General features: G+C 44.3%; 1 protein-coding gene across 1 annotated transcript; it reads left to right on the forward strand.

The window, feature by feature from the left end:
• Positions 1-14,658: 14,658 nt before the first annotated feature.
• LOC145341186 (cadherin-related family member 4-like) lies at positions 14,659-118,576 on the forward strand. The gene is made up of 20 exons (XM_080186109.1): positions 14,659-14,766; positions 15,201-15,330; positions 35,912-35,938; positions 44,851-45,047; positions 48,099-48,264; positions 48,573-48,658; positions 64,004-64,114; positions 65,708-65,811; positions 68,534-68,664; positions 77,431-77,611; positions 81,262-81,412; positions 83,431-83,533; positions 96,309-96,518; positions 99,069-99,214; positions 101,638-101,779; positions 104,800-105,026; positions 109,499-109,638; positions 111,111-111,173; positions 117,023-117,104; positions 118,526-118,576. The coding sequence occupies exons 1-20, from the start codon at positions 14,659-14,661 to the stop codon at positions 118,574-118,576; spliced, it is 2,556 nt and encodes an 851-aa protein (XP_080042235.1).
• The last annotated feature ends 8,030 nt before the right edge of the window (positions 118,577-126,606 follow it).

The raw sequence follows: 126,606 nt of genomic DNA on the forward strand, positions 1-126,606 counted from the left end.
TGGGGATGTGATTTAATTGCATTGTCCTTGTTCCTGATTATGAACACACCTACAAGATATGGTCGAATATTGACCTTGACCTTTCTTAGAAATAGCACACATTTCCATTGTTCCTATATTTTTGACTCAGTTGTGGTCTTCTGCAAAACTTGCAGTCGTTCACAGTTTGGCATCTACACCTTCTGGAACATGCTCCCTAGGAGCCTGAAGACTGACCTGGCCCTTCCTTGACTGCTTGGTGATGCGACTTGGGCTCCAATGCTATATGGATTCTATGGTATCTTATTGACACCATTGCCGGAATTCTACCACCTCACCTGCCTGAGGCTCATAAAATCCTGCCCGAGGCCAATGTTCTGCGAGCCTCGTCCGCCCTGATTCCAGGGCATGTGTGCAGGTAAAGTTCTGGCACATTTCTCTTAGTTGAGGGATGGATGTTGCCTGAGGCCTCTTCACTCCAATTGGAGGACTCTGCTATCTGTCATCTCCTGTAGTTCACTGAGCCTCTTTCTCTGCATTCTCCAATGATAGAGATACCTCAATGGCCTTTTTTTAGATCCACAATTGGGTTCTGCCAATATTTGTTTTTGGATTAATATTTCCACAGATCAGCCTATCTCATCACATGTCACACAGAGATAGCTTGAATTCACAGTGCTCTGCTAGTTTTTGTAGCCTAGTCAGAAATCCAGTGACAGATTCCCCAGGGGTTCATCTTGCCTTGTTAAAGTGATATTGCTGGCATATTATGGAAGGTTTCAGGTCATAATAATCTTTAACCAAGTCTACAAATTCATTAGAGAGAGAATAGAGCCAACATTTTGAGTCAATGTAAGAGTTACTGACAAAGGGTTATCCTGACTCAAAACATTGGCCCTTTTCTCTCTCCACAGATGCTGTCAAATTTTCCAACATTTCCTGTTTCTGTTTCAGTTTGCAGCATCTACAATATTTTGCCTTCATCCATCAATTCATTAAAAGTTTTGGAGTCAAGGGCATCTGAGCAGGTCAGGCTTTTTGTTACACTAAAGACCAGGACTCCACATGCCATTAACAGGATCACTTTCTGCTTCTCATCCCCCTCAATATTATTGGCCTAAAATAAACTCATGCACTCTGCCTGCTGGCCCCAGTTTTCTATGCTTGCATCATTGGCCTCAGGCTTACCAAAGAGAGCTTTTTTTTAATTGGTCGATTACTTGTCTCGCCAATAAAGGTTGTCCAGAGGGAAGAAAAGCTTGTTTTACTCATCATCACCAATGTCATACTCTTGCCAAGGTCAGTTTTCCGTCACCATCACCCTTTATTTATAATGTGCATAAAGTGCAGTCTGGTGGCTACAATGTACAGGTCAAACCACAGAGTTCTTCGACTGCTGGCCTGAGTGGAGCCAGCTGATTTTAAACCCCCTGCTGCTCCTTCGCTATTGGCTGAGCTGCTAGTCGCCTAATCGGGGAGCTCGAACTCTATGGGACCCACAGGGAGGTCTATTCATGAACCCCCGTGGCCATCATAACAATCCTTCTCCCCTGTTTTGAACAAGTGTGTAACATTTACAATTCTCCCCCACCCCTAAATCAAAGGGGAAGAATATAGCCTGTCCCTTAATTTCCACCTTTGCTTCATTCAGCACCTAGGAAGCATGCCATCCAGACTGAGTGACATATCATCTGTAAGTACCTAGTTCCTATGGTTTTTCAATTTTTATCTCACCCAGTACCCCAGCAGCCACCTTGTTTACCATTGCTTTGACAAAGTCCTCTTCAATGGTAAACACCGATGCATGGTCCTCATGTTGTACCACAGCTGTGCCTTCTACCTTCAACAACAGAACTCCATTTCAGTTCTGAATCGATTTCACTATCCCAACAGTTGATATGCCTCTGAGAGGCCTTTAGAGGCCCTTTTATGTTAGCTGTCAATCTATTTTCAGAATATCACTTCATCTTCTCATTTCCTTTTTCACTTTTCTGTAATATTACATTCAGCCTGATTTTCCCATGTGTTGTTAAGCTGACATCTGATATGTCCCCTTTTTCTGCTTCACAGTACTCTCTCACTCCTTCATTATCAAAGGAAGCTCTGCCCTCTCTTTCTTCTTTGTGAGCATTTACCTAGACTGTACCTGAACCATCCCCTTGCTATATACCATCCCTTGCTCCATTACATGTCTTTCGGTCAGATTTTGAGTTGGATTTGTCTGGGCCAGATCCAGTCACGATTTGCTGAAACGCTCCTCCAGTGAAATATAAGCAAAATGCTGCGGATGCTGGAACCTGAAACCAAAAGAGAAAATATTGGAAAATCTCAGCAGGTCTGGCAGCATCTGTAAGGAGAGAAAGTAGCTGACGTTTCAAGTCCAGATGACCCTTTGTTAAAACTTCTGAAACCAAAAAAGATGACAAAGGATCACCTGGACTCAAAATGTCACTTCCTTCCTTTCCTTACAGATGGTGCCAGACCTGCTGAGATTTTCCAGCATTTTCTCTTTTGGTTCCAGTGAAATATGTTTTTTTCCAGCTTAAAGAACAAAATATATTAGTAAGAGATGAATCAATCTGTAGTTAAAATCGACAGAAATGAAATGAATAAAATAGAAAATGGAAGATAGAGATTAAGTTTTCTGATTTTGATTTAAATTGTAATTTAACTGATGAGTGTAACAGGGTTTGTATTATCTTGCATGGCGTCTGGTGTTTTGAATGTATTTATTACTGTAATGTCAGTGTTTATTTAGCGATCAGTGCATGAGGTGAATGCAAACAAAATGGCTTAGTGCAGCAAGATGCTTTACTATCAGTAATCTAAAGAGTCAACGTTAAACCTGATTTGGGGAGTAGAAACCATGGACAGCAATATTGAGTTCATATAAAATTCCACAAGAGAAAACTTGAATATATCATCTGGAATTATATTACAAGAATTCTCCTGTGATAGCAATATATTCCTTCACAAGTGCAATGCTCCATTCTCTAAACAATTACATTGAAAACAGTAATGTTGCCTTAGAGATTGGGCTGAGAAAAGAGCAGAATATTGTCAGATGCAGATGACAAAGAGGGTGATGGGATGTTTGAATCACAGAGCTGTGTATTCAGGGAGAACATTTTTAGCTGCTTCTTTGTCATTTTTTGTTCCTTCTTGTGACATGAGCATTGCTGATAAGGCTGGCAACTAATGGCTGCATGTTGGCAGCAATGGTTACCATAAAGGTGCATTGCATCGACTCATCAAGTCTCAAAGCCATGACCTCTATCCCTTAAATTGGGACAAGAGCTGAAGATGCATGGGAACACCACAAGCTGTAAGTTCCCCTCTGTAATAAATTGAGGATGGCTTGATGTGGCTCAAAGCAACAAAGGCTTTATTTACAATGATAAATAAGTATTTGCAATAAAACGGTCACAGAATAAATTGTGCAACTGTAAAATATCCTCCCTGGCTCCAACTAAGGATCCTCCCGGATCCAGGATACACTTCCTTGCACTCAATTGGCTCAGCTTCCCACCTCGTCACTCCAAAGGGTCTGGCCTGATCATGTGGCCGTCAGGGAATGCCCCCTTAAATGGGCCATGCTACCACACCCCTTCCCTACAACTGATGAATTCACCTATGGAGGAAGCAAAAAAATCATTAACATAGGCAACAAATTGCAAAAACAAAATCAGGAAAATCCCAGAGAAACTTGTCATAAATTTAGTTGATCCAGCAATGTCTGAATGCTGAGACAACGTCTCAAGTCTGGCCTAGATTCTTCTGCAAATGAAAAATCACATTGGGCAGATGCGAAAAGCAAACTCATCAATCTTGGGAGTGAGATCTTCCGCAATAGCTGCTGTATCCTCAGTTACAGAAATCACTGGTTGCTCCAGTTTCACATTTACAGCTGGAATTTCTGTAACCAACTCTGGTGAACCTAAATTTATTGCTGGACTCGCCTGTAGATCCCTTGTATCAGGCACTGCTTTCCTCTTCATTTGGTCTACATGTTTCTTGACACAACAACCTTGTATCTCTACAATATAGAAGATCGGTCCTGCTTGTTTCCACAATCTTACACGCCACCAATGCTGTCCTGCTGCAAAGATTCTGACCATGACTAGATGCTCAACTTAGAAAACTCTTGTCATATTTCCTTGAGTCAAGATTTTCTTTCTGAGAGACTTACCTAGCCTCCACACCAAATTTGGGAATATCATTTCCAAATGTATCCATAAATGGCATCCCATTAGTAGCTCAGCTGGCATCACCCCTGTGGTCACATTTGGCATGGTGTTCGAAGACAACAGAATCTGGCTATATGTAACGGTAGAGGCCTATTAACTCGTTTCATCATTGATGACTTGAATGTTTGTACAGCATGTTCCGCTAACCCATTGAGACTAAGTAGTAAGGTGCTGCACTGACATGGTGAATACTGTTTGATTTGACAAATTTTTGCAATTCCTGTGCCGTGATTGATGTGCGATTGTCTGACACTAAGACCTCTGGGATGCCATGAATAGCAAAAACTTTTCTCAATTTGTCATTGGAGACCTGGGCCATCACAGATTCATCTACAGGACATACAACCACTTAGAGTATGCGTTCACTAATATAAGAAACATATGACACATAATGATCCTGCAAGGTCAATATGTATTCTTGTCCCTTGCATAATAGCCAGCGACGGCAAGGCCTGTTTAGCTTCACAACTGCGGCATTGACTAACTATCCTTCTGATATTGTTATTAACGCCCAGCCACCAAACATAACTTCTGGCTAGCGCTTTCATTCTACTTTGTCCCGGACGTGAGTTGTACAATCCCTGTAACAAAAGTCATCTCCCTTGGGGATAGGACTATAACCCTAGCCTCACCACAACAACAGTCCACCTTCACAGGTTATCTCCATCCTCCTTTCTTGGTAGGGCTTAAGCAGCTCTGATGTATCATATTGCCACTCATCACCATCTTCTCAACTTTCAATAACACTGGGTCTCTTTTTGTCCACTACCTTACGTGTTTAGCTGAGACTGGCAAAGTCTCTATCAGTTTCAATGCCAGTACTATCTCTTGTGGGACTGAAGGTGATGCTAATGTCTGTGGCAAAGACGACCTGCTGACTGCATCTGCATTTAATATTTATGTCCATGTGAAATGCTGAAATGTATAAACTGTATGCTGCTAACAAGAGAGTCACCCCTTATTGAAGCGATTGGCAGCACTGGCTTAACTTCACTGAATAAGCCCAGCAATAGCTTGTGGTCCAAAACTATTGTAAAATGCCACCCATAAATGTACTGATAAAACTTTTTGACTGCATATATGATCACCAAGCTTTCTTTATTTGGGAATATTTTTGTTCCACATCTGACAATGTCTCAACACAAAAGCAATTGGCCTTTCTACATCACCAGGCATTCAGTAGGACAAAACTGCTCCCACTCCATAAGGTGATGTATGGCAGGTTACCACCAATGGTTTGATTGGATTGAAGTGCACCAACAATACCCACCTCAAACACTGATGTTTCTTTAACAATTGATGGAGTGGGTAGACACATTTTATAAAAATCTACCATAATAATTCACTATTCCAAGGAATAATTTTAAATCTGATACATTTTTTATCTGTGGATCATCTTTAATGGCGTGAACTTTATCTTCCAAAGGGTGTAAACCTTTTTTGTTTATCCTAAACCCTAAATATGTAACTTCTTCTGCCTGGAAGGTACATTTCTCCTGCTAACACCTGCTTCTTTAAATCATCTCAAAATTTCCTCCAAGTTTGATCTGTGAGGTTCCTAGAAATAGATTGTCACTGAGATAAACCACTACATTTGGGATGCCTTGTAATAAACTTCCCATTATATGTTGGAAAATGGTACAGATTGATGAGACCCCAAAGGTAAATGTGTATACTGGTATTAGCCCTTGTTAGTGTTGATAGTAACTAATCTCTGTGAATCTTCATCCAACTTCAGCAGCTGGTAGTGACTTCAGTGACTGAGGTCTAACTTGGTGTATTTTAAACGTCCAACTAGTCTGGCATAGAGGTCTGTAATTATAGGAATAAAGTATCTGTCTATCTGATCTCCTGTATTGACTGTTAATTTATAATCCCCACAAATTCTTACAGTTTGCTTCAGTGTTAGCACAGGGTCTATAGATGCTGAGCATTCTGAGAACTGAACAGGCTTTATGATAGCTGAATCTTCCAGTCTTTTAATTTTATGATGAAGTGTACATAGGGCACTGGACGTGTCCTGAAAATTTAGATGTTGCATCTGGATTCAGATAAATTTTGGCTTTAGCTCCCCTTATACATCCTAGTTCGTTTTGAGAGACCTTGGAATATTTACATCGCAGCTCCTGAAAACCTCCAGCATGCAAGTCAAATACTTTCAACCAATTTAGTTTTATTTACTTGAGCCAATCATCGGCCATTAAACAAGGTTGATGTCCCTTAATCACCAAGACTGGTAATTGTGCTGTCTGATCCTTGTAGTACACACTAACTGTTGCTGCCCCTAAAATCTGCAATGCTTTTCCTGTATATGTAGACAATATGGCTCCTGACTTATTCAGACTCAATGGTTGGTGACCTTTTTGAAGGTAATGAAATGCTTGCTCAGCTATGACTCTAGCCACAGCCCTGTGTTGACTTTCATTTTAGGTGACCTGCCAGTTACCATCAAGGCTACCTCTATAGAGGGCATTTTATTCCACATTCGAGTTCTCTCCATAACAGCCGTTTCCCACCTTGTTTGTAACATCTTGCAGCTCACTTACACCTTGTTCTGCACATTCAGTCACTTGGGCCAGCTCCATGGCTTTTTCTAGAGAGATTTTGGTCTCAACCAATAATTCCTTTTGTATAATTAGACTGTTAATGCCACAGACTTGATATCTTAACATTTCGTCCTAAGATTGGACTAAATTTACAGTGCTCTGCCAATCCTCTCAACCTGATCACAAAGCTTGAGACTGTCTCCCCTAGCTCCCGGATTGCTGAGTAAAATTTGTACTTCAATATAATGATTGAGGTTCGGGGGTTTGAATGATTTTAAGCTAGCTCAGCTATCTGGTCAAAAGACTTGGGGGGTGACCTTTCCAAAAAAATGCCCCAGAATGAGCATGGAAACAAGAGAAATTTGAGCTGTTTATTTTTGGGCAACAAAAATTGAATCTTACCTGACTTAGTCAAAAAAAGAGGCAAAACTAAAATCTGCCAGTAAGGGGACTGGGCAGAGCCAAAATTGCTTAAAAGCTGGCTAATAGTAGCAGAGTGCACATTTGCACAGGTTTTCATAGTCGGCCTCTGTGGCTGAAACACATACCCTCTCCCCTGCCCCCACACCTGGCGATTACCACCCCCTCAAAAGCACCCCCCCCCTTCGCCCAGACTGATTGCCACCCCATGCCTGCCTGGAACAAACTCTCCATCCCCCACCATTGTTGTTGCAGAGTGGCGGCAGTCCCCCCTCCAGTGATTGCTGTTGCAATGTGTGCATTGTGTGTATTGTCTGGCCCTGCCCCACTCAGTTGGTCCTGCCCTCCCTCAGGCCCCATCCCAGCACTGCCTGATGCCTGGCAGGCACTGCCAGGGTGCCAGGCTAGCAGTGCCAGGGTGCCTGATGGGCAATGCCAGGTTGGCACTGCCGAAGGGACACCCCCTTCTGCCCAATGGGGCTTCAATGGCATCTGCTTCTATGGGTGAGGTACCAGGTCTGATCCCCATTGATGGGAACCACATGTGATCCCCACTGGAGAGAACCTCCCCCAGAGAGGCCACAGAGGCAAGTGAGCCTAGATTATAGCATCCAAGGCTCACTAATAATATTTAAGTCACACTTAAATATCAAAATCAACCTGATTTTTTTGGCTCTCTCGCAATCTTATGGGCTTGCCTGCCCATCAGAAGGCAGGGTACAATGGTAAGATCACCCTCTTGGTATTCTGGAGTATCAGGCGATATTAGAGTTCTGATTAAGAACATAAGAACATAAGAAATAGGAGCAGGAGTAGGCCATCTAGCCCTTCGAGCCTGCCCCGCCATTCAATAAGACCATGGCTGATCTGAAGTGGCTCAGTTCCACTTTCCCGCTTTCTCCCCATAACCCTTAATTCCCTTGCCTACCAAAAACCTATCTACCCATGTCTTAAATATATATAGCGAGGTAGCCTCCACCACTTCAACGGGCAGAGAATTCCAGAGATTCACCACACTGTGAGTGAAGAAGTTCCTCCTCAACTCCGTTCTAAACTGCCCCCCTCTTATCTTGAGGCTCTGCCCTCTAGTCCTGCTGATTAAGCTGGAAGTCTGTGGACCACAAACTATGAGCAGAATAACCTTCCACTTTTCTTCAGTTTCTACAAAGAAGTAGTATAACATTTCAATACGCTGCTGTCTGATTTCAACTTTGGAGTCGAATTGTTCTAGTTTCCCCAATCAAAGGCACTCTAACATACGCCTGTACCTTGCTTCTTCATGCTTTCAACATTCTAATCTATTTCCCCTCTAAGTGTGCACAGCGACCCTTCAGGGCTTGGATTGGTAGTGTAATAAATCGAGGGCAACTCAATGTGGCCAAAGAACAAAAGGCTTTATTGCCAATGAACAAATGATGATATTTATAACAGGATCAGACATAATAACTATGCATCTGCAAACTACTCCTACCTGGCTCCAACTGCGGGATCGTCCTCTGACCCAGGGTACACGCCCTCCCATTTGATTTGCTCAGCTCCCTGCCTCAACATTCCACAGCAGCCGGTCCTTAAGGAATGTCTCCTTAAAGGCACCACGCTACCACAGTTACAAGCTGACTTCTTAATTCAGAGGTCAGAGAGTCACCAACTTGTCAAGAAGAACTCAACAAAGGTAAAGCTAAACAAGGTAATGCACTGCAATAATTTCATAGAATCTCCACAGTGCAGGAGAGGCCATTCGGCCCATTGAGTCTGCACTAACTTTCTGACAGATTATCTTACCTGGGCCCTCTCCTCCACCCAATCCCTGTAACTCCAAACATTTCCCATGGTTATCCATCTAACCTACACATCTTGGGACACTAAGGGGAAAGTTAGCCCGGTTAATCCACCTAACCTGCACATCCTTGGACTGTGGGAGGAAACCCATGCATTCACAGGGAGACGTGCAAACTCCACACAAGGCCAGAATTGAATCTGAGTCCCTGGAGCTGTGGTGCAGCAGTGCTAACCACTGTGCCAATAAACCCAATCAGAACATTCTTTGCTCAAGAGTGCCAATGCTTGAAAGAATCTGTTAGCTGGGGCAAAAAGTATTGAGATGTTTTAAGTGTAAGTGAATGTTATAATGTGAGAGAGTGAAGATAATTGACACATGGGGCTTGATTTTATGCTCTTTGGGAAGGTGGGTGAGGTGGAACAGAAAATAAGTGGTCTGCTCATCCCACACCTCCCCACCATCTCAGTAAGTGAATCAAGTGTTGAATTTCCATTTTCCAGTCACCTAGTAGAACACAGCCAATTAGCAGTGGGGTGTTTCATGTCAAATCGAGTGTCTAGGCTGTGATGTCAGATGGGAAAGATGTCATGCCCTGCACAGGAAGTCAGTTATGGCCACCAAGATAAAGGCCCCCTGCCCTCTTAATCTCTCTCTATTTCTTAGGGCAGGCTCAACACAGTGAATAAATTAAGCCAAAAAACGTACAGACGCTGCCACCTCCATCAGCACACTTTGCTGCCACATGCAGCTACAGTCCCATTGGCAGCCCTTTTTTTTCACTCTGTCATACTTGGCATAAAATACTTCCAAACCTTTTCTCGTTTGACAGCTGAAAAATGCAATGGGCAATGGAAAATTGCAAAACCATAGCAAGTTCAACAGCTTGGTTATTTCAAAATGGTGGATGTGCTGTCAATTTTGTTACACTCGTCTTGTGTAATATCAGACCCTGATGTGATCTGAATGACCTAATGTATTCAGGAAGCAAGGGCAGGGTGGCTAGTCACCTGATTTGCAGCTGTAAATTTCAGCCCATCAGGATTGAAATCAGTCTTGGACAGTAACGTTAAGTATATGGTATTTAGTGTGCTGCCTGTTAGACACTCAATGGTATTCAGTAATATTGAAGTCAGTGGAATTGGGAGATGCATGGTCAGGTGTCTCACACGTGTCGGTACAGACTTGATGGACCGAAGGGCCTCTTCTAAACTGTAAGGCCCAATATGGTTCAGTTTCAACACTGAGCATTCTGTGATCAGGCTAATGAGAAGTCCATTAGATACCACTCATTGTAAGTTGACTCCCAGTATAGATTCCTACCCTGTGATGTTGTGAAGATGTTCCTTAAAAGAAAGGGGGTTTAATCAGTTTTAGAACCACCTGAGCTCTTCTGGATTCTCCTCCTTCCTGTGCAAATGAAAGAAAATATAAAACATATTCCCTCCATGGTTGATTAGAGGTGTATAGGAGTGAACTAAATTAGCTGCTCTGAACCACCACTGTGGTGGGGTGGTATAACTGATTTTCTTTGCCCATAAGCTAAGGGAGGAAACAAATCAACCAAAGCTGATCAATATGAGAGTCGTACAGTGGCACAGTGGTTGGCACTACTGCCTCACAGCACCAGGGATCTGGGTTTGGTTCCAGCCTTGGATGATTGTGTGGATTGCATGTTCTCCTTGTGTCTGCATGGGTTTCCTCTGAGTGCTTCAGTTTTCTCCTAATGTCCAAAGATGTTCAGGTTAGGTGGATTGGCAATACTAAATGGCCAATTTAGCATTGGCCAGAGGTCTGGATAGATTGAAGATGTTGGAACTTTTCTCTTTGGAGAGAAGAAAGCTAAGAGGAGATTTGGTAGAAATGTTCAAAATCTTCTTATAAGAAAGGTTTTTGAAGGGCCTGGATGAAGTAGATAGGGAAAAACTGTTCCTGCTTGTAAAAGGGTCAAAAACAAGAGGGCACAGATTTAAAGCAATTTGCAACAAAAAACAAATATGAAGTAAGAAAAAAAATTCACATGATGAGTGGTTTTGGCCTAGTGGCAGAGGCACACTCAACTGAGGCATTCAAGAGGGCATTTGATCATTATTTGAATAGAAACAATGTAAGAGGTAAAAGGCAGGAGAATGGCACGAAATCACGACACTTATTTGGATAGTCAGTGCAAACCCGATGGGCCAAATGGTCTCTTTCCGCACCATAACAACTTAGAAAGCTCAGGCCCTCAGCAGCCAAAGACACAGCCACCAATGTTGGATCAATTAAAACCAGGAATGCGCCATAGGTCATAATTCGAGAAGCACAGAGATCTCAGGAGGTTGTAGGGCTGCAAGAGGTTACAGAGTTCAGGACGTTTTAAAATCTCAAGAGGTCTGGTTACAATTAAGGGAGAGCTTTAAAGGCTGGCACTGGTGAAACAGAAGGCAAACTAATCAAGAGGAAGTCAGTAATAAATGCTCTCCTGCATTTGGGTCATTAAATATTTATGCTCAAACAGGCATTGGCAGGTCCCACAATAGGTTTGTACTTTGTGGTGTAATGTGCAATCAATCATTACTGCAAAAATAAAGTATCTCACAGAGATTGAAAATATTAAAGGCCATTAAGAGGGTGCCCAGGGGCATAAAGATGCTACTGATTCAGATCTGTTAGAGATCGTGAACAAGACATGGGCAGTTAAATTCAGGTGGAGCCTTAATGTTATATCAAAAGTATATTATTAGATTGATTAACCCTGAAGGATTATCGCACACCACAGTGACTCCAAGATTAAAGGTGAATTTACAGGAAGCTGCTGTGAGCAAACCAAGCGAAAAATATCTGAAGCAATAAAAGTTCATTTTTTTCAACACTTCTGTATCTATTATAAGGATGTTGGATACAGAAAAATGGCTTGTTTGATTGATAGTCAATCAATCAATTTGCCGTCTAATTTGCCTGGGAAGATGTTGCTCTAAGAAAATATTGGATGACCAAGTGAAGAGGTTAGAGGCTGGGGCAAATTTTGAAATTCTTTTTTGAACGTATTGGAACACCTCAGAATGCAACCTGATCTATGTAGAAAATCTGAATATCATTGCACTTTATGTGAAGGCCATTCTGAAATGTTTGTAATGTTCTATCAGATTATTTTCCAAATAAAGTACATTTTTGCAAAACAAGTTGAAGAAAGGAGATCATGGGCTAACTTTCACACCCTTCCCTCCAGTTCTGCTGGCAGGTGTACCCATAAAATTCCCTGGCTAGCCTTTAACACCCATCTCACCCCATTCCCCTAACCTGTCCACAATTGAGCCTCCTTTCCACATCAAGTGCTCCTGCAGTTGTTCCTCCCCACCCCCACCCCTATCCCTGGCCTCTCTAGTAAGACTCCCATCCCCTTGCAGGGCCTCGCCTCCACCCCCCCCCCCCCCCCCCCCCCCCCCCGCGCCTTGTGACTAGAAGTACTATCTTATTCTGAAATCTGAGACTTTGAATCTGCCTGTAGTCTCAGCAGTAGCCGCGACTGTTTCTGGTCAATGACTATATTCTTCTTGAGTGAGGGGCAGCCAGTATTGGCAGGGTTGTGCTCTTCACTGCCTCTTCAGGTGGACAATACTGCCACCCAAAATATCCCCAAGTATTCTAGCCTCTAGGATTAGATCAAGCCAAAATTGGCAACACAACACATGTTAAATAGAAGTTGGATAAATTATTAATCTCCTTCTCTGCCCAGGAACAGAAAGCACTTCTATTTTTGCATCATGTTGATAATGTTTCAAGCTTAGCTCACGGCTTTAACTTACGCTGCTCCGTTTCTCTCCAGCCAATGTGGCTGTCTATCCTCGTAATTAAAGTTCCTCCTAAAGGGAGGCTTGCAATTATAAAATACCTTTCACCAGCCAATGAAATACTTTTAAACTTAGTCACTATTGTATTTGTTTCTATTCAAGCTATGATCGAATGCCCTCTTGAATGCCTCAATTGAGCATGCCTCTGCCACACTTACAGGCAGTGCATTCTAGACCAAAACGGCACGTCACGTGATTTTCTTTTCTCATTCCATATTTGCATTTTTTTCAAACCACTTTAAACCTGTACCTTCTTGTTCTTCATCCTTTTACAAGCAGGAACACTTTTTCTCTATCTACTCCATCCAGACCCTTCATGATTTTGAACATCTCTATAATCTCCCGTTAGCTTTCTTCTTTCCAAGGAGATAAATTCCAACCTCTCCAATCTATCCTCATAGCTGAACTTCCTCATCCCTAGAACTGTTCTTTAGGCCATTTGTGCACTTGCTCCAATGTATTCACATCCTTCTCATAGTGTGGCACCCAGAACTGTATACAGTATTCCAGCTGAGATCTAATTAGCATCCTGTATAAATTCAGACGGACCTCATTGTTATTGGATAATAATTAATAATAATACTATATACTTTATTAACTGTTCCCTCCACCTGTCCTGCCATCTTCAATGGTCTGTGGACATATAGGGTCTGATTTTATCATCGAGTTGCGCCTGTTTTCAGGTGCGCAAACTTGTTAAAGTCGGGCGTGAGGCGAGTAGTGCGATCCTCAGCGGTTCCCCTTTGACCAAGATCTGAAAATGGCCACCATTGGGACCATGCCTGAAACATTTGTGATGGTCATTTAAATGCATTTGCATGCATTTCAATTGACTTAATGGGCTGCATGTCCAGCTTTACCGGCACTTCCCCCTTTAATACCGCCAATCCGGAATCGGTACAAAACAGACATGCTATATCAGGCGTGCCATCAGTGAAGTGAGGAGGTAAGTGCCTAGCATTCAAAGGCTCTCTGCTACTTCCAGGGGTCCTTCGTTGCGGCCATTTTCTTTCTTGGGTCGAAGGAGGTTCTGCGAGTGCGTAGGGGTGGGTAGGGGCGGGTGAGTGGAGGGACTGGTACTCAACAGGGTGTCTGATGTCTGATTTGCAGCATGAACCTGGGTCTCAGCATTGACCTCGGATCTTGTGGATGCTGTGGGTTCTAGTGTATTCTGCACTCTGCCAGCTCAAGAATGTGCACAGAGCCCTTGCAAATTGCACTGTTACAGCCTTTGAACTTTTCATGGAGCTTTGATTGTGGGGGGCATGTGGGTGAGGAATGGACAGTATGGACAGTAACTGTTGCTGTGTTAGGGGCAAGCAGCATTCTTTAACTTGTACATGTGTTCCTCTCCATCTCTAACCTCCCTTTCCTCCCCTCAGAGTGATGAGATGGCTTTTGCAATGCAACAGATTGATCTTCCTGTTCTTTTGGTTGCTGTAGAAGCTGACGAGGAGGAGCTGGAGGAAGAATTGCAGGCATAGGAGTCCCAGATCTTACCACTTGCAGGAGTAGAGTGAAGCGACCACCAGAGACAGGAAGTGGCCATCATTCATCCAGAGGGGGTCGTAGGAGAAGGAGGGAGTGGAGACTCCGGCAGCTCCGTGCACCAGTGTCATTTGAACAGACGTCAGACACAGTGTGCCACTGATGGCTCTGCCTCTGAAAGGAGACAGTGCAATACTTGTACCACCTGTTGCAGGACTTGGCACCTTGGGGTGGGAGGGCACCCACTCTCGGTGGCTGTCAAATTGACAGCCGTGCTGAACTTTTATGCCACTGACTCCTTCGAGACCCCTAGCGCAGATGTATGTGGTATTTCCCAGTCAGCTGTTCACATCTGTGTCAAGCAGGTCATGGAAGCCCTGTATGCTCGGGCTGTGCAATATATCAAATTTAACCTGGACCAGGCCCATCAGGAAGCCCGGGCTGCAAGGTTTGCAGCCATTGCGGGGATGCCTATCGTTCAGGGGGCCATTGACTCAAGGCTCCCCTACAGAATCTGCAAAGATTCATCAACAGAAAGGGGTTCCACTCCCTGAATGTTGTGAGTGTGACCATAATGTGAACATTATGCATGTCTGTGCAAGACACCCAGGCAGCATGAATGTCAGCTTCATTGTCAGGAGGCATTTGAGGAGGAGCCCAAGGCTACGAGGGTGGCTTGTGGGTAATATGGGTCACCTGCATCAGGCATGGCTGATGATGCCTACACGGAAGCCTATAACTAAGGCAGAGACCCGCAATAATGAGGCCCATGTAGCCACCTGAATGATAATGGAGAGGTGCATTGGGCTCCTCAAAATGTAACCCCAGTGCCTGGACCTCTCTGGCAGGGCCCTCCAATACAGCCCTAGCATCTCTTCCTGCTTTTTGGTTGTATGTTGTGGCTCTGCAGAGAAGTGACCTTTTGCAGAAGGAGAAGGAGGATGTGGAGGCTGACCAGTTGGGCTTCACTGGGGAGGGTGACCATCAGGACGAGGAGGAAAAAGAGGAAGAGCATGTCAATGAACACTACGCAGGTGCTGGTGGGCTGGCAGTTCAAATGAGGCATTCATGGGTGGCTAGGGAGGCCCTGATCACCAGGCGGATCAGTCACTAGGGGCTTGTGTTTCCACATCCCCATAACCAAAATTCCTTCTATCTCCTGCAACACTCTCACACCAGACTGGTGAGCATGGGTACGTTGTGTTAGCAAGTTTTTTGGTAGACAGGGGGGTGATGATGACTCGCTAAGCACCATTATGATGATGCCCTGGAGCAAACTAATCTGTCTCCTACTTGAGCACAGCATGCATGCTGGCACCTGAATCCACATCTGTGTAGTGGGTAAGGAGTCTGAAAGCCCCATACAGAATTCTGAGGTGGGTGGGGTGGGGGACAGGAGGGAATCAATTGTGGGTTCTGGAGAACCAGTGGATTCCTGTTCTCAGTGACACATCATTAAGGAGTCTCCCCAACTCCCCAACATTAACATGAAGCAATCCTCTGGTGATCATCAACGGAAGAGGATTCCTATTCAAAACAAATCTGAGACAAATTTATCACAGGTGGGTGGTGAAAAAATATTTAATTACAATAAAGGTGTTTAAATAAGACATTCTAACATAAAAACCTGTGAACAGAAAACATTAAGGTGCTTAAATACCTTTCTAACCAGTGCAGCCCTTCACCATGCCACCTCAGTGCAAATACGACTTTCTAACCTTATATGGCCGACCACCAGGTCTCAGTGATACCCAAGAATGTACATCAGAGGTAGGGGGGGCCAACTGCCTACCTCGCTCCATTGATTGTGAGGCGGGTGGCTTATGTTTCTGGAGGCCCTGGACCTTGAGGGACTTGGTCAGCTTCTAGGTGTCTGAGATATTTCCATGACACCCTCTTCGTCCAGCTGCCCCTGAGATGCCTTGTTGTCAGGAAGTGGGGAGTCAGAAGGTATAGCCACAGCCACAGTCTCTTTCTGGAAGGCTCTGGCATGGACTCAATCCATTCCTCCTCCCTTGGTGTTCCCGTGGACCCCTGGGTCACTCCATGGGACGGCGATGTTTCTGCAGAGAGTTCCAGAAGTTCTGGCGTCACTTGGCGCTGCCAGTCCTGGAGTACCATCTGCATCCTACTCATGGTGGTCGAGCCCTCTGCAATGGCCACTTGAGACCCACCTGTCAATGACTGCATGAAGTGCCCTCTGAGACTGGGCCACGCTCTGCAACCCCTCAGCCTTGACCCTCTGCGATTGGGCCACGTTCTCAAGGGCTGCTGCCATGGCCCACTATGTCTCAGCGCTGTCCCACTGTGTCTCCCTCAAGCTCTTGAGCATTTCAACCATGGGCTGCAGAACCTCGAGAATCCTGTTCAGTCCCTCAGCTGTGGCTTGCTGTGACTCAGCCATCGCTTGGAGCCTGCCACTCATCCCCTGCCCTCGACTTTCCATTGCAGATGCCACCCTTGCTGGGTTGGCCTGGGAAAGATGCAAGACAGACAAAAGCTGCTTCACCTGAAAGCTTTGAGACTGCTCCCTGCAGCTTTGCAGTCAGTCCAGTGTGACCGTCAGCCCCTCCTGCATTCCCTGGCTCTGTTGCTGCATCTCCAGCAGCTGATGGAGAAGTGATCTCAGAGACCCCAGCACATAGCCTGGGGCCAGCTGAGTCCTTGCTTCTGGCAGGCCCCACATGCCAGAGGCCTCTGATGTTCCATCTTCCACCCCATGTATATTAAATGTGTTGTGCTCACCAGAGAGTGACCCAGAAGCCTCAACAATAACTGGCCCACCGACATGTCAGTATCTGGGATGGTGAGTTGTGAGGTGGAAGCTGACACCAAAATGTTGCCACCCTCAGAGATCCCTTCCCCCATATCCTCCGAAGACTCATCCGAGCTGTCCTGACCAGGATGGGTGGGAGCTGCAGTAGAGGCCTCGAGTCCAAAAGACCCCACTGCATCCAGATGTGTCCCTGCAACACAGGAAACAAGGTTAAGTGCAAGGGAGGGAGAGAAATCCGGGATGCCAAACATGTGATTCACATGTCTCCATTGAACATAGAACAAAGGACCAAGAAAATTACACCACAGGAACAGGCCCTTTGGCCGTCCAAGCCTGCAGTGACCAGGCTGCCCATCTGATTTGTAACCCCCCACCCTTCTGGGGACCATGTGCCTCTAATCCCCTCCCATTCTCATAACTGTAAAGACGCCCCTTACAGTCACTATTGTATCTGTTTCTGCAACCTCCCCAGCAGCAAGTTCCAAACACCCACTACCCTCTCTGTGCAAATAAACATGCTTCGTACATTTCCTTGCACCCAAAACTCGTGCCCTGAGAAGTTGCCTCAAAGTGAGTGGAGGAATGACAGGCACTCATGTCTTGACGGCAGCCCGACCATGATGACAGCCCACATCTCCCTTCTCTCAAGAACTTCAGTGCCCACTCTTCAAAGGGGTGAAGACCTGGAGGCCTGGCAGACCATCCCCTGAATTCGCCCTCTCACAGATGTTTTGGTCAGTCTTCTGTGGAAACAGAAGGAGCCACGAAAGAAATGATGCTGTGATTCCTGACGAGAATTGGGTGATGGCCCTTAGAGGGCAAGCGCAGTGGGGCTCTTGGGGGGAATAGGAAGGAGCTGTTTGGGGGTCAGGAACTGAAGCATGCTAGGTGCTGGGGATGGGAGGATCTGGTGGAGGTTTGGGGGGAGATGCAAGATGGTGTTCAGCACTCACCCTTGCTGCTTGGATGAGGCCATTGACATTTTTCTGGCACTGCTTTGTGGTTCGGCACTGACTGAGGCGACGACTGCTTCCCAGGCTGCATTTCCATCAGTCCTCCGGGTCTGCATCCTCCTGGGGGGAAAGAGTGTCCCGCCTCGTGTCTGCAGCATCCAGTAGCCTGTCCAGATCGCTCTCAGAAGAAAGGGGGGGGGGGGTGATAGTTGTGCACACATTTTTCTGTAGTGCCTGCCTGTCCATTCTTGTGTTTTTAATGGAACTGCCCCTCATTAGAGCAGAACAGCTGCAGGTAGTTTAGCGGAGCATTCAGCAAGTTACATGCAGTTTGCCTGTTAGCATTGAGGGGAAGGCAAGTAAGCACTTGCAGATATGCTAATGGGCAGGGGGTGAGGTGGAATGGGGTGGTGAATCAGTGCTTCAGTGATTGGGGACAGGGAGGTGTCACACAGCCATTGGAGTCCTGAGGAGATGGAGGCCTTGTGTGAGAGGGTCTGGGGTGGAGGTGAGGGGGTCACTCTGCCTGATATCTGTAAGGTAGAGGAGGGAGGGTGGATCTCTCTGCCTGAGATCAGTGGGGAGAAAGAGGGGACTGCTGTCACTCTGCCTGAGATCAGTGGGGAGAAGAGGGCACAGAACAATTGGTCTGGATGGTGGGCTGGTGGGGGGATAAGGGGGTCAGTCATGTTGTGGGGGTGGAGCAATGTCTGTGAGGGCCAGGGGGTGGCATTATCTGACCCAGGAGCAATGTGCAGTGGAGCTTTATTCTATCTTTTTTTCTGTGCATGCAGAGTTGGAGGCACCGATCAGAGCTGCAGGGTTTCTGCCACGTTACGCCCGCCCCATGCAGTGTGATTCAGGCTTGCTGACATTTTTGCAGGCAGAGCGCATATGGGGGTGCCTGAGAATGGATCTAAAAGTCAGACCTGAAACATTCCCAGTTTCAAGTCCACCCATCACTTAGAATCAAAATGGTAAAATAGGGTGCTATGTTACAGATTTTGTAATTTCTTTTTATTCTCCGGATGGAGCTGCAATAAAGTGTTATATGTTTAAATGTGATTGGTCTTGGAGTCATTTCAATGAAATGAACTTTTCAATGAGCTCCATGTTATTACTATCATATTTGGGGGCGCTTACAGTTTAAATTATCGTCAGGGACCTTTGACTTTCATGCCGGCTTGCAACGTTATTTTGAGATTGTGTTTCCAGCTAACATTACCTCGGTAATACTTCTCACTCTCCAATTGCTTAGTGCAGAGCAATGGACCAAATTAGCACTTGGTGACTCTTGAAATGTCTGCTCAAAAAAAAGTTTCTAAGATGTTTATTTTGTTAGTGTCACAAACAGGCTTACATTAACACAGCAATGAAGTTACTGTGAAAATCCCCTACGGCCACGACTATGCGATGTTGTAGTTGTGAGTCTCGCCTCATCATGGCAACCTATTGTAAATCAACATGCTGGTTTGTATGAAGTTCTGACTAGCATGGCTTGACATAATCTCTATGCTAGCTCTCATAAGGGCAATTAACATGGTCATCTGATCATGACAATGCCATCAGTATCCTAGGCTTCCTCATCTGTACCTCAATCTCCTAGAATGTACATATGGGGGACTGCTATGTGATGAGAGTAAAGTTCCAGCACATCTGTTTTGTGGTCTTCTGCCTAGTTTGTTTATTCCATTCTTTCTTGCTGTTGGAAGCTGTTTTTGCTTTACAGGTCGACTCTTCCTCATTCCTTTCCCACAGCCATCTTATTCATGACTCCAAATTCACTTGCAGCGAACCAATTGCTGAGTATGACAGCTTCTAACACACTCCTGGATTTGGACAAGTAAGTTTCCCTCCAAGCCATTCATCATCCTTATTTAGAAATATATCTCCATTCCTTCATTGTTGCTGGGCCAAAATGTTGGCACCTTCTCCTTAACAGCACTGTGGGGCAGGAGTAGGCCTTTCAGCCCTTCATACTTGCTCCATCATTCAATGCAATAATGGCTGATATGATCTTAGCTCATCTCCACCTTCCAGCCCACTCCCCATAACCCTTCATCACTTATCGAATGAGAAATCTAGCTGTCTCTTCCATAAACTTGTTTACTGTTCAAGTATCCACTGCACCCTGGGGTAGAGTTCCATAGATTTATGACCCTTTGAGTGAAGTAATTCCTCCTCTTTTCTGTTTTAAATCTGCTCCCATTAGCCTAAAGTTATGGACTCCTGTTCTATAATGTCCAACAAAGGGGAAACATTCACTGTACATCTACCCTGTCAATTTCCTTTACACCTTTTATATCTCAATTAGATCTCCTCTCATTCTTCCAAACTCCAGTGTGTAACAATTTAAACTGCTCAATCTCTCCTCTTAAGACAAGTCCTTCATCCCTGGAATCAATCTAAATGAACTGTCTCTGAACAGTCTCTAATGTATTTATGTCCTTCCTCAAGTAAGGGGACCAAAACTGTGCGCAGGGCTCCAGATTCAGCCCTACCAGTGCCATATACATGGACTGCAGCAGTTCAAGAAAACAGTCATGTTCTCAAGGGTAATTGGGGATGGACAGTAAATGTTGGCCTAGCCGGCAATGCTCACATCCTAAGAAAGATTTTTAAAATTTTCTAGAAAGGGAAGCTTCTGGAAATTGTATCTGAGTTTTCTGAGGTATTTGACCTCATTTTAAGGAGCTGTGAGTTCAGACGTAAGTGCATCTATCAGGATGTGCCATTTGAAAATTGACTTGTACCAACTCCTCAAAGCCTGACCTCAGACAACTTCTATCACAGAGACAGTGACTGCGAAGGTGTGGATAGCTCACAAGTACATTACCAAGCCAGAAGATTTTTCCAAAACCCCCGTCAGGGACAGCTGCCAGATCAATTGGTCTCCTGTTCACCAGTGTGTGAAAAAGGAACAGAAGGCTGGTTAGCCAGAGGAAACACAACATTTTCACCCAAGGGTAGTAGCAGCAGCTTGAGCAGTTATAGCATACCCAAAAAAACGACAGACTTTTCAAATGTGCAGGATATCACTGGCACACAAGCCATCCAAATCCCTAAAAACAACTCATGGCATCTCGAACAGGAAAGCCATCCGTTCCATTAACATTTACCAAATTACAAAAGCCAAATCATGCTGGAATATCCAATATTCTGACAGTAAAGGTTGGAAATGGAGCTGCTGTGACTAAAGACCTCTTTTCAGAAATCCTTGACCAGATGTGCATAGCAAATGCAATGAAGCCCCTACCTGAACTAAAATCCTTTGTGCCCTCAAGCATAGTCCAAAAGACATGCTGGTTAGGTGCATTCGCCATGCTAAATTCTCCCTCAGTGTACCCGAATAGGCATTGGAATGTGGTGACAAGGGGATTTTCACAGTAACTTTATTGCAGTGTTAATATAAGCTTATTTGTGACACTAATAAATAAACTTTAGCTTAAACTCACTTTGCAGCTGAACTTGTTCAGAAGTGAAAGGAAATGGCATATCAATCAGCAAAATACATTTTCAGCAAACAGGTTTTAATATATTTCAGAGTAACTACGATGAAACATGGTGAGCTATGAAAAGTGTTATGAGTGTGAGGTATTTGTAATTTGGTTATGTTTTCAACTCTCTTTCAATTTGAGATAAAATGGAATATGTGACCTCCAATTAGTTCTGGTTGACAGTAAGCCTGAACTCCAGGTCAAGTCCTACTGAAGCCTGGAAACAAATGTAAAGCACTGATTCAGAGACCTTAGATAAAGCAAGAGTGTTGTGGAGAATGAGACAGAAAAACAGCCGCTGCGAGCAATGGAAAAAGGTAGAATATTAGCAGGAGCTCGATTCTCAGAAGACTGAGGGAAACAACTTCTGATGAATAGTTAATACTCATTGAAATGGTTAGAGGTGAGCTTGTCAGAAGTTGGGAGTATCTTTGTCCTGGGTCCTATAGAGACTTCAATTCCACAGAGAATTCAGTGTCATATGTAAATGCAGTGCGTGATTTTTGGTCATGATACAAAACAAAGGGTGATTTTTTTTCTGTAGCTTAGTGTATTAGTTGTCCACGAAACAATGTTTAGTTCATGTTGTTTTTATTCTGTTTGTTACAGTAAAAACCTGAAAATGTGAAACCTTTCATGTTAAACTTTGAGTTGGTAACTGGAAATTCAAATCTATTTTATAAAGTTATTGGTCTATATGGGGATGGTAACACAGATATTTACTGGAGTTGACATTAATTAGAAGCAGTAAATTAAAGAATGGGATGGAGTGGTTGGCACATTGAAAGCTGCTATGTTGAGATAGAAACTACAAATCTGGGTCACTGAGATGGAACCCTGATTTATGTTTGGTGAAAATAACATCTTTGATGTCATTTTGTTCCTTACAGTTTTTCCACTTCCAGGGCACCATACATGCTTTCTTTACCAGTAGGACCAACAACTGAAGCAGTTAACAATAACCAAGAAATGTCCTACTCCCGGAGCAGTGAAAACACAAGAAACTCTTTCAGAAACATGAATCAACTTGTAAAGAAGACAGAACAGTCCTATGGGTGGGGAGAGGGTTGCGATAATAAAGAAACTAATCTAGAAACTTCACTCTCATGGCTTGTTAAGCCACAGCTGCTTCTGTTTAGGTGGGGACTGCTGACTGCCTCCCACCTGCCAGTCTATTATTCCACAGCAAATTAATCTTTCACTAACAATACTGTGGGTTATTGTTTAGTTGTTATGTAGCAGCATGTTCATTGTTTGTTGATATTGCTATAAAATATGAGTATGTGTACTCTGTTGCTTAGTAACAATGCTGTGTGTTCTCACATCTTTAGTTCTCTTTCATCTCAATAATTGAAGGAAAGAATAATGGGTGGCTGATCAATACATCTGGCAGCACAAGAGGTGATTAGATTTATTTTTATAGATATCCCCAACTATTTCCAGGGATTGCCATTGTCCAGAAATTCAAATGGAGCAGCCATATGTGACTACAAGAACAGTTCAGAGGCTGGGAATTTTGAGGCGAGTAATTCCCAAAGCCTGTCCACAAGGCACAGTTGGGAAAGTGATGGAATACTCTCTACTTTTCTGGATGAATGCAGATCCAACGACATTCAAGAAGTTCAACACCATCCAAAGCAGCCTTTTTGATTGACATTCCATCCACTACCTTAAATATTAACTCTCTCCCCAAATGACATAATGTAGCAGCAGTGTGTAGCATCCACAAACAGCTCACCAAGGCTGCTTCAACAGTAACTTTCAAACCCACAATCTCTACAAGGAGAAGGACAGCAGGTGCATGGGAACATGACCATATGCAAGATCCCCTTCAAGTTATCCTGACTTGGAACAATATCACCGTTCCTTCGTTATCACTGTATAAAAATCCAGAATCTCCCATCCTAACAGCGCTGTGGGTATACCCACACCGCATTGCAGCAGCAGTTCAAGAAGGCAACTCACCATCACTTTCTCAAGGGCAATTAGGAATGGATAATGCTTCTTGCCAGAAGCACCCAAATCCAAAGAGTGAATTTTTAACAAGGGAGTGAAATAGTGAGGGAAAGCAAGTAATCTATTGAATCCACTGAAGGGTGACAATCTTGATTGAGTTTATTCAACTTTGTCTTTTCTAAATAATTCTTATTTTGGTTCTGGTTATCCAAATTGAGAGGCTTCTGATTTCATTGCAATTGCCATCACTCATTGATCATTCCTAATTTGAGTTAAAATTGGGACAATACTGGATATCTTAATCTCCACTCCTTGCTTGAGGCCTCATTCTTGATTTTGTGTAGCAGCAAAACCAACAATTTATACAGTTCTCCATGGCATTGCCACTACCAATCAGAGTTCACTTGCCATCCAATCAGCATTCTCTTTTCATCTGGTGTAAATTGTCATTCTCCTGTTACTCTTGATAATCATGTGATCTGGTCTGTTGTGTGCAATCCAAAAATCTTCAATGGTGTGTCTCTTTTATCAGAAATACTACAAGAGAAATAGTTGAGGACATGAACAAGTTGAAGCAAAGCTGAAAAGATGATTGATACATGAACACAGAGTGTTGGATAATCATAGGAGAAATTAAGAGATCATGCCGCTGAGTTATTTCAGCAGCATGACCCTCAAGGAACTCACTTGCAACAATTGGCTGAAGTTGGGTCAGCCATTCTTGTGCTTTGTGCCTTTATTTGAAAAACTAGACTCGTTCAACCCTGACATCGAGAATTGAGCCCAATATGTGGAACAACATTATGGCAGACTAAAAACAAAGGGTAATTCTGACTGCCTGTGGCACTTCAGCATTTGTGGACATTCAGGATTTAACATTCCTTGAGGCATCTGATACTAAAACCTTTCAAGAACTGACTGAACTAGTTAGAGAATACTGCGATCCTCAAGCCACCTCTAATTCTGAGACATTATTGTTTTTACTCAGCAATCGAGTGTCAGGAGAATCTGTTATGAGTTTCCTAGCTGGGTTAAGATGACTGGTGGAAGTATGTGAATTTGGTTTAACCCTTAACAAGATGCTTAGGGACCATCTGGTATGTGGGAATGGTAACATAACTATTCAAAAACACCTATTAGCTGAAGCTCAACTGGACTTCAAACAGGCACAACAGCTGGCCTTATGATTGGAAAATTCTGTAAATGGAGCATATGAATTGCAAGGTATCCCAATGGAAGTAGACATTCACGCCAGTTTGACTGAGTTCAGGGACCTCCACTTGAGCGCAGGTGATTGCATAGCCTCACTCAGGAAGTATCTAGATATACATAACGCCACTTCAGCTTACAGCACAATCTCAAAGCAAAACCAAACTGCAACAAAATACTTGCAAGTCCCTTTAGAATTTCGCCTGGGAGTGCATTGTAATTCTTGCCAGTACGCAGAATTGAAACAGTAAAGAAGTTCTACAAGACTTAGATTGAGCAAAACAGCTCATAGGTTGGTATCTAGGAGAGTTCAAACCCTGGAAGGTCCATCTACATCTGATTTAGAAAAATTAAATTGCATATCAATGTCCAAATTGGATGCAATCAAGATAAACATATGGTTAAATGGACTTATGGTACTAATAGAGGTGGTCGGAGAACCTGAGTTCCTTAAAATCCACTCTGGACTCCAACCCTTAACTTTAATCAAGACCTCAGCAAAACTGAGAACCTATATTGGAAAACCTTTGTGAATTGTGGGTACAACTTCTGTCCCTATATCCTATGAAAGGCAATTGGTTTGGTTATGAATGATTGTAGCAGAAGGCTCAGCACCAAGCCTAATGGGGCAAAAATGTTTGCAAGAAATTCACCTAGATTGCCTCAACATCTTTCAGCTGGAGAATGGCCGCCTTTATGATATCCTGCTTAAATACTCTAAAGTTTTCCAGGCTGGTCTAGGGACTATCAAAGGAACCAAGATGACCTTACTTGTTGACCAGGAAGCAATTTCATGACTTTGCAAGGCCTGATCAATACCATTTGCCAAAAGTTGAAGCAGAAATCTGAAGACTGGAACGTGAAGTGATCATCAAACCAGCCCACTTTTGGGAATTGGCAGCTCCAGCCGTACCAATTTTGAAGTCAAATGGATCAGTCTGCCTTTGTGGGGATTTTAAACAAAAGGTAAACTGTTTCTCATAGCTCGATAAATACTCAATCCCTTGGATCAATGATTTGTATGCAAAATTGGCAAGAGGATTCTCATTTTCAAAACTTGATATGAGTCATGCATACTTATAATTACAGCAAGATGAGGATTCCCAGAGATATTCAACAATTGATACAAATAAAGGCCTTCACCAATACACTAGACTGCCATTTAGAGTATCATCAGCTGCTCAATCTTCCAGCTAATGATGGAGAACGTTTTGCAAGGTCTATCTCAGTTAGAGAATCTTGAGGACGTTTTAAGTTGACTTTCCAAGGCATATGCCCAAGAAGGAAAAAATATGTATTCAAGACCAAGTGACATATCTGGTTTACACCCATTGGAGGACAAGGTACAAGCGATTCAAGCTGCTCTGGCTCCCAACCCCACCCAGGTGTTAAGATCATTTCTCGGGTTGGTAATCTACTATGGGAAATTTACACTCAATTTTGCCTCCATCCTGGCTCCATTACACCAACTACTAAAAAAGGATCAGCCTTGGAACTTGTCTTCCAGTTAATCTTTGGCTTTCAATAAACTAAAGAAACAGCTTCTTTCATCGAATGTTCTGGCTTTGTTAAATCCTACAGTGCAGGAGGCCATTCAGCCAACCAAGTTTGCGTCGGCCACAATCCCACCCAGGCCCTCCTCCCATAACCCCATGTATTAACCCTAGGTAGTCCCCCAGACATTAAGGGGTAATTTAGTCTTGCCAATCCACCAAACCTATACATCTTTGGACTGTGGGAGGAAACAGGAGCACCCAGATGCGGAAGAATGTGCAGATTCTGCATAGACAGTGACCTAAGCCAGGAATCGAATCTGGGTCCCTGGCACTGTGAGGCAGCAGTGCTAATCACTGTGCCACCATGCTGCCCAGGAAAGGACTCTTACTGTCCTGCGGCACATTCCCAAATGGCTTCAGGGTAATATTGGCACATAGGTGGCCAAATGGAGAGGAAAGCCCAATTATGTAAACTTCCAGGACCTTGGCTATCACGGAACGCAAATATGCCCACATCGAAAAAGATGGATTGGTGATGATATTTAGTTTGAAAAAATTCCACCAGTATCTTTACAGGCAGAAATTTGTCATTATCATTGGCCATCTCCAGGCATTGCAATCTCTGAGCCCAAAATGGACACAGTGGACATAGCTGAGTCTATTTCATTCTCCCTGAAGAAGGGAGTGAACCCAAGCCTCGGCATGTTACACAAAAGAGCTTGAGAAACTGGATCCAGTCCTTAAATGCCTCTAGAGGCTCTCAAGATGAACAAACTGCCAAGGTTCCTTGGACTTGAAGGGGGAGGGATGTAATGACTTTAACAAAGCCCACAATGTGGACTTCTTAGAATACGAGTGCTCAGGTTAAGGTAATATTGGCTTGTCCAATCAGGGATTCCAGCATGTGTATATAATGTGGAATATCAAGGTTATTGCCACACAGGTTTATGCTCTGTAGGAGGAAGTATTTGAGTATTGCTGTCTATGTAAATAAATCTAAATTTGGTGAAAGGACACCCGCATTGGAGGAGTTATTCCAAAGTCAACAAAGGAGACTTTTATACTGGTGCTTATTTAAAGAAATAAATTTCAAGGGGTCTTTTAAAGGAGAAGGGAGGTAGGGAGGTTTGTGAGGTTTAAGGAGAGAATTCAAGGACTTAAGGCCCAGGCAACTGAAGGCACAATTGCCAATGGTGATGCAAAAGAAGTGAGAAATACCTGAGGGGCCAGAGTTAAAGGAGAGTCAAAATCCTGGAAATAGGATTCCTGGCTGAGACAAGCTCTGGATGATATCAACCATCTTTATATTCCTTTCCAGTATTTTAATATCTATTAATCAGTTCAAGTGTTATTAAGATTCTTACCTTTACATACATTTTCTGTCTTCAATGTGTTGTTTATCTTTGTCACAATTCTGTATTGCATTTTAACATTGTAGACTCATGTTTGCAATCCTACCAATGTATAATTAAAGTCCTAGCCACTGAGTGGCACCATTTCTCCACAAATTTCAGACATGCATTTTAAAAATTCTGTCTAAAGTAAGGATTTAAACAAAATAAAGAATTTAGAACATTATAAAACTCGTAATAACTAATAGACATTTATTCTTATGTGTAGTAATTCCACTGTGGCTGACGAGGGAGTCAACGACAGCATAAAAGCAAAGCAAAAAGCACACAAAGGAGTAGTGGGAAGCCAGAGGATTGGGAAGGCTTTAAAAGTGGGCAGAGGACACAAAAAGCAATAAGGGGGAGAAGATGAAACATGATGTTAGCTAGCTAGTAATATAAAAAAAGGAAAAATATTTTTCAATATATAACAGGTAAGGGAGAGGCAAAAATAGCCGTTAGACCACTGGAAAATGAGGCTGGAGAAGTAATAATAGGAAACAAAGCAATAGTAGAAGAACTGAATAGCTACTTTGCATCAGTCTTCACGGTGGAAGATATCAGTGGGATGCCAGAGCTCCAGGAGAGTCAGGGGACACAGGTGAGTGTAGTGGCCATCACTAAGGAGAAGCTTCTGGGAAAACTGAAAGATCTGAAGGTGGGTAAATCACCTGGACCAGATGGACTACATCCCAGGATTCTAAAAGAGATAGCTGAGGAAATTTTGGAGGTATTAGTGGTGATCTTTCAGGAATCACTAGAGGGTACCAGAGATTGGAAAATAGCAAATGTAACACCACTGTTTAAGGGAGCGAGGCAGCAGATGGGAAATTATAGGCTGGTTAGCCTGACTTCAGTCATTGGTAAGATTTTAGAGTCCATTATTAAAGATGAGATTGCAGAGTACTTGGAAGTGCATGATAAAGTAGGATTGAGTCAATACGGCTTTGTCAAGGGCAGGTGATGTCTGACAGATCTGTTAGAGTTCTTTGAGGAGGTAACAAAGAAGTTAGCTAAAGGAGAGCCAGTGGACATTATTTATTTAAATTTCCAGAAGGCCTTTGACAAGATGCTGCATAGGGGACTATTAAATAAGTTAAGTGTCCATGGTGTTAAGGGTAAGCTCCTGGCATAGATAGAGGATTGGCTGAGTGGCAGAAGGCAGAGATGGGATAAAGGGGTCTTTCTCAGGATGGCAGCTGGTGACTAGTGATGTGCCTCAGGGGTCAACGCTGGGATCACAACTTTTCACAGTATACATCAATGATTTGGAGGAAGGAACTGAAAACACTGTTGCTAGGTTTGTAGATGATACAAAGATATGTAGAGGAACAGATAGTATTGAGGAAGTGGGGGGCTGCAGAAGGACTTGGATAGGTTAGGAAAATGGGCAAAGAGGCGGTAGATGGAATACAATGTGGAAAAGGGTGAGGTTATGCACTTACGAAGGAGGAATGGAGGCATAGACAATATTCTAAATGGGAAAATGCTTGGGAAATCAGAAACACAAAGGAACTTGGGAATCATTGTTCAAGATTCTCGTAAGGTTAACGTGCAGGTTTAGTCGGCAGTTAGGAAGACAAGTGCAATGTTAGCATTCATGTTGAGAGGGCTTGAATACAAGAGCAGGGATGTATTTCTGAGGCTGTGTAAGGCTCTAGTCAGATCCCATTTGGAGTATTGTGAGCAGTTTTGGACCCCATATCTAAGGAAAGGCGTGCTGGCCTTGGAAAGGGTCCACAGGAGGTTCACAAGAATGATCCCTGGAATGAAGAGCTTGTCGTATGAGGAATGGTTGAGGACTCTGGGTCTATACTCGTTGGAGTTTAGAAAGTTGTGAGGAGATCTTATTGAAACTTACAGGATACTGTGAGGCCTGGATAGAGTGAACTTGGAGTAGACGTTTCCACTAGTAGGAAAAACTAGAACCAGAGGGCACAATCTCAGGCTGAAGGGACGATCCTTTAAAACAAAGATGAGGAGGAATTTCTTCAGCCAGAGAGTGATAAATCTGTGGAAATCTTTGCCACAGAAGGTTGTGGAGGCCAGATCATTGAGTGTCTTTAATACAGAGATAGATAGGTTATCGATTAATAAGGGGATCGGGCGTTATGAAGAAAATAGGGATGAGAAAAAAAAATCAGCCATGATAGAATGGCAGATCAGACAATGGCCGAATGGCCTAATTCTATTCCTATGTCTTATTGTCTTATGGGTCAAATGCCAGTTTCCTGTCACCAAACACCCTTCATTGTGCACCAAAAAGCCAGTGGCTTACTGGTAGACAGTCTACACTTCGGGACATTCAATGTCAATCCGGGTTGAACAGCAGGCTTTAAAACCCTGCTGACCTCTTTGGGTGAGCCCCACACTCTCAATAAGGAAGCTCATATTCCATAAAGCCCACAGGGAGATCTATCAATGATCCCCTCTGACATTTGTGGTCATCATCACAATTTTTTTCTGTTTTAATGCTTTTACTAAAGAGGCCAAAGCCTCTCCCAAAGTCCAGATGTGGACTCTATAATTACCAATGTTCTCAATATTCCAAGATTCTGGCTGAACTGTTGAAAAATTTCTTTTACCTTTAGGCAGTTTGTGCAAAAAATTGCTTCTCAAAACCACTGAAGAAAAGCCAAAGGAAATATTTGAAAGTTATATTTGGATAAAGTTTATTAAGAGTGTTTTTTCTTCGGACAGTGGGATTATTTATGTGTTTTATTTTAAATAACAGGGTGTGTGTGAGAAAACATGAATGAATCTATGAAATACACAAGTATAGAAACAATAATGTGGCTGGATATAAGAGCCACAATGACAAGTATACAATGGTTTGAAAGCATTAATATATTTGGGTAAAGAATAATGACAACTTACATGTCTAAAGCTGTTCTCTTGAGCAACAAATTCTGATAAAAAAGCAAAATATTGTGAAAATCTGAAATAAATCAGAAAATGTTATAAATACTCAGCAGGTCAAACGGATTCTGTGGAGAGAGAAATCCAGTTAACAGCTGTGATTTTTCAATCCCACCCATAATGATTCCACAGCAGAGGATTTGGCAGAATAACAAAAGAGCGACTGAATTTGGCAGGGCTTTCTGGTGCCAGAAAATCCGGGATCAGAAAATCCTATCCAACATTTCAGGCTAGTGATCTTTCATAGGACCAGAACTTATCTTCATACCTATCCTTGTTCATTACCAAGGAAAAAGATACTGCCCAGGTCATGGCGAGGGCTGCGGTAATTCAGACACCTGAAAGGTTTTAAATTGATAAAGGGGAGGGAGGTACTGGATAGGATTTCTGTATTTAAAGTTGACAAGGCGCCTGGACTGGATGAAATGTGTCCAAGGATACTGAGGGAAGTGGAAATGAGAACTGCAGAGACCATCATTTTTCAGTCTTCCTTAGACTCAGGAGTGGTATCAGTGGACTGAAGAATTTCAAATGTTACACCCTTTGTCAAAAGTATTAAAGCAACTATAGGCCAGTCAGTTTAACCTTGGTTGTGGGGAAGCTTTTAGAAATGGTAGTTTGAAACAAAATTAATAGTTGCTTGGGCAAATGAAATTTAATTAAGGAAAGCCAGACCAGATTTGTTATAGGCAAATTGTGTTTAACTAACTAGCTGAAATTTTGTGATGAGATAACAGAGAGGGTTGATGAGGGTAATGCTGTTGATGTGGTGTACGTGGACTTCCAAAAGGTTTTTGATAAAGTGCTGCATAACAGATTGTATGAATGGAATGAAAGTCACAGCAACACCATGGATACAGAATTGGCTGAGTGACAAGAAAGTTTGTAATGGAGTTCACTGGGGTCGATGTTAGAATATTTACTTTTACATGCAAACATACATTTAGAAGCAGGAGTAGGCCACTCGGCCACTTGAGCCTGCTCTGCCATTCAATATGATCACGGCTGCTCTGATTGTAACTGTGGTAATATAAACAGGGCCTAGTTTTAAGGCTGATAAAATTGGATATCCTAAATTAAAGAATTGGGCATATTAAAATCAAACACAGTCAAACCTCGGGCAGGCCAGTTGTACAAATACACAAACATGTTTGGGCCTGATTCATCAATCACCCATCAAAGGTCATTGCAACCTACTGATATTTAGCAGGAGATCATTACATCCCATTGAAATGCACCAGCCTATAGTTAGAAGCCCAGATCAGGCCAGACTTTCTGTCACTGAGAGTTCCTGCTGTTAGCTTATCTGATAACAGGTTACGTATAAGCAACAGCATGGAGATGGACACCAGAGGCCGGACCCTGGTGTCCTGTCAGGCAGACATCAAGAAACCCACTGGGTATTGGAACCTCCTCCTGGGACCTCATTAGCCAGAAGCCAGAGAAGTTTCTGGAAAGGCAAGCAGGCAGGGGGATAAAGGGTCACATTTCAGACATACCAGCAGCGAAGACTCGATGAAGGAGGCGAACTTGACCATCCGGAAGACTGACCAGAAAAGGAAGGAAGGAAGAAGCTGCCATCGAGACTCACCTTTGTGATGACAGACCAGAGAGACTCAGAGAATCGAGCCTGCAGTTTAACCAAACCATCTTTGTGGGTAGTATACTTGAATCTGGGGTATCCTCTTGTTTTACGTGCCTAATTTAAGGGTTAAAGAACAAAGAACAAAGAACAAAATCAGCCCGGGAAACAGGCCCTTCGGCCCAACGAGCCCGCGCTGCCATCTCAACACCACCAGTCCACCTCTCTACCCATGACCCCTGTCTAATGTTTTATGGCCATCCAGATTGAGGGAAACTGATTTAGGGACAATTTATTCCTGCCAATCAGCCTAACAGCACATCTTTGAGGTGTGGGAGGAAACCGGAGCACCCGGAGAAAACCCACGCAAGCACGGGGAGAATGCGCAAACTCCCACAGACACTGGCCCAAATCCATGTGTCTGCACAGCAAACAGTGATAGTCATTGAGCTGTCATCTTGCCCAGTATCTTGTCCAGTTTAAGCACACATTAACAACATGAAGCACTAGGCCAATCTCGAACAATCAAGAGCAACCCCAGTACGACCCATCGCGTGTATGCCCCTTGTTGGACATGAGGTGGTTAATAGTGTTATTATTAATAAACTTGTTAAACCTTTACTTGTGTTTGTCCTTTGTCCAACTTGCAAATAAAGGCATTGGGGTAAAACCTTAGAGTGAGCAAACAGGTCGAAAGTATCTGAGAATTAATAGGTACAACATAACTTCAATCCCATATTCCCACCTACCTCTGATAACCTTTCAGCTCTGTCTCCCACCCCATTTATCCACCTCTGCCTTAAACAATATTCAAAGATCCTCCTTCCTTTGAGGAAGAGAGTTCCAGAGACTCACAACCTCTTGAAAGAAAAGAATTCTCCTCATCTCTCTCTTAAATGGGTGACCCCTTATTTTTAAACAGTGACCTTTAGTTCTACATTCTCCCACAAGAGATAACATCCTTTCCATATCCACCTTGTCATGATCCCTCAGGATCTTACATGTTGGGAAAAAAAGTTGGTAATACTGCAAATACTGAAGCTCAACTGGCAAGGGATTATTGCAAGTGAGTGGCGACATCCTCACTAATGATATGGAAAGTACATCATAAATATTTAAATTGGCTTTGTGCCCAGAAGGGACACAAAGCTGATTTCACTGGCAGAACAGGGCCAGTAAGATCAGGGGATACGAGAAACTGGGCATGAATCAGATTTGTTGCCTCTCATCCAACCTTACCACCTTGCCCCACTGAAAGACTGCCGGGGTGAGCTCATAAGAATACGCCCAGAGTTAATGGGGGCAATCTTTCCATTGTGCCCTATTGGCCGATGGTTGGGGCAAGGCAATAAGATCACTAGAGAGCCAAGAAATCAAGTTTGTTCCCAATTTCTTGCCTCTCACAATCTTATTGGATATCCAGCGAAGTCAGCTTTGCGCTCGAATAATTTATTTAAATGTGAAAATGTTTATCATTGATTTAATGAGACTGGGACACTATTGTTCGGGTTCACTTGCCTATGTGGCCTCGCCGGGAGAAATTGCCTCCGGTGAGGATCATGTATGACCTGTTGTGGTTGCCTTGCCGGTAGAACCAGAGGCCATTAAGGCCCCTTAGGGAAGTCAGAGGCAAGGAGGGGCAGTGCCCACTGGTTTGGAGTAAGGGGTGGTGCAGGTTTAAAAGTGAAGATGTGGTGTGCAGACTGCAGCATAGTATAGGTGAGGGTGGGTTGGACACACTCTGTTTCTGTGTTGCTAGATCCTTGACTCCTAGTAACCTCCAGTGTTTGAGAAACCAGTGTGTAGTGAGTTGACACAAAGGGAGAGCTAAAGCGCCGAGTCCAGCTACAGAATAATCTCACTCTGAGTGAGGATTCCAGCTGAGTTCTAGCAAGATGGGTCTTCCCACAGCCTTCAGTTTGCTACCCCTAGTTCTTGTTTTTTGGAGTAAGTATTTGTGCTTTGAACTTGCTTCACTATTTCATTTGTTACTGATGACAGAATCAGTCCTCACAGTGACACCCTGTGCCCCTGTGCATTTACAAGGAAAATGTTATGAAGAATGCAGTATTCTGTCAACGTTTATTATTTGTTATTATAGATACATAAAATCAGAGTCTTTATTGAGAAATCTGTGTAAGTGAATGAGTGACTTTGTCTGTAATTATGTGTTTACATTTATATATGCATGCATGCATGCATTAGTGTACGAATGCATTAAGGTGCGTGAGTATATTATTCCATGTGAATGTATTACTGCATTCAAGTATGAGGATGTGTGGCTGAGTGTGTTAGAGTGTGAATGTGAATGTGCATGAGTGCATTAGTGCGTGTGAGTGCATTAGTGTGTGTGAATTCATTAGTGCAGTAGTGTGTGAGAATATGTCTTAGTGTGTGTGTGTTAGTGTGCATGGGTGCATTAGTGTTTGTGAGAGTATTTGTGCATTAGTATGTGCAAGGGTGTGTGAATATATGGCTGTGTGTGTGTGTGTGTGTGTGTGTGTGTGTGTGTGTGTGTGTGTGTGTGTGTGTGTGTGTGTGTGTGTGTCTGAGTGCATTAGTGTGTGAATGTATGATAGTGTGTGTGTCTGAGTGCATTAGTGAGTGTGTTAGTGTGTTAGTATATGTGTGTGCATGTGTGTTTGCATGTGTGATATTGAGGGTTTTAAACATTGAGGTTATGAACAGTGAAGGTGTGGATATTGAGAGTATGGATATTGAAAGTGTGGGCAATGAGGGTATGGATATTGAGGGTATAGGCAGTAAGGGTGTGGATATTAAAGATGTGGAATTTGAAAGTATGGGTAGTGAGGGTGTGGATGTTGAGGGTGTGGATAATGAGGGTGCGGAATTTGAGGGTATGAACATTGAGAGTGCGGATATTGAGGGTGTGGGTGTGGATATTGAGAATGTGGATATTTGAGGGTATGGGCAGTAAGGGTGCAGATATCGAGGGTGGGCATATTGAGGGTGTGGATATTGAGAGTGTGGGCAGTGAGGGTGTGGATATTGAGGGTGTGGATATTGAGAGTGTGAGCAGTGAGGGTGTGGATATTGAGGGTGTGGATATTGAGAGTGTGAGCAGTGAGGGTGTGGATATTGAGGGTGTGGATATTGAGAGTGTGAGCAGTGAGGGTGTGGATATTGAGGGTATAGGCAGTGAGGGTGTGGAATTTGAGGGTATGGATATTGAGGGTGTGGATAGTGAGGGTATGGATATTGACGGTGTGGGTATTGAAGGTGTGGATATTTGAGGGTACAGGCAGTGAGGGTGCGGATATTGAGGGTGTGCATATTTGAGGGTATGGGGAGTGAGGGTGTGAATATTGAGGGTATGGATAGTAAGTGTAAGGAATTGGGGGAGATGCTTTGAAATTAAGGGTGTGGACAGGTTCCCTGAATTAGCAAGTCTGCAAGAAACCTACTTTGTTTTGTATTCAGGTGTGAAAGCTGGCACTTGTGTTTCAATAGGATTTGATCTGTGACCTCAGTCCCCATGGTAACCAGGTCACATAGCCCTACTGCCAAGCAAAACAAGGAAGGGGTCACCTATTCCATTTTACCCTGAACTAAAACAGATAGTTGAAAACTTAACTACGTAATTGTAGTAGTTGTAACAGTTTTCTGTCCCAAGTATTGTATTGTTCTGCTTCATTTTGTTGTAATGGAAGCAATGAACTACACAGGAAAAATTATTCAGAATATTGGCAGTTTCAGAGAGGATGAAAAGATTCAAATTCTTTCACTCATTTCCTGCCATTGTCCATTATTAGATTCTGTGCTTATAACATTTTGCATCATCAGATGACTCAATATACCTTTTCTTTTATCTTCTGTTGCAGATAATTTTGGTGATGGAGGAAAGATTGGTAAGTATTTAATAAGTTACTTACTTTGAGATTGTTGCATGAACTTGCAGTTGGAGTGAGGGTGTGAAATGGTACAGGGGAGGGTGGGGAGCAGGTTGCATCCTGGTGCAAAGTGATGGAGGAGGATTATTTAGCACCAAATATGGGCTGTGCATTGAATAAGCAAAGGGTGAAAAGGGAAGAGAAACCTAGCATTTCTGTTGTATCTTACACAATCCCATGACATTATAAAGCACCTTACAGCTATTTAAAAACTTTTCAACTGTAGTCAGTGCTGTGATGTGGAAAATGTTGCAGCCAATTTGCACACAGCAAAATCATAAAAACTGCTCTGTGATAATGACTGGATAATCTATTTCAATTATGTTGAATTGAGGGCTAAATATTGGTCACAACACTCAGAGGAATTCACCTGCTCTTTTTAAAGAAGTGTCATTAATCTTTTGTGCCGATTAAAGAGAGTAGACAGTTTATTGTCTCATTAGAAAGGCAGTACATCTTAGGGTGCAGCATTCCCTCAGCACTGTGCCATGGCTTGAACCCACAACTATTAGCTGCAGAGGTGACAGAGATGCTACTGAAGTGGGCTGACACTGAGGATGGGATCAACAAGGACAGATCTGAGATATCTGTTGCTAGAGAGCAAAAATGAATCAACTTTATCTTAGAGCTTGAATATTTTAGATGTTTTTGCATGTTTAATGATAACCTAATCCTACATATGTTTCAATAATTAAGACAAGCTGCTACTCACCCATGAAACATTTACAGTGAAAGTATTATTATCCTTATTACAACAGTACTTCTTTAAATAAAAAATTCTGGTTATGTTTTCACCAAAGACTTGAACAGAATCAACACTTTTCACTCCAGAAAAAGCTAAATAACACTGTCCTTGTGTAAACATGGGTGAGGAATATAAATACTAATTTTGTCAAAATTCAGGCCTTATTTATAGTCTACTTGTGACACCATTTATTCATATCACAAGTAAGCTTACATTAACACTGCAATGACGTTACTGTGAAAATCCCTGAGTCGCCACACTTTGGCATCTGTTCAGGTGCATTGAAGGAGAATTTAGCATGGCCAATGTACCTAACCAGCATATCTTTTGGGTATCTTTTTGGGTGAAAGTGGAGGGAATGTTTCCTCTTGGGGAAGAGTCTAGAACTAAGGGCCACTGTTAAAAACAGATGAGGAGAATATTTCCTCTCAGAGGGTCATGAGTCTCTGGAACGCTCTTCCTCAAAACCCAGTGGAAGCAGTTTTTGAATATTTTTAGTGCTGAAATAGACGGATTGTCAATAATAACGGGTGTAAAGGATTATCGGGGCTAGGTGGCTTCGTGGGATTAAGGGTACAATCAGATCAGCCATGATCTTACTGAATGCTGGAGCAAGCTCGAGGGGCCAAATTGTCCTTTTCCTAATTCATATGTTATCATTTTCTTTGTCTATAGATTCAGTGTTGGTGTACCTTTTCAATTTACCTGACAGCTTTTCTCAAAGTTCTTCATTCAAATCTAGTGAATCTTTATCTCCAGCGTAAAGAATCGCTTTTGAATAAGAAGTTGAACAAATGATTGTCATCATTATTTTACTGAATTTAATTAAATTCATTATCTCTCCACGTCTCCAACGCTACCTCCTCCAAGCCATCCCGTCTCCCATATCAACTGCATTCCCATGCCATTTCATTCTTTCAATGCCAGCTCTCTCATGCCATTGCCATCTCTTCCATCAATCCCACCCCAACAGGGAAACAATGGGGGTGATTCTCCCAAAAGTGCCAAATTGGCAGGAAAAGTGTTCTAGTTCTGACAGTTCAGCTTCTCACCTGAATCTCCGCATTCTGTGCACTGAATAGATCCCAGTCATGAATCTCATTAAAAACCTAGGGGGGCAGTGCCTATTTGCGTCAGAGTTTGACAGTTCTGGAGCCCTGTGCATGGACAGTGGCCCCAAACTATCAAACCACCATTTGCTGGCCAGCCCAATAACTGGCCAGCCCAGGGCCCCCACAGTGCTGCCCATCAATCTCTCTCATGGCCCAATCGCAGCCCCCACAACAATTCCCGGGCCAGCCCTGACCCTCCCCTGTCTGGTGCACCCGATGCCTAGGCCTCAGTCTCCAGTAGTGGCGATTCCTTCCCACTCCTTCACCCCAGCAGAACCTCTCTTGCTGACCCCCCTCTTGGGGTCAGACCCTCCTGAAGCCAGCCCCCCTTGGCAGGCCAACCCCCCAGCCCATCCCAATTGCTGCTCTCCCAGACCGATCCCAATGCAGAGTGGCAGCGAACCCCCCACGCCCACCAATTGCACCTAGACCCTGCCTACAATAGGTCCCTTCCCCTTGGCCCTGCCTGATGCAGTGCCAAGGTACCCCTTGGGCAGTGCCGGGGGCACAGGCTGACAATGTCAGTGTGCCCACGCCCACGGTGCACTACACCCCTGCTGTCTGACCCTCTTGGGGCCCCAGTTGCCCCCCCTTCATTCCAGCAGGTCTCCCACTAGTTCCCCGAATGTGGGGAGCTAGTCTGAACCCTGCCAGGATGAAGTACTCCTGGCGGGGTGGGAAAGACCCTGATAATTAGCAAATCTACATATTTAAGATAGATTTTGAAAGATTTAAATTACTTACCCACCTTCCCGCCGGATTCCAGTGAAGTCGCCGACTCTGGGAGATGTGCTTGCGTTCCCCGCACATGCGCAAATCCCTATTCAAGGCCACAGACATGTATCTCCGGGCTGGATCCACCAGAAAAGTGGCAGGCACGGATGGGAGAATCACGACCAATCTCTCCAGTCAGGAATATCACAAAACAAAACTCATGGGGGCTATAAAATTTCAGATAAACATCTGTCACTGGAATTTCAAACACAAACCTGGATTTTCATTCCAGAGTCTGGACACTTCCCAGCTCCATGAACTCCTCCCAGGAATGCCTTATGAGGATAGGTTGAGGGAGCTAGGTCTCTTCTCCCTGGAGAGAAGAAGATTGAGAGGCAACCTGGTAGAGGTTTATAAAATGTTGAGAGGTATAGATAGGGTGGATTCTCGGAGGCTATTTCCGAGGGCTGAAATGGTCACTACGAGAGGACATAGGTTTAAGGTGCTGGGGAGCAGGTACAGAGGAGATGTCAGGGGTAAGTTTTTCATGATGTGGGTATGCCGGCGTTGGACTGGCGTAAACACAGTAAAAAGTCTGACAACACCAGGTTTTTGTCCAACCTATTTATTTGATAATAGACTCTCAAGCTTTCGAGGGACACCCTCTTCGTCAGGTGAATGGAGAGTTGACGAAGAGGGTGTCCCTCGAAAGCTTGTGAGTCTATTATCAAATAAATAGGTTGGACAAAAACCTGGTGTTGTCAGACTTTTTAGTAAGTTTTTCACACAGAGGGTGATGAGTGAGTGGAATCGGCTACCATCAGTGGTGGTAGAGACGAACTCGCTGGGGTCTTTTAAAAGGCTTCTGGATGAATACATGGGATTAAATGGGATTGGGAGTTACAGGTAGTTCTATGGACTGGTAGGTATGGATATGATCGGCGCAACATTTGGGCCAAAGGGCCTGTTTGTGCTGTAGTGTTCTATGTTCTATGAAAACTAGGCTTGGAAAGTCAAATTCTCATTCTGGGGGTGGGATGGTAACAGGCTAAATAGATCAGTTCAGAAAATAGCAAATGTAACTCTTTTATTCAAGAAAGGAGGGGACAGAGAACCAGAAACTACAAGTCTCTTAGCTTAACATCTACCTGAGGGAAAATGCTAGAATCTCTTATTAATTATTAAGGAGGTTTTAGTGGGGCATTTGTAAAATCTTAATGCAATCAAATTAAGAAAACATGGTTTAATGAAAGGGAAATCACATTTCGTTAATTTATTGGAACTAATTAAGGAACGTGGATAAAGGGAACCTGTGGATGTAGCGTACTTGGATTTCCAGAAGGCATTTAACAAGGTCCCACATCAAAGTTTACTGCACAAAATAAGAACTCATGGTGAAGGGGATAACATATTAGCATGGATAAAGGGTTGGTTAGCTAACAGGAAACTGTTGGGTTAAATAGGTAATTTTCAGGTTGGCAAGATGTGACAGGGATCAGTGCTAGGACCTCAACTCCTTGCAATTTATAACAATGACTTGGATGTACGGTAGTTACATTTGCTGATGGCACAAAGTTAGGTAGGAAAGTAACTGTATAAATGGCATAAGGAGTCTGTAAAGGGCCCAAAGATAAAGTAAATGGGGAGAAATTTGACACATGGAGTAAATTGTAGGAAACTTTGGCAGGAAGAATAGAAAAGCCACATATTATTTAAGTGGAGAGCAATTGCAGAACTCTGAGATACGGAGAAATCTGGATGACCCAGTACATGAATCACAAGAGGTTAGTATGAAGGTACAACGCATGATTAGGAAGGCAAATGGAATGTTGGGGTCTGGAATATAAAAGTAGAAATATTTTATTATAACTTTAAAGGTATAGGTGAGACCACAGCTGAAGTACTGTGCAGTTTTCATCTCTTTATCTAAGAAAGGGTATAAATGCATCAGAAGCAATTCAGAGAAGGCTCACTGGATTTACACCTGGGAAGGGGGAATGGAATATCTTATGAAGAAAAGTTAGACAGGCTGGGTATGAATCCACTGGACTTTAGAAGAACGAAAGGTGATCTTATTAAAATAAACAAGATCATGAGGGTACTTCACAAGTTGGATGTTGAAAGGATGTTTCCCCTTTTGGGAGAGACTAAACTAGGAGACAGAGGGGACAATTTTCCCATTCTGACCCACTAATTCTTTGGTGGGTTGGAATGAGAGACCTGCACATACACCAATTCACAGGATTCGCATGCGTGAATCACAGCACACGCGCCTCTCACTGCTGGGAAGCAGGCACAGTTACGATCATACTGGAAACTGGCAGGAAGACCAGGTAAGCGATTTGTTGTAAAAATCAGTCTGTTTTAACCCTTATACGGTGGACAAATAACTTTGAGTAGACGTCTTATTAGTACAAACAATATTTATTTAAACCCACACAATCAATAATCACCCACCCGACCAACAATAAGTTATCTTACAGAACATGCTAGGATTCAAGTACAATACAAGACCTTGACTTAACTTTGTGCGACTGACAAATACCCAAACAGATATTGGCCTTTATCTGTGTGCTGGTCTTGGTAGTTGTCTGTGTAGTTTGGTCCTTTGCTCTGGTCTGGCATTCTGGCTGTAGTCTCTCTTTCTTCTTTCTTGGGTGTGGTGGCTCTCCTCTTGCTGGCAATGTTCACCATTGTTGTAGCTTGTTCATGGGGTCAGAGAGAGGGAGATTCCTGGTTGTGCAGCACCCTTTATACCCCATTTGGTTTCACACCCTTTTTTTTGGCCATTGCCAATCAATCGATCAGGACTTGATCACCCTGATCGATAAGAGTCCAATCAGGTGCTACCACACTGATCTCTGGGTGTGTCCCCGGTGGCCATGCCTGTATGTGTTGTAGGCACATAGGTCACATACCTTCCTCCTAAATAAGGATTCACGGTGCCCCTATGTCTGGTACACAACCCAGTGTGACCAGAAAGTCTCTTTCATCCTGGAGATGGCCCATATCCTGTGTATTCACTCATCAGGGTTGCAGCCTGTTTGTCTGTCTTTAAACTGCAGCCTGTCAGTTTAGTTTCTTGCCCAGTTGTCCCAGAGTGCTTTACAAAATGCCATTTTAGATGGCCTGTTTGGCTACAGATTTTAATCTGTTTTATTGTTATTTAAATGTGATTATCGGGCCCAGGATTGAATTTTCCAGGCCTGATAGCATCTTCCACCTTACCAGGAGTATTTTACTCTGGCAGGGTTTAGAGTAGCTATCCATTTTTGGGGAACTATCGGGAAACCGCGCTAGAGTGAAGTGGGGGATAATTTGGGCCCCGAGGGGGTTGGGCTGTAGGGAGATGGTGCCCCTGTGCCAGCCTGTGCCCGCAGCACTGCCCAAGGAACAAAGTGCCCATGCCCATGGGGCACGTAAGCATTTCCCACTGGTGGGGGAGGACACATCGTCACTGCCGGGAGGGGTTGCTGGAGATTGGGGTGCTACTGGATGTTGGGGGGCGCAGGGGGACTTGGAGCTGGCCCGGGAATACTTGTGGGGGCCACGATTGGTCCACAATCGGGCTTTGGGCTGAGGTGGTGGGGAGGGGCAGTACTGCGGGGGTCCTGAGCTGGCCAGAAATTGAGTTGGCCAGCAAACAGGAGGCTGATGGACAGGGGCCAATGCACAGCTGTCAGCCTCTATCTGGTGTGAATAGGCCCTGCCCCTTGAGCTTTCAGTTATAGTCACGATTATGACCTCTGCATTGCACAAAGTGTCGGAGATTCGAATCTGAACTCCCACTAAAAAAACAATCGTGAATTACACCATTTTTCCCGACAATTCAGCACATCAAACTTTCTTGGCAGAATTGCCCTCACAGTTTATGAAAGTGTTCTCTCGTTTAAGATGGAGATTTCTTTTTGTTCTCTCAAAGGATCATGAGTCTTTGGAACCCTCTTTCCCAGAGAGTGGTGGAAGTCATTGAATATTTTAAGGCAGAGGTAGATAGATTCTTGACTAAGAAGAGAATCAAATGTTATCAAAGGTAAATAGAGTTGGGGCCACAATAGATTTGTCATTATCTTATTTAATGGCAGAGCAGATTCTAGGGGCTAAATGGCTTACTCCTGTTCCTAATTCATAAGTGCCTGTTGATGACGTCACTAATACTCTTACTTAAAGAAAAACATTCAAAACATTAAAATTCCTTTAATCCCTCATGAAAACTACTTGGAGTTATCAACCAAACTGCTCACTTAACAGTCAAAGAACAAAGAACAAAAACAGCCCGGGAAACAGGCCCCTCGGCCCAACGAGCCCGTGCCGCCATTTTAACATTACCAGTCCCCCCTCCACCCATGACCCTTATTTATGCATATGGCATTCCACATTGAGGGAAACTAATTTAGGGACAATTTATTACCTCCAATCAGCCTAATAGCACATCTTTGGAGTGCGGGAGTCACCCACTGTGATAATGTTATCAATGGGGACCAGGTGTGATCACCTACTGGTGGGGACAGAAACTATTGATGCCCCTGCAGGAGGTGGTGCAGGGGGTGAGCCCCTTGAGCAGTGTCAGCATGGTACTGCCAGCCTGGTGACCTGTTACTGCCTACTGGGCATCCAGGCACTGGCCATTGGGCACCCTGACATTGCCTACCATGGCATTGCCCACCGGGTACCAGGCATTGTCAATGGGATGGGGCCATAAAGGGCAGGGCCTACTGGGGACAGGGCCAATTGGTGGTGGTGGGGGAGCCACTGCCCATTCTGCCTTAGGGATCAGTGGGAGTTGGAAGGGAGGGATGATTGGAGCTGGATTTGGGGAGGGGACAATTTGAGCTGGACATGGGGAGGGTGGGATGGGTTGGCTATCAGGTTGGACATGGTGTGGGAGTGTCACAGAGCTGGCAATTGCTGTGGGGGTCATGGAGGCCGGCGGTTGGCAGGGGGTCTGGGGATGCAGTTGGAAGACCGGTGATCAGGACGACAGTGGTTGGGGGGTGGGGGGGTAGTGTCAGTACTGATCTCCCCACTGACAGATCACTGCATGCACAGTAGCCTGCTCAGCATACTGATTCTGGTCTCTCCAGTGGGTTGTGAATCACATTAGGGGGCTCGATTTTACCATCAAGTTGCACCTGTTTTCAAGCACAAAAACTTGGTAAAGTCGGGTGTGAGATGAGTAGCATGATTGGCACCCGCCTCCGCACTGGTTCCGTCTTTACCAAGGCCTGAAAATGGCCATGATCGGGACCATGCCTGAAACAGTGCAAAGGCTATTTAAATATATTTGCAAGCATTTGAATTGACTTAATGGGCTGCACACCCAACCTTACCAGCACTTCCCTCTTTACCACCGTATTCATCCATCCAGAATTGTGGCAAAACAGACATACTCCACAGAAGTTTAATTCGGGCACGCCAGTTAGTGAGGAGGTAAGTGCCAAACTTCTGATGGCTCTCTACTTGAGGTCACTGGGGGCATGGGGGGGGGTCCACTGCCACTCTGCCTACGATCAGTGAGGAGGAAGGGGGAGCCCACTGTCACTCTGTCTGAGGCCAGTGGAGGGGAAAAGGGTGAGGGACCGGTATTCAGTCTGCATGCGGAGGGTGTGGGTGGAGAAGGGGGTCAATATTGTGGGGATGGGGCAATATCTGTGGGGGAAAAGGGAAGGCATTACCCGGCCCAGGAGTGATGCGGCAGGTGAGCCGTATTCTATCATTTTCTTTTCTGCGCATGCAGTTGGAGGCGCCTATCAGAGCTGCCAGATTTTGGCTGCGTTAAGCCTCATCCACAGGCATCTGCAATGCAATTTGAAATTGCTGATTTTTTTCAGGCAGAGTGCGTATGGGCACGCCTGAGAACGGATTGAAAAGTCGGATCTGAAACACTCCCAGTTTCAAGTTCACCCAGTACTTAGAGTCAAAATGGTAAAATAGGGCCTCGGGACTCTGTGATGTACACAGTCCTGGAAAAACGTACAGGAGAAACTTCCATATTCTTGCCCGTCGGGCACTTATTTTTGGGAGAATCACCTCTAACACCTCTGACAGTGCTGCACTCCCTCAGTATTGAGTTGGATTGTCAGCCTATAGTTTTTGCATTCAGGTTTCTGATTTTAGTTTCATTTGTAATTAGCTCTAGTAGTTAACAAAGACTTACAATTAACCTACTGAAGACTACAAGACTTTTTAAGACACACTGACCTGTAGCCAAAACTTATGCGAGACTTGAAGCCAGAAACATGGCAATTCCTCAATGTTCCCCATAAGATTAACAATATTTCTCTTCCTGTTCTGTCTAGTATTGGAACCTTTTGAAAGAACTGCCACTGTACCAGAGAACAGTCCTGCAGGAACCAAGATTCATGAGTTCGAGGCAACTGTGTTCGAGGATACAATTGCGATAACAGCAGTCACTTCCAAGCCAGAAACTGAGTTCTTTATATCCACTTTTAAAAGGACACTTCAGACAAAGACTACTAATAAATATACAGTGGAGGTGCGTTCATTGGTATCACCCCCTCACACGCTGATGCCTTGGACGAATCTGAATTTTTCAGTTTGGGTGCTGACAAAATGGAGCCTTTGGGTTACCAATTGAGTGGGGTTGTCCTAGAATCTCCTAGAATTAAATATTAATCTCCATGATTCTGCTATGACTAGCTGAGGAGCAGACACATTAAAATAAGACCATTAGACATTGGAGCAGAACTTGGCCACTCGGCCATTCAATCATGGTTGATTTTTTTCTCATCCCCATTCTCCTGCCTTTTCCCCATAACCCCTGATCCCCTTATCAATCAAGAACCTATCTATCTCTGTCTTAAAGACACTCAATGACCTGGCCTCCATAGCCTTCTGCAGCAAAGAATTCCAATAAATTTTGTGTTTTATTGCATCGTCTTTGAACAATTTTAATTACTAGCTATTGATATATTGGAGTTGGGAAGAGGTTATTAGATTGACAATTAAGAATCATCCAATCCATTAACAATAAATTAATTCAAATTCCAATTGGCTATGGGAATTGCAAGGCTCCGTGAGATTGGACCTGTTGAGTGACCAATAGCAGGAATCTGGAGTGGGGTGGTTGCAGGTTGAAGTCATGTGGTGAAACCTCCATGGATTTGTCCATCTAGAGTTGACTTCAATTGACATATGTTGCCCCAATCCTGCCCAAAGCAAATTTAAATGCTAATCACCAAAGACAACTGCTCAAAGGTGGTGAAGTTCTTCTTTAAACATGTAGACCGGGCCCTCATGAGTTCATCAGAACCTAATTAGCAGTCTTGACTCCACCAGAAACATCAGCAGCCAAACAATTTCTTCTGTTCAAAGTCCTCCTTTTCTCATTTGTGGGACATGGACGTCACTGGCTGGCCAGCATTAATTGCCCATCCCTCGTTGCTAGAGGCAATAGAGAGTCAAACACATTGCTTTGACTCTGGAGTCACATGTAGGCCAGACCAGATAAGGATAGCAGATTTTCTCCCCTAAAGGATATTAGTGAACCAAATGGGTTTTTCTGACAATCAACAATGGTTTTATGGTCATCAGTAAGTTCTTAATTCCAGATATCTTTTATTGAATTCAAATTCCACTATCTATTGTGGTGGGATTCGAATCTAGGTCCCCAGAACATCAACTGAGTTTCTGGATAAATAGTCTAGCGATCATACCACTAGGCCCTCTTATGTGACTGTTTAAGGCTGATAGTCATGATGTGGGTATGCCGGCATTGGACTGGCGTAAACACAGTAAAAAGTCTGACAACACCAGGTTTTAGTCCAACCGATTTATTTGATAATAGACTCACAAGCTTTCGAGGTTTCCCTCTTCGTCAGGTGAATGGAGAGTTCTGGCCTCAGACAGAGCATATAAAGCACAGACAGTTTAGAGATTACTGATTAGGAATCTCTAAATCAGTAATCTCTAAACTGTCTGTGCTTTATATGCTCTGTCTGAGGCCAGAACTCTCCATTCACCTGACGAAGAGGGAAACCTCGAAAGTTTGTGAGTCTATTATCAAATAAATCGGTTGGACTAAAACCTGGTGTTGTCAGACTTTTTACAAGGCTGATAGTACCAGAGAGCCAGGTCTAAGGCTAGGGTTTTTACAGTGGAATATGCAGTGAGCAAAATTGAATTTCACTGGCAGAGTCTCACACTGAGTCTGCTGATATGTAAGTCCTCCCCCTTGTACGAAAGTTGAAAGTGTGATTTGGGAATATGCAAATTATTGTAAGATCAAAGACATCCAATAGTGACTTGAGGAGCATCAATTGACATATGCCGTCGTGTCTTTAAAATGAGGTTTGTTGCACAGGACTAGAGGCACGAAGATTCAAATGATACTGTAAAAACCTTTTCTCACATCTGCAGCCTCTAGAGTGACAAAGGTAGGAGATGCACTGGGAACACCAACATTTTCATTTTTCCTCAGAATCACTCACCATCCTGCCTTGGAACAATATCATCACTCCTTCATTGTCATCGTATCAAAATCCTGGATCTCCCTTCCAAACAGCATTGTGGGTGTACCTACAGCATATGGACTGCAATGGTTCAAGAAAGTGCCTCTTCATTACCTTCTCAAATATAATTAGGGATGAGCAATAAAAGAAGGCTTTGCCAGCAAGAACCCCCTCCCACAAGGATGAGGGGGGATCTTATAGAGACGTATAAGATAATGAAAGGGATGGATAGGGTAGAGGTAGAGAGATTCTTCCCGCTCAGAAAGGACAGCAGGACTAGAGGGCACAGCCTCAAGATAAGGGGGGAGGGGGGGGGTGCAGTTTAGAACGGAGTTGAGGAGGAACTTCTTCACTCAAAGGGTAGTGAATCTCTGGAATTCTCTGCCTGTTGAAGTGGTGGAGGCTACCTTGCTAAATATATTTAAGTCACGGGTAGATAGGCTTTTGACAGACAAGGGAATTAAGGGTTATGGGGAGAAAGCGGAAAAGTGGAACTGAGCCACGACAGATCAGCCATGATCTTATTGAATGGCGGGGCAGGCTCGAAGGGCTCGATGGCCTACTCCTGCTCCTATTTCTTATGTTCTTATGTTCACAAATGTCTTGAAATGAGGTTTAAAAAAACTCCTTGTGCTCTTGTTAAATTCCACTCTCTTATAAAGTGATGACATTAGCTTATTGAGTTTCAGTTATAAATAATAGAAAGAGAAATTTGATGTAAACCAGTTCAGTGCTCATAAAAGGTCATTTTCAATAGTCCTTTATACTCTCTAGTGGACTGGAAAACTCACACTATTTGGTTTAGTTGTGTTCAGGAGTCAGAATTGGATCGTACTGTCTCTTGAATTGACGTACATTAGACATGATTTCATATCATGGAGTAAGTACGAGTATAAAGGGAGTTTTAACAATTGTGATGTTTTGACTTCAGTTATTAAAATTGATTCTTGGGAAGAACTCATTAAAAGCAAGACAGTGTTTATTGTCCATCCCAAGTTGCCCTTAAGAGAATGATGCTGGGTCTCCTTTTTAGCCATATGTTCCTAACAACTGACACTAAAATACTTCTCTTTTAGATATTTCTGAATAACGGAGTATCCTTGGATTATGAATGGACACCCATGTACCTGCTTACTATAATAATCAGTGGAGTTCATACCCCCCCTCTCTCTGACCATATCCTGCTCTTTGTACAAGATGTCCCAGATGAGCAGTGTGGCGTACAGTTCCAGACTCCAGGAGGTAGGTGATTCCTTCCTCATATTTGTCTTCCTGTGAGTTTAATGCTCAACAGGCCCAGGGATATTAATGCTGTGGGATCGACTGTATTTCTAGCCTCCCTGCACTTCCAGTTCAGCTACTGCACAGTTGGATTCACTGGCCCACAGATTTATTTCAATCATAGCTTTGGGTCCATGCAAACTAGGGACTGGTTTTGGACTAGGGAGCGGAGAAAAACATGAGAATATTAAGGCTCTGAAGTTTTCAAATGTATTGCTACAGTCCAATTTGTACGCCACGTGACATCATCTTCTTGAATTTTTTAACAGGGGTTACAGTTCATGTTAAAGAAACAGCAGCACCTCTTTCCCAAATTTACACCATTGTCTCAGCAAGAAGTGCAGAGAATTTTACAGTAAGTACACTTTTTATAGCTGCTAAATCAAGCATGGATCGGATGACTGCTCCTTAAATCCACACAGGAGTTTCAAGTTGGTTGGTCCCTGATGGTGTGGGATGTCTCTGTTGATAGAGATTGGGTCCCAGTTGTTGTGGTTGAGACATTACACTGATTCTAACTCTAGCAGACTACAAAGTTCAAAGGGCTTATTTGAGTGAACCATAGTATGGTAGTACTGTCATTGGACCAGTAAATCAAAGCTCAGATTTATGCTCTGGAGCTGTGAGTTTGAATCCCACATGGAAGCGGTGGCCATTTAAATTCAATTAATTAATAAATCAGGAATAAAAAGCTAGTTCAGTAATGGTTACTGTGAAACTATCAGATTGTTGTGAGAATTCATCTGATTCACTAATCTCTATTAGGAAAGGAAATCGGCCATTCTTATTCGGTTTGATTGGCATATGACTGCAGATCCATAACAATATAGTTGACTCTTCCTGTCTGTTTGAATGGCCAAGCAATCACTCAGTTGTACAGAAAAGCCAAATAAGCAGAAGACTGGGTGGATCAACTGGTTTCGACCTAGGCATCAGAAATGACAAAGAGCACATCCTTCCCAATCTATTCTATAAACTCCTCCTCACGAACATCAACTTATGTCAAAATTGAGAGAACAGTCTCAGAAACTTGTCAAACAACAGCTTGACATAGTCATCATACTCATGGAATCATACCCTACAGAAAATGTTCTAGGCTCCCCCATCACCATCTGGGTATATCTTGTCCTATGGACAGGACAGACTCAGTAAGAAGTCTCACACACCAGTTTAAAACCCAAGGGGTTTATCTGGTAGCAAAATCCACTCACTTTCGGATTGCTGCCCCTTTGTCAGGTGAGTGGGAGTTCTATTCACAAACAGGGCATAAAAGAATGTGAATAGAATTCCCACTCACCTGACGAAGAGTCAGCACTCCGAAAGCTAGTGGATTTTGCTACTAAATAAGCCTGTTGGACTTTAACCTGGTGTTGTGAGACTTCTTACTGTTTACCTCAGTCCAACGCCGGCATCGCCACTTCAGGACAGACTCAGCAGAGATGGTAGTATAATGATTGTCTTCAAAATTGGTTCCAAATCTCATTAGGTCTCATGGCATCAGGTCAAACATGGGCAAAGGAACATCCCTCCCTCAGCTGATGAATAAAAATTCCTCTATGTTAAATACCATGGAGAGGAAGCACTGAAATGGTAAGGGCACAGAATGTATTCTGGGTAAGGCATCTTAATGGTGGTTCAGTAGTACCATTACTGTCCAGCTGGTTGAGTTCTAAAGGGCATAGCACTCAGAATGAGTCTGTGCCATCTGATGAGGAAACCAACAAGAGGGAAAAACCTACTTTACGTCATCAGCATCATTCTATATGTTATAAATGCAGATGTCCATGACACTACTGTTAAGAGTGGAGATAAAGTCCTTTCTTCACACTGACGATACCCCTTGGGTTTGGTGGCACTACCACTGTGCTAAGATGAAAGCGATTCAGAACAGATTGAGCAACTCAAGACTAGAGAACAATGAGACACTGTGGGTCATCAGCAGCAGCAGCAGCAGAATTGTACACAACCACAATCTGTAACCTTATAGCCTGGCATATTCCCCATTCTATCATTATCATCAAGCTGGGGGATCAACCCTGGTTCAATGAAGACAGCAAGAGGCCATACCAAGAGCAGTCAAAGAACAAAGAACAAAGAACAAAGAACAACACAGCACGGAAAACAGGCCCTTCGGCCCAACGAGCCCGCGCCGCCGTCCCACTGTCTCAGTGACCTATTCATGATTTTAGTCTACGCCTAATGTGCGAGGATCAGGGAGGTCCAATTTAGGGACAATTTAGTACCCAATCAATCAGCCTAAAAGCACATCTTTGGGGATGTGGGAGGAAACCAGAGCACCCGGAGGAAACCCACGCAACCACGGGGAGAACGTGCAAACTCCCACAGACACAGGCCCAAATCCATGTGTCCGCACAGTAACAGAGATAGTCTCTGAGCTGTCATGTTGCCCTCGAGATGGTCCAGTTTAAGCACACTAACGACATGAAGCAATAGGCAACTCCTGAAGCAACGTCCAAGAGCAGCCCACTACAACCTGCCGCATGCATGCCCCTTAAATGCCTGTGGAGACAAAAAATTCATTATTAAACAGGCAAAGACTAACATCCCTGAGGCAAAACATATTCCCAAGCCTACAGTGTTTAGTAAGGCCTACTATATCCCCCTATATGTAGCCCGCTCATGTGGCTGTCTAAGTGACTCTTAAACAACCCTAGCGTGCCTGCTTCCACCACCTTACTCGGCAGTGCATTCCACACCCCCACTACCCTTTGCGTGAAAAACTGCCCTCTAATATTTGTCCTATACCTAGCTCCCCTCACCCTAAGCCCGTGACCCCTTGTTCTATCCATTTCTAATAGCGGAAAAAGCTTACCACCATTTACTCTATCTATCCCCTTCATAATCTTATAAACCTCTATTAGATCCCCCCTCAGCCGACGTCTCTCAAGGGAAAACAGCCCAAGTTCATTCAATCTTTCCTCGTAAGACAGCCCTTCCATACCAGGCATGTGTGCCAGTCAGGCACACATAAAAATGCTGCATGACAACAGGGTGAAGTTACAACACACGATGACAAACACGTTAAAGAGGGAAACAGCATGCAACAGATACAGCTAAGCTAAGGAATCCCACAACCAACAGATCAGATCTAAGCTGTACAGTCCTGCCACATCCAGCCATGAATGGTGGTAGACGATTAAACACTGGAGGCTCCATGAATATCCCCATTCTCAATAGTGGGAGAGCCTAACTAACAGAAAGCAAAGAGTGAGGGTGAATGGGTGTTTTTCTGGTTGGCGATTAGTGACTAGTGGTGAGCCTCAGGGATCAGTGTTGGGACAGCAATTGTATATGATTTACATAGATGATTTGGAGTTGGGCACCAAATGTAGTGTGTCAAAATTCGCGATGACACTAAGATGAGTGGCAGAGCAAAGTGTGCAGAGGATGCTGAAAGTCTGCAAAGGAATATAGATTGTCTAAGTAAATGGGCGAGGGTCTGGCAGATGGTCACTCAAAGGGTGGTGAATCTCTGGAATTCTCTGCCCGTTGAAGTGGTGGAGGCTGCCTCGCTAAATATTTTTAAGAAGCGGGTTGATGGGTTTTTGATAAGAGAGGGGATTAAGGGTTATGGGGAGAGGGCGGGAAAGTGGAACTGAGCCACGACAGATCAGCCATGATCTTATTGAATGGCAGGGCAGGCTCGAAGGGCCAGATGGCCTACTCCTGCTCCTATTTCTTATGTTCTTATGTTCTTATGTAAATGTGAGGTCATCCATTTTGGTAGGAATAACAGCAAAATGGACTATTATTTAAATGGTAAAAATTTGCAGCATGCTGCTGTGCAGAGGGACCTGAGTTTCCTTGTGCAGGTTTGCAGATGCAGTAGGTAATTAAGAAGGCAAATGGAATTTTGTCCTTTATTGCTAGAGGGATGGAGTTTAAAAACAGCGAGGTTATGTTGCAGCTGTATAAGGTGCTGGTGAGGCCACACCTGCAGTACTGTGTACAGTTTTGGTCTCCTTACTTGAGAAAGGATATATGGAGGGGTTGCAGAGGAGATTCACTAGGTTGATTCTGGAGTTGAGAGGCTTGGCTTATGAGGAGAGACTGAGTAGACTGGGGCTATATTCATTGGAATTCAGAAGAATGAAGGGAGATCTTATAGAAATATGTAAAATTATGAAGGGAATAGATAAGATAGAAGCAGGAAGTTGTTTCCACTGGCGGGTGAAACTGGAACTAGGGGGCATAGCCTCAAAATAATGGGAGGCAGATTTAGGACTGAGTTGAGGAGGAACTTCTTCGCACCAAGGGTTGTGAATCTGTGGAATTCCCTGCCCAGTGAAGCAGTTGAGGCTACCTCATTGAATATTTTTAAAGCAAGGATAGGTAACTTATTGTACAGTAAAGGAATAAGGGTTATGGTGAGTGGGCAGGTAAGTGGAGTCCACAAAACGATCAGCCATGATCTTACTGAATGGCGGAGCAGGCTTGAGGGGCCAGATAGCCTACTCCTGCTCCTAGTTCTTATGTTCTTATCAGTGCAAAATATAAGAAACATTTGCAAAAATACTCAGGCAGAAGTGCCAAGTGGGTGATTCAACTCTGCCTGTCCCTCATTTTCCCCAGCATCACATATGCAGTCTTCAGCAAATTTGATTCTCTCCGTGTGATATGAAGAAATAGCAGAAGACACTGAAAGTCTATGTCTTTGACAATACACCGGCAGTCAGAATAATGATTTGTGCTTTGCATCCCTGGCCAAGTTGTTCCAATAAATCTGCAGTTCTGGCAATTGCTTGACAATGTGAAAAATTGCCCAGGAGTGTCCTGTCCACAAAAAGCATGACAAATTGAATTCTACCAATTACTGCCCCATCAATTTAGTTCCAATCATCAGCAAAAATATATAAGGTTCAGATTAGGGTTATTAAGGCTATTAACAGGCTGAGGGGCTCCAACATATAACCTGATAAGGATTCTGACTTCTCCAAATGCCCCTGACTTCAAAACTTTCAAGGAGCTTGTGGAATAAGTCAAGGGACATTATCACATGATGCCCTTGATAATCATGTGGCAACACAAATTTAGTTTGACAGCAAGAGCCCTGTTAGTATCAAAGAGGCATTTGTGACACATCTAAGACAAACGGCTGAACAGTGTGAGTTTGGGTCTGCACTAGTGAAATGTTGATACACAGGTTAGCCTGTGGTGTTAGTAACATGACTATACAAAATAAATTATTAGCAGAGGCAGATATTACTTTAAAGAAGGCTTTAGGGGTCAGCCAGGCTAAAAAGGGGGGCAATGGAGCTGCAGAGCATGCAAGCAGGTGAAGTCCACCAAGTTTGGCAGAAAATCACTGGTAGTTGAGATGCCAGGGAGGAGGGTACAGAAAGTAATGAGGACAGAGGTTTGGAGCAAAAGAGAATGCAGAGGTATAGGGAATTTGATCCACTGACTCGAAGCTATGAAGAATGCTACTGGTGTGATATCCCCAGGAGAGATGTAAATTCAGCAAAGCTACGTATTGTGCCTGAAATAGGAGGGGAACACACTAGGAACAAATAATCACTGCCTACTGGGGGCCAGCAAAAAAAAATTCTGACTCCAGTACACAATGTTGAGAATAACCGTGAAAATGATTCTAAATTATACAGGTTAAGCAACATTAATGTGGACAGGATGCCCCAATCATGGCTACATTGATGGTAAACTCAGAATGAAGATGGCACAACAGTTGTAGGAGAACAAATGTATCATAGGGTCATAGAGGTTTACAGCACGGAAACAGGTCTTTTGGCCCAACTTGTCCATGCTGCCCTTTTTTTTAAAAATCCCTAAACTAATCCCAATTTGGCTCATGTCCCTCTATACCTATCATACCTATATAACTATCCAAATGCTTTTTTAAAGATAAAATTGTACCCTCCTCTCCTACTACCTCTGGCACTAGCATTTTTATTTACAAAGAGGGGTTCAGCCCCCAAAGTTAAGAAGCATATGGCCAGGCTTGCAACACATACGGTATCCTAGGAACAACAACACCACCCGCAAGTTACCCGCATCAGTCAGTTCAACTGCCTCTAACAGTACTGATGGGGCCAAGAGCCGAGTTTAATGGGCTGAGATTGGGTTTGCCAAATTATATTAAATTGGCTAGAAATCTTCAAATTCAACAATGGAAACTGCCATGATGTCTTAAAAACATACCAGGAGATGTCCCAAGATGAGTTAGGTAAGATATAGCACCCAAAGGCAAAATTTATGTGGATCCTGAGGCCATAGCAAAGTTTACAGAGATCGACCTATGCCTTTTACCTTACATGTTGAGTCTGGGCTGGAAGAGTTAGGCATCATTAAACCTGGGCAGATTTTGGAGTGGGTGGTTCCCATCATGCCAGTGGTTAAGCCAAATAGAACCATTAAAATATGTGGGGCAATAATTATCCGTCAATCAAGCAGCAAAATTAGATTGATACCCAATACCTAGAAAAGAAGATTTGGATGCAAAATTAGCAGGAAGCTTAACTTATACTAAACTTGATATGAGCGATGTGTACCAACAATTAGAGTTGTACAAGGTATCTAGTGAATTTGTTACGGTAAATACCCACAAAGGCTTATACCTGTATACTCAGCTACCCTTCAGATTCTCATCAGCATGTACAATTTTCCAGCGCACAATGTAAAGCTTACTACGGAATCTATCTAAGGAGGTTGTCGAAGTAGAACATAATATTATTACAGGAGCATCCAAAAAGGAGAATCTGGAAAATCTCGAAGAAGTTTTAAAGAAATTTAAGAAGACTGGAATGAGGCTAAAAAGGGAAGAATGTATGTCCTAAGCTCACAAAGTAACGTACTTAGGGTTCAAAGTGGATGCAAAAAGGATGCATCCTGTGAAGGAAAATTTTAAAGCAATAAACAAGGCACTAACTCCCAGAAATGTATCATAATTGAAATATTTTTAGGAATGGTGAACTATTATCGAAGATTTATCCTAATCTTTCTTCTGTATTGGCACCCCTACACAGAACACACAAGAAGCACCAGAGATGGTATTGGAAAGAAAACCAGAAAGAAACCTTTGACCAAGTTAAAGTGGCATTGCAATCATCCAGTCTCTGATTTTATTTTGTCATCTTCGGAGTGAAGAAGTTCCATCAGTACGTTTATGGATGGCATTTCATTGTAGCCACTGACCACAAACCTTGAATCTATTTAAGGAGATGAGGCCATTCCTCCCATAGCTTCAGTGAGGGTTGCTAGCAGCCTATGAGTATCTTTCAACATAGGCCAGGCACACACATTCCAAACGTGGACACTTTAAGCTGCCTTCCCCTAACCGAAAGCATACCGCCTCTACTGGTACTACAGGAAATTGTTCTCGATACATTGCCCATGTTGGCACAACAGATTTTGGACCTAGAAAGACTCCATATTATCTCAAGTTAAACATGTGGTCCTCCATGGCTGGCATTATGATAGTAAAAAGTCTGACAACACCAGGTTTGAGTCCAACCAATTTATTTGACTTAAACCTGGTGTTGTCAGACTTTTTACTGTCTTTACCCCAGTCCAACGCCAGCATATCCATATCATAGCATTGTGATAACAGGTCTGAGCAATTAAGGCTCTTTTAGTTAAGAAATGTTGAGTTAAATTGTGAGGACAACATATTGTTATGGGGAGCAAAGATGGTTATTTCCACTTCTGCTAGAAAGTTATTGTTACAAGTCACATTGTGTCACATTGCTGGTGCAGGCTCGATGGTCTGAATGTCCTTCTTCTGCACCTATTTTCTTTGTGCCCATCCTGGGATGACAAAGATGAAGATGTTCATGTGTAGTGGCCCAGGATAGATACTGACATTGAGAACCTGAATAAACAATGTGACCAATGTCAAATGCAGCAAAACGTGCCATCTGTGGCCTTAATGCACCCTTGGGAGTGGCCAGGTCAACCATGGGTGCAACTACATGTTGATTTTGCAGCCCAATTCATGTTCCTCCTCATAATAAATGCACACTCCAAACAGTTGGGCATACACAAAATGAAGTCCACGACCTCATCAGCAACAGTCAAGAAATTGAGATAGACATTCACCACCCATGGATTGCCCAAGGTGCTAGTGTCTGATAATGGGATGGCTTTCACTGGTGAAGAGCTTCAGCATTTCATGACAACCAAAAATGTTCAACATATTTGAACTGCACCTTACCACCCTGATTCAATGGGCTGGCTGAGAAAGCCATCCAAACATTCAAAGCCACCATAAAGAAACAATCAACAGCCTCTCTATAAACCAAGCTAGCTCATTTCCTGATGGCCTGTAGAAAAACACCTCATGTCATCACAGATGTTATCCGTCGAATTAATAGACAGATGTATTTTACAACATTGGGTCTCGTCATTCCTAATTTGGTAGGGAGGGAAGAGGCAAAACAGGATGCAGAGAAGACGTAAGACTCAACAAAATTGGAGAGGGCATTTCAGGTGGATGATGTGAAGAATTATGGTGCTGGTTCAATTGGATCTTTGGAATGGAAAGTGATAAGTCTCACAATAAGTAATAAGCAGAGAGGTTTGGAGCAAAAGTGCGGAGGTATAGGGAATTTGATCCACTGACTAGAAGCTATGAAGAATGCTACTGGTATGATATCCCCGGGAGAGATGCAAATTCAGAGAAGCTACATATTATGCCTGAAATAGGAGGGTGCACATTAGGAATGGCCAATGCTCTGTGCATCCAAACAGAGCCTAATTATCTGCAGGCAATGCAGAGTGAAATTCGACACTTATTAGTGAATCTGGAAGAGTGGGAAAATACTGGGTGGTTTGAACCGAAGAAACAGTTAAATTGAAGTACAAAGATAGGTGACTCATTAGCGAGTGAGAAGCAGGGGCTGCTGAGGTTTTACCATTTTTGAGAAAGGCAGACAGGTTTGTGACTTGACCAAGGGCAGGCCAGCAACAGCGAGTGAAGGGAGAGGTGTGTTGCCCCAAATCATACTTTAGTCATCAGGATATGATGAGTGAGACAGGACTCTGCCTTGAAGACTCGAGGAGTGTAAGCTGAGTGAGATGGTGAGAATGGGAGACTGTGAGGGGCAGGGGGAGGCTGTGGAGGATTGGGTGGAAAAAAGTGTGATGGTATGGGGGAGGAGAGTAGATAAATGGGTAGGCCAGGGTTACAGACTTGCAGGGGCGTAGAGTATGTGAGGGTCAGATTACATTTTGGAAAGAGGGAAAGTTGTGAGGGGGTTGAGGGTCCATGAGTTTGTGAGAGGGGAATGGGCTGGAGAAGAGTAGAGTAGTGCTGTTTGAAATCCAGAATTCCAACTTCATAGTTAAAAGAGGAATCAAATTTTTGCAGAGCTTGAATTGAAGCTAATAAAAACATGGGAGTGACTGTGCAAATACCTACTTGATCAGACCCACCTTTAAATTCAAGATCAGTTTCTTTAGCGATATGAAGTGACACAATCAATTTGGCAGTCAAGTATGCAGAAAAATTAAGGCGAAGCAAGAGGTCAAAGCCAGGCAAAAAGACAATTTGTCATTTTATTTTAGAAAGTTGTATGTATGGAACAGTGCACATTCAACCTCACTTTGGGGCTTCCATCTTTGCATTCTATGGGACAAGGGAAGGTGTGTAGGGGTGTGATGTTATGGGGTGGGGGGGCAGAAATGAAGGTGAGTCCAAGTCCGCAATAACTGTAAATCCTCCTCTGTGCGTAGTTACAATTAGGGAAATCACATCCAAAAGTGAATTCTTGTCTTTATCATTTCTCTTCTCAGAGGCTCAGCTATCTCACTTTGTGGGGAGTACAGTGATCTGTATCCTCACTACCTCTCATTATTACAGCTGGGATTTAATAACTTCATGACACATTTTAAAAGTGGTTCTAGCAAGTGCATCTGTAATCTGTTCCACACTTGTTAGGGAATATATTCCTCAAAGCAAAAAACCCTAACCTAAACAGTGCAATCTTCACTTTCTATTATATTCATCATCCCTCTTCTAAATGTCCAAACTTTGGTTTCTGGTAGCAACAGAAGTTTATTTTTCATCTCTAACTTTTGAAATGCACATCTTATTAATTGTTTTGTTACGATGCAATGGCAATTGCTTTATTAAACGGGAATTACATTGTAAAGGTTTAATAGCAATTACACTGCCAAAGCAATTACATTTTTAACAGGTGATGGATTTAGGACACCTATGATATGGGGGCATTTCATGTCCAGTGGGTACTGCAGGGACTTGGGTATTTTCTAGACTCTTTTAATCATATTTTGATTCAATGTTTTAAGTTCCCTTTGTGATTTGATTTTGTTTGAGGCATCATCCCTTTATGGGATTGTTCTTTTCATTTGTCCCTTAGTTTGCCTTATTTATTTTAATTGGTTCAACACAAAATAGTATAAATGGGTACAGCTTGAGGGGAGGAGAAATTGAGAGAGTCTGTGACTCTGCTTTGCTGTAGGGAATAAACCTATTTTAAGGTACAGGCTTGCTTCAGGCTCTCTTTTTTTCCTCAGCATACAATGATTAGAATTAACCATGCATAAATAACTAATCATTGAGATCACCATTACAAAATTGATTGATGGTGGGGACATTCAATCATATATATCTTGGGATTCACTGCAGGTAGCAACATTTATGTTTTAATATTTTAATCCCTTTTCCACCATCAAAATTGTAGATCAAATTTTTGCTGGGTTTATGAACATGATATTCTGTGGTTCTTTTTTCAATTATCTTAAACCTGTCTCCTTTGGTAATCAGTCCTTCTGCCATCAGAAATAGCTTCCCCTTATTTACTTAATCAGTACCATTCATGGTTGGAATGCATCTATTAAATCTACCCTTAACTTTCTCTTTTCTAATGAAAACAACAGCAGCTTTACTCATGTCCCCATGTAACTGAAGTTCCATCTGCCTGGCACCTTTATAAATGTGGCAAAAGGAACTTAGAATGTAAAAAGTTGACAGGACCTGCACACAGACAAGATTTTAAATTGGTTATAGATACATAACCATTCTTGTTGGTAAAGATATTCTTCAGTGTATTACAATGCCAATATAGATATGGTGGTCCAGATTCAGATCTTGAACTATCAGCACCATAGCACCAGATTGCAGCAAGGAATGAGAAAACTGAGGAAACTCAACTATATCAGAGTTGACTTTTCATGAAGTGTCTTAAAACTTAAATGAAAATTAAGTTGAAGATTTGAAGTCACTCTATATATACCTGCAAAACCAAAATGCAAATCAAAACTGCAATAATCTAATAAGTAATCTTGAATGCACATTTACCTTGTGCTGCTCTCACTACTTCTCCATTCAGCAGGTAGAATTAGGGACCTTGTGGTGAAGGATCCTGTTGGGAAGAGTGATCATTGGTGGAGTTTCTGATGCAGATGGAGGAGGAGAAAGTAGGATCCCAGACCTGTGTCCTTTGTTTGAACAGAGGGGAGTACGATAAGATGAGAGAGGAATTGGCGAATGTAGATTGGGGGAGCAGATTGGGAGGTAGGTCTGCTGAGGAACAGCGGAGGATCTTTAAGGAGATCTTTCTTGGTGCTCAGCAGGAATTTATTCTGATGGTAAAAAAGGATCGTAGGAGAAGAGATAATCAGCCGTGGATAACGAAGGAGATAAAGGAGAGTATTAAATTAAAAGCTGATGCGTTTAGAGTGGCTAAGAGTAGTGGGCGAGAAGAGGATTGGGAGAGGTTTAAATATCAACAAAGAATGACGAAGAAGTTGATAAAGAAAGGAAGGATAAACTATGAATCTAGGCTAGTGCTAAATATAAAAAAGGATAGTAAGAGTTTTATAAATATATAAAAAGGAGAAGGCTGGCTAGGGTGAATGTTGGACCCTTAGAGGATGAGAGGGGAGATTTAGTGGTGGGGGATGAGGAAATGGCTGAGGCCTTGAATAACTTTTTTGCTTCGGTCTTCACGGAGGAGGACGCGAATAGTTTGCCGGGTGTTAACGATGGAAAGATGGTAGGAGTGGAGGGCCTGAATGAGATCATTGTTACTAGAGAGGCAGTGCTCGACAGACTGGAGGGACTGATGGTGGACAAGTCCCCAGGACCAGATGGAATGCATCCAGGGTTCTGAAGAAAATGGCAGAGGTGATAGTGGATGCCTTGGTGATTATTTTCCAAACCTTGCTGGATTCAGGGGAAGTGCCGGAAGATTGGAAAACGGCTAATGTTACGCCGCTGTTTAAAAAGGGTAGCAGGCAAAAGGCAGGGAATTATAGGCCGGTTAGTTTAACGTCTGTTGTAGGAAAAATGCTTGAATCCGTAATCAAGGAAAAAATAGCGAGGCATCTTGAAAAGAATTGTTTGATGGAGCAGACGCAGCACGGTTTCGTTAAGGGGAAGTCGTGTCTGACGAATTTATTGGAATTCTATGAGGATGTGTCTAGTGCGGTGGATAGAGAGGAACCGGTGGATGTGGTGTTTCTCGATTTTCAGAAGGCGTTTGATAAGGTGCCGCACAAAAGGTTGTTACAGAAGGTCAGGGGGCATGGAATTGGGGGTAGGGTGTTAGTGTGGATAGGGGATTGGCTGTCAAATAGGAGGCAGAGAGTGGGGGTCAATGGGTGCTATTCGGATTGGTGGTTGGTGACTAGTGGAGTGCCCCAGGGGTTGGTGCTGGGGCCTCAGCTATTTACCATTTATATAGATGATCTGGAAGAGGGAACCGAGTGTAAGGCGTCGAAATTTGCTGATGACACAAAGATAAGTGGAACGGCAAATTGTGTGGAGGGTGTGGAAAGTTTGAAGAGGGATCTAGATAGGCTGAGCGAGTGGGCGAGGACCTGGCAGCTGGAATACAACGTTGGCAAGTGTGAGGTTATCCACTTTGGTAGGAATAATGGTAGGAAGGACTACTACTTACAGGGCGAAAAGCTGCAGCATGCTATGGTGCAGAGGGACCTCGGGGTCCTTGTGCATGAGTCGCAAAAACCCAGCCTGCAGGTGCAGCAGGTGGTCAGGAAGGCGAATGGGATGCCGGCCTTCATAGCGAGAGGGATTGAATATAAAAGTAGGGAGGTCTTGCTGCAACTGTACAGGGCACTGGTGAGGCCGCAGCTGGAGTACTGTGTGCAGTTTTGGTCGCCGCACCTGCGCAAGGATATTTTGGCCTTGGAGGGAGTGCAGAGGAGGTTCACTAGGCTGATACTGGAGTTGAGGGGGTTGAGCTATGAGGAGAGGCTGAATAGACTGGGCTTGTACTCGTTAGAGTTTAGAAGGATGAGGGGAGATCTCATTGAGACGTATAAGATGATGAATGGGATGGATAGGGTAGAGGTGGAGAGGTTCTTCCCGCTCAGAAAGGACAGCAGGACTAGATGGCACAGCCTCAAGATAATGGGGGGCAGTTTAGAACAGAGTTGAGGAGGAACTTCTTCACTCAAAGGGTGGTGAATCTCTGGAATTCTCTGCCCGTTGAAGTGGTTGAGGCTACCTTGCTAAATATATTTAAGACGCGGGTAGTTAGGTTTTTGGTAGGCAAGGGGATTAAGGGTTATGGGGAGAAAGCGGGAATGTGGAACTGAGCCACTTCAGATCAGCCATGATCTTGTTGAGTGGCGGGGCAGGCTCGAAGGGCTAGATGGCCTACTCCTGCTCCTATTTCTTATGTTTCTTATGTTCTTATTTAACATGGCAACTGCTGGTACTCTCAATGTAAAATCTGTCTCTGCCTCCAATCAACTCCAATGGAAGTACTTCCATTGAAGTTCTCCAGGATCGGCATTTTACTTTTATGACTCCAGATGTCAATCAGATAGGCGCCATGAAAATAAAAGCAAAATACTGTGACTGCTGGAATCTGAAATAAAAATGGAAAAAAGCTGAAAAAGCTCAGCAGGTCTGGTAGCATCTACGGAGAGAGAAACAGAGTTAACATTTAAAGTGTGTATGACTCTCATTCAGAGGTAAAAAGAGGGAGGAATGTGATGAATTAAATACTGTATAAGAGGGACTGGAGTGACTGGAACAGGGTAGAGGGTCAGTGATTGGTGGGACAAGGAGAATTGCAAGAAGGATTTGTCTGGGTGGCACAGTGGTTAGAACTGCTGCCTACAGTGCCAGGGACCCAGATTCAATTCTGGCCTTGGGCCACTATCTGTATGGAGCTTGCACATTATCCCTCTGTCTGCATGGGTTTCCTCTAGGTGCTCCAGTATCCTCCCACAGTCCAAAGGTATGTTGGTTAGGTGGATGGGCCATGAAAAATTGCCCCAAAGTGTCAGGGGGACTAGAAGGGTAAATATGCAGGGTTACGGGCCTGGGTAGGATTGTTGTCAATGCAGGCGGGATGGGCTGAATGGCCTCCTTCTAAACAGCAGGGATTCTATGCCTATCAGTAACAAGAAAGAGAAAGTGTTAATGACAGGAAAAGATGCTGGTAGTTGTATAAAGGTAAGATAGCAGAATGTGTTAATGGGAGAATGAAGGTCAGTGAAAGCGAAACTTAAGAATGAGGTGATAGATGTCCCAATGGGGAATGGGGGTTTTTGCATTGGGACACAAATATTTTGGATAGCAAAGAAGGACGAATGTGATAGGAACAATTAGACATGTTCACTAAGCTTGCACCATGTCTGCCAGTGCATCTTGTAGTGCTTTTCCACGGCATCAGCAGGCTGGATTAGAAGCTCCCAGTGGAAGCCATATGTGGCTCATGGGCCATAGTTTGCTCTTATGTACCGTAGCAATTTGCCAAGCCTCCTTCACCAGCACTTTCCAAACCCACTACTATCACTTTGAAGGACAAGGACAGCAGCACTTGGGGACACCACCCTCCAAGCCATACAACTTCCTGACTTGAAACAATATCAATGTTCTTTCACTGTCGCTGGGTCAAAATCCTGGATCACCATTCCCACTAGCCACATGGATGGTGGTGGTGGTTCAAGAAAGTAGCTTACCACCAGCTTCTCAAGGGCAATTATGGTTGGATGATAAATGCTAACCTAATCAGCAATGTCCAAATTCCATGAAAATAAATAATGAATGAGTTAATTTAAAAATTCCAAATTAAAATAGTACTGCCATGAAAATAACAATTCAAATAAAGGAAATGAAAAAAAAGCTCTTTTGTCAGACAGAAATGGTAAAAATGAAGCGCAAATTTTGCTGGTCTATCTGTAATGTCACATCTAAATTGTACCAAATTGACCCTACACTATTCTCCCCTGAATCTGGCTACAGTAGGGGTACCATTTTCATACACACGGGGCACGGTAGGTGTAGGAAAATGCTTTAAAATGGCAGCGTGGGCTCGTTGGGCCGAAGGGCCTGTTTCCCGTGCCAGGTTGTTCTTTGTTCTTTGTAAGATGTCAGCCATGATAATAGTCTCACCTCTGAGAAAACCTGTGGAGGACCCCTGCTCTTCTTCAAATTGCATCATGAGATCTTTTATGTTCACCTGAGAGGGTGGACAGAGCCTCAGTTTAATGCCTTGTCAAAAATATCTCTGAACGTGCAGCAGTCCCTCAGTGCTGGACAGGTACCTCTGCAATGCAGCTGAATGAGCTTCTGACTCAGGTACGGGAGTGCAACACATTGAGGCGGGCTGATACAGATAAAGCAGTTTGTGTTTTGTTCAATCTATGTCGCCTGCATGAGACTGTTAAAGTTGTGGCTGTATCATTTGGATAATTTACTAACTTTACACGTCCTTGCTTACAGTATACAATCACTGACATTGTTCCTGCTTCTGCGAAAGATGAATTCAGTGTGGATCAATCAGGCAGCATTAACATCCCAATGAATGGTTTCAGACATCACAATGAAGAGAGGGTAAAATCCACTTTGTCTAGGATTTTATTACTTCTTTATTAGAAGGGGAACTGAAGCGATTGATTGGTGGAATGGTTTTAACATTGATTTGACAAAAGCACTATGGGTTGCTGAGGCATTTGAAGCCTAGTTTCTGGGTATCCTTTGTCTCAGTGAAGAAACGCTGACAACTCTTCTTGAGTGGGTGCCGACCCAAGCGGAATTCCTGCTCTCTGTGTATCTGGGATCCAGGAATTCTTTGGCAGACTTCTGATGCTGAATGAGACAGAATTCCATGTCCTCATAGTCTTCAGAAAAAGAAAACAAACGTTTTTTTTATGCTTACATATTAATGTCACGAGTAGGCTTATATTAACACTACAATGACGTTATTGTGAAAATCCCCTAGTTGGTACACTCCGGCATCTGTTTGGGTACACTGAGGGAGAATTTAGCATGGTCAATTCACCTAACCAGCATGTCTTTCTGACTGTAGGAGGAAACCCGAGCACCCGGAGGAAACCCAGGCAGACACGGGGGGAATGTGCAGACTCCGCACAGGCAATGATCCATGCTAAGAATCAAACCTGGGTCCCTTGGACTATGAGGCAGCAGTGCTAAACATTGTGCCACCAATGTGATCATGAGGGAGGATTATCCTGGATCCTTATGGACAAAGTGAGAGATTCCCTCTGATCGCAGCTCCTATAGTGAGCGATTCCCCTTGATCTCAGCTGCCGAAGTGAGAGATTCCCTTTGATCTCAGTTCCAGTAGTGAAGATTCTCTCTGATTCCAGCTCCCGTAGTGAGAGATTCCTCCTGATCCCAGCTCCAATAGAGTGAGAGATTTTCTCTGATCCCAGCTCCAGTAGAGATTTCCTCTTATCCTAGCTCCCACATGAGAGACTTTCTCTGATCACAGCTCCAGCAGAATGAGAGAGTCTCTCTGATCCCAGCTCCTGTAATGAAAGATTACTTACTATTTATTAGTGCCACAAGTAGGCTTACATTAACACTGCAATGAAGTTACTGTGAAAATTCCCTAGTCACAACATTGCAGCGCCTGTTCAGTTGCACTGAGGGAAAATTTAGCAAGGCTAATGCACCCTAGCCAGCACGTCTTTCAGACTGTGGGAGGAAATTGGAGCACCTGGAGGAAGCCCATGTAGATACAGGGAGAACGTGCAGACTCTGCACAGTGACCCAAGACCAGAATCTAACCCAGGTCCCTAGCGCTGTGAGCTGGCAGTGCTATCCACTCTCTGATTCCAGCTCCCCTAGTGAGAGATTTTCTCTGTTCCCAGCTCCAGTAGAATGAAAGATTCCCTCTGATCCCAGTTCCCATAGCGAGAGATGCCTCCTGAACCTCTCTCCAGCAGTGAGAGATTCCCTTTCATCCCAGCTCCAGCAGTGAGATGTTCCTGCCAATCCCAGTTTGTGTTCACTTGGAGGGTGGTTGCTATTAATTAGTTAAATCATGCTGCTCTGTATTACTCAGGTCTCCAGCATGGGAACCAGCAAGAAAATAGTGAGCAATAGACATTGTGTTTAGTGGATGCAATGAGTGTTAATCGAGTTGATGGTCAAGGCTGTACTTATTCTTTGTTCAATCAGATTTTTGAACTCCACGTCACAGTTACACAGAACACAGAAACCATTTGTACTGGGACTTTAAGAATTGTTGTGATTCCAGTCAATCACCATCCTCCAATCTTCACGTAAGTATACACGAGGTTGTGCATGTATAAATCTTCGATTAAAATGCACTAATTCATTCCAAAACTCCCTGGTGACATTACTATAAGTCAGAGTACTGGGTAGTGAAACTGAACAGTGTACTGGGGCAGTATACTGTATGTTCCATCTGTTTCTGTATGAATTCCTCTCTCTCTCTCTCTGTTCCTCTCTCTGTGTTCTTGTGTGTGTCTGTGTGTGTGTGTGTGTGTGTGTACTTCTGTGTGTGTGTGTGTGTGTGTGCTCCTCAGTGTGTGTGTGTGTGTTCTTTCACTGTGAGCTCCTCTGTGTGTGTTACTCTGACTGTGTGTTTCTCTGCCAGTGTATGCGTCCTCTCTGTATCTGTGTTCCCTCTGTATATGGGTGCCAACCTGGCAGTGCCAATGGGCAGTGCCAGGGGACATTGCCTGGCCACTGCCTGGACAGGTCCCTCTCCCCCAGGGCCTATACTTACCTTCACGACCATGGGGAAACCCCCACAACAGATTCACGTGTACGTGAATCTATCTTAAGTGGTGCTGGCGTGATGTCACTGTACCTGCTGAATATCTGGGGCGGGGGGGATATCCGAGAGAGAGTGCTTACTAATGACATGCTAACGCATTAAAATGAGCTTTCTATGGTCCTATGGTGTGTTTCAGGCCACACCATTGGTGAGGTGCCAGTAAGATCGAAACTTGGAAACTCGCCACTGCAAATTATGCTCTCCAGATTTTGAGTGTATTTTGCTATTCCCACAGATAGAGAGTGCATACTCAAAATCATCCCAGAGATGTGAAGAAATTTCTTCTCTCAGAGGGTAGTGAATCTGTGGAACTCTTTACAACAGAGACCTGAGGAGGCTGGGTTGTTAAGTATGTTTATGGCTGAGATAAACAGATTTTTGATCAGTAAGGGAATCAAAGATTATAGGATAAATCAGGAAAGTGAAGTTGAGGGTTATCATATCAGATCAGCTGTGTGATCTCACTGAATGGTGGCGGAACAGATTCAATGGGCCGAATGGCCTACTTCTGCTCCTATGTCTTATGGTTTAAACACAAAATCTGATGCAGGATCCTGTCAGTTTGACCAGCGGAAAAGGCACCACTTGAGCTGCCCACCACTGCACTCAGTCTGAAAATGGGAGCGTTCCATCCTAAGTGTTGACCCTTGAGAGTGTTACTTCTAACGGCTTTTGGGCATTTTATCTCTGTCTTTCCCCTTCAGTGATTCTAGAGAGATCAATAATTTCCTGGTGTCTTGTCCAAGTGGCTCTTCCCTGTATTTAAGTGTAGACCGAGAGAGCTAATTGCTATGGTCAGGCAGTATAACCAAGCCTGGTTCGGTCCCATCTGGAATTCTCTTCCATCTATATGACGTTTGGTAACTGGCTCTCCACCAACCCCGTCACCCCCACCCCATTAGATATGAGGTACTGAGCACAATCCCTAGCCCCCCTGCTGGCACCCTGGCAGAGATTTGTTTCAAAATTCCTGGTGTTTGTGCTTCGGGAGCACACTGGGATTGACATCCACTCAGTGTCACAGAGCTGTGTAACTGGTGTCACAGAGAGTAAGGACGAGTGGCTGCCAGGGCAAAACAATCTGTGACCATGGGATTATCAGCCTCCTGGTTTCTGTTATCAGGGCCCCAAATAAGCTGAAAAAGAGCCAGACACCCCCAGGTCAGCAATTATTCAACGTTATCACTGATGTTCTTACAATGGTGAATACACACATGAAAAGGAGTGTGGGTGTCAGGCACCATAGCAACAGGATTCCAACAACTCTGTTTTGTTGCAGCTTTAGCAGGTTCTGTTGGCAGTTTGCAGTTAGTGTGTAGCTGACAGAGCAACAGTCCTCTGTGGTGTGGGGTGATCTTGGGAGGAAGAGGGATGGTGAGTCAGACCGAGTCGGGTGGGTGGAACAAGAGCAGAAAGGTTACACTGAGATAAATAAAATGATGTATGCCAGCTATGGCTAAAGAGATCAAAGGATATAGGAGGCAGGGGAGTCCAGGATATGGAATTTGATGATCAGCCATGATCAAGATGAATGGCAGAGCAGGCTCGAAGGGTCAAATGGCCTATTCCTGCTTCTACTTTCTATGCCTCTTCTCATCCTACTACCGTCCCAAACCCCTCCTTTCCTGGACAACTGGGTCAGACCTGGTACAATCTCACACGATGTGGAGATGCTGGCATTGGACTGGGGTAAGAAGTCTCGCAACACCAGGTTAAAGTCCAACAGGTTTATTTGGTAGTAAATGCCACTAGCTTTCAGTGTTTGCCCCTTCATCAGGGGAGTGAACTTAGGTGAGTGAACTCAGGTGAGTGGCGTTTACTACCAAATAAACCTGTTGGACTTTAACCTGGTGTTGTGAGACTTCTTACTGTCCCACACTCCCAGGCACCAGCTTTCTGAGAGTGCTGTGTTTCAGTTTCCACCTGAGCTCCAGTTTGGCTCACAAGTTCTGATATTATTGTGTCTGGATGTATGGGCAGGTTGGAAAAGGCAACACTGGTCATGTGGCTCCAATCCCAATACGATATTTTATTTGTCAAACATCTGAGTGAACATCACAGCTAAGGTCCTGTCTCCCACAGGAGACAGTTGCTCATTGTTGGGTCATCTCTGAAACAACTGCTGTCCACATTCGTGGACAGGACCGTGATCTTGCTGAACTCTGAACTTGTTGTCCTGCTAATTGAACTCTCCCCTGCAGATCTGCTCCAATAACTGTCAGCATCCCAGAGAATCAAGGGCCTGAGTATTACGTGGCAAAAGTAACTGCTACAGGTGACAAGGTACACTACCACCTGAAAACCTTCAACCCATCCTTCCAGATTGGTGAGGGTAAGTTACTCCATCAGCAAACTGTGTGAAGGGTGAATCTGTAACACTAACACACAGACTTTATTGCAGCAAGTTCCCTCATGCAGGATACAGGGGGCCATTCCAATGTGTGTTAACTTTGATGGGACCGGAACATTCTTTTCACCATGAAATTTTCCTCACCCTGTGTGATGGAGATTGATTAATGACAACTCCATCATCATCGTATCCCATGACTATCAAGATTGTAGCTAAACTGTTTGGACCTTCGGTTTTTGAGCAAGTTCCATGTTGGTGTTGGCTGATTTTGTTCATTAATTCTCTTTGTATTTTGCTGAGGTGAATGCTTGTGACTTGCCTCTATACACTATTTTGCACAGATACAGTCTCTCCGTTCAACTGGATTTAGATTGGGGTTTGGATACCAGGTGTCAGGGAGCTAGTGGTGTTTTGGTAATATCACTGGATTCATAATCCAGTGTCCCTGAATAAACTCTGATGTTCAAATCTCACCATGGCAGCTGATAGAATTTAAATTGAATTAAATAAATCTGGAATATAAATAAGTTACTCTCAATAATGGTAGCTACCCTCAATTGCCATAAAAACCTACCTGGCTCACTGGAAGTCTGCCATCCTTCCCTGGTCTGGCCTACACGTGACTCCAGATATCTTATCTGCCCCTGAAATGGCTTAGCAAGCCACTCAGTTGAAGGGCAATTAGGAATGGACAACAAATGCTGGCCTTGCCAGTGTTACCCACATCTCATGAAGAATTAAAATAAATAAATACCGTTGAATGTCACTTCCTCACATCTGAGACAGAGATCACCACTCATATCTCTACAATTCAATCAGACTCCTTGGGCAATGAGGTAACAGTGATGACCCTCCACCTGAATCCATGGGCTTCAATCCAGCCCAAGCCCATGGTATGGACATCTCATTGGCTGGAGTAATCCAATGAGGGATGAGCAAGGACTGCTTTAGTCCAGTTCCTGCTGGGTATAGAACATAGAACATTACAGCGCAGTACAGGCCCTTCGGCCCTCAATGTTGTGCTGACCTGTGAAACCAATCTAAAGCCCATCTAACCTACACTATTCCAATATCATCCGTATGTTTAGCCAATGACCATTTAAATGTCTTAATGTTGGCAAGTCCACTACTGTTGCAGACAGCGCATTCCGCGCTCTTACTACTCTCTGTGTAAAGAACCTCTCTCTGATATCTGTCCTATATCTATCACCCCTTAATTTCATGCTATGTCCTCTCGTGCTAGCCATTTCCATCCGAGAGAAAAGGTTCACACTATCCACCCTATCTAATCCTCTGATCATCTTGTATGCCTCTATTAAGCCACCTCTTAACCTTCTTCTCTCTAACGAAAACAGCCTCAAGTCCCTCAGCCTTTCCTCATAAGACCTTCCCACCATACCAGGCAACATCCTGGTAAATCTCCTCAGCACCCTTTCTAATGCTTCTTATAATGCGGCGACCAGACTGTACGCAATACTCCAAATGAGGCCATACCAGAGTTTTATACGGCTGCAACATGACTTCATGGATCTGAAACTCAATCCCTCTGACAATAAAAGCTAACACACTGTACGCCTTCTTAACAACCTTATCACCCTGGGTGCCAACTTTCAGGGATCTATGCACATGGACACTGAGGTCTCTTTGCTGGTCCACACTACCAATTAACTTACCATTAGTCCAATACTCTGTATTCCTGTTACTCCTTCCAGAGTGAATCACTTCACACTTTTCTGCATTAAACTCCATTTGCCACTTCGCAGCCCAGCTCTGCAGATTACCTCTGTCCCCCTGTAACCTGCAACGTCCTTCTGCACTGTCCACAACTCCACTGACTTTAGTGTCATCCGCTAATTTACTAACCTATCGTTCTATACCCTCATCCAGGTCGTTTATAAAAGTGACAAACAGCAGTGGCCCCAAAACAGATCCTTGCGGTATACCACTAGTAACTGAACTCCAGGATGAATATTCCCCATCAACCACCACCCTCTGTCTTCTTGCAGCTAGCCAATTTCTGATCTAAACCGCTAAATCATCCTCAATGCCATGCCTCCGTATCTTCTGCAATAGCTTACCATGGGGAACCTTATCAAACACTTTACTGAAATCCATGTACACACATCAAGGCTTTATCCTCATCCACCTCTTTGGTCACCTTCTCAAAGAACGCAATAAGATTAGTGAGGCACAACCTACCCTTCACAAAACCATGCTGACTATCTCTAATCAAATTATTCCTTTCTAGATGATAATAAATCCTATCTCTTATAATCCTTTCCAAAACTTTGCCCACAACAGAAGTAAGGCTCACTGGTGTATAATTACCAGGGTTGTCTCTACTCCCCTCCTTGAACAAGGGGACAACATTTGCTATCCTCCAGTCTTTGGCACTATTCCTGTAGAAAATGATGACCTAAAGATCAAAGCCAAAGGCTCTGAAATCTCCTCCCAACCTCTCAGATAATCCGAGGATAAATCCCATCTGGCCCAGGGGACTTATCTATTTCATACTTTCCAGAATTGCTACCTCCTCCTTATGAACCTTAATCCCATCTAGTCTAATAGCCTATATTTCAGTATTCTCCTTGACAACATTGTCCTTTTCCTGTTTGAATACTGACGAAGAATATTCATTTAGAACCTCTCCTATGTCTTTGGACTCCATGCACAACTGCCCACTACTGTCCTTGACTGACCCTAATCTTCCCCTATCAACAAGAGCAGAAAACTGGTCCTCAATAAAAAAACCCACAATAATTCCAAATTATCAATGATCACATTCAGAGAGACTCAAATGTCTGATGGGTTAGATGGAGACATTACAATCATAGAAGGTTGGAACTTGAGGAACAATGTTGAAGTAGTGAAAAGAAGATTAATTCTTTATGTAAACCCGTGTTGTACCTGTCCTGGGAGTGTTTGATTGGGACAGTGTTTTTTGGGAATGTACAGTGTTTCTTCCCAGGGATTGATATATATTAATGACCTGGATTTGGGCATAAAAAGCATCATTTCAAATAAGAGTAATAGTAATGGGCTTCAGGAGGACACAGACAGACTGGTGAAATGGACGGACACAAGACAGATGAAGTTAGCAAGAAAAGGTGAAGTGATATACATTGACAGGAAGAGTGAGCAACAACAAATATAAAATCAAGGGTATAATTTTAAATTGTGGGATATAATTTTAAACAGAGTATAAGAACGGAGAAACCTGGCTGTATGTATACACAAGCCTTTGGCAGAGCTAGTTGATAAAGCTGGCAAAAAAGATCCTGGCCATCACAGGGTATTAATAGAGGCATAGAACATTGAAGAGGAAGTTCAGCTGAACCTTAATGAAATATTGCTTGGGCATCAGCTGGAATGTTCTGCACCACACTTTAGGAACGATGTCAAAGCCTTTAGCAAGGGTACAGAGGAGATTTACTAGAATTGGACCAGGAGTGAGGAACTTCAGTTCTATGATTAGAGAAGTTGGAGCTTCTCTCCTGGAGCAGAGAAAGGAGATTTAAAGGAAATTGGATTGAGGTGTTTGAAGTTATGAGGAGTCTGGACAGGAAAATAGAGAGAAACTGTTCCCATTGGTAAAAGAGTCAAAATCTAGAGTACACTGATTTAAGGAATTGCCATAATAAACAAAAGTTGATGTTTTACTACACAGTGGAATCTGGAATGCACTGTTGAGAGAGTGGGGAAACCTTTGGGCTAACTCTTACCAAAAAATGGCAGTGTTGTTTCCAGTGAACAAACTGGTGTGCTTCTCCCCAGAAAAATTGGTCCATTTTCTCCCTAGATCTCATAACACTCTGCCAAAAAAAAATCAAGTGCGCATGTTTCATGCTATCATACAGGCGGGGCTGGGCTAAACAAGCCACTAAAATTTGGCATGATTGGAGTGCTATCTTTGAAAGACACCTCGATGATAACCTGAGTAAACCTCTTCTCCAGTCTACCGAGGAGGTCTCAGGGGCTTCCCTCATCACCCCAATTGGAGCCAACATTCTAATTAATTTCTTGAAAATTTGTCACTATAACTAATCTCAAGGGCAACCTTACAAAAAAAATTTTAAGTGAGGAACGGGTGTAAAAGCATGAGAGAATAATGCCCATTTTTTGCGCGAGTTCCCAGATGCTATCTTACCGCTGTTAGAAAACAAATTAGGCAAAGTGTGATACTTGCCAGCAGGGGGAGTGAGTGGAGCCTATTCTCATCAGGAAGCTGGCTCTGGGGTGCTATTTACATCTGTCTTGATCTCCCAGTGCACCGTGTACAATTTTACACTGTGCAGTGGGAGATCTATCATTGTTTCCCCACGCCACCAACCACCCCCCCCAACCACCACACTGATTGCCCCCGGACACGGTCCCAACCATCCCCGATTGCCCACACCCCCACCTTCACCCCCCTGGATATCACCCAAACTCCAGTCGATTGCTGCTCATGACTCCACCCGGTCAATCACCACTCCAGCCAATTCCCACCCCCATCCCCACACAGAATACGTCCTGTCATAGCCACGCCCATTGTCATGGGCCTGCTCCCTACAGACACTGCCCCTTTCCCTTCGACCTCCCCCTTGGCACTGCCCAGTGGGCCTGGCAGGGTGCCAGGCTGTCACTGACCACACCTGCCCCCCCACAACCCGGAGGAGCCTAAGTGGCCTCCTGTCCCAACCATGAGGCCATCACGTCTAGTCCCCGTTGGTGGGAGTAATAAGGGATTCTCACCAGTGAGGTTCTCACCAGCGAAGATATTAAGACAAGCGAACCTTGCATCTGTGACTCACTAATAATATTAAAATTACCTCAAAAAATTAAATCAACCTCGATTACAATTGCACGAGAGGCAAGAAAACATATGCAAACCCACTTTTTCACCTTTCTTGTGATCTTATCAGCCAGCCACATCAATCGATCAGCATGACGAACGGTAAGACTGGCCCCTCTGTGTGGTTGCATGCAGGTAACTGATAGTTTGATTGTTCTCTACAATCTATTTCCAAATTACAAACATCCAGTACTTAGAATAAACAAATCTTTGAAATTTAGGAAACAATTAGCTGGACTCTTGCTGTTCTGACTATCTTCCAGCAGATGGTGGCAATTGACAGTGTAAGAATTAATTTCCTGATACTGCACAGCAGCACCTCTGGAGGCCAGAGACAGAATTCCATCCAGTAGTGACACCACCCCAAAAATTTGGATCAAGAGGAGATGAGGTTTTGCATCTGATCAGTAAGGAGCTTTATTTGTACTGGTCGGACCAGCCACTGTAAGCCAACTATTAGGTCTTTGTTTTCAATAGTTTCAATTGTTGAGATCAAGGATGCAGCGTGTTAGTTATTTCGTGTTTGGTGAATGAGTGGATACTGTACATTCAGCCTATGGTGACTATGCTGTCTCTTTGGAAGAGTTATCCAATTAGTCTCACTCCCATCCTCTTCTGCCATTGACCTCAAATAATTTGCATTTAAGAACATAAGAACATAAGAAATAGGAGCAGGAGTAGGCCATCTAGCCCTTCGAGCCTGCCCCGCCATTCAATAAGTTCATGGCTGATCTGAAGTGGATCAGTGTCCAGTTTCCCACTTTCTCCCCATAACCCTTAATTCCCCTGTCTATCAGAAACCTATCTACCCGTTTCTTAAATATATTTAGCGAGGTAGCCTCCACCACTTCAACGGGCAGAGAATTCCAGATTCACCACCCTGAAGAAGTTCCTCCTCAACTCCGTTCTAAACCGCCCCCCCACCTTATCTTGAGGCTGTGTCCTGTCATTTCCTGTCAAATGTTACGAATAAATCTCCTTCCAGCACTACTTCAGGTAGTGCATTCCTGATCATAACAACTGCTGTGCAAAAAAATAAATTCTCTCACCTCTCTCCAGGCTTCTTTTCAGTTATTCCTGACCTTCCTTCCAGTTGAAACAACTTATTTTTGTTTATTCGATCAAAATTCATGATCATTTTGTGCTCTATTAAATCTTCCCTTAATCTTCTCTACTCTGAGGAGAAGCATCCTTGATTCCAGTCAGAAAACAAAGATTTTTGGATCATAATTTGCTGCAGTGGCCCATCTAATGGTGTCTTTTATGAGCTGGAGCTGGCCTGTACATTCAGGCTTTAAATCTTTAACCTGGAAAGTTGCAGAAACTGGTAACAGTGCAGGAAAGGGAGCAGGATGTCTGGAATAGCGTAAGCAACTGTCCAAGCAGACTGAAAGACTGAGCAGAGAGTATAAACTGGAGTGGATGAATCTAATATCAAATCAGGTTTGCAAAATAAATAAGAGGGAAAAAAAATTCAGAGAAAAAAGAGACAAAGAGAAAGCTTTTAAATTTTACATTTTTAAAATGATAAACAATTAAAACCTGAAGGAATGAGATACTATACATATTAAAGTTAGTTTTCAGTGCCAGAGAGTTCAATTAATAGTAATTATCAATTATATGCAGTTGCAAGGGCACTAAGACTGAAAGGGACATGAGTTAACTTTCTGAGATATGGATATTTTATATTTTTGATTTGATTTATTATTGTCACATGTATCAGTATACAGTGAAAAGTATCGTTTCTTGCATGCCATACAGACAAAAATACTCTTCATAGTGAAGGAAACAAGACAGTGCAGAATGTAGTGTCACAGTCATAGTAGGGTGTAAAGAAAGATCAATTTAATGCAAGGTACCTCCATTCAAAATTCTGATGGCAGCAGGGAAGAAGCTGTTCTTGAGTCGGTTGGTATGTGACTTCAGAATTCTGTATCTTTTTCTCGAAGGAAGAAGGGGCAAGGGAGAATGTCGAGTGTGCATGGAGTCTTTAATTATACTGGCTGTTTTGCCAAGGCGGTGGGAAGGTAGACAGAGTCAATGAACGAGAGGCTGCTTTGCATGATGGATTGGGCTGCATTCAGGACTTTTTGTAGTTTCTTGCAGTCTTGGACAGAGCAGGAACCATACCAAGCTATGATACAACAGAAAGAATGCTTTCTATGGTGCATCTGTAAAAACTGGTGAGAGTTGAAGCTGACAAGTCAAATTTCCTTTGACTACTGAGAAAGTAGAGGCAATGGTGGGCTTTCTTAACTATAGTGTCGACTTGGAGGACCAGGACAGGTTGTAGGTGATCAGGACACCTAAAAACTTGAAACTCTTAGTCCTTTCTACTTCATTCCTGTTGATGTAGACAGGGGCATGTTCTCCTTTACCCTTCCTGAAGTCGATGACAATCTCCTTCGTTTTGTTGACATTGAGGGAGAGATTATTGTTGCTGCACCAGTTTCGTGATTCTCTATCTCATTCCTGTACTCTGTCTCATTATTGTTTGAGACCCGACCCACTACGGTGGTGTCGTCAGCAAACTTGAAAATCAAATTGGAGGGGAATTTGGCCGCACAGTCATAGATGTATAAGAAGTATAATAGGGGGCTGAGAACACAGCCTTGTGGGGCACCGGTGTTGAAGGTGATTGTGGAGGAGGTGTTGTTGCCTATCCTTACTGAATGTGGTCTGTGAGTTAAAAAGTTCAGGATCCAGTCGCAGAAGGAGGAGCCAAGGCCCAGGCCATGGAATTTACAGATAAGTTTCATAGGAATATTTATTACACAGATATGATAACGATTGAATATTTTAGTTTAACTGCACATCTATCCCTTGTCTGACTTTGGTGTGCGAATTACACACAAAATACTAGTGTTATTAGCCTCACATTATTTTAGCAGCAAATTCTGGTTCATTCTTTCTTACAATGTTTGAAACCATTAATGAAAAATTTGTTCTGTACGAGGCAAAATTATTTCTGTGTCTCAGATGGGGATTAATGTTTGTGAAGGGAAAAAGCAGAATTTTTTGGAGGCATATTGATATGGAAGCTCCAACATGAAGATAGATAGCAGGCAGCCTCTCAATCAGCTGAGTCTGGGCTCTGGTCTATTGTTCAGATGAAGCTACCTACAGATTGAACATTGGGTTAATCTTCCTGGGGCAGGGCTACATGGATAGAGCTTGGGTAAGAACTGAAAACCTACTATAGGAAGGGAGAACAGAAAGCAAACAACTTTTAGAACCACAAACAACCAATCCAAAGGAGAGAAAAATGGCCAAATAAATTTTTCACCTCAAGGAAATACTACAAATCCACCTGAAGAAAAAGATATTCATGAGGGTAAAAAACTAAGAACAAAAAATTTTAGGAGAGGATAATAAAATTAAATTGAATCTTAAGCCAGGGTTGCAAAGAAGTTAAATAGTATTGCTGTTCTTTGCTCTGCTAAATATTAGCTCAATATTTGCTCAATATTATGGCATTTTACCAGCTGTAGGTCTGCAGATGAAATGATCAGAAAGCCTGCTATAATGCAATGATGGCTGGATCTTGTCACCATTAAGCTGCATCAGTATGTGAAAAATGATACTGTAGAATACAAGGATAATATTGCTGTGAAAGGGAGTTATTAAATCTTCATTCTAATGAGACTAATGTACCCTCATACACATAACGTCTGTGAATATTTTTTAACACATGTTACAGAATATAACATTCCTGTACACTGTGAGTCTACCATCTGAAAATTTTATGCACTAGAAACAAATTCAAAGCAGAGAGATTCCCCACTTTTCCCATGCTTGGCAACAGGATGTTACGAGTTGAGAACTGGGAATGAAGAACATTGCATCCCTTATTCTGTTTCCTGTTGGTGTCCAATTCAATGTTTAACCTAATCACTCACTTGTCATTATTATAGAAACTGGAATGATCAAAACTTCTTACAACCTCGACCTGGATCAGAAACCGGGCCTTGCTGTCAACCTGTTGGAGATTGTAGCATTTGATGACAGTTATCTTTACAGTGCATTGGCCAATGTCACAGTCTATGTGACAGATGTGAATGACAATGACCCACAGTGCACTCCACCAATCCTAGTGTAAGTTCAGTAACCACATTATTCCTTCTGGGATCTTTATCTCGTGAGTATTTCATTTGTTAATCACTCACAGGGCAGAAGACTGTGGATTTCCAATCACTGACTCTCAATCAATCACTGACTCCCAATCGATCTCTGACCCCCTAGCCCCTGATTCCCTGGAATGCTTTTGTGGACTGTCTTGACAATGGCAACATGTCACTGGATATTCACTTTCTGGAATCAATAGTACTTCAGCGGGTGGAGTGGGACTGTCATTGTTAAAAACTTAAAGAATACAATGACACAAAACTGCCTTCAACTTCAGTAGAGCTCTCTTTGCTCAGTGCAATTTGACAAGATTGAAGTTAGACTTATCATGAGTTAGAAGCTATAGGTTCAAGTCCTGTTCTAGAGGCCTGAGCACATAACCCAGGCAAATATTTAACTGCATTACTGGAGGATGTAAAAAGTTCCATTGCATTAGTTCAAAGAAGAACATGGGGGACTCTCCTGTTGTCCTGGCCAATATTTATTCCACAAAAACATCACTAAATTGGATGATTTGTCTGTTGTCTCGGTGTTGTTTGTGGGATTTTGCCGTGTGCAATCTGAGAGCCTCATTCATATATTACAATAATGCTGCATCTCAAAGGTGTTTCACTGGTTGTAAAGAAATGGGGGATGTTCCAATGTTGTATTAGGGCATTGTCAATCTGTACCTCCTTTCTCAATTACCACCCCCAGGGAGGAATTCACTGCATTGGCTAATCCTCCAATTTATTTAAATTAAGCATCAAGTTTTTGATTGAGACAGAATTTAGCAATAAACTAACAACGTAAAAATATTTTTTTCCACTTCTGAGGTAACTAGGACATAGAGCCAGAGTTGAGCTAGAGTCATGGAATTTAAAGATTCCTTCATCAGGGATTGAAGGTGGGAAGTCTTGTAAAATAAATGCTCTCTTGGAAGGAGTGGGGTGGGCTGATTTAACACATTTTCTCATTCAATACTTACTGACTCTGATGTTATGCATTTGACTATTGAAAATAGTTTTAAATACAACCTACTAAATCTGAGCAGCTTTCACATTGAGAAACCAAGTTGAATGTTTAATGCTCAGTGATTAAGGAACGAAGGGTATGAAAGAAAACAAAATTGTAATTAATCATCAGTTGGTAGTACAGAACTTGAATATTGCTGCAAAGTAACATTTTTCCAAAGCTTTTCCTCTTGCACTCATCAGAGTGGTCATAAGAACATAAGAACATAAGAAATAGGAACAGGAGTAGGCCAACTAGCCCTTCGAGCCTGCCCTGCCATTCAATAAGATCATGGCTGATCTGTCTTGGCTCAGTTCCACATTCCCGCCCTCTCCCCATAACCCTTAATCCCCTCTCTCATCAAAAACCCATCAACCCGCGTCTTAAAAATATTTAGCGAGGTAGCCTCCACCACTTCAACGGGCAGAGAATTCCAGAGATTCACCACCCTTTGAGTGAAGAAGTTCCTCCTCAACTCCGTTCTAAACCGACCCCCCTTTATCTTGAGGCTGTGCCCCCTAGTCCTACTATCCTTTCTGAGCGGGAAGAGTCTCTCCACCTCTATCCTATCCATCCCATTCATCATCTTATACGTCTCAATGAGATCTCCCCTCATTCTTCTAAACTCTAACGAGTACAAGCCTAATTTATTCAGCCTCTCCTCATAGCTCAACCCCCTCAACTCCGGCATCAGCCTAGTAAACCTCCTCTGCACTCCCTCCAAGGCCAAAATATCCTTGCGTAAGTACGGCGCCCAAAACTGCACACAGTACTCCAGCTGTGGCCTCACCAATGCCCTATACAGCCGCAGCAAGACCTCCCTACTTTTATATTCAATCCCCCTCACTATGAAGGCCAGCATCCCATTCGCCTTCCTGACCACCTGCTGCACCTGCAGGCTGGGTTTTTGCGACTCATGCACAAGGACCCCGAGGTCCCTCTGCACCGTCACCTGCTGCAGTTTTTCTCCACGTAAGTAATAATCCTTCCTACCATTATTCCTACCAAAGTGGACAACCTCGCACTTGCCAACATTAAATTCCATCTGCCAGTTCCTGGCCCATTCGCCCAGCCTATCTAGATCCTTCTGTAGACTCTCACCACCCTCCGCACAATTTGCCTTTCCACCAATTTTGGTGTCATCAGCAAATTTCGACACCCTACACTCGGTTCCCTCCTCCAGATCATCTATATAAATGGTAAATAGCTGAGGCCCCAGCACCGACCCCTGGGGCACTCCACTAGTCACCATCCGCCAATCCGAATAGCACCCATTGACCCCAACTCTCTGCCTCCTATTTGACAACCAGTCCTCTATCCACGCTAACACCCTACCCCCAACTCCATGCCCCCTGACCTTCTGCAATAACCTCTTGTGAGGTACCTTGTCAAACGCCTTCTGAAAATCAAGAAAGACCACATCCACCGGCTCTCCTCTATCCACCGCCCTAGACACATCCTCATAGAACTCCAGTAAATTTGTCAGACACGACTTCCCTTTAACGAAACCGTGCTGTGTCTGCTCTATCAAGCAGTTCCCCTCAAGATGCCTCGCTATTTCCTCCTTGATGACGGATTCTAACATTTTACCTACAACAGACGTTAAACTAACCGGCCTATAATTCCCCGCCTTTTGCCTGGCACCCTTCTTAAACAACGGCGTAACGTTAGCCGTTTTCCAATCTTCCGGCACTTCCCCGGAATCCAGCGACGTCTGGAAAATAACCACCAAGGCATCCACTATCACCTCCGCCATTTCTTTCAGGACCCTCGGATGCATTCCATCCGGTCCTGGGGACTTGTCCACAATCAGCCCCTCCAGTCTGCCGAGCACCACCTCTCTAGTAACAGTAATGTCATCGAGACCCTCCAGTCCTACCACCTTTCCATCTCTAACATCCGGCAAATTATTCACGTCCTCCTCTGTGAAGACCGAAACAAAAAAGTTATTCAAGACCTCAGCCATTTCCCCATCCCCTACCACTAAGTCCCCCCTCTCATCCTCTAAGGGACCAACGTTCACCCTAGCCAGCCTCTTCCTTTTTATATATTTATAAAAACATAATAATAACAATAATAACATAATAATAATAATTGTCATAATAATAACAATGTCAATTTCAGTTTAACAAAACAAGTGGCAGCTATTTGCTGGTTCATTCCACATGGCAACGCATTGACCAATCAAAGTTAAACTACCTTGTTTAAATTTTAAACAATGCTTGGCCGTTAACTGCCAGTCACCATCAACTGGTACGTTCTTCAGTGCAATAATTCCACTAATCAAAGTCTACTTGCCATTTAATCAGCATTCTCTTTTCATGCAGTATGAATTGTTGTTTCTCTTGACATTCGTATTCTTGTGATTGTCCTGATGAATGCAAGATGAAAAGCTCCAACAACCTGTCTTATTTCAGCAATATTCAAGATTGTAAATAATCTGATCTGCCCAATTATTCTGAAAAGGCAGGAGAGAAAACAGGATAGAGAAAAAGCAAACAGGTGACTGGAAGACTCCGGTTTAAAACTTAAAATATTTGTCCCAACCTTCGCATTGGAGTCAGAGGTATTCTGTTTCACTTTAATGGAGATAAATCTAGTAGATGCTCTATTCACTGTCTCTCCAGAGCCAACATCCCAGAAACAACTCCAGTGGAAACAACCCTCTTCGAGCTTACCTGCAGTGACCCTGATTATTCTAACACTAACCTCTCCTATACAATTGTAGCCAATGACAACTCTTATTTTAAATTCAAGTATGATGCCAATAGTGTAAAGGTAAGAAACTTTGATTCTGATTTATTATTGTAACGTGGATTAATTTACAGTGAAAAGTATTGTTTGTTGCACACTATACAGATAAAACATACCGTTCATAGAGAAGGAAATGAGAAGGAAATGCAGAATGTAGTGTTACAGTCATAGCTAAGACGTAGAGAAAGATCAACTTAATGCAAGGTAAATCCATTCAGAAGTCTGACAGCAGCACAGCAGAAGCTGTTCTTAAGTTGGTTGGTATGTGATCTCAGACTTTCATATGTTTTCCTGACGGAGGAAGGTGGAAGTGAGAATGTCCGGGGTGTGTGGGATATTATTATACTATAATGTGTGGGATAGTTATATGGGATCCTTAATCATACTGGCTGTTTTGCCAAGGCAGCATGGGGGGACCATTTTTAGGAAAATGGGCACTGGATGGGGGAACAAGAGGTATAGATCTGGGGTCATAGAAACTTGGAGGAGAGCTGGGATTATAGACATTGGGATTATAGAGGCTGGGTGAGGTGCTGGTGTTGTAGATACTGGTGTTATGGACATTGGGATAACCAACTCTGGGATTATAGACACTGCAATTCACACTGTGATTTTAGACACATGGTGCTAGGATTATTGGTGCTGGGATTAGAGACACCAAGAATATGGATGCCGGGATTACGGATGCCAGGATTATGGTTACTAGGATTATACATACTGGGATTATATACACGGAGGGTTATGGATACGGGGGCTATGGGCACTGGAAATATAGTCATGGGGATAGTAGATCCTGGTCAACTAGTTTTACTGTCTGCAGTTGCAAATCAATTGTACCTTGGGGATGTTTGTTGCCTTTTTTATTATTCAGAATTCTAGACTGGCACAGACATTGTGTGTCCAATCAGTGACACCTTACACAATGGCAAAGGCTTTGTCTTGCTTCTCTCTGTCCATATGACCAGAGATGGAACTGTTTCTCCTGATGCATAGTTAAATGACCTGTTCTAGATGAACAGGAATATGCAGCAAAAACCATTCTGGGGCAAGATGGCTTGTGAAGACAAGTACCATAGTGACCTTGAAAGCTGTAGGTAATGCTGTCCATACCCTGGTTTGAGGCTGGAGTGTGGCTGCAGCAGGTGACAGGGCTCAGTGATTTTCTCCTGGTGAAGAGCTGGTGCCTCAAACACTGTTCCTGGGTAACACTGAGGTTGATGACGTTCATCCTGAAGACAGGGACTCCTGCTCTGTGATATCCTTTTTGCTTCCATACATCACTAACTGCAAGGATAGACCTACCAGACTGGACAGTGAAAGAGTTGTAAAACCCCTGTGTCAGCATATAGAAATCAAGCATTCAACAGGACCAGAAGACAGCAAAAAACAGTAATCAAACAGTGGCAGAAATGTTAACCTGTATTAAATGCATGATTCCTTTAAATAATGTTGGTGAGGGAGGAATGAGGTCTTGCAAGCTAGATAGCATTGTATTAACATAACTCACAAAGCATCTTGTACATAACTCGCTGAACTCATTCAGCACCAAGTAGAAAGTTGACCCTGCAGAAAGCACAGGACACTGTGCAGCTGATATTAAATCCTAGCTAGAATGGTTCTCTGCTGCCTCGTGGTCATATAGGGCACAGCTTCATATTGGTGATAGAGCAGGCTGCTCGCTGCTTGAAAAACAGCAGCTTTTCAGCCCAATTACTAGCCTTGCTGGGAGGGTGGGGTGAGGGCTTGGGTAATCTATTCACTGGAGAGGTGTCTGTTTCCCTGCTCTCATCCGTTCCCGGGCACAGCCACAAGTCCTCATAAGCCAATGATCCCTTAGTCACTGCGATGGAGAACTTGCTGAGCATGGTATAACATAGGGTGGAAAACAATGTTTTGTTGTTTTGAGCTGTGAACTCCTGAGCTGTTTGACAATGAGCCCTGCAACCTAGAGGTCTGGTGCAGCTGAGTAATGAGACAGGGAGTCTGGGCTTACTGCCTGACCAATGCTGATCATTAACAGTCTCTGCTTATTGCTTTTGTAGGTGAACGAGAGTCTTGATTATGATTCCGCTAAAATGGCAAGTCTGGATTTCCAGTACACAGCTACAGTCATTGTGACAGACACTGGAAGACCTCCACGGACAAGTAAGAGTCACCGCTCTGAGTGCTACATACTTACTGACCTATTAAATCTCACTTGGATTATCATGGATGCTATTCTTGTCCTAGCCAACTTTTTCCTCTCATTTTCCCATCCCTTCAACAGAAGATGATGTTTATCTTCTGCTACCTCACTCTCGAGGAGACCATCTCATCCAGAGCAGTTCTCTTTTCATCCAGTGTTTACACCTGCTTATTTGTACGTTTTATTTTCCACTTATACTGTACCTAATTAGTTCGAAGGTATTACGCTATTAATTACCAGACCTCACATTCAGAGTTTAAGTCCAAATCCTAAAAAATGTTGTTGAAGAGAAGCAAATTCTTGAGATTCACAACTCATCCTATATTTCTTAGTCATCTAATTTGCTAGCCCCAATTTACATATTAATGATGGTTTGAATTGTTGATATGTTGTTATTTTTCCAATAAGATCAATCTGAGGTGAACAGGGAGGTATACAGAGCTTCCCAGGACAATGCATGGAACTAAGAGTCATCATAAGAACATAAGAAATAGGAGCAAGAGTTGACCATATGTCCCACTGAGCCATTCAGTACAATAATGGCTGATCTGATCCTCGTCACAACTCTATTCCCCATAACGCTTGACAACATTATCATTTAGGATTCTCACTGTAATAACTCCACGGAGGCGATAGTCCCATCACCAAGTTACTTTATTTACACCATACATCTGTACACCGCCAGCTCTCCACTTGTTCCCTGCTGAATGTAGCTGGGGGTCTGACACACCTGCTTTAAATAGGGAGTATGAGGTTCCCTGATTTAACCATCAATTAGGGCTCATAAACTAGTTCATACTCTAGCAAGCCAAGCTCATTAGCCTAGTTGAAATCATCGCACTCCTCCCCTCCAAAGTCTGAGGAATCTCCTCAGTTTGCTTCCCTCAGGAGTCTTCTGCTCCGCTTGAGTGCCGGGTCAGGATCCTCCAACTCAGCCTCTGAGATCGGTGGTGTGTAATGGTGGGATGTCTGCCTCTTCTGCCGTGAATGCCGGAGGTCTGGTTCCTTGTCTGCTTTAGGCGTAGGGGAAATCGCTGCAGCTTCGTCCCCTGTGTCCATTTCGGACGCTGAGGTCCCCATCAAGGATGCAGGGGAAGAAGTACTGGCTTGTCAAGGGGGACTCTGCTCATTCCCTACAGCAGCAGGGCGGACTCAGCTCTGGAAAGGATGGAGAGCTTGAGGCCCAGACCTGGCCTGGGTGTTTGCTTACCACTGCCTCGCCTACGCATACTCAGTAGGATACTGGTCTGGTCCTGGACTCGACTCTGGGTATTTGTTCAGGGCCTCATTCAGACGATCATTTTCCAGCTTGAAGATATTTGTCCAATTTAGCTGGATCTCTTTTAGCCCTAATAGGCTTGGTCCTGAACGTTTCACTATCATTAATGGGAGCCTAACTAATTGTTTCCTGTAAGCAATTGGCACATGGGTTGTACCCATCATTCTCAGTAGTTCTCCCATTTAGGTCCTCAGCCTTGCCAAAGTTTTGGCCAAATTGGAGTCCAGTGCGTATCTTGTTAAACACTGTCTCCCCAGTGACCGATACGTCCATTCAGTCTCACTGACAATTTGATGGGTTTTGATTTTGTCATCACTATGCACAGTAACTGTACCTCGTCAGAGGTAGGGTGAGCTTCCAGGTTGTGCATTCTCCTGTCCCTCGGCCTATGTGTTCTTTTCAGCTATGTTTGTTTAGGAGACTTGCTTTTCCTCTGTGCATCCTAACACTGGCAACCATAGCAATTTTGTGTTGGGCGGGACTTGATAGGAACTGCTGTCACTCTGGGCTTAACCTGACCTCACCTAGGTGCAGTTCTATAGGCAGACTTGGGCTCTCTCATATCCGAATCCTTCCAGAAGGCCGCTATGTAGTTCCTTAACCCAGTCTCCCTGGTGTTGGCTTCTGTCTCCATCAGGATAGCTTGGAGCTCATGTGCTCCACTTGCCGCTTTTTCTAACAACAAAGCAGCTGTAATGCTGGTTTACAGTTCAGCTCAGCCTCCACCAACAGGTGTTTCTGTATAGTCAGATCGCTAATTCCTCACACAAACTGGACTCGGAGCATCTCATTAAGTGTCTCCAAATTCGTAAGCCTCCACCATACGTCTTATCCTTATTAGGAAACTGACAGTTAGACTGCCCTTTTTCCAGTGAGTAGAAGAAGAGAGAACCACAGTCCAGGTCCACTTGGAACTGGAGCTGCAACCTCACGTATGCGCCGCGGGACATGATGAGTTGCAGTCCCTCAGTGCTCCCTTCTTCTCCCTGTACTCCAGCTGCAGGGCCAGGTCCGCGTCAGACTGACTGAAGCTTGCCTCCAGGTCGAACACTTCCTTCTCCAACTCCTCCAGCCTGAATTTCCACCTCTTTGTCGACCCCCTTGCGTACTCCTGACAGAAGGTCCAGATGTGAGCCTTGTCCACATCCCACCATAGCCTCAAGGAGGGGAAGCTTCCCTAGCCGGTCCAGTATCGATGAAACAAGTCCTCCAGCAGCATGTTGTTAAAGTGCCAGTAACGAGGATCCCCAAACGTGAGATGGAACAAATTCTGCCCACACCAGGTGGTGATCCAAACCTGGCACCTGCTGCACAGAAGCCACCGGGACACTTGACGTGTATGCCCTTGAAATGTGAAGGTGGTCGAGTAGAACTCATCATGTATCTGTTTTCATACCAACCAAATAAACAAACCCAAATTAACTTAGGGACAAATTAAAAGGGGCACATCCCCAAAAGGAGGGGGAACAGCCTGAACCAAAACCAAATCACAAAGGAAACTTAAAACATGAAATCAAAATGTGATTCTTGGAGTTGATTATACACTCCAGCCCCTGCCATGCCCAGTGGGCGCGGAAGGGTGTCTAGGCTTGGGGCCAATGTGAAATTTTGTCCGAGCAGGGGAACACTTGGACGGGACCCCACCGCTCGCCTGCGCCTCCTTGAGACTGCATGTGCGCTCGGGGCCGAGCACGACTGTCCTAAAGTCTTGGATGGCTTTGGCCATGCACCAGACAGCCACCCCCGTGCTCAGCCAGCCCGCTCCTCCGTCATCCAGCATGTCCCCAATCCTAGTCACCCTGGCGTCCACGGCCCTCCATTCCGCCAGCCACCTGAAGTTACGCGGCTGAGGAGGAGCGGATTCCAGAGCACGAGACCTGCCAGTCCTGACAGGGGAGAGCTGCGTCGTGAGCTGACCGTGTTCCAGGCCCTGAGGTGGTCTGATAAAAGACGGGCAATGCCTGCAAGGAGGTCAGAATATGCCCCAGATTGATATGCCGAAGCTGCACGTTGTAATTCAGGCTTTGTAACTGGCTGAAGAAATACCATTGGGCACACATCGTGGAGGAGGCTTGATGTAAAAGTATCTCTGCAGGGTCTGGAGGTGGAAGGTGTGCCAAGACACACAAGACCTTGGCTGTCCTTCTCAAGCAGGAGGTGCAGAACCTGGGCAGAGACCCAGTGCAGTCAGTTGTCCCAGAGGAACCGCAGGAGAGTTTTCTGCATGTTTGTGACAAAGCCGGGGGAGGGGTCAAAGGGAGCAGCCGGTGTCACAGCATGGAGGCCACCGGCTGGTTTATGATGAGAACGGGTGCCCTGTAGGACAGCACTCAGAGCAGTCCTGTCCAGCGGCTCAGGCAGGCGGAGACTTTGGCTTCCAGTTCCTGCCAGTTCTCGGGCCAGGATTCCTCGGCAGGGCAAAGATGGACCCCCAGCTAGAGGAGTTGGTCCCGCTCCAGGCGAAAGGCCTGAACTCCTCCAGACGAGGGTCCATCTCCCATGGACTGACCAGGGGCCCGGAGCACTTGGCCCAGTTGATCCTGGCTGAGGACGTAGCAGAGTACACCACCTGGCACTCTCGTATCCTCTGCAGGTCAGCTGGGTCCGTGAGCATGAGGAGCACACCATCGGCAACAGGACCACCTCTACGTCTGGGCCATGCACAGCCGAACCCGACAACCTCCTCCACAAGAGGTACAGGAATGGCTCCACGCATATAGAATACAGTTGGCTGGACGAGGGGCAGCCCTGCCTTATCCTTGCCCAAAGCAAAGGGGACCCGTTAACCTTAATTAGACACTCTGTGGCAGAGTACAGTAATCGGATCCGGGCGACAAAATGCATTCCGAACCCGAATGCCCGCAGAGTCCCGAGTAAATACTCATGCTCCACCCTGTCGAACACCTTCTCCTGATCTAATGACAAGAAGATGCTCGACAGACCAGCCCTCGGGGAATGGTGGAGAAGATCCGGAACTAGATGTAAAGTGTAGTACTGGTCAGGGTGGATCGTGTGGTCCAGCACGGAAAAGCCATCGCTCTGGTGAAGATTTTATCATCCTTGCTGAGGAGGGAGATCGGGTGCCAGATCTTAAGTTGGTGGAGATCCCCCTTCTTCAGCAGCAGGGCGATTATTGTCCTGCGCCACAAAAGGGGCATCTCTCTCGTGGCAATGCTCTCCCCCAGGACACCCGCGTAGTTGTTCCCCAGGACATCCCAGAGTACCCTGCAGAACTCCACAGTCAGCCCGTCCAGCCCCGGGGCCTTGCCCCGTTTGGAGGGTGTTGAGGGCGCTGGTCAGCTAGGCCAGATGATTGAGGCCTCAAACCTGCCAATGCCCTCCGGGCTGACCTGCGGCAGGTTCTTCCACAAAACTGTGCGGGCATCCTTGATGGATGGATCCGGAGAGAAGAGGAAAGTGTAGTAATTCCAGGCAATGGCCTGGATGCCCTCCGGAACTGTCATTGGCCAGCAGCATAAGGAGCCTGCCCTTTTTCCAGCGAGTAGAAGAAGGGGGAACTGTAGTCCAGGTCCACCTGGAATTAGAGTCGTGACCTTACATATGCACCGTGGGGCCTGATGAGTTGCAGGTCCCTCAGCGCTCCCTTCTTCTCCCTGTACTCCAGACGCAGGGCCGGGTCCACGTCGGGCTGACTGAGATGTGCCTCCAGGTCAAACACCTCCTTCTCCAACACCTAGAGCCTGGATTTCCGCCTCCTTGTCAACCCCCTTGCGTACTCCTGATCGAAGGTATGGGTGTGAATCTTGCCCACGTCCCACCATTACCTCAAAGAGGGAAGCCTCCCCGCTTCTTTCTCCAGCTGACCCAGAATTGACGGAATGAGTGGAGGAAGAGCTTGTCCTCCAGCAGCGTGTTGTTAAAGTGCCAGTATGCAGGCCCCCTGCGGACATGAGACAGAACAAACTCCGCCCACAGCACTTGCCACATGGAGGCCGATGGGACACTGGACACATGCGCCTTGAAATATAAAGGTGGCCGAGTAGGACTCATCAGGTACTTCATACTCTGGCAAGCCAATCTCATTAGCCTGGCTGAAGTCATCACACTCACCTTGAGTTATATTCAGTGACTCAATCTTCACTGATCCCTTCATTAAAGAATTCCAAAGCTTCATGACCCTCCACGGGATGAAATTCCTCTTCGTTTCTGTATCAAATGGGATATCTCTATTCTGAAACTACGCCTCCTAGTTTCCTCATAAGAGGAAACATCCTCTCAGCATTTATCCCCCCCCATCAACCCTAAGTATCTTATGGGCTGAATTTTACACTCCCTCCTTATAGATTCTGAGGTGTGGGTTGGAGGATTTAATTGAATGGGAAACCCCAGCAAATGTAACTTTACAGTGGTGCAGGCAGGGCCTAGGGCTGGAAACCTAACTTTTTATCTATTAAGGCCCTTAAGTGGTATTGAAAGGGAATTTTCCCACCCAAACTCAATTATTAGTTTGACGGATTGGGTGCAGATAGTGTGGGAAACTGACAACAAACGTATCTCCATTGCAGGCAGGAAGTGGGGAGGAATGACTTGGGGGTTCCTCAAGGCCTTTTTAGAGTTGGGGTGCCCTCCCCACCAGAACCTTGGAGCTCTGATCTCCCATTCTCTCTGTGGCCTACCACCTCTTGCACTAGTCACCCCATCTGCATCAGCCCAGGGCACACCCTAACCTCACAACCCTGGGACTTACCTTTCCAACAGAAACTTTGTTTCGAGTAAAATGTTGCAGTACTGCTTCTGGCCACTGCAGCGATTGGCCGACAGCTGTCACAGGCGAGACTTCCGTCCAAGGGCAGACTGTAGTCCCACCCACTGTCAGTCAATGCTCAACTGAGGGATAAATGGCAGAGGGATTTTGAGAGTCAGCTGAAGCACATTTCAAGCCGACTCTCAGGGTGGCAAACGCTAATCGTTCACCGTCCCAAAAATTCTACCCTGTGTGCACTTTCCAAAATTCCAATGAGTGTCGGCTCAACCTGCACAACCGTTCCTCTTGAGACAAACTCCATATAGAAACATAAAACTTCACCACAGTAATAAGCCTAGTCAACCTTCCTTGGACTGTCTCCAATACAGGTTTATCTATCCTTTCATAAGGAGACAAAATTGTACATAGTACTCTAGGTGTGGTCTCATCAATGCCAACACAGTTTGGAAATACTTCCCTATACTCCACCCCTTGCAATAAAAGCCAACATTCATATTGCCTTCCCAATTACTTGCTGTACTTACTTGCTAATCTTTTTGTGATTCATGTTGGAGACCATTGGAGAGCATGAAGTTCTGGAAATCACCGCTAGTGAAGACAATGCTATTATTGGAAACCAGGACTTCTGATATTCCATGCGTGCTAAAATTTCTCAATTGTAGCCTGAATAGTTGTGGAACTCATGTGATGCACCTCCAACCACTTGGAGTTTGCATCCACCATGATTATTAACATAGAACCCATAAAGGACCCTTGCATAATCCACGTGTGCAGGCACCCATGGCCTGCTAGACCACTTCCACGGTGTAGAGAGACTGAAGGTGGTTTTTTTAAAAAATTTTCCTGGCACAGGTCACATTGCTTTACCAAGTCTTTGATGTCAGAGTAAAGACCAGGCAACCAGATGCAATCCTAGCCCGCATCTTCGTTTTTGCTACTCCAGGGTGGACATTATTTAATTCCATTAGTATTGCACATTATCCTGGAGGTGGAACAATTATTCAGGACTACCAAAGCATGATCCCGTCCTCATATCTAAGCTCGGATTTCTTAATGAGGTAGGATTTCATTTCTTTGCACGATTGTCTTTGGAATCCACCTGTAGGATCATGTGCCTAATATTGAATAAGGTTGAGTTTCTTTTAGGTCCAGGCTTTAATCTGCCTTGCTAACACTGCCAAGGTCTCCAAAAAGTTCAGGGTCATCATGACCTCTTCTAGTCTTGATAAAGGATCCAGGCTTGTGGGCAATGGGAGGCAGTTCAGTGCATCTGCATTAACTATCTGGGTCCCTGGGCAGAGTTCCAGAATATATTTATAGGTCACCAATAACAAATTGAATGATAGTAACTGACATTTAACTTAGAAAAAGCCTCTGCATGTGGAGCTTCCCATGTCCATCTGTGATGTTTTCATAGTTGGGCATCTAGCAGGCCAGAATGTAAGACAAATTTAGGATAAATTTTCTGTAATAACTGACGAACGCCAGGAAGGATTTTAACTCTGTAGTGTTCCTTAGGATTGTTGTCTCGTCGATCTCCTTTACCTTATCCTCCACTGGATCCCTTGCCATCTACTCGGTAGCCTAAATAGGTGACTTCAGCTGCCTAGAAAATGCATTTCTCCCTCTTCAAGTCAAACCATGCCCTGGAAAATTGCTGTAAGACTTCTAGGATGGCCAGGTGTTCCTGCTCTGAAACTCCTATGACCAAGACATCATCTAAGTATACTGCTACCTTGGGTAGCCCTTGAAGGATGTTCTCCATAACTCTTTGGAAGATGACACATGCATACAAGACTCCAGAGGGCAATCTTGTTTACTCATAGAGTCCTTTATGCGTTGATTGTCACATATTTCCAGGATGACTCATCCAATTCAAGCTGCAGATAGGTATGGCTCACATCCAACTTGGAAAATATCTTTTCACCTTTTAACAACTCGGAGCATAGGGAGTTTGGAGACCTGATTGACCCTCAGTTTATAACCCCCATAAAAACAAATTGATTTGTTGGGCTTAAGAACAGGGATTACAAGTGTAGCTCATTATGCAAATTGCACAGGCCTTATTACACCTAAGCTTTCAAGAAGGCCTAGTTTTGTTTCCACGTTCTCCAGTGTGTCTCTGAAATACTAGGTGTAGCCTTGGGGTCAATGCTATTCCTTTGCTCTATCTATTTTCCTCAAGCCCTCCTGAAAAGCTCCAGAGTATCTACTATTAACTTTTACAGTCCCCCACATTTAGCCTGAAAATCTCCAACCGCTTCAGCTGGATTGGCTAGAGCCAATCTCTCCCCATAAGGCTTGGATCGTGTCCCCTTACAACAATGAATAGGAGACAAACTGATTGCTATCTGTAAGCCACTAGGGCCACCGTTTTGTCTTTTATTTGTAAAGGTTGGAGGTGTCTATAGGTCAGTTCTCTGATAACGGAGACTGTGTTTCCCATGTCCAGCTCCTTCTCCTTGTCATGGTCATTTACTGGTAATTCCACCATTATTGGGACAACTTTCATTGTTACAGTTGTATTGTCCCTATCTCTGGGAAAGGAGATTCAGCATGGCATGCTCAGGTATCAGCCTCAGTCTTCCTCTAAGACAGCAAGGAAACATCACTTGTGACTGTGCCCTTTGACTGGGTTTGCAATAACCTGTCAACTGGCAACTACACCTTTCTGGAGTATGTTTTTCAACACTGGGGTCAGTTAGCTCAGTTGGCTGGATGAATAGTTTATGATGCAGAGCGATGCCAACAACGCAGGTTCAATTTCCGTAACAGCTGGGGTTATTCACAAAGACCCCACCTTCTCAAACTTGCACCTGATCTGAGTTGTGGTGATCCTCAGGTTAAATCAGCTCTCCCCTTCAAAGTGGGGAGCAGCTAATGGTCATCTGGGACCAGGGCAACTTTTACTTTCACTTTCTTTAAACTCTTAGAATTGGCACTGCCATTCCTTGACTACCTGGAGGTGACATGAAAGTTCCTATAACGAATGGAATCCTTTAATACCTTATTGACACAAGCACTGTCCATTGAGGACTGGTTGCATTAAGCCCCTCCTCCATTGAAAGATAATGCTACCTGATGCCCCTTGTAGTTCTTGAACCCCTTTTGCTATGTTCCCAAGTGACAAGACTATCTCAACAGCTTTTATAAAGTCCAAATTGGGTTCTGTCAACAGCTTCTTTTGGATGGTCAGGTCATTTATGCCACATACCAATCTGTCCCACAATTTTTTATTGAACAAAGAACAAAGAACAAAAACAGCCTGGGAAACAGGCCCTTCGGCCCAATGAGCCCACGCCGCCATCTCAACACCACCAGTCCCCCTCTCCACCCATGACCCTTGTCTATTGTTTTATGGCCATCCACATTGAGGGAAACTGATTTAGGGACAATTTATTACTGCCAGTCAGCCTAACAGCACACCTTTGGGGTGTGGGAGGAAACCGGAGCACCCGGAGAAAACCCACGCAAGCACGGGGAGAATGCGCAAACTCCCACAGACACCGGCCCAAATTCACGTATCTGCACAGCAATCGGCGATAGTCACTGAGCTGTCGTCTTGCCCAGTATCTGGTCCAGTTTAGGCACACACTAACGACATGAAGCACTAGGCCAATCTCGAACAACCAAGAGCAGCCCAATTACGACCCATCGCGTGTATGCCCCTCGTTGGGCACAAGGCGGACCGACTTAAAACCTGTGAATGAAAAGAAAAAAAAAATTATTATTGTACCATATCCATTTACCTTACCAGGGATGCCCCAATGCTAATGACCCTTATTTAAAACAATCTCCTATATCCACCCATCTCCAACCCACTCATGTGCCTGTCTAAGTTACTCTTAAATGACTCTAGTGTGTTTGCCTCCACCACCTTACTTGGCAGAGCATTCCATACCCCCACTACCCTCTGTGTGAAAAACCTCCCTCTAATATCTGTGTTATACCTCTCCCCCCTCACCTTAAGTCCATGACCCTTTGTCCTACGTGTCTCTATCATAGGAAATAGCTTACCTCTGTTTACTCTATCTATACCCTTCATAATCTTATATACCTCTATTAGATCCCCCCCTCAGTTGCCGTCTTTCAAAGGAAAAGAACCCCAATTTCTTCAATCTTTCCTCATAACCCAGTCCTTCCATACCAGGCAACATCCTGGTAAACCTCCTCTGCACTCTCTCCAGAGTCTCCACGTCTTTCCGGTAGTTAGGCGACCAGAACTGGATGCAGTACTCCAAATGCGACCTAACCAACGTTCTGTACAACTGCAACATTAGACTCCAGCTCTTATAATCTATACCCCTTCCTATAAAGGCTAATTCGCAGTGTTCAGTTAGTTTCCATTACCTAGCCAAGAATTGGGTGACAGGTTCTCCAGTGGTTCTCCCAGTCACGTTGAAGCAATATCATTGGAAAATTACCAGGGGCTTTGGGTTGTAGTGATTTTTTTTATCAGGTCAAACAATTCATTGAAAATGTTTAAGTCAGAGTTTCTGGATAGGTCAGATTTCTTATCGCACTGAGAATGCTGTTAAAAATTTCACTTTGTGCTTTTCATCTCATTCAATGTTATCAGCAGAGAAGTAATACATGCTCAGTGTATTGGGTCCAGTCTTCCCAACTGATGCCCTAGGGCTTGAGTTTCTCGAAAAGAGGCATAATGGTTTTTTCTTACTAGAGAAATTCTTGACATTCAGAGATTGCCTGTAGGGAAAATGGAAGAAAATTGTTTCTCCTCATTGCCAATGTAGTAATTCAGCAACACACCAGTTTCTTGTCACCAACACCTTTTATTGTGCATCAAAGGAAAAAGCTGCTCCTGAAGCCTATAGTCAGATAGTCTTCACTTTTTGATCTACAACTCCAGTCCAGGTAAAATTATAGGCTTAAAACCTCTGCTGACTGCATCCCATTGGATGGGCCTCTGCTCACTCAATAAAGCAGCTCAGACTCCACTAAACCCATGGGGAGATCTATTGATGATCCCCTGTGGCTTTTGTGGTTATCATAACAAGAAACTTAACTGTACCAGGCATATAAATACTGTGGCTACAAGAGCAGATCAGAGACTGGGAATCCTGTGGCAAGTAACTCACCACCTAACTCCCTGACGTCTCTCAGAATTTACAAAGTACTGGTCAGAAGTGTGATGGAATACTTTCCAGTCTCCTGGATGGGTGCAGATCTAACAATACCAACCAGGACAAAGCAACCCACTGGATTGGCATCCCATCTATGAACATTCAATCCCTCCACCACTGATGGACAGTGGCAGCAATATATATCACCTACCAGATACTCTTCAGCAACTCATCAAGGTTCCTTAAACAGTACCTTAACCCATGTACACCACTATCTAGAAGGACATGGGCAGCAGGAATATGGGAACATTCCTGACTTGGAAATATATCACTGTTCCAGGGTCAAAATCCTGGGGCTCCATCCCAAACAGCATTGTGGGTATACCTACGCCACATTGATAGTAGTGGTTCAAGAAGGCAGCTCACCATCACCTTCTCAAGGTCAGTTAGGGATGGGCAATAAATGTTGGCTTAGCCAGCGAAACCCTTAAACAAATGAAAAATAATATTTCTACCGTCAACAAATTTGGCCACAATACAGTCAATCTCTTCATCTAAGTCATTAATAAGGATTATATATATTTAATACATAATATATAGATTATATATAGCATTGATCCCTGTGGTGCCCCACTAGTTACAGTTTGCCAGCCTGAAATTGGCCCACTTGTCCCAAAACTCTACTTCTTGTTGGTTCACCAATCATCTTTCCAAGCTAGTATATTACTCCCATGGGCTCTTATTTTGAAATATAACCTCTTATGTGGCACCTTATTGAATGCCTTTTGGAAATACAAATACACTACATCTACTGGTTCTCCTTTATCCTTGCTACATTCTCAAAGAACTGTAATAAACTTGTCAAACACAATTTCCCTTTTACAAAACCGTGTTGCCTCTGCTTGATTGTATTGTGATTTTCTAAATGCTGTGCTGTTACCTCCTTAATAATGTATTCCAGCATTTTCCCAATGACAGATGTTAGACTAAGTGACCTAAGTTTAATTTCCTTCCCAGCTTTTGACCACTCTCCTTTCTCAGATAAAGGTTTTTCCAACCCACTGTCATCTTTCAGGAATTTTGAAAGAATTCAACCAATACAGCACCATCGCTGCAGCAACTTCTCTTAAGACCCAAAGGTGCAGGCCATCAGGTCCAAGAAACATGTCACCTTTTAATCCCATTAGTTTTCCTGGCATTTTGTTTTTCTCTAGTGATAATGACTGTTTTGAGTTCCTCCCTCATTTTCTACTATTATTGGAATGGTTTCAGTTTCTTCTATCATGAAAGCAAACACAAAAGATTTGAGTCACTGCCATTTTCTTGTTTCTCATTCTGATTCCCCAGTCTCATCTTCCAAGGGACCAAAGCTGGCTTTTGCTCCCCTTTTCCTTTTTATATACTTGATGGGCAGAGTAGCCTAATTCTGCTCCTATGTCTTGTGGTCTTATATATTTGTAGAAGCTCTTACTATCTGGTATTATATTTAGTGTAGCTTCAAGATCGATCAATGGATCGACCAATGGATTTGATTTGATTTGATTTGATATGATTTGGAGATGCCTGGATCTCTTATTTAGATGGTGCTGAGTAAAAGGGTTTGCTGCATCTCCTTTCTAATCTCCAGTTTTCTGATTTGTTTTCAGCCACTGTCTCGATGCTGGTGACTGTCACTCAAGTCAATGAGTTTCCCCCTGTCTTTCATGGCATCAAAACATTCTCAGTTCCAGAAAACAGTCCAGCGAACACATGGGTGGGCACGGTGAATGCTACAGATGCTGACTGGGTCTATAACAACGTGGGTTTCTCCATTGTTGGACATGATCCACCAATCTTCTACATTCATCCATATACTGGTTAGTGTTCCTGATGATGATGGAATGACTGGTTTGGTGACTGGAACTGACTATGGCAGAGCGCAGTAAATTAGAAGAAGGGGATAGGATGCTGGTGGCGTGTTAACTGATCACACTGCCACATGATCACTCAATACAACTAAAATCAATGTAAAAGGAAAGGAATTGCATTGATTTAACATCTCTCATGACTTTGTATCATGCCAGTCTGGTTTACAGTCAATGAGGGACTTCTGAATCATTTTGAGGTTCCGTGAGCAGTAATGCCCATCACTTGCCAATCGGAAAATCCTGGCCAGAGTTACTGTTGCAATGTGTGAAATGTGGCAAATGATTTTCACACAGCAAGATCCCACAAACAATGTAATAAATGATCAGATAATCTATTTCAGTGAGATTGCTTGAGGGATAAATGTTGACCAAGACACCAGTTTCCCCCTTCCTCTTTGAAAGAGTACAATTGATCTTTAATATTCAATTGAGAGAGTAGAAAAAGCTTTGGTTTAACATTTGATCCAAAACATACATTGAAGTGTCATACCCCCCATACCCTACCCCTGTGTCATAACCCTCCACCACACCCCTGTGCCAAACCCTGACACCACACCCCTGTGCCAAACCCTGACACTACACCCCTGTGCCAAACCCTGACACCACACCCCTGTGTCATACCCCTATGATGTGGGGATGCCGGCATTGGACTGGGGTAAGCACAGTAACAGTTTCTGTCATACTCTTATATCATACCCCTGTACTATACCCCAATACCACTCTATATCACACCCCTGTGTCATACCCTGACACCACACCCCTGCATTATACCCTATACACCACACCATGTGTCATACCCTTATACCATACCTCTGTGTCATACCCCTATATATTACTCCAGTGTCATACCCCTATAACACCCCTTTACCACACTCCTGTGGCATATCCTGACACCGCACCCCTGTCATACCCCAACACCACACTGCTGTGTCATAACCCCACACCATACCCCGATGCCATACTCCAATACCACACCCCTGTGTCATACCCGACACTACAGCCTTGTTTCATACCCTTATATCACACCGCTGTGTCATAACCCTATGATGTAGAGATGCTGGTGTTGGACTGGGGTAAACACAGTAAGAAGCCTCACATCACCAGGTTAAAATCCAACAGGTTTATTTGGTAGCAAATGCCACCAGCTGTTGGAGTGCTGTTCCTTTGTCACGTGAGTGGGTGGACTTTAACCTGGTGTTGTGAGACTTCTTACTGTCATATCCCTACACCATACCCCTGTGGCATAACCTTACACCATACACCTGTGTCATATCCTACACCATAGCCCTGTGTATACCCCTACACCAAATCCCTGCATCATGCCCTACACCATATCCCTGCATCATACCCTACACCATATCCCTGCGTCATACCCTACACCATATCCCTGCGTCATACCCTACACCATATCCCTGCGTCATACCCTACACCATATCCCTGCATCATACCCTACACCATATCCCTGCGTCATACCCTACACCATATCCCTGCATCATGCCCTACACCATATCCCCGCGTCATACCCTACACCATATCCCTGCATCATACCCTACACCATATCCCTGCGTCATACCCTGACACCACAGCCATGTGTCATATCCCGACACCACACCCCTATACCATATACCCTATACGTCTGGTCTCACCAGAGGGATCGAAGGCCATTGGAGCCTCTTGGATGGTTGAGGGCAAGGCCTGGTAGTGGCCAGTATGGCACTACCTACTTGACACCCTGGTAGTGCCCACGAAGCACCATTGCTCTTCCAGGGTAGTGCCAAGGCGGTGGGGCCTGAGTGAGGGTGGAGCCTGTGAAGTGGAGCGATGACAGGGGGGAGAAAATGGGAACACCATGGAGGGCTAGGAAAGGGGAGAACTCTGCTGGGGGGGTATGATCAGGGTGGGAGGGAAGGGAGAATCTCTGCCAGGGATGCGATTGGGATGGGAGGGAGGGAACTATACTGGGGGCTCGATTGGCATAGGAGGGAGGGAACTCTGCAAGTGGGTTGATTGGTGGGGGGGGATGGGGGTGGCAGTTGGCGATATCTGTGGGATCAGTGGGGGGGGGGGGAGCGCGGGGTGGTGGGTAGGAGACCAGGGGGTAATCAGCATGTGGGGTAGTGTCGACGTCCATGGGGCAAGTGAGCTGGTGGATACCAGGAGATCTCCCAGTATATTTGGAGATCAGGGCGCCTGTACAATGATGCCCCTAGAGCTCATTAGTTGGTTTTCCCAGCAAGCTCTGGCTCCACCCGACCACCCCCCCCCCCGGTCCATGTTCCCCACCCCCAAACACCACCACCAGCTGCCAAGAATTGCTTCCTCGCACTCTCTTTGCACTAAGTGCCATAAGATTGCATTTTCAAAAGCAGGTCTGAAGCTCTCCATTTTCTCACTTGTCTGGCACTTAGAATGCTTTATGTTAAATTGAGCCCTTAATATCTTATAATCCCCACAATTTCAATTGTCACCTGTTTCAGTTTCTGACCATTATTTTCCTAGGTCAAATCTACACTTTGGTTCCACTTGATTTTGAAAAGATTGATACCTACACACTAACAATCCAGGCTGTGGACATGAATTACAATCTGCTATTTGATAGCACCCAGCAACGAACCAGCTATGCCCAGTACACCATCAATGTTGAGGTATGAGAGAAAGCATTGGGTATGTGTGGCAGAACGACACTCTGTGCTGTTACAGAAAGCGTATCAATCCTTGAGAGAAATCGAGAGTCAGGGTGTGACACATAGCAAGTGGAAACTGGCGAGGTGACAGATGAAATAAACTGAGTACCTTACCCACTGGAAAGTTACCAGGAATGCACACACCTTTCCAGATTTTATTTTCCAGTTTGGGCCCTCCATTTTGGGATGCAAGAACGTTATCAGTCAGTCAATTCCACCATCCACCAGATTTTACTTCCCATCCATTCCAGATGGAATGTCAATTGATAAGATTTAAATGAGTCCAGGATAATGGAGACTTCCTGGATCTGTAGATGAGATTGAGTTCCCAGAGACAGAGTTTGTATTCCTCTGAGTAAGAAAAGTAAATTTATCTAATTGAAAGACTCACGATTTTTAAAGGATTTTGTGTGGCCAATAGAGAGAAAAAAAAACATTCTCCGTTGCTAAGACCAAATGAAATTGGGAATCTTATCAAACGAAGCGTGGTGAAACCACACTTCCCCAAATGGGCCTTGGAGGGCATATTGAATTTTCAAGGTTACATTGATGGATTTGTTTTAGGTTAGGGTGTCAAGTCAGAAGTGGGTAAATGCAGTCAACTATAGATAAATTGTGATCTAATTGAACGGGTGGAATAAGCTTGAGGGCCTTAATATTCCACATACAAACTATTTCTGGTTAATTCAGAGGGACACAGATTAGAGTTCTATGCAGGGACTTCTTGCTAAAAACATGGATCTTAGTGGCTGAGTTGCCACTCCCAGATCTAAACATAAGGCTCTGCTCTTTACCCTTGACAGCCTTGCCCAATGTAGGGGTGCAGTTCCACAAATATTAGTTGTTTCTCGCAGCTTGTTTCTTGGGAAGTTGCTCATATGTGGATCCTAGTTCTCCAGCAAGGAGTTACTGGATGAAGAGGCAGGGAGCGATTCTCTCACCTTGCTACACTAATTTTCTAATGCAGCAGGATGGAAGAATCTCACAGCGGGGCATGTGTGCAATTCACACATGTATTTATGCTGTGAGTGCACCTCCTGGCGCCGGATTTCTGGCATTGTCAGGTCTGTGCTGGAAACCAGCTGGACGACCAAGTAAATCATTTTAATATATTTTAAATCTGTTTTTAATGTGATTAGTGGGCCCAGGACTGAATTCTCCAGGGCTGCTGGCTTCTCCCATCCCACCAGAATATTTCATTCGTGGGATTTACCGTAGGTCCCCATTTCTGGCGGACTATCGGGGGCAATCGGGGCCCCCGAGGGGATTGGGTGCAGGGGGTAGTGCCCTCTGGGCTTAGGCAGTGACCTGGCAGTGCCAACCTGTGCCCCTGGGATTACCCAAGGGCCAAAGTGCCAGTGTCAAGGAGGCACCTTGGCACTGGTCATCAGGCATGGGGCAATGCCAAGGGGGTGGGGTCTATGGGGGGGGGTGAGGCCTATAGGGGCAGAGCCTATGGGGTGATTGGTGGGAGGTGTCCTGCTGCCACTCTGCCATTGGGAATGTTAAAGGAAAGAGGAAGATCAGCAATCAGGGCAGGCTGGAGAGGGGATCAGCCAGAGGGGTAGGGGTGAGGAGGGAGGGAGGTCTGCCAGGGGAAGGTTGGTGGTTCGTGTTCGCGCAATGGGATGGGGGAGTGAAGATCGATGGGTCTGGGATGACGGGGGTGGGAATGATCAGAGAAGCAGCGATCAAGCCATGAGGGAGTTGGGGGCAGCACTGCAGAAGTCTCGGGCTAGCAAGCGACCTAGCTGGCCAGCAAACAGGAGGCTGACAGTTTGGGGCCACTGTGCACGTGCAGGGGCCTGCTGGTTTCAGCTTCCTGGGCAAGAATAGGCCCCGCTCCCTGAAATCTAACAACATCACACTGGTGGCCTCTGCATTGCAGAGTGTGACAGATTCTAGTCTGAACTCTCACAGAAAAAACTACTTCTTCCTGCAAATTCAACACTTTGAATTTTTTTGGAAGAATTCTGCGCATGGTGTCAGGATAATAGCTTCCCAAGCAGGACACAGGTGATTTCAAAGACAGTTTAGTTAGAGCCAAATAGATGACCTACCCCTTCCGACATTTGCACCTGAACACTTCCCAGGAAGAATGAATGGTGCTCTCTACCTTCATATACTATTGCAATATAGGAAGAATTAACCACATGACATGCTTTCTAAAAGTGGTATCTATAAGCACAATAGGTGGATCCATGCTTGACTTTTCTTTTCCTATTCTGCGGATGCTGCATTCACATTGAATACCCTCTCTCCACTCCCAACTGAGGCCCCACGTAACAGGAACGAAAGCTGGACCATGTGGCAATTCCACAACCCCAAGTAATTCAGTGTGGGAATGGCAGCTCTCTTCTTATTGGTGCTATCTTTACTTCTAGAATGTAAATGATGTTCCTCCTGTATGTAATCCCCCCTTCTATGAGGAAGTAATCTATTCTACACGTGCGGACAACATCTCCATCGTTACGCTGTCCTGTACTGACAAAGATTCCTCGTTTCTCAACTACAAAATTGTTGGTGGTAAGACCTGTTTCTCTACATTGAGAGTGTACAAATATTGAGACTTGGTGATTCTACACTGATGCAGTTGTTACTGGGCTGGAGCCATTCTACAATGTTTGTGGCACTGGAGGACATTGCATTTAGAATGTTGGGCAGTTGAGGTATCAGTTGGTGGCATCCTTGCCTCCAAGTCATAAGTGTAGAGTGGATAGTCACTTGGAAGTTGGAATGACGCAGGTGCAAGAGGGGTCACTTGTAGGGAGTGCAGGAGTTCTGGCTAAGCACAAGCAGAGGCACAGCGTGTGAGAACAGCTCAGTTACTGTTAATAAACATCGACTGTTGTTAGTCCTTGTTTGCCAATACAAGGAGGTTATGGGTTGAATCCCCACTCCAAAGACTGACATTCCAGGGTAGTATTGAGGGAGTGTTGAAGGTGCAATCTTTCAAAGGAGATGCTAAACTGCGCGTTCTCCCCATGTCTGTGTGGGTTTCCTTCGGGTGCTCTGGTTTCCTCCCACAGTCCAAAGATGAGCAGGTTACTTTGATTTGCCATGCTAAATTGCCCTTTAGTGTCAGGGGATTAACAAGATAAATACGTGGGGTTACAGGGATAGGGCCTGGGTGGGATTATTGTTGGTATAGACTCAATGAGCCAATGGCCTCCTCCTGCATTGTAGGGATTCTATGATTGTATGAGATTTTGTCAAGTGATTGTAAAATATCCCCTGGTATTATTTGAAAGAGAGTTCCCTCAGGTTGAGGGATGAATTTCAAGCCCAGTAAAATGTGACTTGGGTCAGTCCAGATATTAACATTTTAAAGGCTCAACTCCCATTTGCCCATTTCAGAATTTTATAAATGGAACAATCGCCTCTTAGGAGTATGATGATACTGTGCCTTTAAGAAATGTACTTTAGTCATGTTTCTATGCAGCATGTTTTTAGCAACCCCTTCCATTTTATCAGTGCCACAGGGTCTACTACCGGTATCTTCCACTGTTACTGAAGGAGCAAAATTTCTCCTAATTGATAGAATGTTTGTTTTAATCTAGACTAATGCTGTTCCGTTGTTCTTAGTGTTCACCTGGGGATTGCAGGGTAGAGTCTGAGTAGGATGATTGACAGGGAATAAATGATGTGACTGGATGGAATTATGTTTACACAGAAAACTCAAGCTTAGATGCAGTTTGGAGTTGTTAGAGAGCAATGCCTTTCTTTTCCCCTGTTTGAAACTTGGAGAGAAGTATCTAGCAGAGACTAGGTTTATTTCTCTGAATTTCTGCTATTTAAGGATATATCTTTCTCTGAGAATCCACTGTATGAGAGTCAGAAGACAGGGGTCTGTCTGGATCTCTGTCCAGAAGTGTTAAAAGGCTGGAAATCTAGCACGCAGATAAGCATATCTGCTTTTGATGCTAACTGATTCTGAAGAAGGGATTCACGTCAATGGGGGTACTGCTAAATTGGAACAATAGAGATGGATAACTATACTAATATTTTGTCATGCGTAAGTATTTTAATTGGAAAAGATTATGCTAATTCTTTTGGTTGTATTCTAACTGTGTTTTAAATAATATTTGTTTTGATAAAAGCTTCCCAGCAGGTTAATTGACTCATACCTGGAGAAAAACACCTTATGCTTACCCTAATGCCAAAATCAAAAGTAAAGGCTAACTTCATAATATTTTTTAAACTCATTTATGGCATGTTGACATTGCTAGCATTTATTGCCCATCCCTAACTGCCCTCTATTCCAGAGGGCATTTGAGAATCAACCAATGTTGTGGATCTGGAATCACATGTAGGCCAGACCAGGCAAGGATGGCAGATTTTCTTCCCTAAGGGACGTTAGTGAACCAGATGGGTTTTTACAACAACCAACAATGGTTTTATGGTCACAATGGTTTTTAATTCCAGATTTTTATTGAATTCAAATTTCACTATCTGCTGTGGTGGGATTTGAACACAGATCTTGCCTGGGAATCCCTGGGTTACTCAGCCAGTGACAATACCACTATGCTACCACCTCACCAATATACCTTGAAGTTTCTAGTCTTGTCCTTAATAGATCGTAGTTTGGCAATTCCAATATTCCAGTGAAGCTGGCAGCCTCAGATTTAACCTACTTTGTAGATTTAACAGTGACAGGTCCAGACTCCAGACCTCTGGAAACTCAGCAGCATAAGCAAGGCAAAAAGAATTTGGAAAGATCATAAATGCATTTATAGCATTTCCCCCTCCAGCTTTTTCCCAAGCTCCCACACCATCTGACATCCCCCACCTCCATACAAAGATCCTGTGGTTGGTGATTGGGCTCCCCGCACCCCCACCAGCCCCCCAACACCCCAGGATCAGACCCTTCCCCATCTTGGGATCTGACATCATGTCCCTCCTGCTCCTGCAGCCAGCTCTGGAGTTCTTCCAATTGACCTTTGGGTGGAAAACCTGATGAGGAGAAAATATACACACAGGATTTAGACCTCTGAGGCATGCAGAGAACTTGCAACTCCCCCCACCCCCACTCCAATTCTGCCTTTGCAAATTATCTGGTCATTTTTGCTGTTTGTGTAATTTTGAAATTGGCTGTCATGTTTAGCTACATTATAATGTACATTTTGAAAGGTCTATATTGCATTGGCTGTGGTACATCTTGAGGTCACGAAAGGAGCTTTAAAATTACAGTCTATTAAGGAAGTGGTGTTCAGTTTCATTGGGTTACTGGAGAAATTTCAGTTCACAACCCTCACCTCAGGGAAGTTGGTGCAGATTGGCAGTGCCAGAGTCAAACCTGTGGCCTGGGGCTTCCTTTACCTCCCCATGGACTGGGTACAAGTAGGAGCAGGTGGCTCTCACTGCCAATATCACTGTGTCTCTTCCACCCTCGACCCTTAGCACTGTCAACAGAGGCCAGAATTCACTGCTGCCCAGAGGTGACCTTTGACTTTTCATTGTGCATTACTCTTACCCCATCTATAACTTGTGACATTTTCAGGAATTAAAATTGAATTAATTAATTAAAATTAAATTTGCCCCACCAGGAAACATAAACAACCGTTTCATTTCCCAGAGGAATTCGCTGTTCTCAAGAAACACCTTCTCATATAATCCGGATGGGATCTCTGACCCTACGACCTTTGAACTCCGAATTGAGGTCACTGATGATAATGGCATTTCTTCGAAAGTTCAGCTGACAATCACAGTGATTGTCATTATCCACGTTATTCCTTGGTCAACCACAGCACCAACTACCACCACACCATCAACCGTGAGTACGGAAGACTGCAGCTACCATCTTTTAGATAGATTTGCTTCAGAAGGTAGTGTCTTGTGATACACTGTACAGAAACATCATACGTCGTAAATGTAACAGGCTGGAGACTTTGGGCTTCGAGTTCCTAAAGCTCTGCAACATAGAGATTTTCTGGAAATACTGGAAATACTCAGCAGGTTTGGCAACATCTATGGAGAAGGAAAGAGAGCTAACGTTTCAGGTCAATGACTTTCCACCAGAACTGGGAAAAGTTAGAAATATAATAGGCTTTAAGAAGCTGAAATGGGAGAGTGGAGGGAAAATAGAAGAAGAGGTCTATGATGGGACAGAAGGCAGGAGATTTGAAATGATTAAAGATTAAATTATTTTGTACAGAGCTAAAGTGAGTAGTTAAAAGACGAGTTTAGAAACAAAAGATGTTCAGAGACGGTATGAATGGCAGAAAAAATGAAAATCTGCCTTCTGAAAGCAGAAAAAAAGAGAGAAATAAGATTAAGACTGAAGAAAGGGGATCAAAAACAAGAAAACAGTTCATGTTGTGTCTGGCTCTGATTGTAACTGCAACTCCACATTCCCACCTATCCCTGACAACCTTTCACCCCCTTGCTTTTCTGCCTTAAAATAATCAGAGACTCTGTTTCCACCATCTTTCAAGAAAGAGAGTTCCCAAGACTCACAACCCTCAGAAAAATTTCTCCTCATCTCTGGCTTAAATGAGTAACCCCTTATTTTTTAACTATGACTCCTGGTTCTCAATTCTCACAATAGAGGAAATATTGTCTCCACATCTACCCTGTCAAGAAACCTAAGTATCTTATATGTTTCAATCAGTTTGCTTCTTACTCTTACTCTTTTAAACTACAATGGATGCAAGCCTGTCCAACCTTTCCTCATAAAACAACCAACCCATTCCAGGGTTTCAGTAAATCTTCTCTGAACTACCTCCAACTGATTTACATTCCTTTTAAATAAGGAGGCCAAAACTGTACACAGTACTCTTGGTCTCACCAATGCCCAGTATAAAGGAAACATAAACTCTCTGTCTTTGTATTTGTAATGTCTTAACTACGTTAGGCATTTGGGTTTCACACAAAAGGAAAAAGATGTGTTTTGAACGCGTAAATTCAAAATAACAAAGGTTTATTTTTGGGGCTGTTGCCTGTACAGAGCAGAAAAGTGAAACTAAATAGAAGCCTGTGAAACACCCTAATGACATCACCATCAAATCATGTGATTAGCTCTTAAAGCAGTCATGCAATCACTTAAATATATAAAAGCATTTAATTCCCCTTAAAATAAATGATAACATTTTAGTAGCTTTACTAATCACTTGCTATCAGCATATTAGCCTTTTGTGATTCATGCATTAGGACATCCAAATCCCTCTGCATCTTAGGGGTGCATCAGAGAGTTCTTCCTTCCCTTTTTCTGATTTACATCTGCGATGTTACTTGTATCCTCCATAGTAAAGACCGATGCAAAACACCTGTTCAATTCATCTGTTATTTCCTTACTTTCCATTATTAATTCCCCAAGCATACTTTCTAGAGGACCAACACCACTTTGTCAATTCTTCCCTTTTTAAATATCTGTAGAAACTCTTACTCTATGTCTTTATATTGTCAGCTGGCTTTATCTTATACTTTTATTTTCCCCTCGTTATTAATCTTTTCGCCATTTCTTCCTTCTGTCCAATCTACTGACCTGCCAGCGATCCTTGTACAATTATATGCTATTCTTTAGTTTTTTTTAGTTAACCATGGACGGTGGGCTCTCCCTTTGGAATTTTTCTTTCTTGTTGGAATGTATCTATTCTGTGAATTCTGAAATATCCCCTTAAATATGCCCTATCACTTAACTTCATTTGCCAGTTCACTTCAGGTAGTTCTGCTTTCACATTCTCATAACTGCCCTTGTTTAAGTTTAAAATAATCGATCTTGGTCCATTCATCTCTCCCTGAAATTGAATTTAAAATGTAATCAAATTTTGATAGCTGCTACCTAGGGATGCCTTCATTATGAGATCATTAATTAATACCATCTTATTTCACAATGCCAGCTCTAGTATAACCTACTTTCTTGTTGGCTCCAATCATGGAATCCCTACAGTACAGAAGGAGGCCATTTGGCCCATCAAGTCTGTACTGACCACAATCCCACCCAGGCCCTATTGCTGTAACCCTCATTTACCCTGCTGATCCCCCTGACACGAGGGTCAATTTAGCATGGCTAATCAACCTAGTCCGCACATCTTTGGACTATGGGAGGAAACCATAGCACTGGGAGGAAACCCATACAGACATGGGGAGAGCGTGCATACCTCGCACAGATAGTGAGCCAAGGCCAGAATTGAACATTGGGACCCTGGCACTGTGAGGCAGCAGTGCCACCTGTGTTCTAAAAAATTATCCCAAAAACAGTCTATGAACTCATAATTGAAGCTACCTTTACCCATCTGATTTGTCCAGTCTATATGTAGATTAAAATCCCTCATTATTGTTGATGCACCTTTCTGACAAGCTCCCATTATTTCTTTCTTTAAACTCCTACTGCAGGAGTACTATTAAGGGACCCTGTACACCATTTCCATAAATAACATCTTCCTTTTATCATTTCTCATCTCTACCCAAACCATTTCTACATCCTGGTTTCCTGAACTTATCCCTTTCTTTGTACTAATACCATCAATACCAACATAGCCAGCCCTCTAGCTTCCTACCTTTCCTAACTGTCACATACCGATCAATATTCCAGATACCAATCTCGGTCATCCCACAGACATGTCATTGTAATGCCCTTCATATTGTAGTTACTTAGTTCTATTTGTGCTCTCAGTTCATCTCTTTTATTTCAAATGCTACATTCATTCAGATACGGAGCCTTTAGTTTTGTCTTTTTATTAGTTTTGTAACCTCTAGCCTTAGCTGCAATTTGTACTCTATGTGATAAACAATTGGAAATATTTAAAGAAACCATTCAAAATATTCAATGTTCCACTGAAATTCAAAAACTCAGCAAGAAATATCCATCCGTGATTCACTCAGGAAATTAAGGAATGAGGAAATGGCAGAGACATTGAACAAATATTTTGTGTCTGTCTTCACAGTGGAAGACACAAGTTACACACCAGAAATAGACAGTAACCTAGGGACTAAAAAGAGTGAAAAAATCAGCAGGAAAAATGTATTGGAGAAAATTAAGGGAGTGTAGTCCAACAAGTCCCGTGACATGAAGGCCTACTGCCGAGGGTTCTAAAAGAGATAACTGCAGAGTTAGACGATGTGTGTTACCATGCCAGAAATCAGCATGAGGCTGATTAACATATGAAAATTCCAATTTCCATCCTATTAGCGACCCTGGGATGATATCTCCTATTTTCCCATCCTTGGGCACTTAAAGTTTTGGGGGAAAAAATCGCCCCTGTAATATACTTTGAATTCCAAAAGTCATTTGATTAGGTGCCACACGATAGGTTAATATACAAAAAAATAGTGTTGAAGGTAACATATTCGCGTAGAGGATTGACTAATAGAAGGAAGCAAAGAGTTGGAAGGCTATGACTGAGACTGCCACAAGGATCAGTGGCTATTTACAATCTATATTAATTTCTTAATTGGAAAGACTTTTTGCTGACAATACGAAACCAGGTAGAAATGTAAGCTACGGGAAGGACACAAATAAGTTGCAAAGAGATACAGACAGGTTCAGTGGATGGGCAACAAGAGGGCAGTTGGAGTAAAATTTGGAGATATGTGAGGTTATTAACTTGGGTTGTAAGAAATGAAAAGCAGAATATTTTTAAAAGGCATGAAACTTGTAAATGTTGATGTTTAGAGAGTTTTGGGTGTGCTCGTGCAAGGAACTCAGAAAATTAGGATGCAAGTACAACAAGCAATTAGAGGAAGAGGCTTGACAGAAAAGACACTGAGAGGTTGTTTCTCTGGGTGTAGACACAGCCTCAGAGAAAGAAGATGATCATTTAGGATTGATATGTGAAAAAAATTCTTAATTCAAAGGGTTATGAATCTTTGGAATTCTCTACCACTGAGGGTTGTGGATGCTTCATCATTGAATATATTCTAGATTGGAATAGACAAATTTTTGATCTCTCAGGGACTTGGAGATATGGGGAATGGGTGGGAAAGTCTCAGTGAAGCCCAAAATCAGCCACAATTATACTGAAGGATGGAGAGAGCTGGATGAGCCATATGCTCTATTCCTGTTCTTGAATGGTTGTGACTTACAATCCAATTGGTTCCATTCTCATAAATTGCAATCTCCAAGTGTGTGTCCTTTATAAAAATGTATTTGAACAATGGTCCTGTGTGGAGTGGCCTTAGCTGATATTGCTCAGAGCCACATTGACTAGAGGATCCCAGGAATGATAGCTCTTCCTGACCTGTCTGATCCAAGCCCAGGGATACAACTGACCTCCCATTTGTATTTTCTGCTCTCTTGTTTTACAGACAATAACCCCAGTTAACAAAATAGTGACTGTGTTGGATAATTACTGGAAGCCTGAGGCCTGGTTTGTTGTGGTCCTGGCATTGATCTCGGCCTTGGCTGTTGTGGCCTTTGCATTACTGCTGTGGAAATGTCTCTCAAGGTAATTTTCAATTAACTGGGCTCCCAAAGCATGTTGTGTCCTAAACATTATGTGTTAAAATGCAGTCAGTGCTGTTGCATAAACAACTATGTTCTCTTTGCCATGACCATTCTATAATTCTAATCTTACTGTTTTATAAAGAGGTAAATTCCACAAGGCAATGGATGGCACCAGTTACTCAGGGTTATTGGTGTTGCTTGAGGGATGATTGTTGACCAGGACACTGGCAAAGCTCCTAGCTCTCTATCCAATGGAGTCATGTGGTCTTTATTACACACTTTATCAGATAGAATCATTGTCAAATACATCAAGTAATGGGCGTTATCACTGAAAAAGGAGAATTTAATAATAAAATCCCTTTCCAGCAGTCAGTCAACCTGATTACTACAACATGGCAAGGTTCCCCTAGTACAACCCCTTTGACAATACTACATTGACCTTCCACAGTGCAGCACCTTCTCAGTACTGACTCTATGGCAGTGCAGCATCCTCTCGGTGCTGACTCTATCGCAGTGCAGCACTCAGTTCTGACTCTCTGGCAATGTGGCACTCGCTCAGTACTGTCTCGCTGATAGTACTGATATGTGCAGCAGTCTCACAGTACTGCTTCGCTGGCAACACTCTCTCAGTACTGTTGCGTTGACAGTGCAGCACTCCCTCAGGACTAACCTCCGACAGTACATAACTCTCTCAATACTGGTGTCTGACAGTGCAGCACTCACTCAGTACTGACCAACTGATAGTGCAGCACTCTGTCAGTGCTGACCACCTGACAGTGGAATACTCTCTCAGTGCTAACTTTCTGACAATAAAACACTCTCAGTATTGACACTCTAACTGTGGAGCACTCTCTCAATATTGACTGGCAATGGTGCAGTCTCTCAGTACTGAATTGCTGGGCAGCACAGCTTCATCAAGTTTAGCATTACTGCCTCACAGTATCAGAAACCTGGGTTTTATTCCAGCCTTTGGTGACTGTCTATGTGGAGTTTCTGTATCTGCACCGGTTTCCTCCCATAGTCCAAAGGTATGCAGGATAAGTGGATTGGCCATGGTGAATTGCACCTTAGTGTCCCAAAATGATGGGGTGATTTGTGACATAAATACATGGGATTATGGGGATAGGCCAGTTGCTGGGCCTGGATAAGATGCTCTGTCAGAGAGTTGGTGCAGACTTGATGGGTTGAATGGCCTCCTTCTGCACTGAAGGAATTCTGTGATAAAGATATTTGCAAGGAACCTATGCCAAATTCTGTTGCGTTTGAACTTCTTGCCATCTGTACTGCGAGACCCATCTTTTATTGACTGTACAGGAAACTCATTGAGGTAATAGGGAGCTGATTCCTGTAGACAGGTTGACAGTACATAGTTGAACTATGCACAAAACTGACCAATATGCTCAATATATCAGAGTTGTATGTGCTTTATGCCCCTTATCTCCTGTTGGATTAATGATCTCTGAATCTTTGCAGAACCTCGTGTTGTGGACAAGGCTCCCCACAGAATGAGATATTTCAGCACTTACTACAGGCCAGGTAGGAAATCAAAGGATGTTTACAGAATAAATAACAAGTCAGTTTACATAACTGTGTGGTTATCTAACCTATGTGAATTATCAGAGATGGAGTTGGTTACGTATCTTTGCTGTACAATCATTGGTTAATATTTGCTGGCAGATTTCATCCTGTTCCATGGTGACACTGCCTCGTCAGCAATGGGAAGATAGCAATGATACAGCACTAACTGCTCTCTATCTCTGTGCAAATGCCTCTAATCTCAGTGCTAATATTCCAGAGTTTCCACTGGCCTCTTATGTGATGGTACTGTGCCTTTAAGAAATATATCTGAGCCATGTTCCTGTGTAGGATCTGTTCCAGCAGTTTTTTTATGCACTCAGAGCTGTAATATCTACCGGCATGTTGTACTGTTGTTGCAGCAGCCTAGTTATTTCTAATGGCTAGAATGTTGGTTTTAGTCTGAACTAATTCAGTTCTGCTGTTTTCTCCTGGAATTTTGTAGACTAGGGCTTCATTGGGATGATTGGTTGGTATGGTCATGTGATGGGGAAGCCTGGCTTTTACACAGAACATTCAAGCTTAGATGCTGCTGTTGAGCTAAGAGAGAGAAGTCCCCCTTAAATCAAAAGCAGAGGAAGAGGTATCTTTTTCTGTCTTTGGGGTCTGGAGATTGGGAATTACTGGTGGCTGGGTTTGCTTCTCTGAGGTTGTGCTGTTTTGAGAATATATCCTGCTCTGAAAATTGCCACATGGACTTCTGTCCAGAAGTGTTAAAAAGATGAAAATCCAGCATCACATGAGCATACTTGTTTTTATGCTAATTCTGAAGAAGTATCGCTTTATTTCGGCAAGAATATAATCTCAGTTTTCTTCCTCTGCCTGAATTGTTGATTCTGCTGTCAGTGTCAATGATTTTCTGTCTCTTCAATTAATTTCTCATTGCCAGGCTTCTCTCCTTCAAGCTCTTATTCTCCTGCTTCAATGTTCCTATTTTCCAGTGGCTTTTCCAAGGAATTTGGTTTATTCTACATTGTCTCCTGTAAACGCTGTTGGTGAATGCTGCACTGTTTCTTGCTGATCCTAATAGTTTTCCTAGCTACTACCATGTTTTTCAAAGTGCTTGCTAGATTTTTTCTTAGCTTTGATATAAATAGGCTGCATCTCACTTCGACCTTTTAACCTACTTTTATTATTTGCTGTAGTTCTGGGTTAAATTTATTCAACTCTTTTTTTCGTTCTTACTTCACCTTCTGTTGTGGCTTGTCTTACTTTCTGACTGATTAAAGCTTTATTGTGTGGTTGTAGTTTATTGCTAACACCTTCCAGGAACTTCTCATTATAATACAAAAGAATGGGACACAACTGAATCTTGCTGTTTCAGCTCTTATTTAGACATTTAAGGTCTTCTGTTGCCCTCTTTCTGGGTTTTTTCCAATCCCTCCACCCTCCAACATGTTCCAATGCTCCCACCTCTCTGGGATATTTCAATGCTCCCCCTCTCCAGGATGTTCCACTGTCCCTGTCTCCAGAATGTTCCAATGCACCCCTTCTCCATGGTATTCCAATGCTCCCCCCTCTCCAGGATGTTCCAATGACCACCCTCTCTGAGATGTTCCAATGTTCCCTCTCTCCAGCATCTTTTACTGCCTGCTCTGAGTCTGGCATTGCCTCTTCCTTGAGAGTTTATTACCTCCTCTGTGCTCCAGTGCTACCTCTTCTTTGAGGTCTCAATTCCCTCCGCTGAGGTCTTGTGTTTCTTACAGACCTCCTTTTGAGAGTTGCCCTCTATCCAGGTGTTCTTTCATTTCCGTGTCCCTTGTCCTTTGTTCCTTCTTGTTGTTGTTGCATTAAATGTTGTGAAGCTTTAAATGCATTTCCACTTTAAGACTGTCAACTGCCACAGCTGCTGTTTCTCTCTTTCTCTTTCGCTCTGAGCTTTTCCTGCACCTCTGCAGTTTTGGCAGCAACTACAGCATCTCCTCTTGGGCCCTTTATAAATGGTATAACTTCTCTTTTTTTAGCTGCTGAAAGACTTCTATATCAATTTCCATAGTTTCTCTTTTCTCTAGCTGGCTGGAGAGTCTGATTTTCTCTCCTTGTTCCAATATCGATCTTTTTGTCAACTTCACCAGTGGCTCCTGTGCTGTCCAGTTAGGCACAAAATCTTGTAAAAACTTCTTACTTCTTTCTTTTTTTAGCAGATAAAGACATTTTTTTGTTCCAAAACTTCAAATCTTGACTGCCTACAATTCCTCAGTGCAGGGATCACTAATGGAACGGCTGCAGGCTCTCCTGTGATTGGGAGCCATGCAAATCTCAGCTTCTGACTTTCTTCTGTTTCTGGGACAAGTTCTGCAGTACCCTGAGGCTTTTCTTCTCTTTTTGATTGACATGGGGGGTCAGAGAAGGTTTAGTGGGAATAAAATCAAGGAAGTAGGCAGTGGGTCTCATTGACAAAATGAGCTCAGAGAGTGCACAAGGGCAAATGGGAGAGAAACTGGAGGAAGATATGAGCTCAGGGCCAAGTGGATTAGTGACTGCCTCTATAACTTGACAAAGATAAACTTTCCTTCCTGATTCTTCTCTCCCTACCTGCAGCCTCTGACACATTGATCACACCATTGTCCTCCAAAGCCTCTCCACTATCGCCCAGTTGGGTGGGACTGCTCTCACCTGTTTTGCTGGCTCAGAGAATGAAGGAATATGGGGGATGGGTGGGAAAGTGGAGTTGAAGCCCTGATCATACTGAAAGGTGGAGCAGGCTCAATGGGCTGAGTGGTCTACTCCTGTTGCTGTTTCTGAAGTTCTGAACATTCTTATCTAACCCTCTATCAGAACATGATAATATTTCTAAAAGTAGTTTATTGGCTGTAAAGCTCTTCAGTTCAGCCAAATCACAGTATAAATGTCAATATTTTTCTTCCTTTCTCTACCCAACTGTGGCTAGGTTATCACTTGCTCAATGGTTTCTCTTCCCACTACCTCAGGCGTTCCCCAATGGATTAATCCTCGGCCTCATCTTTTTTCCCAACTACATGCTGTCCCTCAGATCCAAAAACAATGTCAATATGCTGACAGCACCCAGCTCTACCTCACCAGCACCTACCTCTCCGACAATAAATTATCAGATAGTTCATCCGACATCCAGTACTGGACAAACAGAAATTTCCTCCAATTACATATCAGGAAGATTTAACCATTGTTTTCAGTTCTTAGCTGTGAACTCCATCCATCACCACAACAACAATTTGCGAATAAACAAAACTGTTCACAACTTCAGTGTTATAATTGACCTGGAAGTGAGTGTCTGACCATATAAGTCACTAAACTGAAATATTTCCACCTTTGCAACATGATTGACTTTGCACCTTACTCATTCACTGTTCAAACCTACATTTGTGCCTTTATTGCCTCTAGACTTGACTATTCCAACACAATCCTGGCTGATCTCCCACACTGAATCCTCTGTAAACCTGATGTGTTCCAAAACCCCACTATCCATGTCCTAATTCACACTGAATCCTGTTCACCTATCATCCCTCTGCTGACTGACTTACATTGGTTCCTAGCAATCAAGCAATGTCTTGATTTTAAAATTGTTTCTAAATCCTTCCATGACCTTATCCCTTCAGATCACTTCCAGTGCCATAACCCTCTATGCCCATCTAATTCTTGTACAACTGCAATTTTAACCATCTACCATTCATTGCAGTGCTTTCAGCTGCCTACAGCCTAAGTTCAAAAATTCTTTCCCTACAGCTCTCTGCTTCTCATTCCTCCTTTACGACACTCCTTAAAACATACCTCTTTGACCAGCTTTTGGTCAAATGATCTGGCATCTTCTTATGTGATTCATTTCATCACCCACATCCAAGGACCACCCACCCTTTTCCATGTGTGCGGGACTGCGCTCAGCAGGTGTGTGCGGGACTGCGCTCAGCAGGTGTGTGCGGGACTGCGCTCAGCAGGTGTGTGTGGGACTGCGCTCAGTAGGTGTGTGCGGGACTGCGCTCAGCAGGTGTGTGCGGGACTGCGCTCAGCAGGTGTGTGCGGGACTGCACTCACCAGGTATGTGCAGGACTGCACTCACCAAGTGTGTGCGGGACTGTGATCACCAGGAATGTGCAGGACTGTGCTCACCAGGTGTGTGCAAGGCTGCACTCACTGGGTTTGCATGGGGCTGCGCTCACCAGGTGTGTGCAGGACTGCTCTCACCAGGGTGCGCGGGACTGCACTCACCAGGTATTATGAGACTGCGCTCACCAAGTGTGTACAAGACTGCGCTCACCAGGTGTGTGCAGGACTGCCCTCACCAGGGTGCGCGGGACTGCACTCACCAGGCATGTATGAGACTGTGCTTACCAAGTGTGTACAAGGCTACGCTCACCAGGTGTGTGTGGGACTCCCCTCACCAGGTGTGCGCAGGACTGTGCTCACCAGGTATGTGCAAGACTGCACTCACCAGGTATGTGCAAGACTGCGCTCACCAGGTGTGTGTGGGACTGCCCTCACCAGGTATGTGCAAGACTGCACTCACCAGGTATGTGCAAGACTGCCCTCACCAGGTATGTGCAAGACTGCACTCACCAGGTATGTGCGAGACTGTGCTCACCAGGTATGTGCGAGACTGCGCTCACCAGGTATGTGCAAGACTGCGCTCACCAAGTGTGTGTGGGACTGCCCTCACCAGGTATGTGCAAGACTGCACTCACCAGGTATGTGCAAGACTGCGCTCACCAGGTATGTGCGAGACTGCGCTCACCAGGTATGTGCGAGACTGCGCTCACCAGGTATGTGCGAGACTGCGCTCACCAGGTATGTGCGAGACTGCGCTCACCAGGTATGTGCGAGACTGCGCTCACCAGGTATGTGCGAGACTGCGCTCACCAGGTATGTGTGAGACTGCGCTCACCAGGTATGTGCGAGACTGCGCTCACCTGGTACGTGCGAGACTGCGCTCATCAAGTGTGTGTGAGACTGCGCTCACCAGGTATGTGCGAGACTGCGCTCACCAGGTATGTGCGAGACTGCACTCAGCAGGTGTGTGCGGGACTGCACTCACCAGGTATGCGTGAGACTGTGCTCACCAGGTATGTGCGACACTGCGCTCACCAGGTATGTGCGAGACTGCGCTCACCAGGTATGTGCGAGACTGCGCTCACCAGGTCTGTGCGAGACTGCGCTCACCAGGTATGTGCGAGACTGCGCTCACCAGGTATGTGCGAGACTGCGCTCACCAGGTATGTGCGAGACTGCGCTCACCAGGTATGTGCGAGACTGCGCTCACCAGGTATGTGTGAGACTGCGCTCAGCAGGTGTGTGCGGGACTGCACTCACCAGGTATGCGTGAGACTGTGCTCACCAGGTATGTGCGAGACTGCGCTCACCAGGTATGTGCGAGACTGCGCTCACCAGGTACGTGCGAGACTGCGCTCACCAGGTATGTGCGAGACTGCGCTCACCAGGTCTGTGCAAGACTGCGCTCACCAGGTATGTGCGAGACTGCGCTCACCAGGTATGTGCGAGACTGTGCTCACCAGGTATGTGCGAGACTGCGCTCACCTGGTACGTGCGAGACTGCGCTCATCAAGTGTGTGTGAGACTGCGCTCACCAGACATTGAGAGGTTTTTAGAAGATTGAAATTCAGCTGGGCAGTACAAATTCAACAGGAGAAAGGAAGTTAAATCATCTAGGTACATCTGGGAGATCCGAGAAAATGTACGAGAATTTTACCAACACTTCGACTCTCTACAGAAGGAAAATGTTTGAAAGAATCACAGGATAGAACCAAAAGCTCAAAGAACTGAGTTATGAAGATGGACTATTACCTTTGCAGTAAACGTTGTGTTCTCCTTTTTTGATGCAGACCACTGCCCCAAGCTGAGGCACAGAAGGGAAATGAAATTGGAGAGAAGAAGCAGCTGTCATCAGATAACCCCCTCAGCCAGGTAAGCAAAAGCTTCTCGGAGCTGCTTGAAAATCTGTGTGTATGTAAGAGAGTGACTTAGTGAATCTTTGTGTATCAGCGTCTGTGTGGGAGTATCTATGCAAGAGAGTGTCTGCCTGTGTGTGTCAGTGCCTGCCTGTGTGTGAGTTCTGTCATAAGAACATAAGAAATAGGAGCAGGAGTAGGCCATCTAGCCCTTCGAGCCCGCCCCGCCATTCAATAAGATCATGGCTGATCTGTTGTGGCTCAGTTCCACTTTCCCGCCCTCTCCCCATAACCCTTAATCCCCTTGCTTATCAAAAACCCATCAACCCGCGTCTTAAAAATATTGAGCGAGGCAGCCTCCACCACTTCAACGGGCAGAGAATTCCAGAGATTCACCACCCTTTGAGTGAAGAAGTTCCTCCTCAACTCCGTTCTAAACCGCCCCCCCCTTTATCTTGAGGCTGTGCCCCCTAGTCCTACTGTCTTTTTTGAGTGGGAAGAGTCTTTCCACCTCTATCCTATCCATCCCATTCAACATCTTATACGTCTCAATGAGATCTCCTCTCATTCTTCTAAACTCTAACGAGTACAAGCCTAGTTTATTCAGCCTCTCCTCATAGCTCAACCCCCTCAACCCCCCCTGTCTGTATGACTGAGTGTCTGTCTGGGAGCGTCTTTATCTCTTTATGTCATGAGTGTGTTTGTGTCCTCCTACCTCTTTTTATGTACCTAGTTCAGGGTTAATATTAAATAATAAGTCCTGTTTGTGAGTGGCCTGTATCTCAAGCATGTATTTCAGTGAGTGAGCTGAAAATAAATTTACTGATCCCAGGGAGACACTCCTGTGATTCTTCAGAAGACAGCTGCAGACAAAGAACAGAGAACAAAAGAACAAAGAACAAAAACAGCCCGGGAAACAGGCCCTTTGGCCCAACGAGCCCGCACTGCCATTTTAACATTACCAGTCCCCCCCTCCACCCATGACCCTTACCTATGATTATAGCATTCCACATTGAGGGAAACTAATTTCGAGACAGTTTATTTTCCAATCAGCCTAATAGCACATCTTTGGGGTGTGGGAGGAAACCGGAGCACCCGGAGAAAACCCATGCAAGCACGGGGAGAATGCGCAAACTCCCACAGACACTGGCCCAAATCCATGTGTCTGCACAGCAATCAGTGATAGTCACTGAGCTGTCGTCTTGCCCAGTATCTGGTCCAGTTTAAGCACACACTAACGACGTGAAGCACTAGGCTACTCTCAGATATCCAAGAGCTGCCCTAGTATGACCCTTCGCGTGTATGCCCCTCGTTGGACAACAAGGCGGACCGACATGGTCAAGGATAAATCAGGCTTTAAATTGTTGCTCAAAAATTTACCTGCTTGTGTGTGACAGGGCCAACTAATACTTTAACTGTCACCTTTTGTTTCCACAGTGTTTTGATGGTCGTGCGATTGATCCAAGTATGTCTTCTATTGTTTTCTGAACTTCACAGTTGAATGTGTAAATGCTGAAAAATTAGGTTACATGACAATGAACAACATGAGCCTAAAAATTATGGGCAGGTGCGAGGGTAACAATGTGTGTAGGAGAGTGGGGAGTTGAACGGCATAGTGTGTGCTTATGTGTGTGTGTGATTTGGATTGCGTACAGTGTGTGTGTGGGTGGGGAGTTGGATGGGGTACAGTGTGTGTGTGGGTGGGGAGTTGGATGGGGTACAGTGTGTGTGTGGGTGGGGAGTTGGATGGGGTACAGTGTGTGTGGGTGGGGAGTTGGATGGGGTACAGTGTGTGTGTGGGTGGGGAGTTGGATGGGGTACAGTGTGTGTGTGGGTGGGGAGTTGGATGGGGTACAGTGTGTGTGGGTGGGGAGTTGGATGGGGTACAGTGTGTGTGTGGGTGGCGAGTTGGATGGGGTACAGTGTGTGTGGGTGGGGAGTTGGATGGGGTACAGTGTGTGTGTGGGTGGGGAGTTGGATGGGGTACAGTGTGTGTGTGGGTGGGGAGTTGGATGGGGTACAGTGTGTGTGGGTGGGGAGTTGGATGGGGTACTGTGTGTGGGTGGGGAGTTGGATGGGGTACAGTGTGTGTGGGTGGGGAGTTGGATGGGGTACAGTGTGTGTGTGTGGGAGTGGAGTTGGATGGGGTACAGTGTGTGTGTGGGTGGGGAGTTGGATGGGGTACAGTGTGTGTGTGGGTGGGGAGTTGGATGGGGTACAGTGTGTGTGGGTGGGGAGTTGGATGGGGTACAGTGTGTGTGGGTGGGGAGTTGGATGGGGTACAGTGTGTGTGTGGGAGGGGAGTTGGATGGGGTACAGTGTGTGTGTGGGTGGGGAGTTGGATGGGGTACAGTGTGTGTGTGTTGGGGAGTTGGATGGGGTACAGTGTGTGTGTGGGAGGGGAGTTGGATGGGGTACAGTGTGTGTGGGTGGGGAGTTGGATGGGGTACAGTGTGTGTGGGTGGGGAGTTGCTTGGGGTACAGTGTGTGTGTGGGTGGGGAGTTGGATGGGGTACAGTGTGTGTGTGTGTGGGGAGTTGGATGGGGTACAGTGTGTGTGTGTGGGTGGGGAGTTGGATGGGGTACAGTGTGTGTGTGGGTGGGGAGTTGGATGGGGTACAGTGTGTGTGTGGCGGGGGAGTTGGATGGGGTACAGTGTGTGTGTGGCGGGGGAGTTGGATGGGGTACAGTGTGTGTGTGTTGGGGAGTTGGATGGGGTACAGTGTGTGTGGGTGGGGAGTTGGATGGGGTACAGTGTGTGTGGGTGGGGAGTTGGATGGGGTACAGTGTGTGTGTGGGTGGGGAGTTGGATGGGGTACAGTGTGTGTGGGTGGGGAGTTGGATGGGGTACAGTGTGTGTGTGGGTGGGGAGTTGGATGGGGTACAGTGTGTGTGGGTGGGGAGTTGGATGGGATACAGTGTGTGTGTGTGGGTGGGGAGTTGGATGGGGTACAGTGTGTGTGTGTGGGTGGGGAGTTGGATGGGGTACAGTGTGTGTGGGTGGGGAGTTGGATGGGATACAGTGTGTGTGTGTGTTGGGGAGTTGGATGGGGTACAGTGTGTGTGGGTGGGGAGTTGGATGGGGTACAGTGTGTGTGGGTGGGGAGTTGGATGGGGTACAGTGTGTGTGTGGGTGGGGAGTTGGATGGGGTACAGTGTGTGTGTGGGTGGGGAGTTGGATGAGGTACAGTGTGTGTGTGGGTGGGGAGTTGGATGGGGTACAGTGTGTGTGTGGGTGGGGAGTTGGCTGGGGTACAGTGTGTGTGGGAGTGGAGTTGGATGGGGTACAGTGTGTGTGGGCGGGGGAGTTGGATGGGGTACAGTGTGTGTGGGAGTGGAGTTGGATGGGGTACAGTGTGTGTGGGCGGGGGAGTTGGATGGGGTACAGTGTGTGTGTGTTGGGGAGTTGGATGGGGTACAGTGTGTGTGGGTGGGGAGTTGGATGGGGTACAGTGTGTGTGTGGGTGGGGAGTTGGATGGGGTACAGTGTGTGTGGTTGGGGAGTTGGATGGGGTACAGTGTGTGTGGGTGGGGAGTTGGATGGGGTACAGTGTGTGTGTGTGTGGGTGGGGAGTTGGATGGGGTACAGTGTGTGTGGGTGGGGAGTTGGATGGGGTACAGTGTGTGTGTGTGGGTGGGGAGTTGGATGGGGTACAGTGTGTGTGGGTGGGGAGTTGGATGGGGTACAGTGTGTGTGTGTGTGGGGAGTTGGATGGGGTACAGTGTGTGTGTGGCGGGGGAGTTGGATGAGGTAGAGTGTACACTCTGGGAGGAACTTTCCTGTCCCGCCCACCACGGGAATCGTAGCAGACTGGGGAGGCGGATCATGCAAAAGTCTGTTGACTTCGGGTGGGATTTTCCAGTTTTGGGGCCAGTGTGGCTGGAAAATCCTGCCCACTGTCTCTTTTCAGTGTCGATGGCGTAAACACATCCTAAAAAAACTTAAAAATCAAGAGGTAAAGGGAACATAAAAATTAAGAGCAGAAATAGGCACCACCATTTAATACCTGGCTGTTCTCGTCTCGTCAGGAACTTACAACAATCACAGTCACTAGGGAAATGATCCTGAGAAAGCAAAAAGATCTAAAGTCTGTGAAGTCCCCTGGAGCTGATGGCCTGAATCCTTGGGTCAGAAAAGAAGTCACTGCAGAGATAGTGGATGCATTGGCTTCAATCTTCCAAAATTCCGGAGACTCTGGAATGATCCGAATGACTGGAAAATAATTTATTTAACAAAGGAGGGAGACAGAAAGCATGAATCTAAAGCCAGTTAACCTAACAATCTGTCACAGGGCAAAAATAAGAACAAAGAACAACACAGCACGGGAAACAGGCCCTTCGGCCCAACGAGCCCGCGCCGCCGTCCCACTGTCTCAGTGACCTATTCATGATTTTAGTCTACGCCTAATGTGCGAGGATCAGGGAGGTCCAATTTAGGGACAATTTAGTACCCAATCAATCAGCCTAAAAGCACATCTTTGGGGATGTGGGAGGAAACCGGAGCACCCGGAGGAAACCCATGCAACCACAGGGAGAACGTGCAAACTCCCACAGACACAGGCCCAAATCCATGTGTCCGCACAGCAACAGAGATAGTCTCTGAGCTGTCATGTTGCCCTCGAGATGGTCCAGTTTAAGCACACTAACGACATGAAGCAATAGGCAACTCCCGAAGCAACATCCAAGAGCAGCCCACTACAACCTGCCGCATGCATGCCCCTTGCTGGTCAACAAGGTGGACTTAAATGCCTGTGGAGACAAAAAATTCATTATTAAACAGGCAAAGACTGTAACATCCCTGAGGCAAAAACGGAATCCCAAGCCTACAATGTTTAGTAAGGCCTGCTATATCCCCCTATATGTAGCCCGCTCATGTGGCTGTCTAAGTGACTCTTAAACAACCCTAGCGTGCCTGCTTCCACCACCTTACTCGGCAGTGCATTCCACACCCCCACTACCCTTTGCGTGAAAAACTGCCCTCTAATATTTGTCTTATACCTAGCCCCCCTCACCCTAAGCCCGTGACCCCTCGTTCTATCCATTTCTAATAGCGGAAAAAGCTTACCACCATTTACTCTATCTATCCCCTTCATAATCTTATAAACCTCTATTAGATCCCCCCTCAGCCGACGTCTCTCAAGGGAAAACAGCCCAAGTTCGTTCAATCTTTCCTCGTAAGACAGCCCTTCCATACCAGGCAGCATCCTGGTAAATCTCCTCTGCACTCTCTCCAGGATCTCTACATCCTTCCGGTAGTACGGCGACCAGAACTGGACGCAGTACTCCAAGTGAGGCCTAACCAACGTTCTATACAACTGCAACATCAGACTCCTACTCTTATATTCTATACCCCTTCCTATGAAGGCTAACATACCATACGCTTTCCTCATCACATTCTGCACCTGCACCGACACCTTCAGGGACTTGTGTACTTGCACCCCCAGGTCTCTCTGCGTATCTATACTCCGGATAGTTCTACCTTTTATCGTATAACTCCCCTCCACATTATTCCGGCCAAAGTGCATCACCTCGCATTTCTCCGGATTAAATTCCATTTGCCATCTATCTGCCCAATCTACCAGCCTGTCTATGTCCTGTTGCATTGCCAGGCACTGCTCCTCAGTACCCGCCAATCCAACCATCTTAGTGTCATCAGCAAATTTGCTGATCACACCACCTACCCCCTCTTCCAAGTCATTAATATATACCACAAATAGAAGAGGTCCTAGTACCGAGCCCTGCGGCACACCACTGGTGACAGACCTCCAATTGGAAAAGGAGCCTTCCACTACTACCCGCTGTCTCCTCCTCCCCATCTATTAAGCATCTATTATTAAAGAGTTAATAACAGGGCATGTAGAAAATCATAATACAATCAGACAGAGCCAATGTAGTTTCGTGAAAGGGGAATGTGTTTGACTAACATATTAGAGTTCTTTGCGGGATTAGCAAGCCACTTGGAAAAAGGGGAACCTGTAGATGTACTGTACATGGATTTCCAAAGAGCATATATATGGTGTCAAGTCAAGGATTATTTCACAAAATAAGAACTCATGGCATAAGGGATAACAAATCAGCATGGATATAGAATCAGTTAGATATCAGGAAACATAGGGATAAATGGGTCATTTTCAGGTTGACAAATTGTAATGGGTGGAGTGCCATAGGGGTCAGTAAGAGGGCCAATATTGAAAGACAGTGAAGGGCTTGAATGTTTGGTAGCTAAATTTGTTGATGCCAGAAAGGCAAGTAGGAAAGTAAGTTAGGAGAACACATCTACAAAAGGATATAGACAGATTAAGTGAACAGGTAAAATATTGGCAGATGAACTATAATGTGGGAAAATGTGAACTTGTCCACTTTAGAAAAACAGTGGCTGTGATTTTCCTGTTTTTTTCGATGTGTTCCTGCCAGCGATAAAACTGCAGGGTTGCCCTTGGGCCCTGGCAATGTCTGTCAGGTGGACTTCAGTCACATTTGATATATAAAAATATGCTAGAAATAAAACACTAAAAAAGGTGCCCAGATCGCAGAGTTCCTTGACACCACCCCCAACTCGCTCCCTAACCATCATAGACATGCTGAACCCTGCTGACAAAAGGAGCACCCCCAAAGCCTCAGCACAGAGGAGCATCCCTGGAACCTCCCCTGGCCACCAAAAGAACGAATCACCCACACACCATATAGACATGAGGGTAACCCAACTTTCTCCCCCGACCGCTTCCATAATAGAGACAGTTCAATATGGGGTCCCCTCAGGCTCCTTTGCTCTCAGGCAAATTGTGGGGGTTACAGGTATTGTGACATGAATCCAAGATCCCAGTTGAGGCCGTCCTCATGTGTGCGGAATTTGGCTATCAGTTTCTGCTTGGCAATTCTGCGTTGTCGTGTGTCTTTAAGGCTGCCTTGGAGAATGCTTCAAGACTGATAGCCAAGTTCCGCACACATGAGGACAGCCTCAACCAGGATCTTGGGTTCATGTCACATTATCTGTAACCACCACAACTTGCCTGGGCTTGCAAAAGCTTACTAACTGTCCTGGCTTGAGACAATTTATATCTCTTTAACCTGTGCTTAACCCTCTCTCCACTCACACTGTCTGTACCTGTAAAGACTTTATTGCCTGTTCAGACTTGCATTCTGACCATTATCTTACAATTGAACCTGTGTCTATATATATGCCCTGTTTGTGAACTCAACTCTCCACTCACTTGATGAAGAAGCAGTGCTCCGAAAGCTTGTGCTACCAAATAAACCAGTTGGACTTTAACCTGGTGTTGCAAAACCCTTTTCCATGGTTGAAAGCCACCTCCTGTGTAGGCAAACTATTCCAAGATGAGTGTTTGAAGAAGACTCATTATGGAAGAAAAAGAGTTAGCCAAGGTCTTTAGGTCAAAGAAGTTTATACACATTGAGATTAGAAAAGAGAAAATAAAAGCTCCTGCCTGCTTAGTTTAATAGCCACGACCTATTGATCAGAACAAGCCTGTTTGTCAACATTGTAGTTAAGAACAAAAGCAAATAAAGATGCATTCAACTGTGAAAGAAGACAAAATAAGGCACTACTTATTGTATAATGAACATAAGCTGTCAATCAAGAGGTTAGTTAAAGGTACTGGAACATGAAATAGAATATAAATAAAGCTCTTCAAAGTTTTTGAGGTTTCCAGGGAGGCTCAATGACTTGGAAAAAAAGCAGTATTGAAAGAATGGGACTGAGTGAGCAGTTGTGCAGAGAAGTTGCTCTTGAGGCTTACTGGGTTGTATTGAAAATGAATTGTTTTATCTGCTCTGCAGCTGTCAATCACCCAGTGAAATTGACATCTCCTGCCAGTCAAAGCACTTCAAAGGGGTCTTCTTACACTTGGGATTTTTGAGAGAGAAGAAAGGAATCTCTTCTGTAGAATGGAGTGCTGCTGTGATTTTGAAGGCTTCCAGGTTTAGGGGGTCACTATTAAAATGATCAGGCCACTTCAAAGGTTTCATGATACACAAACAAAAATGAAGATTTTGAGCTGAAAACTACCTGAGATCACCATGCCAAGAGTGATCTCCACTTTTTCCAGGGCAAGAAAGGGCAAACACAGTAAGAAGTCTCACAACACCAGGTTAAAGTCCAACTGGTTTATTTGGTAGCAAAAGCCACTAGCTTTTGGAGTGCTTGCTGCTCCTTCATCAGCTAAGTGGGATTTCAGTTTACAAATAGGGCATATATAGACACAAACTCAATTTACAAAATAATAACCCCCCCTCCCCCCTTTCCCAGGTGAGTCCTGACGTCAACAGCTACCCCATAGCCCCAGCTCACCCAACTTCCATGTCCCTTGGGGACCCTCCCTCTGCAACCTGACAGCAGAGGGCACTTGGGCACAGGACATACTTCCTTGAGCCAGGTTCACATTTGTCAGGACCGGTAACAAATTCCACTCAGTGAACCTCCTGAAGATCGTTGAATCGGGCTTCCAGCCTGATAATGGTATTTAAATGACCAATTGTTATTATTCATAAGGTTTGTGCCTGCTTTGGTCGAGAACCTGATCGGAGTCAGCGCAGTGGGCAGGAAGACTCACAACAGATTTGACAGTTAGCAAGAGTCCCATTGAGTCAGCAAGGAGATATTATGAGGACATCCCTAAGCATTTCCACCCTGATTCTCCTGTTGTAACCAAGTTTCAGGTGATGCAGTTGCTTCAGGAGTCTGGTGTCAGGCATACGTATGGGATGTCATGCCCGGATGAGCTGGTTTTGAGTGATTATCACCTCAATATTGAGCAGGTTGGCTTGGGAGACGATGCTGCCTTTGGAATGTCTTTCATGGAGGATCATATGAAGGGGAAAATTCTCCAGTGCTTTGCAGTGTCCACTTTAGGCTGTCCTTAAACAAGTACATAGGCAGTGAAAGGGGAGGAAAGGAGAAAAGGGAAGGTCTGTGATAGAATGGAGGGCAGGAGATCGGGATGATAGTGCAAGGCAAAAATGAGTGGGAATGGGACCAGTGAAGAAAGAATAGATATGTCTAGATGCACTTTGAAATAAAAGATCACCTGTTTACAGTTGCTGTATAAAAAATTGTTGTCCACCAGATCTTGACTGAAACCATTTTCTTTCTCAGGTACAGGAAGACACTATCTTTTCAACTCCACCACAGGTGCACGACGTTGGGTGTGAGAGGATGAGCTGCTCCGGCTACAGTCCCTCCCTTCCTCAAATCAAATCATGTGGGGAGGCATTTACCTGCTGCATTGCCATGTTTTCTTTTAGTCTATCAGAATCAATCCTCAATTTCATAACCTTTGTGTTTACAGTAAAGAGCCACTTATGACATAGAAGGAGGCCATTCATCCCATTGTGTCCATGCTGGCTCCGTGAAGAACAATTCAGTCAGTCCAACCCCTTCGCTCAATCCCCAGAGCATTAGAAACAAAGCACAGGAGAGCTGGTGAAAGGAATCACATGCACCTGACAGAACCAACCTGATCATTGCACTGTGTCATCCAGGTGACCCTTGACCCAGGCAA

The sequence above is a fragment of the Carcharhinus amblyrhynchos genome, chromosome 3 (genome assembly GCF_965287045.1).
Source record: "Carcharhinus amblyrhynchos chromosome 3, sCarAmb.v2.hapA, whole genome shotgun sequence".
NCBI classification, from domain to species: domain Eukaryota; kingdom Metazoa; phylum Chordata; class Chondrichthyes; order Carcharhiniformes; family Carcharhinidae; genus Carcharhinus; species Carcharhinus amblyrhynchos.

Coding starts and splice junctions, on each gene's coding strand:
- LOC145341186 (XM_080186109.1), top strand. CDS start 14,659: ATGGAAGCCCTGTATGCTCGGGCTGTGCAATATATCAAATTTAACCTG. Junction 48,265..48,572: donor ACAGTTCCAGACTCCAGGAG/GTAGGTGATTCC, acceptor ATTTTTTAACAG/GGGTTACAGTTCATGTTAAA. Junction 64,115..65,707: donor GACATCACAATGAAGAGAGG/GTAAAATCCACT, acceptor TTGTTCAATCAG/ATTTTTGAACTCCACGTCAC.